Below are 144179 nucleotides of genomic sequence, written 5' to 3' on the forward strand. Positions count from 1 at the left end.
TGGCATTTCAACAGTAGAAACCAGGGATTCATCGGCGCCCCGACATACCCACATCTGCATATGGAATAATTGACGTCTCGAGTTACCCATATCAACATAGAGAGTCATCAGCGTCTCGATGAGTCACATATGTCCATCTGTAAATAATCAGGTTGACTATATAAATCACCTAAAGTATGGAACTAGAGAAAGAAATGCCAACAAAGGAAGAATCCAAATTTTCTTATCCAAACACAAGATAAACTTGTTTAAATTCTAAAGAAAGATATTTCAACAAGTGAAAATGTCGACGAGATTACCCTCATCAAAACATGCAAGCTATAGATAAAAGAAGTTTATCTAGAGCATGCCCACACTATAACTTCTAGTGAATTTAGAAAATGAGATTGTCTTTGAATGTTGAGGTCAACATGCTAAGTGATGTAAGCAAAGCAACAATCTTGAGCCCAAATTATCCCATAAGATAATATATGTGAGGGATCACTAGCGTCCCATACCACCATGATACCACCCATACATACCTTAATAATTTGAAACTTCCTAGTATGCTGTCTAGGAAATATGAATAAAATCCTGTATAAAAGGAATAAGATGGCCTTATCTAGACTTTCATATACTAAACTTGTCTCTATATACTTGAGACTACATCAAGGAATAACTCCTTTTGATTACATCATTAGAAAAGAAATTGAATTATTGGTGGCTTTCTAATGATAACTACCCAAAACACAATAAAATTAGGGCAGAAAAATAACTCACCTAGATATATAAGCAACTATGTATCCGAGTTGGAATATGTACAAGATTACAAGAAATATACTCCAAAATTTTATGCAAAAAACGAAGGCAAATGCTACCTTCAAAGCACATGTAATTATTTAAAAGATCAAAAGATCCTTATAAAACCATGGATAAAAGCATAGAAGCTCCTTGAATCCATAAAGACCATAGTTGATCATAAAAATCAATGCATACCATCTAATGGACATTAATCATGCCAAAAGAAGCATTAAAATTGGTGGCCAACTCATCAATCGGGAGTATATGAACATTGTGTCGTTCAAGCAAAACTCCAAAGTAAGCAAGTGAAACACATGTATGTAGCACTCAATAAAAAACCCCTAGACACAAGTGATCTAGGCAGAACCTAATGAGTCCAAATAAAACTTGGAAAACATCCAATAAAAATCCACCAAAACAAACCGATCAACTAATCCATGATAGAATTTGTTTTAGGCTTAAGAAATTAAGCACAAACCACACTTAAACAAGTGCAAAATAAGTTATCATGGAAAAGTGTCAAAGGTGAAACACACTTTGAACGCAAATTATAGCCATCAAAAGAAATTAAGGAACATGTCCAAAAAGAATGGCTAAACAATGGTAAAAAATCATGAATACATCGTTTACAATTAATCCAAACATAAATATCCATTAATACGAGATATAATCGTATTAATAATATACGAATAACCCACATCTATCTAATGTTAGCACGAGAAAACGTACTTCAACATTAAATAACCCTCGCGAAAATATTAAATTCTCGGGAAAAAAAATTATCATGATTTTTTCTTAATTTTCCCTAATTTTTTAAGGCCTCAAAATATGATAATTTTGAATTCCACCAAACCTATCTTATGGCATTCCAAACCTATATTTTTCAAGAAAATTTTTAGCAATTAATTTTGCCAGAATACCATTGATATTTTAAAAATATCAATTTTTAGGATTTCTAAAAATAATATCTAGAATATTCCTAATTTTTCTTGAGAATCCCATCGTTCACGAAATTTCCAATTCCGCCCAAGAATTCTCAAATCCAATGAAATTTTTTAATTTTAATGGATTTTTTTTTATTTTTTGGGTCAAATAATATATTTTAAAGGAATTTGAATAGTACGGGTGCCAAATGGACACACCACATGCCAAACACCAACCCCACATTTTCCCGAAATTTAAAATAACCTTTGTCTAATTTTCCACTAATTTTCATGATTTTTTTAAAATTTTTAAATTACCCCGAACACATTTAAAATACGAACGGTCAAAAAAATTCAGAATTCGAACGGTTTTCCAGGAATACAGAAAGCCAAAAGTTTTGGCAAAATGAAAAGACAAAAAAAATCAGAATGTGAAAGGTCAAACGTTTCCGGAATACGGAAGGTCAAAAGTTTTTCCGGAATTCGGAAAGCCAAAAGGTTTCAGGAAAACGGAAAGCCAAAGGTTTTCAGGAAAATGAAAAGCCAAAAATTTTCAAGAAGAAATTTCCAAAAATTTTCAGAGATTTTTTTTCTCAAATCCCGTGATTTCTCACTATTTTTCAGCCTTTTTTCAGGCTTTTTTGAAATATTATCAAAAGCTTTTTTTTAATAATAAAAAACTTATTTTTTAAAAAATAATTAAAAAAATAAAAATAAGCATTTTAAGCTTATTGAGGGAATTTGATTTTTTAAGGGGGGGGACGTTTTTTTTCCGTCGGCTGCTGCTGCGTACCCCCTGCGTACCCCCTGCCTATGCGCAGAAAGCTGAGAGAGGAAGTAAGAAAACTCCCTCCTCTCCTTCTTCTCCCCTCTTTCCTCTCCCTCTTCTTCCTTCCATTCTCTTTCCTCCTCTCTCTGTTAATCAGAGATTAACTTTAATCTTTGATTAAAGTTTTAATTAAACATTTCTAATCATAATTAACATTAATTATGATTAATGTTTTTTTTAAAAAAATCCTTTTTAAGATAATTTCTCACGGAAAAAAGAAGAAAAAATCAGATTTGAGAGACGAAGAGGACTCCATGCACACGAGAGAGCAATTCATGCACCATCACGCTGTCCCTTACTGAATTTTAGTATAAAATCGACAGAAATTTGATCGCATTCCCATGGAAAAAATCACAAAAATGTATAAAAATACATTTTTAATCATAAAAATGCTCTAAAAATTCTTAAAAAATTAGGAAAAATTTCTAAAAATTTTAGAAATTCAGGGAATCCAATCTACCAAAAATAACCACCATAAAATATGTGGTATTTTTGTAAAAAATTCCATTAATGCTTGATTTAAACCATAAAAATAGAAAAAAATAGCATTAAGCTCACGGAATTCCCCCGCAACGTTGATTCATCCATTGAATTGTAGTAACACACGTTCCAATCACCATATCAATGATCCACGTGCAATTCATCAACACAAATCAACAAAATAACATTTTATTAGTAAATATAAAATTTACTAAAAAAAAGCAACAACAATTAAATAGAGATTGCTCTGATACCACTGTTAAAACCCTAAGATCTCTCTAGATAAATGTTATGCATAAACATGCATAAATCAGGCATAAACTCAACCACCCAACCACCCCCGATCCCAAGGGATGCACACATGAATTATAAATGAAACCTTGATGTCCCATACTATCAAGAGGTATAACTGCAATCCAATAGCATGTAGCTATAGTGTGAAATGGTAGATGAGTAGAAATGGACCTCTACACAAGAGACCATAGCATAAGCCTCCAAGCCCCCAAGCCCCCTTGAGTGTGCCCCATGCCCCTATTATATAGGAGGGCCCTCAAGTGACTCTTGACTTTCCATTCCCCATGTGTGACCCTTGGATGCCTGACCCTAACCTTAATCCTTAAGATTAGTCCTAACCCATGCTCCACTAGAGCTTGTTCCCATGCTCCCATGCTCACAAGCCTAATGTGGGTAAGCCTCCTAGTATATGCACACATAATGTGCATATAACATAGCACACATAATGTACATATAATACCTACCCAAACCCACTATTTTTTGCATAGGGGACCCCTTGGGCACTATACTAAAAATAGCGAGTGGCAGCACACCGTCCTGCCCATCCAACGTCCGATGGTGGTGAAACATTGGGAGTGGTGGGGTAGTAGCCCCATGGACCCACTTGCAAAGTTTCACTAGCATCGGACACCATATGATAATGATGCCCTACCCAAACCCGCTATTTTTTACATAGGGGACCCTTGGGCACTATGCGAAAAATCGGGTGGCAGCACACTGTCCTCCCCATCTAGCATCCAATGGTAGTGGAACTTTGTGAGTGGAGGGGGAGGAGACCCATGGAACCACTCAAAAAGTTTCACCCGAATCGTACGCCATATAATAATGATGCCCTACCCAAACCCGCTATTTTTTGCAGAGGGGACCCCTTGGGCACTATGCGAAAAATATCAGGTGGCAGCACATCGTCCTTCCCATCTAGTGTTTGATGGTGGTGAAAATTTACAAGTGGAGGGGTAGAAACCCCATGAACCCACTCTCAAAGTTTAACCCACATCGGGAACCATATGATAATGATGCCCTACCTAAACCCAGTATTTTTTGCATAGGGGACCCCTTGGGCACTATGCAAAAAATAGCAGGTGTGGCAACAAACCGTCCCACACCCAAACATCTGATGGAGTGAAACTTTGCGCGTGGAGGAATAGAAGCCCCATGGACCTTCTCGCAAAGTTTCACCCACATAGGATGCCGTATGATAGTGATGCCCAGCCCAAACCTGCTATTTTTTGCATAGGGGACCCCTTGGAAACTATGCAAAAAATAATGGGTGGAAGCACACTAGCTCGCTCATCTGGTGTCCGATGGTGGTGAAAACTTACGAGTGGAGGGGTAGCAGCCTAATGGACCCACTCGCAAAGTTTTACCTACATCATACACCATATGATAATGATGCCCTACCCAAATCGCTATTTTTGCATAGGGGACCCCTCGAGCATTATGCAAAAAATAGCGAATGGCCGCACATCGTCCCACCCATTTGGTATTCGATGGTGGTGAAACTTTGCGAGTGGAGGGGTAGCAGCCCCATGGACCCTCTCAAAGTTTCACTTGCATGGGACATCGTATGATAATGATGCGCCACCCAAACCCCCAAACCATTAACAAACTTTGCGAGTGGGTAGCAGCCCCATGGACCCTCTCAAAGTTTCACTTGCATGGGACATCGTATGATAATGATGCCCCACCCAAACCCCCAAACCATTAACAAAAAGATACAAAATATATGGGAAAAACTGAAAATCCATGTCATAATATAACGCGTAGAAGATACAAACTGAGAGAAAGATACAAAATGAAGGGAAATAGATACAACAATTAAGAGGGAGGAGGCTACAATATCAATCCACACTCTCTAGCTCTGAGGGTCTCCAAGACGCTCACATGCTTGTGCTAGGCTAAGGTCCATCATGGGGGTCCTCCCTTCTTACTGTTAACTTGCTGAAGCATGAGTTTCACAGCAAGAACTATATGCGAGTATATGATCACCTCTTTTCTCCACTCGCACTGCACAAACTCAATGGCGCCGTTGCACATCTCACCTTGGCAATGCCCATAGTAGTGACATGAAACTATCATGTTTTGGGCATCAAATGAGAATCCATAACCATCAGTCACATCACACCTTGGCAATGCCCATAGTAGTGACATGAAACTATCATGTTTTGGGCATCAAATGAGAATCCATAACCATCAGTCACATCACACTCTAGGGTGAAATTGGGCCTACTTCGCCTCAAAATGTAGTAGTCCACCTCCTCCTCATTGCCCTCCTAGGAAATAAATGCAAAAACCTCACCCACTATCAAAATATCTATTAAAGAATCATGATTTATCCCATCAGGTAGTGTGAGAGGATCAAAAGTGGTGGGGGATAATGCTCCTTGCTCTGACCTCAACACCTACTACAACCAAGGATCAACCCACTCTCTCATCTCACACAGTGAGTAGTCACCATCAATTCATGGCCCACAAAATCATGAACGGTGCCATCCACATGTAGCAACAATAAGTCTGAGAAGGCTCTTGATAAAGGCAAGAAAAAGACCAGGTGCAACTATTATAAGGCAACTGATCATGTCATTAAGAATTGCCCTAAGCTAAAGGCTAAAGAGGCAAAGAAGAAAGAGTCAAATGCAACCACAATAGCGGATGCTTCTACAAATGCAGATTCTGCAAATGTTGTGTAGGATACAGAATGGGCGTTTAGCGTGTATTGCCAGTTTGACCCATCTGTACTTGTCTATACATGATGCATGTTTGGCAGTTTCTGTTGACTCTCATGTATGGTATTTTGACAGTGGTGCTACAAAGCACATTACCTCGCATCGTGATATGTTCACTTCTCTTGAAGAATCTATTGTTTGTCTCTGCGCTTGTTAGACTTGGATTTGTAGTCAAATTTGTGGATGATAGATGTACTGTTCATGATTTGACTTCTGGTGATACGATTATTGCATCTAGAACCTTGTTTCGTGGGCTGTATAGGCTCAATTCTTATGACAAGTGTGTGGAAGATTCAACAAATGCAATTTCTGACGAAAAGGCAGTTTCAGATGCAAAACTATGGCATGCTCGTTTTGGTCATCTGAACTTTGCTAGTTTACTGCGTTTGCAGAAATTTGATATGGTTGCTTCATTGCCCCCTCTTGAGGCACCGTTGAAACATGTTTGTGAAGACTGTATTTTGGGTAAAATCCAGCGTTCTGCATTTCCAAAAGATGGTTCTGTGCGGGCCACTCGCAAATTGCAACTTGTACATAGTGATGTATGTGGGCCTATGCAAACTCCGTCATTTGGTAAACACTTGTACTTCGTGACTTTCATTGATGATTACTCAAGGCATGCATGGGTATATCCACTGAAGGCAAAGTCCGAAGTGTTTTTGTGCTTCAAACAGTTTTTGCTTATGGTTGAAAATGTATCCAATTGTAATGTGGGCACCCTTCGTTCTGATCGAGGGGGGGAGTACATGTCTAAAGAGTTTGATGCATTTCTGGCTGGTCGTGGGATAAAACACCAATGTACAGTGCCGTATACCCCTCAGCAAAATGGTGTTGCTGAGAGAAAAAATAGGTTACTTATGGAGATGGCACGATGTATGGTCAAGAGCCAAGCTTTGCCACATGCGTTTTGGCTTGAAGCTGTCATGTGTGCTGCATATGTACTCAACAGGTGTCCCACTAAGGCCTTGTAGTCTATTACTCCATACGAAGCTTGGCATATGGCAGGAGACCTATTAGTCACTTGCGTGTCTTTGGTTGCTTGGCCTATGCTTTAGTGCCTGTGCAACAACGCACAAAATTGGATGATAAGGCTATCAAATGCATTTTTGTTGGTTACAGTAGTGCTGAGAGTAAGGGTTACAGATTGTATCATCCACAGTCAAAGGGTATCTTGATTAGTCGAGATGTTGTTTTTGTGGAAGATGCTATGCAGCCTTTGTTATCATGTACCAAAGAGACAGGTGTGAGCTCACAGGATGTATTTGATACGTTGTTGCCTCTATTTACAGGTGGGAATTCAAATGTAAGTCCTAATGAGGCAAATACTCAGCCTATGTAGATTTCAAACGACATCATAGATCAGCCTATTTCTGATGCAGATTTGGATGTAATTCATGAGGATAGGGTTGAAAATGAGCAGGCTAGAGGTATGCCTAAATGGCTAGTGCAAACCTTGCGTGATAGTAAAATTGATGCACCTATATCTAGTCGTACTCGTTCAGGTACTTTTCAGCATGCCTCTCATGCATCAGATTGTTATGCTTTGGCTGTGTCTAGTATGTGTGAAGAGGAAGAACCTCTTTCATTTGATGAGGCACAAAAATCAAAAAATTGGTTGGCTGAATGCAAAGTGAATATGATGCTATAATGAAGAATGGTACATGGTCTTTGTGTGATTTGCCTATTGGTAAAAAGGCCATTAGATGTAAGTGGGTTTTTAAGTTGAAACGAAAGCCAGATGGTAGTGTTGATCGCTATAAGGCTAGACTTGTTACAAAGGGTTATGCTCAAGAAAAGGGCATTGATTTTGATGAGACCTTTGCTCCCACTTGTCGTATGACTACCATTCGTAGCATTTGTGCATTGGCAGCTCATAATGGTTGGAATGTACATCAACTGGACATAAAGACTACGTTCTTGAATGGAGATTTGCATGAGGAGGTGTATGTATTGCAGCCTCATGGTTTTGTTTTTAGGTCAGTTTAGATCACTTTTTGGATCTAGTTGATACAGGAGAGAGGAGAGATAAAAATATCTCATTATTTGGGAGTTTAAAACTCTCCCACACATGTGAAATAGGCGCCTCCTTCATGAGGGAAATTCCCCCATACTGAGGTGTCAAAAATGCATCATTTCTTCTAAATATCTCTTTTTTTAAACTATTAACCTTGTCCTTAGTCAACTCTTCATCTTATGTGAGTATTTACTCATTTTTGAGGGATTTTCCTTTTATTCTTCCATTTATCTCCTCCCTACATTTGGATGAATCTTATTGGTTCCATTGAAACTTTAATTTAAAATTTTAAAAAAATCTGGACCCCTAAGATAAGGCCTCTTGAACAGATTATACTTGATTTCTAATGCACGTTTTGAAAATCTTTTTGAACTTCTGTTTCAGGAAAAATTATTTTAATAAGATGAGATATTTTTTCATCCAAAAATATTTAATAACTAAATCACCTCTCTCTAGAAGATTTTCTCTCTTTAGGCCAAAATAGGTATAAACAAGATCATTTATATTTCTGAAGAGGGATTTGATTACAGGGGGAGAATTTGGACATCATGAAGGGCTGGAGGAGGAATCTTACACACAGTGTGTAGCCTGATCTATGAAGATAAGCCATGCTCAAGCATGAAAGTCAAATCGAGAGGGAAGACAAACATGGTTCAATCAAATCGAGAGGGTGGAAACAAACCTGGAGTCCTCGAGCACGATGGGCTTCTTCTCTATACCCCACGGTGAGTTTGCGTCACTGCTCTACTCGTTGCCCCCCTCCGCTCTTTGTTGCCTTCGCTGATGCACTGCACAGCAGCAGCAAACAAGCCTCATCCTCCAAACCACTCGCCACCTCCACCCAGAGCTGCTCTCTGAAATCGTTGTGTTCTCCCTCTTTCCCACTAACCCACACATTTGGGTGGTCGAAGTCGCTTGCAACCATGCACCTTGCAGGTTAGCGCTTTCAGTTTTGCATGCACCAAAAAAATCGTACATATCTACTACTAGTTGGATGTCATGTCTCCGAGGCCATGACATGCACATGCCCATGACCCATACCTTTTACCCTGCTCGTGATTTACCCGTCGAAGGAAGGCCCGCAAGTCAAACGATGCCACGTCATTGGACCCAAAGGACAAATGGGGGAGCTTGGTATATATCCCGACGCGGAGTGGTCGATTTTACCAGAGTGTCTTCCTCGGCGTCGAGGAAGTTGTAGTTCTCGGAGAGCAGGTAGCAGCCCTTATATTGCACTCACAGGCCTATTGCCGAGCCGCATACAGGATCGCCAACTAGAGCATTCGAGACACAGGAAGAGCAGCCGGACAGGGAGACGCCCCCTCGGCACTGGTACATGCCATGCACATAGGAATCGTTGGAAGAACCAGAGGTTACTGTGGCATTTGAGTACAAGGTTTTGGAGGCCTAGTGTTGGGTGAGATCGCCGCCACTGCGTTGATGCTGTTTCCGGTGACAGTGGCCGTGTTGCAGAGGCCATACACATAATCAGTCACGGCCTGCTCGTCCAAAGCTGTGCATGGGTGAAATAGAAATAGAACGCCTATAATTATGCAAAGAGTAGCTCGCAAGAGCCAGGCTCAGGCTCGAATGTGCGAGGTTACGTCCTATTTTCCATAAAACCAATCTGAACTTTTGAAATGTCTCGTATTTTGACGTGTACAGCCAGCCCTACCCTTCTTAGGGCTTTTTACCCTTCATATAAGAACATCAAAAATTTTATCCTTTAAAAAAGAAAATTTCTATGGATAGAGAAACGGTAAGTTAAATTTTCTATAAAAGAAAGAACAAGGATGGCCTACCACGTCGGGCCTCCTTCATCAACCAATTACGATGGTTTTAATGCTAATTCTATTAAATACTGATGAATTTGGATTAAGGTAAAAAGAACTTACGTTATGATCTATGTTCATCAAAAACATTCTTTACAACGATAACACAAACATTCCACATGAAAGATTTCTTTAAATTTTGTAAAAGATAAAATTTCAAAATAACCTTCAATTTTCAAACTATGCTTCAAAAACCTTTTAACGTGCAAATCTAAGTATTTAAGAGAAATTTAAGGATGTAAATATTGTGGATGAATTATGTACTTTAAGATAAAAATATTGATGGGTGGCAACGAAAGCAATAGCTTGAAGTAGAAGGAGGGAAAGAAAAGAAACTTGCAATACTCCTTTCACACCACCAAACTTCCTCACTTTTTGCCTAGCCACCAATATATTATTCGTTTTTAAACTTGGCCATGTGAGCTCAAGGTGATTGGCTAGTGATGACCACGTCCAAGCCCCACTTTTCAGCCCCTATACTTAAGTCTTACACCTCATTGTTAATATTGAGAGCAAGTGAAGAGAGTGGGCATACGGAGAGTTATTCTAATGTGCATGACACCGTACAGTAGGCAAGTGCCCGATAACGCGTGCATGCATGCTGGTGAGCCAGATGGAAAATGCATGGGCACATGAGATAGTAAAGGGCCTTGGCGGATGGGGGGACTAGGAGTTGCAGGACCCTAACGATATGAAATATATGTGCGAAGCAGAAGATGGGGAGAGAGAAGGAAAGAGGATACTTCTCGATTGGATTACAGCATGGCTCAATGTGCAAACTCAGACTCATTGCAATCAATCTCGCATAAGGTATGCATAAGAGTCTCTCTAAAATTGACTAGAAAACAGGTAGGTCTCTTCTCAATGTGTAGTGTCATAGTGTTCTGTTATGGCAAGTGGCCATCCAAAGTTGATCTTTGCAAGAAGATATATTCCACGATCGACAAGGTGGTATCTCAAGTTTTCTATCTTGGTAAAGGATTGTTCAATGTGTTGTTCACAAAAGGATAAGCGGTATTTGAGCTATTCGCAAGTGACGTTCATTGGGCTAACACTTGTACATGCCATTCCTTTTGATCCTCCTTTTAATGTGAAAAAAATCCTACTAGAGGCTTGTCTAGCCTGGGTGGAGGTAGTAGGCCTGCCACCCTGGCTAAGGCTGGCGTTCGGTGAACTTGTATGTGCACTTGGCTCGGTGCTGTATCTTCCAAAAGATGAAGTTGGCGGCCACGAGGTGAATAGCTTTTACATAACATGCAATACTCTAAAAGAAACACCCAAAACTCTGGAGGCAGATTTGGATGAATTAGGAAAGCTGAATCTCAGCTTAAAATTTTGCCCGTTCCCAAGAGCTTGCTTTAGATGCAGCGGCTTTGGGCATATAGCCAAAAACTTCAATGGGGGGGTGCATATAAAACCTCAAAATGAGGAGAGGAAAGCAGGAGAACCTAGTGGGGGGATAGCATTTCTGAGAACAAATTCTAACAAACACAGACTTATTAAAGGAAGGAAAAGGAAAAGAAGTACTAGAAAAAGAGGGGGTGGTCAGGTTGAAGAAGCCTAGATCAAAACTAGGGAGAAAGCTAACCTCGGACAGCAGACCAAGGAAGAGGCAAGAAAGGCCCAAAACAGACCTACTGCCAAAGAAGCTAGAGGGAGAAAATCCCAAATTAACTTAACCCCTTTGAAATACTCAAATCCCTTCAGCACTTTGGGGGATGTTTGTTGAGATGTCAAGCTCAACATGAGCTGTCACTTACGAGGCGCCTGTATGACCGTTGGACATTTACATCACTGGCGGGTTTGGTAGCTGGCACACCGACATATCTTTGCCAGAGATTGTACAGCTGGACTACACCAACTAGTCCACACTTACCCACCCCACTTAGCATGTTCACATTACGGACTGCTTGTATATACTCTATTATGTGTGTTAGTCACTTTATCTTCTTGGTAGACCTCTTTTTTTGGGTGAAGAAGAAGAAGAATTTTCAGCCTCTCAACTTGTGTGTTCTTTTCTAGGGTTTATGTGTGTGTGTGTGCTTGCAAGAGCTCAAGCTCTCTTCTCCCCTGCATCTTTTCATGGTATTAGAGCCTGGTTCATGCTAAGGGCTAAGTGACAAGAACAGGAAGCGGTATAAGGGTAAGAGCTTCATCTACTCTTCCCCCTTTGTGTTGGCTACTACACCCTTGTCAGGAGCTCTTCGGGAGGCACTGGAAAATGAACTTTGATTGAGGAGCTTTCTTCACGGAGAAAAGCTACAGGGAAACTATATAATTTGTTGGACATCATTTTTCAGGCCGAAAATGCGTTTTGAGCATGTCTGGACCTCCGTTTTTCAGTTCAGAGGCATTCACGAGCACTTCGGGTAAGTTTGGATTCTATGCATAACTCCTTTTTTGGAACTGTAGGAAGGGCGATTGGCTGTGCAGACATTATGTGTACTACAAAGAGGTATCAAGGTTGCCATTGGGTGTATGTATGTAAATTGAGGTCATTGGTTGTGATAGTTTGGGTGCAGTATAGTACCGCTGCAGAGAATACAACAGTTTGTGCAAGTTAAACAAGAGTGCTATTTTTGGTAAATTTGTGTTGCAGACAAGATGTCAAATGATGGAATAAACCAGATTGTTTGCAGAGAATCTTGACAAGAACAACTTCCATGCTTGGAGGTTTAGATTGACAAATTTCCTGATGGGAAAAGCTTATTTGGGACTACATTGAAGGTGAACATGAGGAGGCACCAGAGATACCGGAGATTAATCCAACTGCTGTAGATGTAAAAGAATTCAAGGATTAGAATCAAGAAGCAAGGAAAGTCATGTATTGGCTTTCTATCAGCATACATGACACTATGATTTGGCATATACAAGATGCCAAGTCACCTAAGGAGGCATGGGATACCTTAGTGAAACTGTATGAAACTAACACCAACGCACGAAAGATTTAGTTGAAGAATGAGCTTCATACTGTGTAGAAGAAAAATATGTTTGTGAATGATTATGCCTTAAAGATCAAGGGCATTGTGGAATCCTTTGCATCAATTGGTGTTTCTGTTGTGATGATGATGATAAGGTGGAAGTGTGTCTAGGTGGTCTCAGGCCACAATACAAGGCATTCAAGACGTCTATTCAAACTCGTGAGAACATTTCCAACTTCATAGATTTGGGGTCAATGCTGATCATTGAAGAGAAGCATCTAGGTGAAGATCAACAGTCTTCAAATAACAAAAACAGTTTAGAGCACCATGCCTTCTACACAAGCTCAGGTAGAGGAAGAGATAGAGGTCGTGGATGTGGCTAAGGTGGTGGCCGAATAGGTAATCAGAATTATGCTCAACAGTAGAAACAATCCCAGGATTCACAACAATAACACACAGGTGGAAGAGGCCAGTTTAGAGGCGTGGGGAGTCAAAGTATGTTGAAGGAGAGCTCCAAGGAAGGTTTAAGAGAGAGATAAGCCCCAATATCTCCAAATTGTAGAGGATTTTTAGGGGATAATAGAAAATATGCTTATATTAATGTAATATTGGCATGGTCTAGTTCACAGATGAGAATACAAAAGAATGAGAGTCTATTTATAGGTGAGGGAGGCCACTAACTGAGTCCAACTAAGTTCTAGAATATTCAAGGTTCAATTTGGCTGAATTCACATAAGCTTATGTATAGATCATTATGCATAGGCTTTATGCATAAGGCTCTATGCGTTCAGCTTTAGGTGTAGGCTTCTATGCATAGAGCTTAATGTGTAGGCTCTATTTGCAGAATCTATGCATAGAGATTTATGCATAAGGCCTTTATAAATAGCTATTTATGAATAGAGCTATCCCCTCTCTTCATCCTTCTTCTAATTACCTTCTTAATTTTGTATGGAGAGAAGATTTGTATGTGTGTTATGAGAGATGTAGAGAGTGAGAGAGCTTATGTATGTGAATCTATTACTAATGTATGCAATGTGTGTGTAGGTTTGTTTCTTCCACGTGTGTCCTACCTTGCAGATCTGCTTCGAACACGCACTATCCAATCCACATTTGAGAGGTAAGCATATTACCAATTATGTTGTTTTATTAATATTACTTCTCTTTTTGTTCTGAGTATGTGCTTATTTGTCTTTATACATACATACACACTTTGAAAGAGAGAGAGAGAGAGGGAGAGAGAGAGAGAGAGATTTTCTTCCTGGCACTTACCCAAGGCGTTTCGGTCTCTTTTTCGACTTAAAATCTAATGTCTAAGACATGCATGTGAACGCTATGTCTATATATATATATATACTCTAATGTATCCATAAGCTAATGTATAAGTTATTTTTAAAATCTCCCTCAACGACTGGGGAAAGAAGCCCGTTTGACGCTCTTTTAATATTTTTAAAATCTCCCTCAACGGCGGCTGGGGAAAAGAAGTCCGTTTGACGCTTTAAATGTTATTTTTAAAATCCCCCTCACGGCTAGGGAAAAGAAGCCATGTTTTATGGTTTACATAATGCTTTGTGTAATGCATAATGATTTGCATTTAATGAGCTACATATACATGTTATCCTGCTAGATGGAGCCTCTCAATCTTGAAGAGAGAATAGCGTGTCCATGCATGCGATGTAAGTACCAAATCTTTTGAAAACGAAGGATTTGCAACCAGCATATTCATGACGCTAGTATATTTCCAATGGAGCGCTTGCAAAATTTATGGTTTTAATCGTACAACCAAGCAAGTGTGCAGCCGCATCTTGATAACATTGCGCCTATGAATTCTTGTCCCCAACAAAGGATGAGAATATCGAAGGAGGGAGTGACAGATGGAGCTCAATTAACAGCACCCGAGGGAATGGAAGAAGGTCAGGAAATGGAAGAAGGTCCAATGGAGGAAATGTTGGATGCCTTCATCGAGCAACAAGAAGCTCTCTTCGAGGAGCATGAACATGAAGATCATCAACCACGACATTCTCAACGGTCAAATTATGAACCAGAGGAAGAGGCCATGCGTAAACTTGCACGCCTTCCACTATACAATGGTGCCAAGATATCTGTATTGCGTGTATCTCTTACGATGCTGAATTTACAGTCAATTTTTGGATGGTCTAATACAAGTGTCACTGAACTCTTCAAGTAAGGATTTTTTGGACATTACACCTAATGTTGAAATGATAAATTTTCAACTTGTATTTGACTAAATCTTAATAGTAACGATCAGATATTGCCATATTTGCAGGCTTTTGAAAGACCAGATATCGCCCCGCGACAACGAGATGCCTCCATCTCGTGCAAATGCCAAGAAGTTATTGAAATACATAGGCATGGATTACAATAATATTCATGCTTGTCGCAATGATTGTTGCCTCTTCCGCCATGAATATGAGTATTTGTAAGAATGTCCCCATTATGGCTCTAACAGATATAGAGAAGATGTTCAGGGGGAAGCTGTCCCGGTAAAGGTTCTTAGGCACTTTCCAATCATCCCAAGAATAAAAAGCATGTTCAGGTGCAAATCTATAGTAAGCTTGATGACATGGCATGCCACAACTCGATCCACAGATGAAGTGATGCGTGTGCCTACTGATTCACCCGCATGGAGACACATTGAAGAGAAATGGCCGGCTTTTAGGGAAGATCCTCGTAACCTCCGTCTTGGCCTAGCAATGGATGGTGTAAACCCTTTTGGTTTAAGGCGCTCTTCATGGAGCACATGGCCTGTTTGCCTTGGAATTATAATCTTCCGCCATGGTTAGCAATAAAGAAAGGTCATTTGTTGCTCTCATTAATAGTTCCAGGAAAGTACAAGGTGAAGAACATGGATGTATATTTGACACCACTTATTGATGAGTTACGCACCTTGTGGAACGGAATTGAAGGACATATCAAAGCAGCAGAGTGGCCAAAGACTTGCAACTGTGCAAGATATTCTCATGTGGACAATGCATGATTAGCCTGGCTATGGAGAATGCTCAGGTTTGTCTATATCGGGTTACAATGCATGTCCTGTATGTGGTCCTCGACTTGATTCAAGATACTCAAAAGCATTAGGAAAGAATGTCTACCAAGGACATGTTAGGTATCTTCCAGAAAATCATGAATTGCGGGATGGTAATCTAGAAAGACCTCCTCCAAGTGCACTGAAGGCAAGCGATTCGAAGATCAAATGGGAGGAATGTGGCAACTTGGCATGTCCTGGGATGAAGAGGCTCTCTATCTTTCACCAACTCCCCTATTGGGGTGATCTCCTTATAAACCATTTGCTTGACCCGATGCATATTTTCAAGAATGTAGCTGACATTCTGTGGAAGACCATGACAGGCCAAAGGGACGACTTGGAAGAGATAGGTTGCATGCAAGAGTTGTGGGCTCGCACTAGACCCAATGGAAAGGTGCTACTTCCAAGAGCCCCATGGGTTTTTAGTAAGATGGAGGAACAATAAGTGAAGAGGACAATTTCAGAGTTTCGGACTCCTACAGGTTGTATGCATTGCTTGAAAAGTGCATTTACAAAGGATGATGATCTTAGTGGCCTCAAGAGTCATGATTGGCACAAGTTTCTACAATTTGTGCTACCCATAGCAATAAAAGATTGCCTCACTGAAGACATTAGAGCTACTATCTATAAGATTAGCACATTGGTGCACTGGATTTCTTCAAAAGAGATAAAGAGAGACACTTTGGAGACAGCGTGTTTAAACTCCATAGAGGCAGCCTGCATGGTAGAGAAGTTTTTCCCTACAAGTTTATTAAACAATCCAAATGCATCTGCTAGTTCATGTTGTAGATGAGGTTGCAGTTGCTGGAACAGTCCATTCAAGATGGATGTTCTTTTTGGAGAGGTTAATGAAGACATTAAAGGGATTTGTTCGCCAAATGGCTCGCCCGGAGGGTAGTATGTCATAAGGGTGGCTGATACAAGAGTCCCTTGTTTACATCACTGAATATTTAAGTTCTTCAGATCCAGAGATACTTCGACTATGGTCTCAAGAGTCTAACAGGCGAGTCATTGGTGAGGAACCTCAAGGCCAAGGCATTAAGAGAAAGATGGATAACAATTTGAGGAAAAAAATCAACAAATTTTGCATCTTAAACTCTCATGTAATGGAGAAGTGGATTGAGACATATGAAGCTCTCAAGCGACAGCGAGTACAAGATCGTTTAAGTTTCAGAAGGAATCGCACTACGAGAAATCTCCCATATCCAGAAGGTATGCAAGCTCTTTCGGACTTTCCCACAGGTAGATGGCTAGAAGCTACAATTTTAGAAGCCAAACGTGCTGGTTTAACTATAACAGAGGAGGAGGAGGAGCTTACAAAAGGATGCGATTGGCATGTAAGTGTTTAAGTTCTACATGTCTCTCTTTTTTTTCTCTACATGTCTCAGTTTTTGTTTGTCTCTCTTTTTTGTAGAGAAAAAAAAGAGAGACATGTAGAACTTAAACACTTACATGCCAATCGCATCCTTTTATAAGCTCCTCCTCCTCCTCTGTTATAGTTAAACCAGCACGTTTGGCTTCTAAAATTGTAGCTTCTAGCCATCTACCTGTGGGAAAGTCCGGAAGAGCTTGCATACCTTCTGGATATGGGAGATTTCTTGTAGTGCGATTCCTTCTAAAACTTAAACGATCTTGTACTCGCTGTTGTCGCTTGAGAGCTTCATATGTCTGAATCCACTTCTCCATTACATGAGAGTTCAAGATGCAAAATTTGTTGATTTTTTTCCTCAAATTGTTATCCATCTTTCTCTTAATGCCTTGGCCTTGAGGTTCCTCACCAATGACTCGCCTGTTAGACTCTTGAGACCATAGTTGAGGTATCTCTAGATCTGAAGAACTTAAATATTCAGTGATGTAAACAAGGGACTCTTGTATCAGTCACCCTTCTGACATACTGCCCTCCGGGCGGGCCATTTGGCGAACAAATCCCTTTAATGTCTTCATAAACCTCTCCAAAAAGAACATCCATCTTGAATGGACTGTTCCAGCAACTGCAACCTCATCTACAACATGAACTAGCAGATGCATCTGGATTGTTAATAAACTTGTAGGGAAAAACTTCTCTACCATGCAGACTGCCTCTATGGAGTTTAAACGCGCTGTCTCCAAAGTGTCCCTCTTTATCTCTTTTGAAGAAATCCAGCGCACCAATGTGCTAATCTTATAGATAGTAGCTCTAATGTCTTCAGTGAGGCAATCTTTTATTGCTATGGGTAGCACAAATTGTAGAAACTTGTGCCAATCATGACTCTTGAGGCCACATCCTTTGTAAATGCACTTTTCAAGCAATGCATACAATCTGTAGGAGTCCGAAACTCTGAAATTGGCCTCTTCACTTGTTGTTCCTCCATCTTACTAAAAACCCATGGGGCTCATGGAAGTAGCACCTTTCCATTGGGTCTAGTGCGAGCCCACAACTCTTGCATGCAACCTATCTCTTCCAAGTCGTCTCTTTGGCCTTTAGTCTCCTTTTTTCCTGTCATGGTCTTCCACAGAATGTCAGCTACATTCTTGAAAATATGCATCGGGTCAAGCAAATGGTTTATAAGGAGATCACCCCAATAGGAGAGTTGGTGAAAGATAGAGAGCCTCTTCATCCCAGGACATGCCAAGTTGCCACATTCCTCCCATTTGATCTTCCAATCTCTTGCCTTCAGTGCACTTGGAGAAGGTCTTCCTAGATTACCATCCCGCAATTCATGATTTTCTGGAAGATACCTAACATGTCCTTGGTAGACATTCTTTCGTAATGCTTTTGAGTATCTTGAATCAAGTTGAGGACCACATACAGGACATGCATTGTAACCCGATATAGACAAACCTGAGCATTCTCCATAGCCAGGCCAATCATGCATTGTCCACATGAGAATACCTTGCACAGTTGCAAGTCTTTGGCCACTCTGCTGCTTTGACATGTCTTTCACTTCAATTCCGTTCCACAAGGTGCATAACTCATCAATAAGTGGTGCCAAATATACATCCATGTTCTTCACCTTGTACTTTCCTGGAACTATTAATGAGAGCAACAAATGACCTTTCTTTATTGCTAACCATGGCGGAAGATTATAATTCACAAGGCAAACAGGCCATGTGCTCCATGAAGAGCTCCTTAAACCAAAAGGGTTTACACCATCCATTGCTAGGCCAAGACGGAGGTTACGAGGATCTTCCCTAAAAGCCGGCCATTTCTCTTCAATGTGTCTCCATGCGGGTGAATCAGCCGGCACACGCATCACTTCATCTGTGGATCGAGTTGTGGCATGCCATGTCATCAAGCTTGCTATAGATTTGCACCTGAACATGCTTTTTAATCTTGGGATGATTGGAAAGTGCCTAAGAACCTTTACCGGGACAGCTTCCCCCTAAACATCTTCTCTGTATATGTTAGAGCCACAATGGAGACATCTGTAAATGCTCATATTCATGGCAGAAGAGACAACAATCATTGCGATAAGCATGAATATTATTGTAATCCATGCCTATGGATTTCAATAACTTCTTGGCATCTGCACGAGATGGAGGCATCTCGTTGTCAGGGGGTAATATCTGGTCTTTCAAAAGCCTGCAAGTATGGCAATATCTGATCGTTACTATTAAGATTTAGTCAAATACAAGTTGAAAATTTATCATTTCAACATTAGGTGTAATCTCCAAAAAATCCTTACTTGAAGAGTTCAGTGACACTTGTATTAGACCATCCAAAAATTGATTGTAAATTTAGCATCGTAAGAGATGCACGCAATACAGATATCTTGGCACCATTGTATAGTGGAAGGCGTGCAAGTTTACGCATGGCCTCTTCCTCTGGTTCATAATTTGACCGTTGAGAGTGTCGTGGTTGATGATCTTCGCGTTCATGCTCCTCAAAGAGAGCTTCTTGTTGCTCGATGAAGGCATCCAACATTTCCTCCATTGGACCTTCTTCCATTTCCTGACCTTCTTCCATTCCCTCGGGTGCTGTTAATTGAGCTCCATTTGTCACTCCCTCCTTCGATATTCTCATCCTTTGTTGGGGATGAGAATTCATAGGCGCAATGTTATTAAGATGCGGCTGCACACTTGCTTGGTTGTACGATTGAAACCGTAAATTTTGTAAGTGCTCCATTGGAAATATGCCAGCGTCATGAATATGCTGGTTGCAAATCCTTCGTTTTTGAAAGATTTGGTACTTACATCGCATGCATGGACACGCTATTCTCTATTCAAGATTGAGAGGCTCCATCTAGCAGGATAACATGTATATGTAGCTTATTAAAATCATTATGCATTATACAAAGCATTATGTAAATCATAAAACAGGGCTTCTTTTCCCCAGCCATGAGGGAGATTTTAAAAATAACATTTAAAGCGTCAAATGGGCTTCTTTTCCCCAGCCGTTGAGGGAGATTTTAAAAATATTAAAAAAAGCGTCAAACAGGCTTCTTTTCCCCAGCCGTTGAGGGAGATTTTAAAAATAACTTATACATTAGCTTATGGATATGTGCTTTAGGCAAATACATTAGAGTATATACATATAGACATAGCGTTCACATGCATGTCTTAGACGTTAGATTTCAAGTCGAAAAAGAGAGCGAAACGCCTTGGGTAAGCGCCAGGAAGAAAATCTCTCTCTCTCTCTCTCTCCCTCTCTCTCTCTCTTTCAAAGTGTGTATGTGTGTATAAAGACAAATAAGCACATACTGAGAACAAAAAGAGAAGTAATATTAATAAAACAACATAATTGGTAATATGCTTACCTCTCAAATGTGAATTGGATAGTGCATGTTCGAAGCAGATCTGCAAGGTAGGACACACGTGGAAGAAACAAACCTACACACACATTGCATACATTAGTAATAGATTCACATACACAAGCTCTCTCACTCTCTACATCTCTCACAACACACATACAAATCTTCTCTCCATACAAAATTAAGAAGGTAATTAGAAGAAGGATGGAGAGAGAGGATAGCTCTATTCATAAATAGCTATTTATAAAGGCCTTATGCATAAATCTCTATGCATAGATTCTGCAAATAGAGCCTACACATTAAGCTCTATGCATAGAAACCTACACCTAAAGCTGAACGCATAGAGCCTTATGCATAAAGCCTATGCATAATGATCTATACATAAGCTTATGTGTAATGCTCTATATGTAAGTCTTATGCAAGCTTTGTGAATAAGGTTTATGCAATCGTATGCATAGTAAGGCTTGCAAGCCTCAAGTATAAGCTTGCATAATAAGGCTGCAAGACTTATGCATAAGCCTTATGCATAAGTCTTATGCATAAGCTCTATGCTATAAGCCTTATGCACTATGCTAACCCTTAAACCCATCACCCAAGGGTGTAATAAACATGATCTTGTCTTACATGGATAAAAGATCTTACCTTGATAATGTCAAGCTGAAGGAGGGGATAACAATCTAAGACCTACAAAACGTAACATGAAAAAAAGTGATTAGTAACACACTATGTCTATACATATATAAACTCTATGAATAAAGAGAATACCTTATGCATAGAAAAACAGAGCATAAGAAATATGAGAGTATAAACATTCAAAAAGATAGTATAAACATTCAAAAAGCTTATGCTCTCCATCCATGCAAGGCACTCTACATCAAAAAAAGCTTTATGCATAAAAACATAACACATGAAGCCTTATGCATAAAGCTCATCCATAAGATTTATACATAAAACATTATGTATTAAGCTTTATGCATAGATCTTAATTCATGCATTCAGCTAGATTCATATAGCTCTATGCATAAACTCTATGTATAGATCTTGCATAAGCTTACAACCATATGTATAGAGCTTTCATAATCTTACAACCTCTATGTATAAAGCCTATACATAGAGCTTATACATTAAGCTTACAAGAAGGCTATGCATAGAGCTTTCAACAAGAAGGCTATGCAAAGATCTTGAAAGAAGGCTATGCAAGCTCTATGTATAATGTCCATGCAAGCTTTCAAGAAACCTATGCATAGAGATTTTATAAGCTTACAAACTCTATGCATAAAGCCTATGCATAGAGCTTATGCATAGAGATTTTATAAGCTCGCAAGCTCTATGCATACAAGCCTATGCATAGAGCTTATGCATAAAGCTTGCAAGAAGGCTATGCATAGAGATTGCAAGCTTATAGATAGGTTTTATGCATAGATCTTGCAATAATCCTATGTATAAGCTTGCAAGGACCCTAAACTAACCCTAAACCTGGCACCCAAGGGTGCAATAATACGTAGAAAAAAGCATAAACAAGAAAAATCGAAAGAGAGACTACCTCTTTTTTGCGAAGCTGAAGGAGAGGATTGGTGAAAGATTGGTGAAAGACCTGCAAAATAAAATATTAAACAAAGTAATTAGTAAATTAAACATAAGAATAAGAACTAATACACAAGTAATACAAAACCCTAAAATCTCTATGCATGCATTAAACACTATATTAGTGAGTTTGGGAATTTCCCAACTCCCATTTTTTGAATACCAAAAAGGTGGGACCTGGATAACATGCCTATAAGTTTCTCAAAACCATATCATGTGACCTATTGTTGGAAAGCGCTTGGAAAATGGAATCTAGTGAGCTATAGAGCGCTCAATTTGGAGTAACGGTGTTCAAGTTATGATTAATCCAAAGATTTGACCATGTGCCCCAAACTAGTGGGAAATTCCCATATTCCCCAATATGGTGTTATTAGGAGATCTATGCATACATAGAGAGCTCTCAACATGCATAGAGAGCCAAAAAGATCACAAAACCCTAAATACCCTATATCCTAAAAAGCAAAAGCAAGAGCATATTAGTAAAAGCAAGAGGATAAGTTAAAGTGGAGAAGGAGAAGAGGAGAAAAACACACAACAACAACAAGAGTGGGTTGAATGTAAAAAGACAAAAGCTTGAAGGAGATGGACGGACGCATACCTTCTCTGGATGCAGTTCGACGCTGTGCAAAACAGAGAACAATAGGTTCTCGGCTGTAAAAAACTTACGAGCGTCGGTATCTAAAATTTTAAAAATTGCTCGCCTGACTTTTCGCCTCCAAGTTTACGACGGGCATACCGACGTTCGTCGACATTTACGTCGGTATTCTAATGTCGGTATGCCCTAAACCTCTAGTAGTGTAAGAGGAGTCAAATTGTTAGACATCTAGTAGTCCCCTTTGCTGTGGAGGTTACAAATAAGTAACTAACTGATTGGGCTTTAGAGAGGTTTAGCCAGAAGTTGAAGAAGTGGGAGGGCATTAGAGTCCCCTTTCATGATAGGGTAGCAATCTGCAATATTGTTCTAAATGCTTACATCATGTTCTCATGTCCTGTATTAGATTTTGAAAAATGTCACTCGAAGAAGCTTGTGGGACCTATAAGGGATTTCTTATAGAGGAATGGGAAAACTAACAAAAACCTATCAGGTTAGCTTGCATGGGACACATTATGCCTACCCAAGAGTGAAGGAGGTATTGGTATTTTGCACTTACCTACTTAGGCTACAACCACGATTGCTCTATTCCTTCCCACATGTCTTCAGAAAGAGGAGATATGGACTAAGCTCATAAGGGATCTGGTGGGAAGACTCTCATGTCTAGTTAAAAGGTAGATGGCTTGGGACTAAGATGGAGGGATAAGCTGCTATCTTATGCCCCCTAAAATGCTTAATGTGTCAGAGAGTCAAGGTAGAGAGAGTCAAGATGCCAGGGAAACTGCAGCCTCTAGACATTGCTCAAATGAAGTGGGAATGTATCTCGGGGGGGTCACTATATATAAATCCTCTATATCACGTGCGTTCAAGGCCTATTTAAAAAGTCCCTTATCTGTGAATTTTTTAGTGAATATAATGTATCCTTTCCTATTCAAATCTGTAAATTTTTTTTTAAATACAATAAATAAATCCCCTCTGTAAATATATTTCTGTAAGTTTTAAATATTTAAAATGTCCTTCTGTTGAACCCACGTGATACTTACATATTTATACGAGTGACCCCCCCGAGGAATGTATCAGTATGGACTTTGTCACTCAATTACCTTCAGTGCAATCAGGTTACAACTCCATTTTTGTGTTAGTTGACAGACTAACCAAAGTTGCCCATTTGATTACAGTGAAAGAAACATATACTACAGTGTTGCCATAAAGAAATCTTCAGATTGCATGGCTTACCCACCAGGAGGATAGTAAGTGACAGAGATCCCAAATTCACCTCAAAATTCTGGAGTGCATTCTTCGAAGCAGTAGAAACTTTCTTGGATCACAGCACAGCCTATCACCCCAAAACAGATGGCCAGACTGAAAGAGTGAATCAGGTAATAGAAGATATCCTTCGGTCATGTGGCAAGGATCCCAAGAAGTGGTTAAGTCCTATGTAAGTTTTTAAGCAACAAAAACATGCCACCTATACGTGCTTTCACTCTTCTTGAAAAAACAAAAAATATGATGATTTTAACCATTCACGAGCTTTCAAAATGCATTGTTGCTATGCAGTGGGGCTATTCCCGGTAGCGGCGCCACTTATGGGAGGTCGTGGTGCTATGGAAAGAATGTAGGGAACAACCGAATGTCATGGGGATTTTCCCAACCACACTTGAAAGCACAAACGGCTCAACCAAGAAACCAATTTATTGTGGCATAGCCCATAATATAAAATCACGGTGTGTCACTCACCTCGTAAATGTCGGTTGCTTAGGATTCCCGTAGGTAGCATTGTTGTCATGCATCCGCACCTGAAACTCAGGGGGTGCACTATATGGAAGCCCCTCCTACGACGTGCGTTCAAGGGGTATTTAAAAAACCCCTTATCTGTGAATTTTGAGCTGATAAAACTACCCCTTTTTCTTTATAGACTTACGGGTTTTTTTTCAAAGTACAATTAAAATACCCCTCTTGTAATTGTATTTCTGTAAATTTACCCAATATTTTGGATTAAAAAAACCCCACCTAATGATCGCACGTGGTAGACTTACATTTTTTGAGGTGCACCCCCCGAGACTTGAAAGCTCCACTCCACTGCCACTGCACTCTAATGGAAGCTCGACCCTCCTCACTACTTAATCTCACACACTCACTCTCTTACATATAAGAAAGCAATCACACATAAGAGCTCAAACAAGTAAGCCAGCAACATGCACTCCATTGAATTAGCATAAAAGAATGAGAGTTACATTTTGTCTCTTATGTGTGGCTTCTAGGGTTTACACTCTTGGGAAACCAAAGTTCCTAGGGCTCATTTGGTCACTCTAGCTTTTGCAAACACCTAATCCATAAATAGTGCTCTCCACCTAAGATCCTGTGGTGTGCCTTTAATAGACAAGTGGCATGATCACACACGCAAAATAATACGTGTACTATAAGCACATTCTAATGAGATCTAGATTTCTAGCTACTTGGGCTGATTTACTAGGCCATGGGCTGCTATCAGCTTATTCTTGGCACAATCAGCTAGCTACATGGCCTTCCTATATAAAGGGTCTCCCTCGCACTTGCTAATCAACCCAATCCTAGCGCATATTGTTTGAAGCGACTATTTCAACCCTTGTAATCTTATGCTATGATAATAGAAGTTGATAATTACCTATTCTCTCTCCCTCTCTCTAACTCTCTCTACTTTGTAAATATCATGATCGCTTCCGCTTGTGCATAATTTCACATATACGCGTCGAGAATTGGGAAAAATATAAAAATTCTTGTGGCAGATGATCAAGGTAGAGCATAGGGACACACCTGATAGACACACTTAGCAGAAGGAGGTCACACGATCTTGGATGGAGAGTGTAGGCTCACATTTTGGTAGTGGAGGGCTATGAGTCCTTCCACGAGTGCTTTATAAGTTTTTTTTGCATATTACTATAGTTTTGCATCTATGATATGCATTTAACCTTATGGAATTTGTTGATGTGGAAGAGCATAGGTGAGCCATCCCCCATTTCTGCAAGAGATAAATATAGCTACAATTTTGGCATGCAGGTGCTCCTCGAGCAATTGGAGTGTCTGAGGGGCATGCCCACATCAATTGTTATTGGGGAAGCGGTAACAAATGCGGTAAGTATCCTACTACTATTTGCATCCATTTACTTATTAGCATTCCCATGTTTGCATTGCATAATAATTTCTTCTTTCACATGCATTGATGTAGGATGATATGCCCCAACCTAGCAATGACGATGTGAGACTTAGCAAAGAACATGAAATGCCTCCATAGTGTACCAAGCTCCACCATTATATCACCAGATTTACACCAAGACCTAGCAAAACAGCCACCGCACCAGCAGAATAACCAATTGGAATGAAAACTTCACTCAGTGAACACCTTTTGTATTAGGACGGAACCTTCTATTGCTTATGATTGGATTGAGTAAAAAAGAGGAGCTCTTCCTTTCACATCATCTTGACACATCTCTCTTATGTTGTATCTTATAAGTGGTATAGACATAGGGAAGAATCCAACATAAGATAAACGGATATGAGAGAATAAGATGTACAATGTGAATACAACTTGTTGGTACAATATCACAGTGGGTACCTTTTTTGTGGTTCTCAAAGTGCATACAAAACAAAATTTGGGAACAAATAGATGGAACTGGTATCTTCAATCAAGGTCCTCTTCTTCACAGACTTCAATGTGATAGATCTCTTCAAGCGGGCACTTCCCTCCACTAGCAACTTCAGCAACACAAACCTCTCCCAACTCGTCTGCAACGAGGTAACCACCTCACAAGAAAATCCTTGGCAAATGATTCTACATATCCTTGGATCTAAAACCAAGGAAAAGATCATATTGTGACTGCTTCTTGTAACACACCCACACATCACAAGCTTTTCAAGAGATTGAATTATACAACCACCAACATCAACTCACATTATTGAGATCACACACCCACACATTGCATCTCATCGCAATCCTGTCAACTTGAAGTGGCGCGCAACCACATTCAATGCCTTACTCCAAGGGGTTCACACAACTCACAACACAACACCCTCGTGTGAGTTTTACAAAAGGGGAATTATACAATGATAATGGAATATGATGATACCCAACTCTAAATTTCACAACTCAACTGACAACATACAACACACACATATAATCTTGTGCCAGTATAGGGATCAGACAAATGAGTAAGTCCAGCAAGACAAAGGATGGCAATCACTTCTCTCGAAGCCTTTCCTCTGGCAACGGAAGATGAAGAAGCCTCAAACTTGTCGATAGCCAGGATGCCTTTGCTCTCTCTCTCTCTCTCTCTCTCTGTTCTACAGCTTATTCTTCTCAGACGTGATTTTAGCAGCGTTTCCCCTCAATCCCCAAGCTACAACACTGCAACAGCTCCCAATGCATGATCTTGTAGTCGTTGGCTCTTCCGACCTCCATACCTACGCCAACAAGATTCTATTAATAGCCCACAATGCATGATGGCGTCGTGGACCTTGCTACCATGGCCAATTTCCCTTCCAAACACCTCCAAAATCTCCACTCCAGGTCGGTGCCATCATTACGCCCATGTGGTTTCCAAAATCGGTGCCATCGGCCATGCAGTCATGCCATTTCTTTTAAGGTTCAAAGCCTTAAGCTTTGCAATTTGATTTTGTGCGATAGAAAAGTGTTCTCATGCTTTTGGCTCTTTCGCACCACTTAGGCCTAATAAACCATGGTTCACATATCTTGAATTCCTCTTATGCCACTTATGCTTGCATAGCCAAGGTTCCCACACTCTAACAAAGCCACAAGTACCATCTGGAACTGTCAAGGCATCTTCCTTCTCATCTTGGTATTGGGGACCTCCACCACCTCATCCCAAAGGCTTTAAGAAACATCCAAGACCACCATCATTTCTCCATCGCCATTTCCATTACTTAAGGAGTGCTCTTCAACCATGAGAAGAAGAGGGACTGTATCATTGTCATCACCTCCCTTGGTAGAAGATTGAAAAAAGGCTTAAAGAAACAGGCAAGCATGCTACATATGTACAAATGAGAATGACAATGCAAGCATCTAACTCAGGCACAATTCTCTACCATGCATCTACTTAAACTGAACTACACAAAGATTTAAAAAAACACACTCGAGGTAGCAAAAGCCTTATGTGTCCACCTCAGCTCTTCTTGTACATGCCTTTGGGGTTTTCGGAAAACTCTTCACAATGACTAGTAGTGTGTTGCTATCTCTGCACACCTCTTTTGGCATGTTATTTTGACTTGTATATATGATGTTTTGGCATATACATAGTGTTGCTATCCATACCTTGGATCAACACCTCAATATAATCTTGCAAATATGTAATTTTCTTCTTACACAATATAAAACACAGATTTTCTCTTAACCATGAGTACAATTGTGGAAAAGTACTCTTCAACTAGAATGGTTTATCCAGCTATAATCTATAGTTGGATACACCATTCTACCAAGAAAGATTATGTATAGAGCGTCCGTATAGGCACTAGTATGGGCGCCGATATATGCGCTGATATGAGCATCGGTATGTGTGCTGATATGCCCATTGGTATGAGTGTCGATATAATGCAATTACATGTGCCTATATTGACTTCTATATCGATGCCTATATTAGTGAATATGAACCCGCACGTATATCGTTGCATGACACTTGTGACATTTAGAATGCCATGTTCTTGTGTCGGTATATGCACCGGTAAACCCATCATTCCCTTCTAGTGCTTATGCATGGGCTTTATGTGTAGGCCCTATGAATGTTATCTATCCATAAGCCTCTAAATAGGCCTCATGATAAGGTTCTCATGCACTAATATGGCTACTAATTATCATACGCCTACTTGAGCATATGCAAACCTAGTCTCATAAGCACACTATGCATATACGTACAAGAGCTTACCGGTGTCATATAGGGTGAAGCTTCTTATGTGGCTCGTCTACGACCAGTTCTATGCCTTTGCAAGTCGGTGGAGTTGGATCATCCACTCTTTCTGACTCTTGAATGCACAAGGGAGCTTCCCTTGTGATTGGCTTCTCCCACATCATATCAATCGATGCTTGTATTTTTTTGATGCTAGTCTCATACATTGGACCCAATGTATCTCTTAAATTCTCTCCATCAAGACCTAAATCCTATAGGATTTGGGAGCTCAACTTTTCCTCAAGGATACTCCCAGGTTTGTCATCACGGGCTTCAATAAATGGAGTAACCTACCCCTCTCAACCATAGTCATCTCCAAGTTCCCCATCTCCCCCAAAGGCAGTCAACTAGTGTCCTCAATATGGAAAGCTTGGAATAACATCAAAATGTTCCTAAACCCAGCCCCAAACCTTCGCATTTCAAAAGGCGCTCTGGCCGAGGACTCCTGCTGGTGGTCCAGTCTCCCTTTCCCCCCCCTTCAACCAGAGGAAGCCCAATTAGCGCTAAACCTTCACAAGAGAGGCATTGTAACATGGGCAGATCTCAGAGATCAACAGCTCGGAACCTGGCTTTCAAGAGCTGAACTGGTGGCTAAACTCGACTGCAGGACCCCAGAGCTGGACCTCGTGCAAAGCAGAACCTCGAAATGGGATCAGCATGAGACCTGGAAGCTAAACAACCCCTCTGCCTTCAACATCTGTGCTTACCAATGGACATGCAACAAACCTCTTCTCCCCATCCCTAAGATGACTAAATCTCCACCCATCCACCTACCCCTCAACCGTAGATGGAACACTCAGTGGGACCGGAAAAATGGTGCAACATCCTCAAGAACCTCTGGAACCCCCTCACTGACCCCAAGAAGTCATGCCTAGCATGGCTCATTGCTTATAGAGCCCTATGGACCCAAGTCAAGGCAGCTAAATTCAATGTGTCATCTAATCAATGTGCTAGATGTGGACTCCCAGAAGATGATATACACATTTTCCTACAGTGCCAGCACATCTCTCAATCTTTCAAAGAACTTCAAAACATAGTATCTAAATGGGGCAAAGCTTTAACCTGGAAACAGATTTTACTGGGAGAAGCCTTAGGATGTTCAGATACGCTATGGAACGTCATTAGAAGCGAATATCTATGGCATGCATGGATGCTTAGAATAGCAGCAACGTTCAACAATCCAAAAATCAAAGGTCCTCCGCTTTCAGTTAGCCTAAGCACATCATGCAGCAAATACTGGTCTAAAAGATTGCCTTCTCTAATCAGCTCTGAGAAAAAGCTAGAAATCAAATACAACAAGAAAGCCTCAGACTTTACCAAGTACAAACTGGACTCAATCAGAGAAAAAATCAGTCTAGTCATGACCAAAGACAGATCACTAATTGATGTAATCTGCAGTCTGTAAAGACGCTCTACATGCAGTTATCATGTCTCTAATCAGTATTTTCATTGCGAACCCCCACAACAGGTTACAATAGACGCCTGAATCAGGACACTTTCAAAGTACAATATAAATGCCAACCAGATCCCTGCAAGAAGACAGAGACAATGAGGGATAAGCCTCGGAAAGTGACCTGCAGGACACAGACATGCCAGTGCCAGACCATGCCCCAATAGGAAAACCCCGTCTTCCATCTGCTGTGAGCCTCCTCCGAGGCAGAATCGCATCACGAGAGGTACCGGCCCTCAAAATCACCTTCGACTTCAAGCCTCTCCATAATCGAGATCGAAACACCATAACATGAAGGTGCAGCTGCCCGCGAAGTCTTCTCTACCTTCTGCAAGAACGGTGGGATAGCATCAGAACAGAGAAGCTGTGTTCAAGGCCAATCAATACCTTAGCGGGGAGGAGACTGCACCGTCACCATCTGAGTGGAAGTGCATACAAAAGAAGGCTCATCAAATCTAGATGGCGATGACGAGTAGGACAGGGGCACCTCTGCTGGTAAGGGGATTCATCAGCACTTCTTCCAGCAAAAGAGTTAATAACAACCAAAGAGATACAAGCTGCTGCATGACATCAAGACAGATTTACCTGAATGTAAAAGCAGCCCTGACTCGAGCCCGCAAGGAGGAAACACAAAAGAGAATACCAAACAAGGAAGATGAAGGACTCCAGCCACGGGAAGAGGCCTCCATCACCCTCTCCGGGTCGCCACCAAAATGGTAGACCGTTCAATAGCAAGGATGAGCACCGCACCAAGCCTCCCGCCGTTCCTCTGCGCATCGAAAAGGGCAGAGCGTTCTGCAAGATCGACTGCTCGGAAGAGAAGGAAGCATGCAGAATGAGTAGGAGGCGAACGAGTTTTTACCCCCCGCCGTTCCTCTGCGCCAAGCCTCCCGCCGTTCCTCTGCGCATCGAAAAGGCCAGAGCTTTCTGCAAGATCGACTGCTCGGAAGAGAAGGATGCATGCAGAATGAGTAGGAGTCGAAAAGATTGGTAGCCAATAGGAGACTGCACCGCATGTGCCGACACGTGTAATCACATGCATAGACACGTGTTGGCCATTGCCTCTGGCCACGTGTCCACTCCATGTTGGACACGTGGCCCTTGTAGCTCGGATTCCTTTTCTAATCAATTCTGCCTTTTTTTTTGAAAGAAAGAAAAAAAGAAAAAAAAATAATCCAAGAGCACACGCTACTGGTCTGCTCTTGGATTATTAAATGCTCCCTTCACTATAAGAAATAATCCAAGAGCACACTAGTAGCCTCCCACACTAACTATAGGCTTAACGTCCATTGTTAAGGAAGCAAAAGAGTAACGTAGAGAAGAGATCAAATGTCAAGCCTACATCAAATAATTGGAGAGATCTTCTGTGATAATCTTTGGAAAATGGCGTATACATATGAACTTATTTCACACTTATCCAACCAAGACTTAGAAGCAGGCCGTGGTCCAATAGAGCAGCTCCTCCTAATGTTACAACTCAAGTTAATGACTTTCCCATACACGTTAAGGTTGAATGACTGCAGAAGTAAGAGGCAGGTGCCTTAAAAAGATAACGGAGATATTCAGCAAAGTAGTTGACGCTATTACAACAATCCGGTCTACATGAGCATTATTCATTTCACAATACTTTATTTCCATATCTATATCTAAAGTACTTGTAAGTACTTATCTATCTATCTTGTGTGGGGGTGAGAGCTGGTGATTGGAGAGATGCTCAGCTGTGGTGATGCTGGTGGTGGTGTTGTGGTGCTCGTGAAGAGGAAGGATGTATGATCGAAGAGGTAGTAGCAGGTGACAAAGTAGACCTCGCCGGACTCAGAATTATTGCACACAATATTGTAGTCGGAGACCTGAGAGAGGCAGCTCGCGCACTGTGAGGAGGAGAGATAGCCCACACACTGTGCTAGTGCATAGGCTCTGCTACCGCCTTTGCCCACGCTGGACGCATTGTAGCCAAAGACAGCGTGTGCAGGAGCAGTCTCGGCTGTGTCGTTGAGCACGGTCGCTAGATTGGCTTGGAAAAGAGAGTTGGTTTGCTGCGTGGTGGAGCAATTCGAATGCACCAGAGAGTCTTCCGCAACATTTAGGAAGTTGTAGCTCTCGTAGCGCAGGTAGCAGCCCTTATACTGCACTCGCAGGCCTATTGCCGAGCCACATACAGGATTCGTCAGTAGAGCATACGAAACACAGGAAGAGCATTCGGACAAGGAGACGTCCCCCCGGCACTGGTACATGCCATAAACATAGGAATCCTTGGAAGAACCAGAGGTTACTGTGGCCTTTGAGTACAAGGTTCTGGAGGCCTGCTGGGTGAGAGCGCCCACCACTGCGTTGAGGTTGTGGGCGAAGGTGCTGTTGCTGGTGAAAGTGGCCGTGTTGCAGAAGCCATACACATAATCAGTTACGGCTTGTTCGCCCAAAGCTGGGCAAGGGTGGATTAGAAATAGAACGCCTATGGTTATGCAAAGAGCTGAAGTTGATCGCAAGAGCCATGCGAGGGTCAGGTGTGCGCAATCCTCCATGGCAACTAGGAAAACAGAGAGCAGCAATCCTTTAGCCAAGATCTGGTCGAACGCGTGTTGCCGTCGCGTTTTCCACCGATTCAACAGCGCGCAATCGTGTCAACATTGATCACCAGCCCAGTCTTCTGCCGATTCAACAGCGCGTTTTCTACCGATTCAACAGCGCCAACATTGATCACTAGCCCAGTCTTCTGCTAAGGTTTGACTTTTGTCCACCTTATATTAAAATTTACTTCTTGGTAGATTAGGTTCAAAGTAACAAACTGTCCACCAACGGTTCAAACCGTTTGTAACCTTATATAAATCACCCAACTTGGGTCCCTAATCAACTCTCTTGTTTTTCCTTGCATTAATGTTGCTCAAGCTTTCATAGTTTTCACATGGTATCACTCTTCTGAGAACATTGTGCCTTGCATTAGTGTTGCCCAAGGTTTCATGGTATCACTCTTCTAAGAACCTTCACTACTGCCAACACTTTTTTACCTTGGCTAACATAACATCCTTGAAAAAACATGAAAGGAAAAAAAATCACGTAACATGTAAATATAATTAAATTATAAAAATAAATTTTTAAAAATAGTTCCAAAAGATCAATCGATCATTTAAATCAAATTAAATTTTCAAAATAACTTCTCAAACATGAAAGGAAAAAAAATCACGTGACATGTAAATAAAATTATATTATGAAAATAAATTTTTAAAAATAGTTCAAAAAGATCAATCGATCATGTGAATCAAATTAAATTATCAAATTTTTAAAAATAGTTCCGAAAGATCAATCGATCATGTGAATAAAAAAATAAATTTTAAAAAATAGTTCAAAAAAATCAATCGATCATGTGAATCAAACTAAATTATCAAAATAGCGTCCTAAAAATAGCTCAAAAAGTTCACATATAGAGGAAGAGAGAGGTTCCATGTGTAACGTTTATGTGTGCCGTAGCCGCGGTGCCCCCTTGGAGCATCCTACCGTCTCTGGAGTACTACGTGAAGGTAGAGCTGAGCGGCCAGGATCTAGGCGTTCTCATCCTGGACATCGACGTCAACATGACAGAGGGCATTGACGTATCGTTTGGGCTTCATCCGGGCCTACACCGTCTAGGTCAGCTACACCTCCGCTGCCCACGGCGTGGAGGTGGATGTTCTCTCTTAGGGCAGCGGAGGTGGATGTTCTCTCTTATGACGATGGCTCCCTCAACGACACTATCAGCCTGCAGGGCCTCAACAACGCCAGCACCAACGAGATTGCCGTCGTGGGTGGCACCGGTGACTTTCGAGGCATGCGAGGCTACGGCATCGTCAAACAGCTCAACTCCTCGGCTACCCTTGTCCTCTTCCATCAAACCAGCGTAGCGGTGGTGTCGTTGAAGGAACGACAACGATGAAGATTACGGATTCAAGCTGCTAGGGCACGATCAGCGGTATGACGACGGGGATGGCAAAGAAGAGCATCGCAAACGCAATGCAGGGGTGGTGTCGTTGAAGGAACGACGACGATGAAGATTACGGATTCATGCTGCTAGGGCACGATCAGCGACAGTATGACGACGAGGATGGCAAAGAAAATCATGGCCTGCAGTTACGATCAGTTGAACTGCTCGGTCCACAATCCGGGTTGCCCCCAGGACGCCTTGCCAGAGACGGCTGTGCATAGATCTCAAGCTCCCACTCTCGTCTTATTGAGGCCCCCTCCCTTTTCAACCCCTGCCAGAGACGGCTGTGCATAGATCTCAAGCTCCCACTCTTGTCTTATTGAGGCCCCCTCCCTTTTCAACCCTCATTTAAACCCTTTTTCGACGTGGGATTTTGTTCTCTCTCACACACACACTATTTCACACTCTCTCTTAACACACACACACACTATAACACGTGAACACAAGACCCTTTCAATCACACACATATACACACTTCAAAGCAACGAAAATTTATAGATACTTAGTCAAATTTGAAACCAGTACTTCCTCCATTAAACTCATAGACATTTCCATTACACAAAATATAATATATTTGGATTGCCGCTTCACGCTGCTTCATCTTCCCCAGTTTCCCGCCTCTCTTTAAACCTGCATCGAAGACTTTCCTTCTCCTCGGGCGGTTGCCCTCCCAAGTGCATGGGCACTGAGTGGAGGAGCCCGTCCCTTATAAGAACATCAACAGCTTCACCTGCAAGATCAAACCAAATGCTCAGCAGTCACATTCCCTTAGCTTTACCTTCAGCCTCCCATCAAGTCCTAATCCCTCACTCAAACCCTTGGAAACCCAATTCAGAAGAACAATGGAGAGGAGAAGCCATCATTGATGCAGTAATGGATGAAAACTCCAGGCTGGCTCAGGAACTAAAAGAAGCCAAAGACCAACTTCATCACATGAAAAGCCAGGAACAAATCAAACAGCCCTCCCTCATGCCAGCAATAGAACCTACCCAACCTTCAGCAGCAGCAGCAGCCCAACACCAAGCAACAACCAATAACACCTCACCGGGTATTTCCTCTACCAGCACAGTGCATGTAAGCTTACCAATAGATCAGGTCAGAAGCAAGGTTGAAGACTACTCAGAAAGATTCTTGGTTGGACTACTTTTTGGACCAAGACCCTCTAAGGAATCAATGAGAGCATGGATAAGGGAAAGCTAGACACCTCTGGGAATAGAGGTCACCCTAACTCAAGCTCTTGCCAAAGGCTACTACTTATTCTTATTCAAAGAACCAAGTATGGCAATGAAGGTTATTAGCTCAGGGCAATGGATGTATAGGCATATCCCTTTCTATTTCATGAGATGGACAAGGGACTTCAATCCTGAGGGCCCCAAATCCTCAGCTTATCCAATGTGGGGTAGAACTCCCTAACCTTTCCATTCACCTGACCCCCTGGATCAAAACCATATTATCACCCCTAGGTCAAGTCCTTGGCACCAAAGCTATCTCTGATTACAACCCTGCTTGGCACCCTCAAGTTCTAGTAGAGCTTGACCTTTCCCTCCCTCTCCCAGATGAGATTGCAATAGGGTGTGGTGAGTTCTCCCTTATTCAGCCAGTTCTTTACAAACACCTTCCCAACTCCTGCTTCCACTCTGGAAAACAAGGACACCTTATCAAAAACTGCCCCATCAAATACCCTCAGATCATCCTACCCCAAGTTCCTGAAAGAAAATCCCCCCCAACCCTAGCCAAGCCCCTGGCCCTCAACCTTCTAATGAAAACCCAAAAGAAACAGAGTTCATCCAAGTCAACAGAAGGAGACCTCCTAACAGACCCAAACCCCCTCAGACCTTTCTCAAGCCCAATAGGTACTCAGTTTTAGCCTCTGTACCAGACCCTGATGATACAGAAGAAGAAAATGAATGTGTAGAAAGCACCCCTATAAACAAACAGAGGTTAGAGAAGGAAGTTGACAACCTGGATTCAGCGGACATGGACACCACAGTCATCCCAGCTCCTGAAAAAAGCTCCAAACCACAAGCAGGTAACTCCAATAACATGGAGATAAGCAAAGAACTCAAGAGGGACAGAGCCCACCTTGGAACCTCCACCCCCCATTCTGCTACTAAAGGAGGTCACAACAAACCCCCCAACAAAAGATAATGAAATTCGCAAGCTTCAACGTCAAAGGACTTTCAACCCAAAGAAAGCCCAATTAGTCAGACAATGGTGTAAATCCAAAGGTCATCTGGATATCATCACTCTAGTGGAGATAAAGACTACAGGTGAGGAGTTGAACAGAAGGCTATACTCCATCTCCCCTGAACACTTTTGGTTATACTCATTACACACTCATGGAAGTGGAGGCCTAGCAATGGGCATCCATATCATGACTACATCCAAGACCTAGAAGACTTTCACATTGACAACAACAATCAATGGATAGTAGTGCGCATGAACAACTTCACCTATGTAGGAGTATATGCTCATGGCCCACAAAAACAGAGGATTAGAACATGGAACTCTCTACTAAGGATACAAGCACCTGTTTTGATTATGGGGGACTTCAACATGGTTGAAACCCTCAAGGACAGATTCAACTCCAAAGGACAAACCTTGTTTGGAACAGAGAAACAAACTTGGGAAAAAGTTAAACACAAATTCAATCTGCAAGACTTGGGGCAAGAAGAAAGCTTCACATGGCAAAACTACTCTTCTAGAGAGCTCTCCAGAAAAGCCAGATTAGATAGATCTTATGCAAGTGGTGAAATATACACTAAATACAATAGGTGTGAATGCTCAGTCGACATTACTACCTGCATATCAAATCACTACCCCATCATCACTACCATGGATGATCAAGACAACAGACACAAATCTAGCTGGTTCCACACAGACCCTGAACTTTTTAAGCTGCCCCTAGTACAAGAAGAAACCAAACACATCTGGAACTTCTTCTTCAGCAACAATCTTTCCCCAGCTAAAGCTTGGAGTCTATCAGTTAAGTCAACCTAGAACTTGCTCAAGCAGGTCAGAAACGAAGTTACAGCTCACAGAATTAGCAGATTAAAAAAATCCAAGAGCAGCTTCAAGAAAAGAATCCTCCACTGACCCTACTAATGTCAATCAGCTCAGAGCCAAAATTAAAAGAGAAGAAGAAATTACCCTCCAACATACCAAGCTCTTTACCAGGGAATGGTGGGCAGGAAAAATAGACAGGCCTTGCCCTGAAATGTTTAAAATGCTGAAGGTCAAGCAAAGGCAAGAACATATCCCCTTGCTTAAAAACAAGGATGGAATCCAGGCTACCAACAAAGAGGAGAACAAAAAACTCCTCACTGACTACTTTCACAGCATCTTTCAGGAAGATGGTCCTCCTTCCCCAACCAAAACAGCTGCAATGGAGGCTATCAAAGTAGCCAGATCCAAAACGGTCCCAGCCAATTTAGCTGCCGTACTGGAACAAGACATCACTCATGATGAAATCAAAGACGTCATCTTCTCTCTCAAAATCAAAAAGATCCCAGGTGAGGATGGACTTCCTTCTGAATTTTTCCAAACTTTTTGTGATTTGCTAACAGGACCAATAATCCAAGTGTGGCAAGAATCTGTGAAATATGGAGCCTTGCCATCAAAAATCAATGAAGGCCTTATCAAGCTCATCGACAAAAAAGGCCCCAGAGAAAACATGGGTAACTGGAGACGCCTTACAATGCTCAACAGTGTGTATAAAATCATTGCCAAAGCCTTAGCCCTCAGATTATCTAAACACATGAAACTCTGGATAACCAAGGAACAAAAAGGGTTTATCAAAGGTAGGTATATCCTGGATTCCATCATTGCCTTATGGGAAGGGATTGAATATGCAGAAAAAACCAATCAGGACTTCATGTTTATTAAGATTGACTTTGATAAAGCTTATGACAGAATACAGTGGGACTACATCCTCCAATCACTTAGAGATATGGGATTGGGCCCCCATTTCACCCACATGGTGAAAACCTTATTTGGAAATTCCAAAGCCAAAATTATCATTAATGGAGAACTGTCTGACCCCTTCCCCTTAGAAAAGAGTATCAGACAAGGATGCCCCTTAGCACCCCTACTGTATGCTATAGCTGCAGATGGACTAAATTGGCTAATCAAGGACAAGATCAGCAAAGGAGAATTGATTGGCATCACTTTACCCAATGGAGAACAAATGTGCACTCAGATGTTTGCTGATGACACTAACAGCCTAATAGCAAATGATGAAGAGAATATCAAGGCACTTTGGAGATGCCTCCAAACCTACTATGAAGCCTCATGCTCCAAAATAAATCACAGCAAGACAGGAATCAAAACCCTCATTGATCCCCCCCCTTCTTGGTTCCTTGAGACAGGCTGTAACATCATTCAGGATGGTGAGATCTTCAGGCTCCTTGGTATCCCCATGGGTTTCAAGGTGACATTGAGACAGAAATGGCATTGGGTATTGGAGAAAATAGAAAGCAAGATACTAAGATAGAAAAAAAAGCAACTGTCAATAGCAGGGAGAATCATGGTGCTGAATCACTTCATCATCCCATCTACTATCTACTTCCTCAGCTGTTGGACCTTAAAGACTTCACCAAGCTATGCAGAAATTATCTATGGGGAGGGGACCCATGGAACAAGAGCAGACCTAAAGTAAAATGGGACACCTGTACCGTCCCCAAAACCAAGGGAGGGCTGGGGATTAAAGATATCAGGCATTATGCTGGTGACAGAATGGCCTCAAAATGGATCATCAGAGCCATAGAGAACCTCACAGAAGATTGGGCACAGCTACTGCTCAAAGACACCTCTAGGTTCACTATTCACAGGCCACAATAAATGGTGCAATCTCCCCATCAGCACCGTCGTGGCATCCAAGCACCCTATAACCCCCAAAGGGACTAGTAACATCCATATGGAAAGCCTGGTTCAGAATCAAGAGGTATCTATCCATTATACCCAAGGACAACAAAGCAGAAGGAATTTTAGCCAACGATTCTTGCTGGTGGTCTATTCTCCCCCTGACCCCCCTTGAACCAGAGGAAGAGAAGATAGCTCTAAATCTGCACAAAAAAGGACTAGCTACCTGGGCAGATATATTCAACCACCACAAACGAACCTGGCTAACAAGAGCTGAACTTGTAGCCAAATTTGACAGTAGATCACCAGAGTTGAATCTAATCCAAAGCATGTTACCATATTATAGTAGTGATGTGTGTGAACACACTTAGGACCGCCGGGGCACTTTTTCCCTCACTAGGAGGTTTTTTCCCCCGTGCATTGTATATACGCCCATTATCTTCTAGGGCTTGTTATCTTTCATTTTTGGCACTCATAATACACTACTGTGTTGTGCTCAAGCTTCCTCATCTTCTTGAAGTTGTGTGTGCATTCCTGCAACCCTAATTCCAACAATTGGTATCAGAGCAGGCTTCCTCCTCCCGGGCAGCATCACCGGCACCTGCCGCTTCATCTCCTCCGATTGCAACGAGGTTTCACGAGCGTCTGCAGGTTAGTATATGCCGTGGGAGAGCCAGTAGGGCTTGGTCGTTTCAGAATTTTGATCTGAAGTCATTTCGCCCTCCGTTTTTGCATTCCAAGTACTGCGCAGGCAAAATCGTCCTACTGTGCAGATTTTCTGTCAAGATTAAAATCTGCAGGACAGGTGCCCATTCGTCTGTTTTGGGCTGTGCTACATAGCACGGGTCGATTTTATACAGGTTTCCCTCTTACAGACAGCATTTACATCTAGTAGTACAGTCATTGGCCATGGCTGACAACAATGATGTATTCCGCATGTTGGCTGCTGAGGATAAGTTAGATGGCACCAACTATCCATTGTGGGCATATATGATGCGACATGTATTGGTAGCAAAGGGGTTATGGAACATTGTGCAGGGTATTGATGCACGTCCTATTGTGGCTGGGAATGCTGCAAATACATCAGAAACAGGTACTGTTGATGATGGTGCAGGCACAAGTGCTGTAGCAGCTGTTCGAGAACCACCACTTTCAGCAGAGCAGATTCGTTGGGATGGTAGAGATGCGCAGGCTCATGCCTTGATTGCGCTGTCTGTCAAACGTACCATTATCCCACATATTCGCTCCTGCAGGACTTCTAAGGATGCTTGGGATGTACTTGCCACATTGTATCAGGCAAGAAATGAGGCTCGTGTTGCTTATCTCCGAAAACAGTTGGAGAGTGAGCATATGAACGAAGGTGATTCTATGGATAGCTTTTTGACAAAGATCAAGGATTTCAAAGAGCAGCTCATTTCTGCAGATGAAATCCTGTCAGACAGCTCACTTGTGCAGACTGTTTTGAATGGTCTACCAGATTCTTATCAGGGTTTTGCTTCCACTCTTCGCTTGATGATGAAAGGCAATCCCAATGCCTTATCATTTGAGGAGTTAGTTTCTGTTTTGCTGCAAGAAGACCAGTCAAGGCAAAACAGGAATATTATGCGTGTCGCAGATCAAGCTTTCGTTGCTAGTCAGAGAAGCGGGAAAGGTAAAGCTGGCTTTTCTTCTAGTAAGCAGAAATCTGCAAATGCTGCGCAACCAAAGAAGGAAGACAAAGATGAGAAGAAGGGTGACAAACAGAAGACATTTTGCAAGTACTGTAAGGGAAATGATCATGTCATCAAAGCGTGTCCTAAGCTGGCTGCGAAAGAGGCTAAGAAGAAAGAGGCTGGTATGGCTGTTGCAGATGCCTCTCCTTCTAACAATGAATCTGCTAATGTTGTGCTAGATACAGAATGGGCATTCAATGCGCAGTGCAGTTATGACCCATCTTTGCATGACACATGTATGTCTGCAGTAGATTCAGATGTATGGTACTTTGACAGTGGTGCCACTAAGCATATCACCTCGCAGCGCAGTTTATTCACTTTCCTTGAGTCTGCTCCCACAGGGAATACTGTCACTTGTGCCAATAACTCCTCTTATCCCGTTAAAGGAGTTGGACAGATTGTGCTGAATGTTGCAAATTGCAACACCTTTACACTTTTTGATGCATTGTATGTGCCAGGGATCAAAAAGAATCTGCTGTCAGTCTCCGCATTTGCCAAAACAGGTTTGGTTGTAAAATTTGTGGATGACAGATGTACTGTTCATGATCTCTCTTGTGGTGACATCATTGTAGCATCTGGTTCACTATGTCGAGGGCTGTATAAGCTCAATATGGATGGCAAATGTGTAGAGGATTCAGCATGTGCTATTATGGATACGCAGGCTATTTCAGATGCAAAACTGTGGCATGCACGTTTTGGTCATCTGAATTTTGCAAGTTTGCTGCGCCTGCAGAAATCTGAAATGGTGTCTTCTTTGCCTAAGCTTGAGGCACCTGTCAAGCATGTTTGTGAGGGCTGCATATTGGGTAAAATGCAGCGTGCTTCCTTTCCCAAAGATGGATCAGTGAGAGCTGAACGCAGATTGCAGCTTGTTCACAGTGATGTTTGTGGTCCCATGCAAACTCCATCATTTGGAAACTACCTTTACTTCGTGACTTTCATTGATGATTTTAGCAGGCATGCATGGGTATATCCTTTGAAGGCAAAGTCCGAAGTGTTTTTGTGCTTCAAACAGTTTTTGGTTATGGCTGAAAATGTGTCAGAAAGTAAGATGGGCACCCTCCGTTCAGATCGAGGGGGGGAGTATATGTCTTCAGAATTTAATGCATTTCTGGCTGAGCGTGGGATAAAACACCAATGTACAGTGCCGTATACACCACAGCAAAATGGTGTGGCTGAGAGAAAAAACAGGTCTCTCATGGAAATGGCAAGATGTATGGTTAAGAGTCAAAGTCTACCACATGGTTTTTGGCTTGAGGCTGTCATGTGTGCCACTTATGTACTAAACAGGTGTCCCACCAAAGCATTACAGGTTGTCACTCCATATGAGGCTTGGCATAGCCGCAAGCCATCTGTTGGCCATTTACGTGTTTTTGGTTGCCTGGCATATGCATTAGTGCCTGTGCAACATCGCAGAAAATTGGATGACAAAGCTGTCAAATGTATTTTTGTTGGATATAGTGCTGAGAGCAAAGGCTATCGTTTGTATCATCCACAGACAAAGCGCATTTTGGTTAGCCGTGATGTTGTATTTGTGGAAGATGCAGTTCAGCCCTTGGTTTCATGTACTAAGGAGACAGATATCAGCTCACGTGATGTCTATGATACATTGTTGCCTCTTTTCAGTGGTGCACAGTCAAGTGCAATACCTCATGAGGCAGTTTTTCAGCCTATGCAGGTTTTAAATGATGGCACAGATCAGCCTATATCTGATGCAGATGTGCATGATGCACTTGAGGATGAGAGACAAGAGATTGAGGGCTCTAGGAACATGCCTAGATGGCTGGTGCAGACTTTGCGTGACAGCAAGTTGGATGCCCCTTTGTCTAGTCGCACTCGTTCTGGCTCTCATGGTGCCTCTTATGCGTCAGATTGTTATGCATTGGCTATTTCTAGTATGTGCGATGAAAGTGAGCCTGTTTCATTTGATGAGGCACAAAGTTCAAAAAATTGGATGGCTGCTATGCAAGCAGAATACGATGCTATTATGAAGAATGGTACATGGTCTTTATGTGACTTGCCCCCTGGCAAGAAGGCCATTGGCACTAAGTGGGTATACAAATTGAAGCGTAAGCCTGATGGCACAGTGGATCGCCATAAGGCTAGGCTTGTTGCAAAAGGTTATGCTCAAGAGAAGGGCATTGATTTTGATGAGACTTTTGCTCCCACATGTCGTATGACCACTGTTCGTAGCATCTGTGCATTAGCAGCTCATAATGGTTGGAATGTACATCAGCTGGACATAAAGACTGCGTTCTTAAATGGAGATTTGCATGAGGAGGTGTATGTATCGCAGCCTCGTGGTTTTGTTCAAAGAGGGCAGGAAAACAAAGTGTGCAGGTTAAAAAAGGCTTTATATGGTTTAAAGCAAGCTCCACGAGCTTGGTATGAAAAAATACATGCATATTTGACTGCACATGGGTTTCAGAATAGTCCAACAGAAAGCACTTTGTATGTTAAACGTGTGGATGGTGTACTTCTAATCATTGCTCTCTATGTCGATGACATGCTGCTCACAGGACCAAATGAGAGTCATATTGCTGATTTTAAGGCTGATTTGAATGCCTCTTTTGAGATGTCAGATTTGGGGCATTTGCATCATTATTTGGGGATACAATTTAAGCAGTGTGATGGAGGTATTGCTTTGTGTCAGACAAAGTATATTGAAACATTGTTGCGGAGATTTGGCCTTGAAGACTGCAAGCCTATTGCTACTCCAATGGAGACAGGTTTGAAGTTGAGTCTTCATGATGCTGGAGATCACTTTGATGTCACACTCTATCAGACAGCTGTTGGTTGCCTCATTTATGTATGCATTACGAGGCCAGACATTCAGTTTGCAGTCTCACAGGTGAGCAGATTTATGCATAGCCCAGGCATTAAGCATTGGCAGGCAGTGAAGCGTATCTTTCGCTATTTGAGTGGTACTCGGCATCTTGGGTTGTTTTATCCCAAGGGGGGATCATTGCCGCCAGATTTACATGTTTTTTCAGATTCTGACTGGGCTGGTTGTTATGACACACGCGTGTCCACGAGTGGTTTTTGCTTCATGCTTGGAAGCTCATGCATATCATGGTTGAGCAAGAAGCAGCCTACTGTGGCCACTTCTAGTTGTGAAGCTGAGTACAGGGCAGCTTTCACAGCTACGGTTGAGTGTGTGTGGCTCAGACGCCTTATGGCTGATTTGGGTGTTGGGCAGCCATCTGCCACCACCATCTTCACTGACAGTCAGAGCGCATTGGCAGTTGCGCGGAACCCAGTGTTCCATGCTCGTACGAAGCACATTGAGGTGCACTACCATTATGTCAGGGAGAGACTCTCTGCAGGAGAGATCAGTTTGGCTTATGTGCCAACACAGGATAACCTTGCAGACCTTTTCACAAAGGCTCTGCCTCGTGAGAAGTTCGAAGCTTTTCGCAAAGCTTTGGGCTTACTCCCTTTTGTGGATTCGTCCACATAGCTAGACACTTCCCTATACATGAGTGCTAGCTCTTGTTCACCGCATCACTCCAGGGGGGATTTGTTACCATATTATAGTAGTGATGTGTGTGAACACACTTAGGACCGCCGGGGCACTTTTTCCCTCACTAGGAGGTTTTTTCCCCCGTGCATTGTATATACGCCCATTATCTTCTAGGGCTTGTTATCTTTCATTTTTGGCACTCATAATACACTACTGTGTTGTGCTCAAGCTTCCTCATCTTCTTGAAGTTGTGTGTGCATTCCTGCAACCCTAATTCCAACAAAGCATAGCAGTTCAATGGAACCAACAAGAAATTTGGAAAATTAGCAAACCTCCAACCTTCAGTATCTCAGCTTTTCAATGGGTAGAGAGCAAACCTCTACTCCCAATCCCTAATTTCGAAAGAGCACCTGCAATCCACGTCACTCTCAACCGCCGATGGAACACCAACTGGGATATGAAAAAATGGTATAACACTACAACACAATGCTGCCATACACGCGTTTCATACACGCGATAAATTACGAACGCGTGTATGGTCGCGCCTGTATTTGAATAGAATCGGGCGCGTATATTTTAGCATTTAAGTTCGCGTGTATATTTGCATTTATCAACGCGTGTATAAACGCGTTTATATACACGCAGTAATACACGCATCTATACACGGGAATATTCACGGATTAATACTCGCTATTATACACGGATAAATACACGCTACTATACACGGATTAATACACGCATGGCAGAGAAAAACTGAATTCCTTTACAAAATTAAAAACTATTTTCCTTAAACCATCTCATAGTACATTACAGTATACATCATTACACAATCCCACTACATGCATTTACAACAATGAAATATATTCAAAAATAAATCATGCATATGAGATGATAGAAATGTCATCAATTTAGAACATACAGTGACGGATTGGTTAGGGTTCGATCTCATCTTCAATAAGATCCATCCTTGCCAAACGATCAACATCAATATCCATTTGATCAATTGGTAAGGTTACGATTAAATTTATTCCACTATCGATATTCTGTACTCCATTGATAATGGTATCGATGTCCTGATCATCCTCATCAACATCACCATCATCCTCAATGGTAGGGTCATTCTCATGATCATGAGAAATGGCATGCTTATCCTCATTATCATGATCATCTCTTATTTCTTGATCATCGATCACAACATCTTCAATGGCATGTTCGACATCATCTTCATTGCGGCTTGTTACATCCTCCATATGCTCCATATCAGTGAATGTATTATACATCACTTTGGAACGTGGTGCAATAGGAATGACGTACCACCATTTGATGTCATGCACCATTGGTAGATAGATAACCTACTCAAATACACACAGTACAGTAATTAATTAGCATATCAAAAGTCAAGGGGTACGCGAGCTTAGATATATATGTACATGAAACACATTAGTAAAAAAATGCATACCTGCTCACATTGTTGTGGCAATACGAGCCTATCTTTCTTTGTTTGCCAGAACTTTGTAGAGTCAATAGTTACATATCCACTTGCATGGCGTTTTATCGTTGCATCAGGCCCTTTTTCCACCACGTTCATTTGCCATTTGACATCCAAAACATACACAAAGAAGCGACGAAAGTCAAGCCTAAATATGTCTTGGATTATGCCACAATAATCATCCATTTTTCCATTAGCTCCCTCAAAGCTACTAATGACACCGCAATCTTGTGTATTTCTCTTTTTATCAATTCTTTGTGTTCGAAAATGCTTGCCTTCACACCATATACCATTGAACATAGTGCACTGGACCAAAATAGAAGCAATATTTGTGTAAGCAATGTGAATAAATATTAAAAGCAAATCACTTACAACTAATGCAAAACATTAGTTCTATGTACCTTTGACATGCATCCTCGTGCATACTCCCATTCTTCCGCCGTGATATGCAGCCCCTCGTCGCTCTCTGCTCTCTCCATTTCCTCATGCAACCAATCAACATGGATATCATTCGGAAGTGTTGCTAGATGCTTAGGGTACGCCTTCCGAGAGCCATGTTGCCTCCGAAAGAGAGCTCTTTCTGCTTGCCTTTTTGTCTTTGCATCCTCATATCTTGTAACCCATCTGCTCATCACATCACTATTAAGGATACAAGTGAAATTGAGATCATCAATCAATGTTCTGTCAATTACTTTACTCTGTCCTTTTCCTTGAGGCACAATAGAGGTCATCCTCAAGTCCTCTTCATTGCTCCATAGTCGTGGCAAAGAGCTGTCCACCTGACCAAGAAATTCTGAAATATATACAAGAGACTCTTGTATCAACCAACCCTCGGCCATGCTTCCTTCAGGCCTTGCACTTTGCCTCACAAAGTCTTTTAAGGTCTTCATGAAGCGCTCTAGGAAGAACATCCAGCGTGCATGCACAGTACCACATAAAGCAATTTCGTCCACTAAATGCACAATGAGATGTAGTTGACTTGTGAGAATGGTTCGCGGAAAAGTCTCCTCTACCAAACAAACCACCTCCACTGCCATAACACGCGCATCATCCAACGTGGCTGGATCAATTGCTTTGGAACTAACATATCTGAAAAATAAATAAATAGTACGTTATACCTCATGCACGTTCATTTTGCAAGGTATAATGAAGGGTAATCTGAGCATGGGTTTTACATACCTCACAAGCTCGCCCATCTTATAAATATATTTTTTCAAACTCTTATTTGCACAATGGTCGATGCTAGTAGGTAGTATGAATTGCGCACATAAGAGCACATTTATGGTTTATGGCATTACAAAATTTAATTTCAACATACGTACAAGACTTGGAAAACACTTACTTGAAGCATCTTGTGCCAATCGTGGGACTTCAACCCATATAGTTGCTCAGCGCCTCTTTTCTTAGTGGTTGTAAAGGCTCCCTTCAATGATCTCATGCATCCAGTGGGAGTACGCAAAGTGGTGATGGCCTGCTTTACCTGCTTCTCCTCTTTCTTTGATATAATCCATGGTGCAGGCGGAAGACGAACGTGCCCACCCACCTCTCGTGGCCAAGCTTGATGCATACGTCCTGCGACCCGCAAGTCCTCACGTACGCTAACATTGTCTCATTTACCAATAATATGTTCCCAAATACCAGATCCCACATTCTTGAAGATGTGCATGGGATCAAGAAGATGGTTGATCTTAAGATGGGTCCAATATGGCAGCCGAAAAAAAATGGAGTACCTACACAAGGGATTGCTCTATGTGACCTTTAATCCAATTAGAGACTACACAAAACAAGATTGAAAAAACATCACTATACCTGTTCATGCCATCTGGAGGAAGAATAGTTATAGACTCCCAAATACGCTTCCAATCTTTTGCACGAAGTGTTTGTGGAGGAATGTTACTCTTACTAGCAACATATTTAGGATGATCTGAGGGGAGAAATCGATGATGATTATCGAATATAGTCTTACACAAACCATCAGCATACTCATGTACTAACGAAGGGCCATAAACAGGACATGCATGTTTACCCGATGTTTTCAAACCTGTTAAAATATAAATAAAAGTTAGAATAATAAAGTCAAACTGTCTAATTAATATATATAGCCAATAGTAATAGAGTAGGGAGGTAATTAGAATTCTTACCAGAACAATCGATGTATCCTGGAAAGTCATGCATTGTCCACATCAACACTGCTTTTAAGTCGAAGTGTCGAGAGGAGGGAGGCCTACTAATCTCCACCACCGCAACACCTCTCCATAGTTCCTCCAACTCATCAATCAGTGGTTCAAGATAAACATCCATATGCTTGACTTTATGTTTCCCTGGAATTAGAAGGGATAACATAAGATGTCCCTTCTTGATCGCCATTGATGGTGGAAGGTTGTAATTCACCAACACAACTGGCCACACGCTGTATGCGGTGCTTTTGAAACCAAATGGATTCACTCCATCCATACCCAGGCCAAGTCTCAAGTTTCTGGGCTCTGTTTTAACGCTAGGCCACTCATCTTCAATATGCTTCCAAGCAGGAGTGTCTGCGGGAATTCTCCACATGCCATCATCCGATCGATGTGAGGAATGCCATGACATGAGCTCTGCTATGGATTTGCACTTGAACATGTGTTTGATGCGAGGAATTATAGGAAAGTGTCGCAAGACTTTACGAGGTACATCAAAACTCTTCATATCTGTTCTGTACCTTGCTTCACCACAAGTGGGACAATGTAGAGCCTCCTTATGCGTCCCACGAAAGAGAATGCAATCATTGACGCATGCATGTATTTTATCATAATCCAGTCCTCCAAGAGATGTCACATAGCGCCTCGCTATGTCTCTTGAGGTGGGTAGCCTATTTTCCTTTGGAAGCATGTTTGATAATAGCCTGCATCCAATATCATCAATTATAATTAGTCTTAAATCCTAAACCTTAAACCACTAATTCAAATTTGTAAGTTAGAATGCTTACTTCAACAATGCGTCAAGACTTGCATTGCTCCATCCATAAACTGTTTGTATATTAAGTAGTTCAAGTGAAGCACGTAAAACTGAGAATGTGCACCCTTCAAACACCGGTGTCGATGAAGCCTTATAAAGATGCTCTTGTTCCATATCATCATCGTCCATACCTTTGGGATCATCCTTAAAAAGATTCCGCACCATATCATCAAGCACCTCCTCTTCCACAACTTCGTGGGGTGCAGGGCTATTGTCATCCCTTTCCCACTCATCTCTGACAATAGATCCCGAAGCTCCAGCATCATCTTGTCGACGCTTTACGTGCTCTCGTCGCGCGTAGGGTACCATGTTAGGGTGTGGTACTGCATCCTGCTTCAATTAGAGTTTATATATTACAACTCTATTAATTTAATTTGGATACCAGGAGTCATTTGAATACCATCAAATTACATCTACTCACCTCTAAACCTGTTTGATTCCATTCTCCATACATGGAGATGTGATTCAAGGTAATTCGACGTGCTCGTACAATGCATCCTTGACATCGATTACACATACATTTGATCCGTTGTCCCAACCACACATCGCGATTACGATGACGCATTGTCTCATCTTCCCCAAAACTGCTTGAAGAGGTTGATGACATCCTGTGTACAAATCAGAAAACACAAAATCATAATATGTTTCTAATGAAAGCACAAAAATCGCGTGTATTGACGCGGTTATTTCCTAAAAATTGTGTGTATTAATGCGGCTACTTCCTAAAAATCGCGTGTATTAACGCGGGTAATTTTTGCAAAACGCGTGTATAAACGCAGCTAAAATCCATACACGCGAATATACACGCGTTTATAAACGCGAATATAAACGCGGCAGTATGTTTAAACTAAAAATAGCCCGCCTTTCCCAAATATAGATTTTGAACAAACAAATCAACACTGCTTGCGTTTTCGCCTGTTTTCGCCTCTTCCAACAGCAAGGAGGGAGCAGAGAAAGGAGCACACACACGGGAGAAGGAGGGAGCAGAGAAGGAGCAGAGAAGACTCACTTTTTCAGAGGTGAGTCACTTTGTCCTGTGCCTTGTCTCTTTCCTCAGATTTGTTTATGCTATTTGCTCTTTGCTCTTTGGGTTTGTCTCCGTCCTTTTGTTTATGCTATTTGCACACGATTGGGTGAATGATCCTGACAGGGGCGACAATAGTCCTTTTATAAGGACACTCTGTCTTTGTCGGGGGTCGATCTTTTTGAAAAAAAAATTTCGCAGATCGCGTGTAGAAACGCGTGTAAAAGCGCGTGTAATCTGTCTGCAGAGTCTGTTCACGCGGATATACACGCGTTTTTGGACGGGTGTATACACGCGTTTTTTGACGGGTGTATACACGCGTTTCTGCAGAGACTGCGTTTCAAAATTCATGATTTGCAGGAACACAACTGACTTGAATGATGATATTTGTGTGAGTCAAGAGACAGCCCATGATGTACATGAAGATATTTGTTGCAGGTTCTTTATGGATATTCCAGGTTCTTCATCCGATCCATTTGCGTACAGCAATTGGCTGATGGAGATGCTGAATCATTTTGGGCGCCATCCTGGTCCGGTTAAGCTTACAGAGTATATGTATGCCCATCCCCCTCCTTCCCTGCCTGGTGTCTATACCCCTATCGCGAGTATCCAGGGCACTCCAGTGCCGTCTATTCCTCCGAGTCCGACGAGATGGCATGCAGCTTCTCCTCTTCCACGTCCACCCCGAGGAGACATACCTCGTCCCAGACACACTCACGTACACCCTCACAGCCACCATCACGTGCTCCCTCAGAGCCACCGTCACGTCAGGGCTCACAGCCACCGTCACGTAGACAATCCCCCAGTCGTGACTCCACCCGCAGCAGTAGGAAGAGTGGGAGTGGAGGATGCGGGGGGTGCTTTGGTGGGGGAGGTGGGGGAGGTAGTAGGGCACGCGGTGAGAGAGGAGATAGAGGGAGAAGAGTTAGAGGAGACAGTTCGGAAGAGGAGGAGATGAGAGAGATGGAGAGAGTGGTCTGCTATGATGTGACGGATAGGGGCGGGATAGTGATGGATGCGAGGGGGAGGGAGAAGAGTTAGAGGAGACAGTTCGGAAGAGGAGGAGATGAGAGAGATGGAGAGAGTGGTCTGCTATGATGTGACGGATAGGGGCGGGATAGTGATGGATGCGAGGGGGAGGGAGGTAATGGAGTACATGCGTGGGGTAGTATCAAACTCATATAGAAATTGTTTTATTAAATTTAAAGATCAAAATAGCCGATTAGTTGGGGAGGTGATAGAGGCTGTACATAGTCGGTACCCCAATCCCCCACATGCTACATTCTCGGATGTATGGGGAAGGACGCGAATAAGGGAGATCTTAAGTAATAAAAGATCTAAAAAACTCGCGTACGATGACCGGCTAAATGTAGCTGCGGGTGGCTATCCTGCCGAGAAACCTGCCACTGCGCACAAACGCGAGTGGAAGGAGGCAAAGAAACGAGCAGAGGGTGGCGTGAAGAGCAGGCAGCATGTGGAGGCACGACGGATCCAGATGGAGACCATTGGATCTTCGCATTTCGGATCTGGCGGCGTCGAGTCATGGGAGGCAGAGTTCGTAAGTATCTTGCCACTTTATTTGATTGTTTACTTAATTCATTGATTCTATGATTGTTTTAATCTTACAAATTGTGTTGATTATGATACAGCGACGGGCTACGGGGAGGAAGCCCACAACCCACGATACTGCGTATGCTCGCCGGCATAGCAGACGTGACACGTGGGCCATCTTCAGAGCCGAGGGACGTATTACGGACGCGCAGTTTGAGATGGCCATGAGACCATACGGTCGACAGGTACTTGAAAATTCTAAACGAATGGTTTTGGTTTATTGAATTACATATATATATACTTATATACTATATATTACTTGAACAGGCACAAGCTGCTGATGATCCACCGGCCGCCGCTGCAGAGGGTGGACGTGAGCACTACTCATCGGACATTCCGACCGATGTGAGCTCATCTGAGCATGGAGGGAGCACCGAGTCATCATCTGGGTCTGAGTAGTACTCACACTTATAGTATCACATTCCATATTGAGGATGTGATTGTATATATTTTTTTGTAAACTCAAGCCATGGGCTACTTCGAGATATGGACTCCCTTGTATACATGTATGAAATTTTGATCGTAATATTGAATTGATTGATCGATAGTATTACATTCATGTCTGTCTTGAATCGTGTATTGACAATGTATGCATTCATGTCGTTCTTGTCTTAATCTCCCTCGTGCATATGTTCTTCGTGGATGGTCTAATGGGATGGTCTAATGCACAAAAAAAAAATCCAGAGAGTGCTATTGGGTGCTGGAATGCTGGAACAGTATTCAGGCACCAAATAGCACTCTGTGGATTTTTTTTTTTGCTCTCTGTTCGCGTGTATAAACGCGTCAAAACTGCTAAAACTCGCGTGTATCTACGCGAATACCCTGTAAAATACGCGTGTATTAATGCGTCAAAACTGGTAATTACGCGTGTATAAGCGCATCTAAATTAAAGAAACGCGTGTATAGACGCAGGTATAAACGTGTCTGAGACATCTGAACTGAACAGAACGCGGCTATACACCCGTGTATAAGCGCGTCTAAAATAAGAAAAAGCGTGTATAGCCGCATGTATCAACGCGTCTGTAAAAAGAACGCGGCTACACACCCGTGTATAAGCGCGTCTGAGAGGTGCTATACACGCGCTTTTACACGCATGTCTGTGGCCGCGATGATACACGCGCTGATACACGGGCCCGCTACTTTTTTTCACAAGTCATTTTTAGCGGCTAGGAGCGCGGGTATGAGCCCGATCCCTTGTAGTGTAACATCATCCTTAGTGAGCTGTGGAGCACACATATCGACCCCAAGAAGTCATGCCTAGCATGGCTGACAGTTTACAAAGCCATATGGACCCAGGGCAAGGCTGCAAAATTGCACATCTCCTCTGATCAATGTGCAAGATGCGGCCTACTAGAGGACGACCTTCACATCTTCATTCAATGTATACACATATCCAGCACATTCAAAGAGCTGCACTCCACTATTCAGAAGTGGGGAAAGGATGTCAACTGGAAGAATCTAATGTTAGGGGAAAACATAGGATGTTCAATAGCACTCTGGAATGTTATCAGATGTGAGTATCTATGGCATGCATGGCTGCAAAGGTTATCAGCTACATTTAACAACGCTGAAATCAAGGGTTCCTCTCTCACAGTTTGTTTAATCACTACATGCAACATGTACTGGATTAAACAAACCCAAGACCTCTTCAGTTTAGAGAGAAGGCTATTGCATAAATTCCAAAATAGAGCTTCAGACTTCACCCTGGGAAAATTAGAAAAAACCAGAGACAAGATTCTACTTATTCTAACCAAGGATAGAGCTCTTATAGAAGCAATCAACAAGCAACAGTAATCATACCTCTCTCCCATAGCCCAAGAGTTTCAGAAGAGGAACTACATACAGACAGGTATTAGAGACCAAACTAGGCAATTTGAAGAGAAAGATAAGGCAATGAGACCTGCTGATAAAGGACCACGAGAACCGGCCTGCTTCCGCCCTTCATCTTCTGGGATCACGCTTTTCTACACTCTGATGATTCTCCTGTTGTGTGGGTGGCAAGCAAGAAGACTTTGACATGGTGCATGTGTCTGGGAGAGGCCGTAAGCCATCAAGCTAAGGAAGAGCAGAGAAGTTAGAAGGAGGCGTAAGAAGATAGAATGCAGTTGCATGTCCAGCTGCCACGTGGATTTTCAAAAGAGCTGCTATTCAACACGTTGTAACCAGTTTCCTCCCTTCTTCTTAATATAAACTGCCTGTTTTTTGAAAAAAAATTATATAATATTTAAAAAACCTAATTGCATTAAAAAAAAGAGCGCTCGAACTTACCGAGCCCAAAAAGTGATTGGGCCGGCGGCCCTGACGCCCTTTCCACCGACAACGGGGGAGCTAGCGATTTATCCCAGTCAGCCAAAGACAATCATTATACACCGGCTTCTTGGGCTGCCATAGATGAGCTTCCGATGCCTAAAGAGTATAGCTACAGCAAGCCGCAGTGCCTCCAGCAACAACAACAAGGCTATCACAGAGTAGTAATCATGCTCAGACAATGAGGTAAGTAGCCAACCCAAGATCATCGTCGACGCCAATGTGAGAGCACAGAACCCCAAGAACCAGTTCAAGTTGTTTCTTCAACCTTACATCATATGCCTCAAATACGGCATCTTTCTTCCTACGAGCAGCTTGTGGCTTGTTTCCTGGTACGGTGTTGCCCCCATCTTTGGTGCTACTCTCGGGTGCAGTGGGAAGAGGATCACCATGTCTCTCCTGCAGAACGACGGAGGAGTTGTCGAGATCTAGTGTAGATTTCTCCTGACCAGTAGTCAAAATGGGTATCCAGATTGGGCTTCCTACCATCTCTCTATCTGTTTGTCTCTCACTCACCGAATCTCAAGAAACCAGGCACTAGATTGGGATCTCTATCATGCACGGCACAAAGGGTGGAATGATGAGAATGTTCAAGGCCGATTCCAAGACTCGAGTGAAATGCCAATTAGCACAGAGAAGAGCCTTTCGTGATTTGGTAAAGCTGTTAAACATCAACTTCAAGGATGTGGACACGTCACATCCAAAGACTAGACTCCCAGTGTAGTATGTACAATTAAGTCATGAGAGCGCTGACCTTTTCGGAGTGGTGGGCCAGTAGGACTCTCTCATAAAGAATATTAGGCCTAAAATTCCAGGGTTTTGGTTTCACCCAATGGATGAAGAGCTGGTGGCCTTCTATCTGCGGAGGAGAGTGATGATGTTCAATGATGATGAGCTGATGGGCGTACGCGAGTGGGCGTGCATAGCGTGATCATGGACATTGAGCTGTACAAGCACAAGCATTGGGAATTGCTGGGTCTGGCACACCTACCCAGTACAGGAAGGGTCGATAGAGCGAGTGGTATTTCCTCAATCAGCCCGACAAGAAGTATTCGCGACAGCCACCACATCAACCGTGCTACCCACTCGGGCTACTGGAAGGCCACATGTGTGGACCGCAAGGTGCTCCACAATATGACTCAGATTGGCACCAAGTAGACCCTCGTTTTCTACCAGGGCCGGGCACCGAGTGGCGAACGGATAGATTGGGTCATGCACGAGTATCAGCTTAGTACTAACAATGCAGACCATGCCCCTAAGCAATTCAACAATGCTGTCGTGCTTTGCCGTGTGATGAAGAAACGTGGACCCAGGCTGCTCAGATCTACCCGCTCGAATTATCTCGGCGATACTCATGAAAGTCTGGGAATACATCAAGGCACAAAAGCTCAAGGTACTTCTCTCTCTTTCTCTCTCACTCTTGCTCGAGCCCTTTGGATTTGTTAACTTTACGAAATGATTTTGCCTAAAGCTACCATTGCTAATTCTATGCTGATGAACAACCGTGTTTATGTTTCCATGTAGTGGCCATCATTAGTGGAACACATGTTGTGAAGGGTACGACCATACCATTGTGAAGCCACGGTCGTACCCTTCTCAGTAAAATACGGCAATGCTTTAAAATGATCGAATGAACATGAATTTGAAAGCATGCTTGGAAGCAATGCTAGACTGACATCTGCCAATCGATGAGCTTGAAGCTTGTTCTTATGTTCGATGGGGATTCAAAACTACCTCGCATGAGAAAATTACAAATTCATTACCACATTGAAAATGAGTTCTGTATCATGAATCAATACGTAGGGACTAATGGCCACCTTCAACACTGAAGGTATTTTGGTCCACTTTTGACATCGAAAGTGCTATTTGGGAAACGGGGGAAGGGCACGTTCTCCTATGTTTATTTTGAACTTCACTCACACAAATGAGCACGAAAATCCTATGACTTCATGAATGAAATGTAATTTAGATTCAAATGAGGTAATGAATTTGAAATTATCTACCTTGCGATATACTTTGAGATCTCTGTCGATGTCCAATGATTCTTCACGTCAAATATGATCATAGGCTTGATGTTCATGCTTATTTGAGCTCGATAAATTGTTCGTATAAACTTGCGAAAGACACGTATACGAACAAGACATGCTACAGAAATTGTTGAGATGTCAAGCTCAACATGAGTTGACACCACTCACGAGGCACCTGCATGATTGTTTGACCTTTACATCACTAGCGAGTTTGGTAGTTGGCACCGACATATCTTCGTCAGAGATTCTACAACTCGACTACACTAACTAGTCCACACTTACCCACTCCTCTAAAACAAGAAGAAGAATTTTCAGCCTCTTACCTTGTGTGTTCTCCTCTTACCTTGTGTGTTCTCCTCTAGGGTTTGTGTCACGTAGGCTGTAATGCCTGTGACCAACGGTAGACCGGATGGCCAGACGGGGCTTTAGCGTCAACGTCCCGGCCAGAGCGTCGAGGACGTGGTCATCCGGGGTTAGGTGGGAGAGGACGCCCATGCGGAGTCATGGGCGGCCAGGCTAGTGTGGACGGTAGGCCACACACTATATAGCCTGGGGGGGATGAGGGGCAATCCTCATTCTTCCTCTATGGCTGGGTGGTGAGCCAGAGGCCGTCCCCTCCTGTGGTAACGCCCGTCATAGTGGTGTTACGATAATCTAACATTGGTATCAGAGCAACGGGTCAGCGTCCATGCGTGACCGGGGACCGGAGCCCACTCAATGGTTTTCAACCATTGAATAAAATCTTATCCTTATCTCCACCATCGACTGTGTGGAGGGAGGCGGCCATAGCTGGAAGGAAGAATTTTCTTTCTCTCTCTCTCTCTCTCTCTCCATTGCACACACCCAAGCACTCCATTGCAAGAATTTTCTCTCTCTCTCTCTCTCTCTCTCTCTCTCTCTCTCTCTCTCTCCATTGCACACACCCAAGCACTCCATTGCAGGTAAGCATTTTCATTTTTTTTTTTTGCTTTGGAGCTTGTCTGCGAAAGAAAAAATTTTCATCTGGTGTAGAGAGAGAGGTCGGCTATGAGAAGAGAGAGAGGCGGTTGGAGCTTTTCATCTGGTGTAGAGAGAGAGAGAAGTCGACTATGAAGAGAGAGAGGCGGCTGGAGCTTTTTGTCTGGAGCTGTGGGGAGCTGAAGGTCGACTATGTGTTTGGAGCTGAGGGTCGTGGAGCTGTCTGAAGCTGTGGAAGGCTGAGGCCACAACCGGCGGCGGCCAGCCCACAGGGGGCCAGCCCACAAGCGGCCAGCCAGGCTAGCGCAACCGGCGCGACGGCCAGCCCACAGCCAGCCAGCCAGCCCTCAGGCGGCAGCCAGTTATTTTTTTAAATTTTATTTTTTATTTTTTATTTTTTTGGAAAAAAAAACGAACACCTCTCTCCCGGCAGTGGAGGGATAATCCCGGAGGTAAAGGGATAATCCAAGGTGGTTCAGGCAGCACAGGTTCCCACGGGGATTAAATTTTTTTAGTAAGTTGAAGACACTTTTCTCTCAGATCGGAGCATCCCGGAGTAGCGACGCTTGTAGAGGCTCGTAGCGCAACACAAATTGGCAGTCGACGACAGTTGTAGGCGACCGTAAGGGGGGTGACTATTCTCTCTCCACCACTGCTTATTTTTTTAGCGTTTTTTTTTTGTAATTTTTGAGTTCTTGCATTATTATTTGTGCAAGAATTAAAGATGTCTGCTAGGCATAGTGTGTCCCCACCGCCTTCTACTTCTCTAGGGTTTTCAGGTCTCTTGTCCTCGGTCACGGGTTTGACCCCGACCAAATTCTCAGGTCGTATACGCCCGACCGCCGGTCCGGAGTGCGCTCGTGGATCACGCGTGATCCGCCAGAGCCCTCCTCGTCTGTTGACCCCGCCTTAGGACCCAGCGAGCCCGCAGTGGCCATAATAGTAGATGACCCCTTTCTGGCCGACGAGCTAGATGACATGAACACCGACGTCATCGAGGGAACTGAGGAGGACCTCTTGGAATATGACGACGATGATTATGACCTATTGGACCCTGTCGCGGACGTCCTGACAGAGACGGAGCTCTCTAGTGGACTTTTTAAATATCTTAATGCAAAACTGAACAATATGGGTAAAGTCCAGGCTGACTTAGTCACGATGCTACAGAGCATCTCCACACGGTTAGATGCACTGACAGCCGCCTCGACTAGTACTCCGACTCCTCATGGTAGCCGAGCTCCTGCGGCACGGGTGAGCGTAGCCTTGACATTTGGCATAAGAGAATTGGGTATGTAAATGTGCAAAGAATGAAGTCTATTTAGACTAAATAAATTGTGACAGGATTACCGAAGTTTAAAGTTGAAGGTATGCAGAAAGTATGTGATGTCAATTTGGAAAGCAAACAAAGCATGTATTTCTACATCATAGAAATGTGAGCAGGAATGTACTAGATGTTGTGCATTCAGATATATGGGGTCCTGCGATGAAGACTATGTCTATGGGTGGCTACAAGTACTACGTAACATTCATTGATGACCACATGAGGAAAGTGTGGTTGTATTTCATGAAGGAGAAAAGTGAAGTGTTCACTCATTTTTAGAATTTTAAAGTGATGGTGGCTGAAAAATAGACAAGAAATCATGTGAAGTGTCTAAGGTTAGATGGAGGGGGAGAATACTTCTCCAATGAGTTCTTTGAAATCTTGCGAAAGAATGGTATTCAGAGATAATTTACATGTAGATACACTCCAACAAAATGAAGTTGTTGAGTAGAAAAACAGACACATTGCAGAGATAGCACAAGCATTGATGGCAGAGAAGAATATGCCACATAGCTATTGAGCTGAGGCTCTGTCCTATAACAGCTTATATCATGAACATGACTCCTACTGCAACCATACATGATGTAACGCCAGAGGAAAAGTTTACTGGCAAGAAACCTGATTTGTCTCACTTGAAAGTTTTTTGATGTACTGCATATGTGCATGTGCTAGATGAGTTACGTACTAAGCTGGATCCAAAGAAAGAAAATTGTGTGTTTATTGGGTATTCCCTTGAGCAAAAGAGATATAGATGTTATAATCCTGCTACACGTGAATTGAGGGTAAGCAGGGATGTTGTATTTGATGAGAAGAGTAGCTTGTATGCTGCTGAAAAAGATGTTAGGACTGATGTAAGTTAAAACATGGTTGCACAGAATGCAAGTCAACAATTACAATCATTGAGTGGACCAGAAGAGTCCTCATCCAGTGGTTCTATTAATAGACCATGGAGTGGTAGGCTGCATCATAATACTAGTCGTGGAAATGTTGTTGGTACATCACATAAAGGCAAAGAGAAAGTGGTTGAGGCCCTTGGTATGCCTGATATTTCTGCAGGGCATTCTCTTGTTGATGGAGAGTCTAGTGGCTCGAAGATGAGCCTTCATGAGGAGCTTGGGATTCCAGCAATGAGGTCATCTGGTGTGAAGAAGGCTATGGAAGCCATGAATGCAAAGTTATGAGGATCTGGAAGAGTCAAAAACCTTGTGCAGAGGTTGACTTATGATGGTTATGTGGCATATCACTATGCTTATGTGGCAAAAGTTATGGAGGTTGTAGAATCCATATGTTTAGATGAGGCTATTGGAAATGTGTGTTGGGAGAAAGCAATGGATGAGGAGATGGATGCATTGTATAGAAATGATGAGACTTGGGATTCGGTGCCATTACCTGAAGGCAAGAAAGCTATTGGCTGTAAGTGGGTGTATAAGGTGAAACGTAACAATGAAGCTTTCTTGCCTGAAGGCAAGAAAGCTATTGGCTGTAAGTGGGTGTATAAGGTGAAACGTAACAATGATGGTAGCATAAGCGTATACGAGGCTAGATTGGTAGCCAAACGATATGCGCAGACACATTGGATTGATAATGAGGAGACATTTGTCCTAGTTGCAAAGATGGCAACTGTGAGAGTTGTGATTGCAGTGGTTACAACTAAAGGCTGGTTTTTACATCAGGTGGATGTAAAAAATGTATTTTCGCATGGCGACTTGCAAGAAGAAGTGTATATGCATATCCTTGCTACCTTGGACATACTTCCAAGATGCATGAGAACTAGGTTTGCGAGAGCTGACGGGCAGGTGATCACATCTCCCTATATGCTTAGCACTGCATACCTGCCTGATGTCGCCACTCATGAACTTGAATGAACAGGCCGATAAAGTGGAACCATCACGGAACGTCCCACTCACATAGAACTCACAAACTTGATGGATTCCTTGGGCAAGAACGCTATGTTCTCCCTACCGAATTCAGACACCCACAGTCTAAAATACATAGGGGCAGTTGAAGCACCTGAACACTTCAACCAAATATGACAAAAGCAGTTCACAAATAAATCCCTCCTGGTCAACAGGACCACCCCCCCAAGTTAATGGAACCCATTGACCCTAATGTAATAATCCAAGAGCACACTAGGAATCCAAGAAAACTATAGGCTTAAATAGTGCAGAGAGCATGTAATAATCCAAGAGCACACCAGTAGCCTCCCATACTCACCTACATGCACACTAGTTCAAGCTCATGCATGCATACACTCAAGCAAGCAAATTAGTAACGTAGGGAAGAGATCAAATGTCAAGCTTACATCAAATAATTGGAGAGATTGGCGTATACACATGAACTTATTTCACACTTATCCAACCAAGACTTAGAAGCAGGCCCGGGTCCAATAGAGCAGCTCCTCCTAATGTTACAACTCAAGTTAATTGATTTTCCCATACACGTTAAGGTTGAAATTTAACTGCAGAGAGCACTCGAAGAGGTAGTAGCAGGTGACAAAGTAGACATCACCGGACTCAGAATTATTGCACACAATATTGTAGTCGAAGACCTGAGAGAGGCAGCTCGCGCACTGTGAGGAGGAGAGATAGCCAACACACTGTGCTAGTGCATAGGCTCTGCTACCACCTTTGCCCACGCTGGACGCATTGTAGCCAAAGACAGCGTGTGAAGGAGCAGCCTCGGCTGTGTCGTTGAGCACGGTCGCTAGATTGGCTTGGAAAAGAGAGTTGGTTTGGTGCGTGGTGAAGCAATTCGAATGCACCAGAGAGTCCTCCGCAACATTTAGGAAGTTGTAGCTCTCGTAGCGCAGGTAGCAGCCCTTATACTGCACTCGCAGACCTTTGCCGTACCACATACAGGATTCGTCACTGGAGCATACGAAACACAGGAAGAGCATTCGGACAGGGAGACGTCCCCCCGGCACACTGGTACATGCCATGCACATAGGAATCCTTGGAAGAACCAGAGGTTACTGTGGCCTTTGAGTACAAGGTTTTGGAGGCCTGTTGGATGAGAGCGCCCACCACTGCGTTGAGGTTGTGGGCGAAGGTGCTGTTGCTGGTGAACGTGACCGTGTTGCAGAAGCCATACACATAATCAGTTACGGCTTGTTCACCCAAAGCTGGGCAAGGGTGGATTAGAAATAGAACGCCTATGGTTATGCAAAGAGCTGAAGTTGATCGCAAGAACCATGCGAGGCTCAGGTGTACGCAATCCTGCATGGCCTACAACACACACTATTAGCAACTAGGAAACCAGAGAGCAAAGGGAAAACTTGTATAACATAACACCACTTTGGATCAATTTGATCGGCGTGAAACACAACCTAAAATTATGTCAAAGCAAAGGGGTTACACTTTTGTTAAACTACATCAATAGCTACTAGTAATTGGTTGGGATACTAACTTGTTGACAGTGTTAAGGTAGTATGAAAGTATCTTTCTCATCATTCCAAAACTTGGTGGAATCAATTTGAAAGAACCAATTTGGATGTTTCTTCACGGTTGCTTGAGCACCTCTATATATCACCTTGAACCAATGACATCAAAGATGAATAGACTAAATTCTATAAACCCAACCTTAAGAATATCTTGAATAGTTCTACAATACTCAAGATCGTCCTCTATGACATTGATATCATGTCTACTAGCTTGACTTTCTTGCTCAAAAGTTACCATCACACCACAATCAAATGTGTTTCTTTTAGAATCCACATGCTCTGTGCGAAAGTGCCTTCCCATGACCATATTGCATTATATAGTTTGTACTAACATTAAACAAAAGCATGATATTTAGTATAGTGTATTAAACAAGGTATATAATGATCGAAGCATGCGACAGAGATGAAGAATATACTTACTTGAGGGCCACATCCTCATGCTCTTCTCTTGTGATGATCATCTCTCCATTTTTCGATACCATCGATATTGCCATACAAAGCCATTCTATATTGATTGCATTTGGTAGAGGTTCTAAATCGGGTGAGAATGATAAGCGTCTATTTGCTCTTTTGAAAGCTCTTCTCTCATCCTTTCATCTATTGATTGCATATCCTTGTATCTCCCAATCCACTTCTCCATTATCCTTTTGCGTTATTTCTTCATCTAGTCTTCGTTGCCTTCCTTTTCCTTGTGGCAAATTAGTGATTAGTCGGTCATTCTCCTCATTGCTCCACAATTGTGGCATGGAAGGATCTATACGAGAGAGATGTTTTGAGATATACACAAGAGACTCTTGCATCAACCATCCCTTTGCCATGCTTGCTTCTGCGCTTGCTTTTTGTCTCATAAAGTCCTTTAAGATTTTCATAAACCTTTTAAGAAAAAACATCCATCGAATATGAACAACATCCATCAAATATGAACAACACCACAAAGCACCACTTCATCAACCAAATGCACCACAAGATGCAATTTGTAATGAAGTAGATTAGGGTCATTTACATGTGTATTTTTGAGGACCTTGGGATATATTAGACATAGGGCTCATGGGCATGGTACCTTTTTGATCATTTGACTTTACCTTTCTTATATCCATATTATCTACTCCATGTCATGAGTGGGTATTTTTCTTTCTTGCATTGGTATCAGAGCTTTGATTTTGATCCACTTTCTTGGAAATTTTCTAAAAACTTCTAGGTTTTCTTGATCAAGAAGATAGATATGGTGATTTTGATTGGGTAGAGTTCCATTTCTTGATTTATTTCCTAAGCTTTTGGGGACTATGGGTTATTGTGAACCAAATTTTTTTGGGGTAGCTCCATCAAATTTGAATCTAGGAACCAAAATTGGAGAAAAATTGCTAATCTTGATTAGTTTGCTAATCCAAAAATATTTTACTCTTCCTCTTCTTCATGCTTAATCTTGGAATGATTAGGGCTGCAATCTGTGGCTAAGTTTTAGCATTAACCGGCATTGTTTGAGCAAGACAATGCCAACAATCCAATCTTGATAATATCAATTTTCATGAAGATTTCCTTCCCGCCAGGCCATGCGATTTCAAACTTTTTTGGAGCCAAATCGATTGCACTTTGTTAGTGTTAAGGCTCACCCTAACCCTCCTTGAAACACGTCCAAAAAGATATTACCTGGTGAACCGAAAGTCATGAGAATAATCTTTGTTTCTCTGAAAGAAATAAGAAAATCTAGTTAGTGAATGAAGAGATTAGTGGTTTATTGGGAATTCCTAACCGGGTGGGGGGTGGGTTTTTTTGCGAATGGTTGCATTTTTATATTTGTGTGAGTCTCTTTTTTTTTGGCTGAGATTGTTTTTTGCAATCATCAGCAAGGTTACATGTGATTTTTGTTAGTGGGGACACTAAGAGATGCTAATAATGGGAGAGAAGAGAGGGAAGGATCTGGAGGAACATAGACTTAATCATCAGAACGAGATGGTGATTCTCAATTCCTCATTTGATTCATTGCAGCGACATTCATCATTTGTAGAAATTGGCCTTCGATGATGTCCCTTTGTGTGGCAGGATTCTTGTCGATTGTTGTTGAGGAGGACCTGTTCCTGTCTTCTTTTGCCCATGTGCTTTTTATGTTTTTATGTATATTTAAGTGCTCTTATGAAGCAGAGATATATACAGTATAAGACTTGAGTCATAAAGACTCTTATTGAATTGCTTTATGTTGAAGTAGCCACTTATTGGTGAGGATTGAAAGATTTACGTCGACTTGCGAGACTAATATGGATATCTTCAGGAAGGATTGAAGATCATTGATTTGTGAGATGGTAGTGTTGTTTGGAGAGGTTTGTAATTTGAAGAAAAATTCTAGGTGATGGGTTGTACCATTGACCAGGCTTCCGCCCACCATGGTCCCCCTATCTAGAAATGTAGCTCAAAGTTGGCAATGGTGAGACTTTGGTGCAAATGTTCTCCTATGCATGAGTATGGATATGTACTCATGGAGCAGCTGCTACATTAATTCAGCCAAAAGAATAGATTGCAATAAGCTTAACAAATGTAAGGAGTCAAGATGCCAGGAAAGTTGCATCCCCTAGACATTCCACAGATGAAGTGGGAATGTATGGAAGGTAGAGTGGAGAATGGAATGTACAAAATTGCAGCACTCTCTCTTATAGGTTCTTAATTAGGTGATTTGTGGAAGTTTTGTCATGAATACTTGAATGTGAATATGTTGCGGTGGCAAGCTTTTCGGGACTAGATGGTGGATGGCTTGCTAGATGTTGGTAGTAGGTGGTAGGAACATTCCAGTTCTTGTGTTTGTCAGCCAGAGGAGTCTTTACAGGTGGTCTATGCTTTGATGTCTACTATCATTTGGGACAAAGAGCGTACTACACTTGAGGAAGCTCTTTACCAAGGGACTTGTAGGAAAGCCATGCATGTGGCAGATAGTGACTTGCAAGAGGAGGTGTATGTTAAGCAGCCTCCAGGATTTGAGATTTTAGGATTAGAGGGGGTGGTTTACAGGTTTCGGAAGGCCTTGTATGGTCTTCAATAGGTTCCTAGGACTTGGCATACCAAAGTTACAATTGATGATCCTTGAGATTGAACAAGTTGATGCCTCTTTGTTTCGGAAGCTTGTTGGTTCATTGATTTGGTTGTTGATCACCAGATTAGACTTGAGATTTCCAGTGGGGCTGTTGAGCTCATTCATGCATCTAGATGCCTTGAAGAATCATTAGGACACAGGATTGCAGATCTTGCAGTATCTATAGGAGGGTACGAAGGATCTTGGACTCTTCTATGACACTAGAGGAGGAACGACAGATGGAGTTCGACTCCAAGGTCAGAGTGACTCAGATTGGGGAGGAGATCCACACACAAGGATATCTACATCATCAAGGTAGGATTTATCCTTGGCTCAAGAGTTATTTCATGGATCAACAAGAGGCAGCCAACTATTGCCTTGTTGTCTACAGAGGTAAAGTATCAGGCTGCTTGTGGTACTGCTTGTGAGATTGTGTGGTTGTGGAGGTTTCTTGGCGAGATGGGTTTCCACACAAGAAACCCATGGGGTCATCAACAACTGCGATAACCAAATTTGTATAGCTATTGCTCGAAACCCAGTCTTCCATGCCTAGACCAAGCACATAGAGATACAATATCGCTTTGTTTGTGAGAAGATTTTGGTTGGTGACATCTTGCTTGTTTATTTTCTGACATAGGACAATGTGGGAAACCTCTTCATGGAGCCTCTACCTCAAGCTATGCTCCAGTAGCACTCCAGCTCACTGGGGTTGGTTGCACATCTAGGAGCTGAGAGGGGGTGTAAACAATCATCTCATGTCTGTATAGTGAGGGCCTTTGTTGTGGGTGTGCAAGCCCAGAAGCCTTTCTCATTTTTTTCCATTTGTTCATATTTTTCCTATTTTTTTCTGGTTGTAGGACAATTTTCTACTTGCCGACTGGTGTTTGTATCTTGGCCGACTTGATGTCCTCTGTTGGCTGACTATACCTTTGCTGGCCAGCTACTTCTCTTCAGTCGTGCACATCATTAGCACCTTGTCGGTTGTTTTGACCTGGCCAACCTGCACTGGAGGGTGGTATAAATACCACCCTTGCCCCCACACCTATTTTTGTATCGATTTCATGTGTATATAGTAGCGTTTATAGAGCTTCTCTCTCTCTACACTTCTGTATTTTGTTCTCTACAGCACTTGTCCTATTTTTTCGTTATGCATTTTGACAAATACCTCTACATCTTCAAGTAGTTGAACAGGACTTTATATTCATATAGGATCCATTGAAATGATTGAATAGAGATAGACCAATTTGCATTCATGAATTTATTGCAAGATGGATTTGATGATGGTACTAATTAAATATATATCATCTTAACATATGTATACATTGATCGGTTTATGACGATTTGGTGATTTTATTGTTTTATTTCAAAAATATTTGGATGTTTGTCAAGCTTTTTGGATATTTTTTTTAAATTTTATTTTCACTCCATTCCACCATTGTGTTTTTTTCCCAGTGTCACTAAGAGCGGCATTTATACTGGTGTTTTTACGGCAGGTCTTATAGCCGCATTTATTAAGCATCGTTGAGAGTGACGCTAATAACAGCGTTTATCCAGTGCCACTCAACAATGCTAATAACGGCGTAACATAAAATGCTATTAATGATGTCCTCTTGTAGCATGCTTTCAAACTTCCTTGGTTATGGACGTCCCAATTAATCCCCATGCATGATATTCTATCCAGCTTGCATGCTTGATGCAAACATGCTGACTTGCATGTTTCGAGACTTCACGACTTGCAAAATTTACACTTAATCGGCTCTTGTGCGCCTTCCCAACTTGGAAGATGATGGGATTCCTGGCTTGCAAGATCATAGGCTTCCTGGCTTGCAAGATCATGGGCTTGTGTACGTATGGGCTAAGGACTTCATAGCTTGTATACTTGCGGACTTCCCACTTATCTAGTTTGCAAGATTTTTGACTTGCAAGCTTAAGAGCTTTTGCAGGCTTATAGGCTTCCGGATTCTCAACTTACAAGCTTGCCAACTCTACAACTAATTGGCTTTCAGGCTTTGTGGATTCCCAGATTGTGGACTTCTGAACACCGGCTTGCATACATGGACTTCTTGGCCTGTACTGCTTGGCTTGTAGACTGTGTGATTAACTAGCTTCTGAGGCATACCTTCTTCCTTGTCTATATGATGCATCCTTTTATTAATGCCACCACAACATGGTGGATTAGATGCATCTGCCTCTACATCCTCATCAATCATGTTGCCTACATTATTGGCATGACTTTCAACTAAGTCAATGAACCACTTTTTGTCCTTAACATTTAGACATGGATTTTCTTCTTTTGTTACTTTACGACCAGCCCCTCTTTTTCCCTTGCATGCATGTGAATCTCCTTGCCCTTCATCTAGTACACCAAGCTAAAACTCCTTGCTTACATGTGAATCTCCTTGCCCTTCATCTAATACAAGCTAAAATTGATGGGCAGTAATTAGAAAAAGCACAGCATAAGCTGTCCACTATGACATGCATAAATGGACAAGGGCAAAGCTGAGATGCTAGGTTATATGCATGTGTCAAAGAATAAAGTGCAATATGGATGCATTGGACAAGGAAAAAGCTAAAATGTTAGGTTATGTGCATGTGCCAAAGAATAAAGGGTAACATGGATGCATTCGACAAAGGCAGATGTAGGTAGATGACTGCCATGTGATTTTGAGCAATCAAATCTATATGGATGAACTTTTATAGGTGTAAGAAAGTAATAAGGCTAAATCATTAATTTGCCGAATGGGATCATAGAAAAAAGACTTCTATAGTGAAAGAGGCCAATAAAGGGGCCATGGACATGGTCCATGGCCCCTTTATTGGTGTAAGAAAGTAATAAGGCTAAATCATTAATTTGTCGAATGGGATCATAGAAAAAAGACTTCTATAGCGAAAGAGGCCAATAAAGGGGCCATGGACATGGTCCAATATGGAGGCCAAGGCATAAGTGAGTGTGAACATGGGGCATAGGTATATAAGATAATTATAAGCCCTAATTATAAATAGCTTATAATTGCTTTTGATCAATACTAATCATGTCTTGCTTAGAAAGCTTACATGGAAACCGTCTCCCATGTCTTAGACTCCATGTCTCTAGACTCCATGTAAATGAGTCTCCTTTTCCTCCCTTTCTTTCATTGATATAGCTTCTTTCCCTCTTCTCGTTTGAATTTTTCCATAGCCATGGACTCCCTTACACAAACTTTTAGGGCTACTAGATATTAGGGCAAGCAATGCCATGCTTCCAAGTTTTTGATAAATCTCTTACTTGCTACATTCGGCTGCCAAATTGTGCTGTCAGCAGGCTGCAATTTTTGCCTTCCTCTTTTGAGCTTGTGGAGTAAAGAAGATGAGCCATAATGAAGGTAAATCTTGCGCAAACTCTTGCATATCATATTAAGCTTCTTCTTGATCAATGTCTTGCTTCATTTTCTCAAGTCTTGGACATTATAGGTTTCTCAAGAAATTAGGGTTTCAAGCATGCTTTTCTTCATGAAAATTAAATTTTTTCTTCTCCATAACTTCCTCTTCACATACATGTGATTGCATTTAAAAAACATGCATAACGGATTAGGGTTTCTCCACTTTCTTTCCAAAATTAGGATTTCCAAGGGATATTTCACAAAAATTTGAAGCATTCACAAACTTCATAGTCTTCTTCTTCACATGCATAATGAAGATTCCAAGTTTCAACAACTTGAGTGACTTGCATCAACATTTACTGTTAATCTTGTCAATAGTGCTTCATAAGTGCCACTGAGGAGTTACTATTGTGTAATCTTGACATTCTTATTAATTCTTGAGCTTTCTTGACACCAAGAACCTGGCTCTCGATTTCATAGTGTGTTGCCAAGCTTTTACATATATTGCATGAGCCATTGCTGAGCCTTGGCAAGAATTGGTGCATGCATAAGGGCTTAATTAATAACATGAATATATTTGACATGGAGCTAACATTGCCAAGACACTTTGGGATTGATTGATGCAACATCCATCATGCTTTGGAAGCTATAGGAAGCAATAAAGTTCGTTGTATATATGAGTGAATAATGAGATAAGCATGAGCCCATACTACCTTTCTAAGTGAACTCTCTCACATACTTGGATTTCAAGCTCTTAATTACATTCAAATAGAATTCTAGTATGATGAGAGGGTACTCTTGGCATTGGTGGAGACGCCTCGGGGGGGGTGCACTATTTAGAAACCCTACGTATCACGTGTGTTCAAGGGATATTTAAAAATACCCTTACCTGTAAATTTTTCATGAATAGAATGACCCTTTTTTATTTATGGACTTACGAGTTTTTTTTTTTAAAAATCGAATTGAAAAAACATGTTCTGTAAATGTATTTTTATAAATTTATCTTAAAGTTTTGAATTAAAAAAACCCCTTCATTTGAACGCATGTGGTATACTTACATATTTTTAAGTGAACCCCCCCCAAGGGAGAGGCCAAGGGGGAACATGGCTTAAACCTTTTGTGCCGTGAGTGCTTTGGTAAAGTAGTATGAAAGGGGATTAGGTGTACCGGAGTGAAGAATTGTTCCCAACTCTTGCCTTGGATATAAGCTCGGTAAGAGGTTAGGAAGGCTTGGCCGGGAGATCGGCAAGCAAAAAGCTCTTCTCCATCGACACCACTCTTCTTCAAAATACACAACCAACTGGACAAGACAAAGGTCATGCAAATGGCAATGTGGTGACAATATTTGTTGCATTTTGGTTGCCTATTGATTGTGGTATGGTGAATGATACAATCAATTGTTGCGGTATGCTGAGTGATACAATGGATTACAAAAAAGGGATACACTTTGAGATTGTGTTGCAAATGGTAATTGTTTTATAAACTGATATCAAATTCAAGTTTTATTGGATAAGAAGTGGTCTATTTGGGATGAGATTTGGTGGTTCGAGTACGAAAGTCATGGTAAATTTTGACCAAATTTCTCTTTGATTATTTTTGAGTAAACCCTAATTCAAATGTAAGAACAATTTTTAGAACTATCAAAGGAGTATGATGCAAAATGCCGACGCCCATAGAATATTTATGGAGTTCAATGTGGGTGGTGATTGGGTGATATTTTTATGCATACCAAAATTCAAATATGCATCTCTTAAGGGCAACACAAACACCAAGTTGGTACATAGATACTATGGTCCATATAAGATTCAAAGAAGGGTTGGGGAAGTATCCTAAAAGCTAATGCTATAGGTAACTACACGTATACATGGGACAATTAGTAGAAGTACTAGATGAGTTACCTCCAAAGAATGAGGAAGGTATGATACAATATTTGTTGGAGAAGGTATTGCTATAGGTAACTACACGTATACATGGGACAATTAGTAGAAGTACCTCGGGGGGTCCACCACTAAGAAATCATATGTATCACGTGCGTTCAAGGGATAATAAAAAACCCCCTCTACCTACATGCTATCAACTAATAAAATTACCCCTCTTTCTTAAGGAACCTACGGGTTTTTTTCAAAAGTGTAATAAAAAACCCCCTCTTGTAGATGTAATCCTGTAGGTTTTGTCAATTAAAAAAACCCTCCTGATGAACTCACGTGCTACACTTACATTTTTTTAGGTGCACCCCCCGGGAGAAGTACTAGATGAGTTACCTCCAAAGAATGAGGAAGGTATGATACAATATTTGTTGGAGAAGGTATTGGGAACTAGGGAAAAGATGTTACATAATCATTCTTTTGTGGAATACCTCATCAAGTGGAGAGGTTTACCCAATAAATAGGTTGCATATGGCAACCCACCTCGATTTTGAAAGGATATGAGGACATTTTGGGTGCATTTGGTGGACCAAATGAGGAGATTTAACAGTCATTTTGCTTGTTGGAATTTCTTGTAAATCATTGTTAGAGAGCTTCATACCAATTGGGGATTATGATACTTGCAATTGGGAGTATTGATAATTGAGGTACTAGCATGGGGAGCAAGTTTTGGGGCTGATTCGAAGGCATAAGATCCAATTTTTAGCCATTGGAGGAAATTTACAGTCATGTGAGGATACTCACATATTGATTTGGTGTGTCACTCATTCATATGCTTTGTGGATATGGTGCCCGAGCACTTATATGTGGAAATATAATCCATATGGAAGGCCTAAATGTTATAAGGTTTCAATGAGAAACCTACGAGTGGGGATGATTTGTAAGAAAGTGCTAAGACTAAATCATTAATTGGCCAAATAGGATCATGGACAAATGACTTGTAAAAGGAAGTGGGGCAATAAAGAGGCCACGGCCATGGTCCAATGTGGAGGCCAAGGCATAAGTGTGAGTTTGAACATGGGGTATATGTATATAAGACAATTACAAGCCCTAATTATAAATAACTCATATTATGTATATAAGATAATTATAAGACCTAATGGTCCAATGTGGAGGCCAAGGTATAAGTGAGTTTGAACATAGGGCATAGATATATAAGAGAGTAACTTTTCATCAATACTAATCATGTCTTTACTAGCAAGCTTTCATGGAGATGTTCTTCCATGTCTTAAGACTCCATGTAAATGATGTCTACATACAAGGATGTCATCACTCGCTTTGGGTGTCTCCTTGAGCTTGTTAGTGAAAATGGCACCCATGTCATCAATAAGGTCATACAATTCTTACTACAAGAAATCATGGTCATGCACCGTAAATATTCGCCCTATTAGCCCCAAGCCAATGGCCAAGTAAAAAGCACGAACAAGACTCCTCATCCTCACACTGCAACTTCTTAGAGGTGGGTACTTAAAAACATTTGTCAAATCTGGCTACCCCGACCACGGATACACCATTTCTTGGCCCCAATGCTCAATGTTCCACCCCCCAAGTTCACCGCATTGCAACACTTCCAATGGAGGCCAAAGCTAGCCCCAGTTGTTGCCACCACTAGCACTCTATAGGATAATGGAAAAACAAAGATCCTGAAGGAAGCCAAGGCCATGCCCCTACCCATTTTCTCCACCAGTAACATCCCCTCAACCTCGGCTACCCCACCTACCCTTGTCATACACCTCCCCCGATCCTTTGCCTCTCCGACCCCTCACTATCAAATAGTTCCCTCCCATGAGGCAATAAGGCTTCAAGATGACCTGCCACCTTGCCCAAATCTAATTGGATCCACCATCGCCATCGCCATTGCCAATTAGGCAAGGAGTCAGTACAAAACCCACAATGGGGTATTCACCATCTAGTCCCAAGGTACAAAACCTATTCGCAATGTGTCAAAAAAAATAATCAAAGCAAATGGACATTCACTCATGAATCCACGTGCATTCACTCATGCATCTCTCACCGTTCACTTTTGGGAATCCACGATCGTTCATCTGTAAAACGACATAGCTGTTCACTCTCTTTCAGTAGGCCCATGTAGAGGCATTATTTATGTATGTTTAGACATGGAGGCAATGGGCACACTAATGGACATCTTTGATGGCATTTTTCGCCAAGTGTTTCATGAATACTTAGTGGGGTGTATATGAAGCATAGAGTTTGTAGCTTATGGGAGACTTCATTGCAAGTCATTTTTCATTTTTTTGCTCAAGAAAACACACCAACTACTGTGTGCTGGTTCGGTTTTGCAAAGTGTTACAATATGCCTTCAAAAGTTTTGCATTCTATGCATAGATCATGCAATGTGAGAATCATCAAACTCTCTAATGCAAGCAAAACAAATGCTAATACCAACCCTAATCACATATGCAAGTATCAAACACTTAAATCAAAATCTTGAGGATAGAGTGAGGAGTATGAAGAGGATGGGAACTCATGTGGAAGAAGCTTGCTTATCCATGAAGATGGAGAGAGGCCGAACCACCGTGGAGCATGTGGAGAGAAAATGTAGCACTTTCTAGAACCTACACTAAGGATAGGTGTGCTAATCCAAAGACATGGAGAGAAGCTAAACAACCTCTAATCCCAAAACTAATCAAATATGCAAGTATCACACTAATCATTTTCTCTAATCTTGTCAAATGTAAGCTGAACAAACGCTACTGCCAATCGTAGTCACATATGCAAGCATCAAACACTTAAATCAAAATCGTTAGTATAGAGTGAAGGAGTATGAGGCGGAGAAGAGGATGGGAGCTCACGTGGAGAGAAGATTGTTGATCCACGGAGATGGAGAGAAGCTTGATCCCAGCGTGGAGCATGGGGAGAGAAAATACAACTTGCTAGAACCTGTACCAAGGAGAAGCATGCTGATCCAAAGAAATAGAGAGAAGGCCAACCACTACGGGAGCATCCGGAGAGAAAAGAAAACGTTCGCTAGACCCTACACCCAGGAGAATTAGTGCATGAAAAATTGCCTCTAAAAAAAAAAAGGTTTTTTTTCGTGATATCACCCGTCAAAGTTTTTTTTTTAAATAAGTTTTTTTGAGTGTACAACGGACTTGTGACGTTTATTGTATGACATTTAGGGGGGGCTCCTTTTGTAGTATGAAGGCCCCTACACAAATTATCTTTCCCATAGAAACCCACATTCTAATCTGAAGTATGGTGAAGAAGTGCTCCATTAGCCTCACTACTCAAATAGTTCTCTCCATTATTCTTACCAATCAAATGAGTTCTTTCATTAGCTTCTCAAGTCAAATGAGTTATTTCATTACTCTCACAAGTCAAATGAGTTCTCTCAATTAGTTTCGACAAGTCAAATGAGTTATTTCATTAGCCTTCTGAGTCAAGTGAGTTCTCTCCATTAGCCTCACAAGTCGAACGAGTTCTTTCCATTAGCATTGTGAGTCAAATGAGTTCTGTCATTATAGCTTCAACAATAACTACATCAAGAGTCTAAATTACTCACCTTCATGCACTTCATTGTATTTATGCTTGAAAGATCTCTTGAATGCATTTTTTTAATAGCACACAAAACAAAGAATGTAGAGACAAGTCTTCCTGAAGTTTATTTGATGACACTCCTGCAATACGGAAAGCATCAAACCAAAGAAGCTATTACCTTGTATTGCTTCACTGTATCACATGAGGAACTAAGAACCACACTCTCATTCGAATGATTGTGTACATGTTCCTCCAAAGTCCCGAAGGCTTACTACCTCGCTAATGTCAATAACAAAACATTGTAAGTTCCTTGCTTGTGTGATTCCAAAAAAAAACATGAGAAAAAATAAACCAAAACACACAAAAAAACAGGAAGAGAAAAAAAAACATAGAGTCCCCCACCCTATATAGGTACTCTTGCTAATCACTAACTTCTTCATTTCCTCATCAACCTTCCTCATTCTTTTCGCACGAAAAATGACCATTGAGCAGTCACTCATTATTAAGAACAAAAATTAAGCTCCTCGGACCTCAATTCTCCCCACAAGAGAGTCTCGTACTTAATAATAAGGATGTGATTTACATTAGGAAGGGAGAATATTATTAACCCATTTTGAGATTAATAGCTGCTGCCACTATTAACCCATTTTGAGATTAATAGTTGTTGCTGCCACTAATATTTTATATTTAAATCCAAATGTTAATAGTGTTTCCTCGGTTCATTGTGAAATGCTTGCAAATGCAATCACATAGCTTGCACAAGCATCCATCCATTTCAGAGATCAAGAACGAGGGACTCTCATTGGTGTTTTCAATAAGAAAGCTTTGGTCTTACTTGTCTTCTCTATTTTTTAATAAGTCAACCTTCCTTAAAATGTTTGGTTCACAAGTCTAACCTTGCCAAAAAAGTTGTTAAGTACCTTTAAGTACTTCAAAAAAATTCCTAAAAATGCCATCTATAACTTTTACCATTTATTTTGATGGAGCATTTAGACCTTCACATGATCAATGAGAGAATAAGGAGATTGTTTTATAGAATCCCAAGGTCAAGAAGTATGGATTTTTAGTGAAGAATTCATTAATGCTCAAACCAATAATGGTATTGAATATTATGTGTTGATTTGTGGTCTTGAAAAATACTTAGAAAATGATGTTAAGGAAGTGCAGGTGAGAGAAGACTCTCAAGGAATTGGAGGTGAGGGAAGACTATCCGCTAATTATCATGGGAAATGCAAGGAAAGTGCAACACAAGAACTCCTCACTTAAAAGATCTCTATCAAAAGGATATGAATACCCATGCAAAATTTATTTTTTTCGTAAATTTGTGTCACTTCCTTTACTCCTTGGGGATTCCACCAAATGGTTATTGAGTAGTAATATAGTATTAGAAAGAATCCCACCACTAACAGGGGCCACCTAGATGATGATCAAAGTTACTTTACGAATGACACTGTAATATTAAGCTTGAGAATGTGTTGTATCAAGCTATGAATTTAGCTTTACGAAATCCATAATGAAAAATGTTCACCCCTCAAAATAGTTCCCATGCCTCGAGCCTTGGCAACAAGGACTAGAAATTTCTCCTTGTAGAGAGAACACTTTCACACGAAAGTTCTTTAGAAGTCGGAGACTCACTCTCCACAATAGCAAGTATTAGTCAAACAATGACTAAGATCGTAGGGTTTTCTCATAAGATGGAGACAAAGTTTTGACACCAATATTGTAGCATAGTTTACCTATACTTCACTTAAGTAAGAATAAGACACCAAGTCACCATATAGCAACAAAATACAGAGAGATCTTTCTACATTCCTCCCATTTCACACTGTAGTAGCCTGCAAATCAGATCTCACCTCTCAGCTTCCCATACAAATGAAGATTGCTCCCATGAAATATGATACCCCAGTTGCATACATGCAAAAATCATAGCCTCAGAAGTACAGCCCTTAGGGGATTACTTTTCGTTAATATATTTACTTTATGTTCCAAAAGAAAGAATAAGACAATGCAAATATAGTATAGTACACAGTCCAAATGTATGGGTGCTTTACGAGCAAATATATTACCTTTGGCGGGCATTGACGTTCTCTATCCTAAGATTTGGTGTTAATACAATCAACGAGTACCGATTTATGCTAAATTTGTTATTGATATAAAGGATTTTTATTTCCAGTTCTTTTTTGTAATCTCAATGTACTCTAATTGTTTCCACAATCTCCCAATCACATTTGCAAGCTCCTTGACACTAAAGGAGAAGAGGCTGGTCACATCTCACTTAGCTTACAATGAGCTTTGATATTAATGTTCATTGTACGAAAAATATAAACAGAGGCAGTAGAGGATTAATTTCAATGGCTGCTGCTGGGATTTGAGCAAGAAGATGGCGGCGCCACCCTCTATCGAGGTTCTACTTCCGAGATGGGGTCAGCTGCATTGGAGGGGGCGTTTTGAGAAGCGTCGGAGTAGGAGTTCAAGGTGGATCTTGACGTGAAGGTGGTTTGTTGATGGTCAGCTGCTGCAGAGACGTCGACCTGCATGCCGACGATGGTTGGCTTTGTGGGTAGCTCCAAGATGTCTGATTGACTGCACAACATTGTGTACACTTTGGACATGGCTGGCCTTGCTTTTGCCCGTGTTTGGGTGCACAAAAGAGCCACATGCACCACACGGTTTACCTCCCCTTCATTCACGGCCATGCCTGTGTTGCTGCTGCTGCTCAGCTTTGCATCCAAAATTCGCGTTTGCTGCTGCCTCTCGTATAACGCCCAAGTCTGCGCCAGAAAAAATCTAGGTTAAACATGTAACAGACAGAATAGCAAAGATAACGAACTACTCTCATTAAGAAGAACCTACACACAAGCCATACCCATTCTAACAGATGCTGCTTCTCCGATTCCAACATGCGCTCGATGACCTTTCTCCCACTCACTATCTCAAGCGCTACCAAACCAAAGCTATAGACATCGGCCTTCTCTGTTAGCTGCCCATTGATGGCATACTCTGGTGCAAGGTAGCCCCTTTTCAAATGCAAACAAGCACGAAATCTCAGTTTAACATATGGTTCAAAGTCTCAACATTAGCGACTTTGTAGATTGAGACCGTACAAGCAAATTGAAGAATATATCCTAGCGCTAAACTTGGCATTGTTTCAGAGAGTCTTCAAACCCTAGATCTACATATCTGGGAAGTGACTTTGTAGATTCTGACCATACAAGTACATTGAAGAATAAAGCCTAAACTCTGCATTTTTATTTCAAGAATAGAGCCTAAACTTTGCATGTTTTTTAAAGAGATTAATTAGTACTACCTGCGCATTGCTTTACGGCACTGCCCTCACTTGTGCACAGTCTACCCTTTTGTACACTATTGCCACGTGGCTAGAGAGGGAAGAGAAGAGATGGTTTTAGAGGACATTAGAGTAGATGCTAGAAAGCATGGCACATTGCAGAGGGAAAAACTTGTGCTCAATAGAATAGATAGATACATTGATTCTAAGGTTCAAACCCTAGACCTACACATCGTTGGACCAAGATGTTACCACTTGGGCGGCAAGAGCACACCAGACCAAGGTGTTACCACTTTGTAGATTGTGACAACTAAATTGAAGAATAAATCCTAAACTTTGCATTTTTGAGAGAGATTAATTAGTATATGTAGATGCCAGGCTTCAAACCCTAGACCCACACGTTGTTGGCTCTAGGTGTTACCACTTGGACAAGAGCACACCAGAAGCCTCAATATCTTCTTCTATCAATATATATATGTGTGTGTATATGCTATAAATTCTTGTACATTTGTAGGCACACAATTTTAAGAAAGAACGATTAATACTATCTTTTAACAATATATAACTATATATATATATATAAATATATAAATATATATGTATATATATATACATATGTGTGTGTGTGTGTGTGTGTGTGTGTAAATTCTAGTGCATTTGTAGGCACATTATTTTAAGAAAGAATGACCAAAATTATCTTCAAATTTGAATAAGAAAATCAAGAGACTTACAAGGTTCCTGCCACGCCTGTTGTGAGGTGTGTAATATTATCTGCAAAAAACCTTGCTAGACCAAAATCAGAAATCTTTGGATTCAAGTTGTTGTCTAAGAGGATATTACTTGTCTTGATATCTCTGTGAACAATTCGAACATGGGAGTCTTCATGAAGGTAGCTCAATCCCCTTACTATGCCAACTATTATGTCAAATCGAGTTTTCCAATCTAAGGCATTTTGCCATTCATTTTGTCCAAAATCTGCATTAGATCACAGTAAAAAATTAAGCGACTTCTAATTTGATGGATAAAATAAGCAAGTTCTAAAATGGCATCATCATTTGATATTGAAATAATTACCAAATAGGAGTAAGTCTAAGCTTCGATTTGGAAGATACTCATAAATTAGTAGCCATTTCGATTCTTCCACACAACATCCTAACAGTTGAATCAAGTTTCGATGTTGCACGCTAGTAATGAGGTTCACCTCATTCATAAATTCTATCTCTCCTTGATGACTCTTAGAAGAGAGCATTTTGATAGCCACTTCTCTCCCAGTCTTTAGTATTCCCTAAAAAGAAGTAGAATTATCAGGGTTTTTGGCATAATGAAGTAATGAATAAGTAGATTCAAAGCATGATATTAGTCTACAACTAAATAATTTGATGTTTATGTAGAAATCCCATAAATCATATATTATATTTTAACCTTGCTAAACAACATAATAGCTTTTCTCTTATTGATTATTTATATCTGTGAGGAGAAATTTTATTTGCCATTATTAGTAGTAGCCAACAACATATTGATCATGAATCATGTCCTGTCATATTTGTAATCTCTATAAGGGTGGAAGAATGTTAACATGCTACACTTTTTTGTGTCCGAGATAGGTGCTAGTTAGCATGACTTTTTACAATGATTTTTGGATTCAAAGATGACCCACAATGCAAAATTTCTTATCATGCTATACATCATTGGAAATCTTTTGAAGAAGAGAATCTTCTTGTATAATCTCCGAAAAAATATAATTTTATTTGCAAAAAATTTACCATGTGCCTATTTTTTATGTTAGCAATACTACAAAAGCACTGCTAAAAACCTTAAAAAGCGTAGCATGTTAACATGCTTCCATCCATAACATTATTATCATCTTGAAATAAACTAATTAACAACAAAGTTATTAAAAAATTTAAGTCTTAGTAAACAAATGGTTGTAGTCTTAGTAATAAAGCAAATATGGGTGGTGTTCTAAATGAATTTGAAGTCTACTTTCCCCAACATATTTTTTTAGAATATTTATGAACTAAGTACACCATGGTTCAAGCATTGAGCTTAGGTAAGAAGGGATAAACTCACAAATAGCTTCTTTGCTTCTCTTTATAGGTTATAGAGAGGACATAGTCTATAACTATTTGTTTCTGTGAATAACGACTTCATGATATGATCCACAAGAAGAAAGTTTACAATTAGATAAAGTAGGAGTTTAGAGGATGATACACCGTAGATTGATTATCTAAGAATATAAATTTTGTAGAATCCATATCATATCTTTATATTTTCACAAGAGATATATTGTGAAACACTAAATGGAGGTGCTACTTGTAGATGGGACATTGCACATCCAAGTCATTAAACGTCTCATGTATCTCTCGAATACTCGGCCAAATATGTTTTTAGAGTGGGTGTGCTTAGTAGGTTCCCCAACAAGACTAAGAAAACCATTAGAGTCATGGTTGCGAGCAATCAATTCAAAAAAAATAATGGAATACGATATCATATATGCTTTCGGTTGGAATCTTGGAATCTTTATATCTCCAAGGCCATTATTGATTCAAAAGAAATATGGTATTATGTTTTGGGTTCTAAGGACTCTTAATGTCACAATCTAGACTAAGCAATTGACTCATTCAAAATGTGTTATAGCTTCAAATTGGTTGAATACTAATCAAAATAATCCTCACTAAGAGACCTAGTGAAGACACTATCATAGCTTTTTGATAAACAAGATGAGAGAAGCTTTCCTTTTACCATCCATTAGGATCTCCCACATAGATTAATGTTGACTATATAAATGTACTAATAATATGGTACACTCGGGTCTTTACTTTAGCGTAAAGCTTTGGTTTTTATAATTCCACATGGTTAGCTATAGCTAATAAGTCTCGCATATTCTAAAGAGTCCATAGAAGTTCATAGAAGCCACAATCTCTCATAAGATGCAAAACATGCTTAGCTCTTTTTCATGGAGTGCTGTTGTTGGCATGTTTAATCAAGCAGACAGGTATCTTTGTTACATCATCACCTCCTCAAATATGCAATGATTCCTTCTTTTTATCTTGAAAAGGGAGGTGTAAATTACATCATCATACAATCTATATATTGGAGTGGAGACAAAGGTAGCAACACACACAGATGCAACAAGCAAGGAGAGTGAGACAGAGAAGCACAACACTCAAAGTAGATTGATGATGATAAGTGAAGTACTTTCAGTGGTGTGCTTCTCTCTCTCTCTCTCTCTCTCTCTCTCTCTCTCTCTCTCTCTCTCTCTCCTTGCTTGCTACATATGTTTGTATTACTACCTTTATCTCCACTCCAAGAAAAACGTCCTAAGGAGGGAAAAGGTACCCCAACCCATTATTATCCTACCTCCACAACTGTGTCCACAAATCACTACCATATTGGCTGCAAATCCCCCCCTATAGTGCCAATGTGAACATATATAGTGATCATGTGGCTAATCAATTCCCAAAAGTATATAAGCCTAAGCTTTGTGAAAAGCTTCAGATTCCTCTCGTGAGAGAGCCTTTGTGAATATATCTGCCACATTGGCATGTATGGAGTTATAAGCTAGGCTAATCTCTCATGCAATGAGCCCCTCCTAATATAATGATAATGCACCTCAATGTGCATTGTGTGAGCATGAAACATTGGATTCCTCGCAATGGTTAATTCTCATCTTCATCATCACAACTCGAAGTGGACCCCGTATTGGGCTGCTTCTTGTTTTGTTGAGCTAGGATAGATATGAATCACTAAGATAAAAGCAAAGCCAATAGTGGAAACTCATATGTTATAACATCTAACCAAATTGGAATCACTAAAATCATGCAACTTAGTATAACCACCTTACTATATAATAGCCCAAGGGAGTGAGTGCCCTATAAGTATTAGAATACTCACTTGGCAACCTATCAATGGTTACTTTTGAGATTGTGCATAAACTTTCTCAACTAGGAGACCCAAAACTTTATGACTCACCTTGTATTGCATAGATAGATGAGACACCCAACACTCTCCTAATAAAGTGATGCATCAAATAATTCACATGCATCCTTGAGAATAGGCTTACTAGTATCTGTACATACTTTAACTCTGTACATACTTTAACTACAATATCATAATACCATCATTATGTTGGATAAAGTATATGTTCAAATAATAATGCAATGACCCCAAATCATGTAATTTAATTTTTTCTCATCTTGACCTGTAAGAAGCATGTCATCAACATATAAAACAATGACCAATTTACTCTTCTTTACATAGAGGGTTTACATAGAGAGTACTCTTATTTAGACTACTACAAAAACCTTTTGTAACCAAGTATATATTTATCTTCTTGTACCATGTTTAGGAGCCTTCTTAAGGCCATATAAATCTTTTCTTGGCGTGCATACTTTAGACTCGTGACCCTTCTCAACAAAACTACAAGCCTTAGGTAAACCTCCTCATGTGAATGATCATTCAAGAAGGTCACCTTGATATCTAATTCATATGAATTCCAACCATAATGCATTGACAATGTAATAATACAATTGATTATAGTCATACAAGATATCTAAATCATATGAATTTGAACCATAATGCATTGCCAATGTAATAATAAAAGAGATTATAGTCATACAAGATGTGGGTGGAAAGGTCTCATCATAATTTATGCCTTTCTCCTAAGAAAAACCCAACAAGCCTTGCCTTGTAAATGGTTAACGCTAACATTAGCTTTATACTTAAGATTATAAACTCACTTTGTACATGTTCACTTATTCGAGAACACTTCAACCTTACAAGATAGAGAAAAGAGGAAGAAGAATGCAAGGTTGTTACTTGCTTGCACCTTTATCCACTCTTAGTAGAGCTCTTAGCTTAGAGAATAACCCACCATAACATTATTATTCCTTACCTTAGTTTAGGGTAATGTAGAAATAAAATCCCAATTTAGGCATAGTGGATCAGATATGACTCTTTGTTTCTTAATTCAGATGATTATTTATGCACTAAGCGTTGATGTATAGAGAGACAAGAAACAAATAAGATATATGTAGAAGGAATATAGAGTCAGTTATGCATCTTTGTTTTGCAATTATGTATGCATACTATGTGTAATGTTCTATAATCAGTGTGTTCATATGTTCAATAATGTTGCAATCATGTTTAATGTTGAATTCATAAACTTTGTGTTGGATTATCCGCCAACACTTTTGGCGATCTTAATGCGATCGATTCCTCGCACATCCTCTAGTTTATGATTGGGACGTAATACAAGCTTTGTATGGAGATGGCATGGGTGGATGTTTTTCCTTTTCTTATTAAGTTGCAAATTGTTTACTATCTTTTAGAACTTCCTTCAGTCCATATTTGTTGTCACTCAAACCTCGATGGCATTCGTCAATCCATATGACATGTTGATGTGTTCTCCTTATGTAAAGAGGTTTTGCCTATTCCGTATATCTATGTTTTGTTAATTTGTTTATGGTGTCTAGTTAATGGAGTCAAAGTGATCACATTTCATGGGTTTCCACTCTAGATCTATTAGAACATCTTCCATTTTTTGTATTCAAGTCAATTTTATCACTTCTATGTCGCTATCGAATAGTCTTCCCCATCTCTATGCTTAATTGGATGTGCAAGAGTAACTTCTTCTACAAGAAGAGTGTGGAAATGACTCTTTTTAGTCTAATATTTGTTGTTGGATTATTCATTTACAATGGAATAGACCTAGTGTTATGATGCTTTGCCAGGCGCGTCACACCTTGTAGCACTAGATAGTCTATGGGAGAATGCCCCCAAGGATGAGGACTATGAGAGTTTGCTAAAGAAGACAAAGTACCTACTGATGAGGATGATGAGATTTCATGAAGATGTTGGTGTTGTAGAAGGTACAATCAATGAGCATTCAGCGGATAGCGAGCACACACACGATCACAACCGAGTTCACTCATCGGTACCTATCAGCTAGTGTGACTTTAAACCTATTTGTTTTTGGACTGCTACTTGTCAGGTTAGGTGTATATTTATTCTTCACATGTCATCCAAAGTTTCTGACTCCAATTGATCCCACCATTAATAGAATTGATGGGCTAGTGAAAGCCACTCAAAGATTGGAGCATAGTTTAGGGGGATAGCTCAAGATCAAAGAAAGAGAAGAAAAAGAGAGACAAAGATTCCTTAGAGGATGACACCTTGGATGATAAATTGGATGTGGAATCAGATTTATAATCCAAGAACAAGAGAAAATCCCAAAGTTAGAGACAATTAAAGAACAACTAGTGGTGTTAGTATGGGCTAAGATTTAGGGTACAAGTGTAGGAGCTGGATTTAGACTATGATAGCCTGATTCCGGAACAATAGAGAAATCACGGAACAAAATCATCAGTAAATGGGAAATGAATCCACAATAGCACGAAATACTAATTCCGAAACCACTGAGGAGGCTGGAAGCTCAGGGAGGGGAAGAATTGGGGGTGGGGGTAGGATCTCTCAAATACCCAAAATTCAAAGGCAAGAGTGAGGAGGAACCAAATGCTCACATCTTTGCTTTTGAAACCACTTCCAAGAAAATAGAGCTCACCACAAAGGACGTATTAGATTACTTGGGCGAATGGAGATATTTTGGAAATTTGAAATTGGTGAATTTCAAAAAATTTGGGAAAATTTTACAACTTTGGGAGATTGAATGATCAAACATCGGATGGTTTTCTTCACACCATTTAGGGGGACGATGGATTTTAATACAAGTTGATAATCACACAAATGGGTGGTGTTTATAAACACCTTTTAATATATATTCTATCAAGGTTTTATAATGCTTTTCTACACCATCAATAAAATCAATGAACGACCTTTTTTTCAAAATATGTACAAGAAATTACATAGAATTTAAGAAATGTAAATTTAAGAACACATTACCAGATAAGTCAAGAGATTTGCAAGTCTCCACTGCTAAGCAAGCCTTCTTGTGCTTTTGTACGCACATTCTATGGAATCTTGATCCTCTTAGTATTTGTGACTTTTGACATCCAGGACCATACAACTGCATCAATACGTTCCCAAACTTGTGGATCCTTCTTATTCTCTACCAAAAACTTTCTCTAATAATCCTCATAGACTTTTGCATCACTTAGTACTTTTTTTGTTAGCACAAGGTGCCCAACACTGCATTAGTACCTTATTGAAATTAGGTGATGTTGCATCTATCTCAATTTCTGATTAGGCAACACCAAGCCATATAGGATTAATTGGATGAGATGGCCTCACCAAGAAAAATTTTCCTTTCTTAACATCTATCATCAAGCTCGGGGGGGTCACTCGTATAAATATGTAAGTATCACGTGGGTTCAACAGAAGGACATTTTAAATATTTAAAACTTACAGAAATATATTTACAGAGGGGATTTATTTATTGTATTTTAAAAAAAAATTACAGATTTGAATAGGAAAGGATACATTATATTCACTAAAAAATTCACAGATAAGGGACTTTTTAAATAGGCCTTGAACGCACGTGATATAGAGGATTTACATATAGTGACCCCCCCGAGTCATCAGGCTAGACTCTTTCCTTGGCTTACCACTTAAAGGACCACAATAGTGATTGTTCCATTCCTCATAGCCTATGAACTCATTATTGTGCCTATCAAAGTCTCAGGGGGTTCATTATTTATATTGTAAACTCTCTCTATCACGTGCGTTCAAGGCCTAATTTAAAAACACCTTATTTGTAAATTTTTCATGAATAAAACACAACCTTTTTTAATTCAGTATGTAAATACCCTTCTATATATAAAAAATGTCTAAAAAAGGGATTTTAAAAACCCCTTCTGTTGAACCCATGTGCTATGCTTACATATTTATGAGTGACCCCCCCTCCCCCCCCTGACATCTAAGTTATCCACATGATCTGCCAATTGTGTCTTTGGCCGGAACTCTGAGTAAACTCTTGTCTCTGATAAAATTAGATGATCAAGTTACTCTAGCATATTTTTCTAGTAATCTATGATTGGTCTAATATAGGGTTCATATGATGTTGTAACACCCCTTTTATCTACACGCTTCTCCCAAAACCTAATGTAGTCCTTTATGCCTGCCATTACTTTGCAAGTGATCCCTTACAAATTCAACCATTGGTAGCATGTTTGGAAACCCTGTTGGAAGAAGTGGCTGTCCATCAAAACCTTACTTCCACAACTCTTGAAATGCCTCCTTTCCTAGTAGGTATCCAATCAAGTGAATTGGGATGTACTTTGTATTGCATCATTGGTTTTTCTTCAAGCATGAAGAAACAAAATTGCAATGGTTTAGAATGACCCACAAGCATGTCTTGTCCATCATTAAGATAACCATCAACAAAACTCTTGAAGTTGGGGATCCTTTTAAGAAGAAATGGTGCTGGCTTGGATTTGGAAGAGCATCTAAATGTATCCATTAGATGTGGAAAAGTCAATGTTTTATCCACTCTCAATTTCTCAGAAAACATGCTAAATATTACATTAATGTCCTCATGAGTGTGCCCTACCATCAAGAAGCGTAATTAACATGTCTTGAAGAAACCTCTTGCAACAAGTAGAGAAAGGTATGCAAATAAGTACCGAATTTTATTCTCTAATGCATAGCTATCTAGTTGTAGTAGCAAGTTCTTTGGCAATTTACGAAACGAGGAGGCAGTGCTTGCTGTAGTCTCTGTAGTAGAAGTTGTGGCATTTATATCCCCTCACTTTGTATTAGTGACACTTTCTTGTAATAAACTATAGACCCATCCCTCTGGAGAGGTTCCTTACCTTCTGAAGCATAATGACAATCCAAGGAACTGCTTGAGTTTAGAGCATTTAGAAATGGAACATTGTTTCTTTCTTAGACCCTATTAGTAGCTATGTCCCCAATTGCATGCATGTCCATCCTCTCGAAGTTGCGCAAACACAATTCAAGGGAGCCAACTATGAGATTCAGAACATTGTTTCTTTCTTAGACCCTATTAGTAGCTATGTCCCCAATTGCATGCATGTCCATCCTCTCGAAGTTGCGCAAACACAATTCAAGGGAGCCAACTATGAGATTCAGAACATTGTTTCTTTCTTAGACCCTATTAGTAGCTATGTCCCCAATTGCATGCATGTCCATCCTCTCGAAGTTGCACAAACACAATTCAAGGGAGCCAACTATGAGATTCAGATCTGAGGGCCACAAGCCATTTATAGTGAAGTGTTCATAATGACCATGCCCATGTCCATGAGTAATCATACCAATTAAAGACACTTGTAATTGCTAAGAAGAATAAGTGTCCTTTGACTTCACCCGAAGTCTTGGGATTGTTGTTTTCTTTTGGTCCATGTTGCCATGAATTATGCATAAGTATTTACTAGAATCCATCTCAGAGGACCTGCACCATGTATAATAAAGGTTCGTACAACTCTATTGCTGTATAATATGCTTATTTCTTTCCTCCATAAGTATATTGCGCTCCTCTCGACACTTTATGGCTACCAGTTGTGCGTGCCTTTATCCCACTACACAAACTGCATTTGGAGAACTCGCTACTCTTGACCAAGGAAACAATCTTAAAGTCCTCATTCCATATTCTACTAAAAGAAGAACTAGAAATATTTTCTAAACCCAAATGGAATAGGCCTTTGTTTATCTCACGTTGGATACCTACCTTTTTATATACTTCAAGTATTACCAATTGAGTCTCTCTAGAACCATCCATGGTTCTACTTTTGTGACGCATACGCTCTGAGTTATTTTCCACAAACTCTTGCATAAGAGCCCTTACCATACATGTGTGCTCCCTATTCCTCCTCATGATTCCTGTATTTCCATGCACATATTGTTGTGCACCATTCTCAAACTTCCCCTATATCTGTAAAATGATGTTTTTTGTACTCCATGTATCTCCTACCATGCTCTGCAACATACCTCCACACCATTCACCCTAAATTTATAGCTTGCCTTTCCATCCGTGTCACACGATGCAAAGCCATAGAAAACATGTCATACACATAGTTTGTGCTAGATTCTAGAGGGTTGCCCCAAAAATTATTTGGAATTCTTATTAACATATCTCGATCAGCATGCTGACAACACTTGCACTCACAATAATCAATCGAGGAAACTCGTAGCACTTATTCCATTGACATTGTGAATATTGATGTTGGTGGCTCTTTTTTCTTGGGGTGAAAGTGTACCTTTGTTTCCTTGAAGATGAAACATCTTTTGTGTCGATACACCATTCAAAACATTATGTATACTGTCATCATGTTCCATGGGCACATATCTGTGCGCAATGGGCTTCCATCTAACATGGTAATTTGCTTGATTGGCCACTTAACGAAGCTTACACTACCAATCTCTTGTGTAGTTCTTGTTGAGGTAGTAGTCCTTATGTTCTGGTTGTTCTTCTCTATTTTCCCACACCTAAACAATCCTCTCCCAAGGTAGCAAAGTTTATGGAATCATAGGGATAAACATATAATATCACACCCTTCCCAATGGTCTCTGTCATGCTATCATTCCACAAAGCCACCTTTTTCTCTCTCCAAGAATCACAAATTTATCATTTTGCACTGAGGAAATAAGCATTGCCTTAACATAAGGGGACATGGAATCACTTTCTATAGTCTCTTCACCCGTGGCCTCCTCCAAATATGCACCAACACATTGGAGAGAGGTCTTAGGCCATTTGACAACACTCCAAATTGCTTCACCAATTGTCATTGCATCCAGTGGAGAAAGGTAATAGCACATCATTATTAATACCCTTTTCGATTGTCACCAATACATTGTTTATCCATATTTTCACACCATTGCAAAAGCCCTCTAAGTCAATTACACATATACTGCCAAAACTTCATTACCCACCACTAGCATCTTTATTTTGTCCCCACCTCTAAAAGCCATGGTCCTTGTTTATTTTTTAAACAAAACTAAAATCAGATAAAGCACTCATACATCCCAAATAAATTCAATAAACATTTTCAAGACAAGAATTCACTAAATTAAAAGGGATAATGGTAGTGGTGCCATCATCCTCATAATCAAATTGATGTAAGGGGGGAGAGAGGCATCACTGCCATTTCCCTTGCATACATTTCTTGGACGGGAGAATGGCACCACTACCTTGAGGAGAATGGGAGTAGTGCCACACTCCCTTGATTGTAAGGGAGAATGGCAGTGGTGTCATTCCTATCCTAGGTTCCTCTTTGTACGGAGTGAACTGATCTCTCTAACTCAGGGGGGTCACTCGTATAAATATGTAAGTATCACGTGGGTTCAACAGAAGGACATTTTAAATATTTAAAACTTACAGAAATATATTTACAGAGGGGATTTATTTATTGTATTTTAAAAAAAATTTACAGATTTGAATAGGAAAGGATACATTATATTCACTAAAAAATTCACAGATAAGGGACTTTTTAAATAGGCCTTGAACGCACGTGATATAGAGGATTTACATATAGTGAACCCCCCGAGCTCTCTAAGCCCCAAGTCTACATCCGCTACAACTCTAAAGGCAAGAGTGTCCTAGATCTCTACGATCTGTGTACCAAATCTTAGTATCTTGGACAAATCTCTTTGGGGTACACGTAGAAAGTCAATATTAGGTAATTTGGGAAAAATCTCACATTTTGGGAATCAATTACTCCATATAGTTTTGGACATATCTTAAACATACTAACTCCAAATTTGTCGGAGATCATAGATTTAGATTCTACTCTTTAAGATCTTTCCGATGATATGTCACATGAGGGGGTTTTGACAAACTTTTGGACAAGTTCACCATGCTCCCATTTTTCAAATGGGAATGGGATTTTTCCCAAATTATCTAATATGGTGTTTAGACACTATTGTGTCTCTCAGGCCACCACTTCAGTCCTCTAAATAAAGGAGGATGGGGGTGGTTTGATAACGTGGTACCTATAATGATACCAAACATGGCCCCAAACCAAGATTCTATGGAGGAGGCCCACCAAACTAAGATTCTATGGATGGATCTTGTATTCCACATAAGTGACTAAGCCAGTTGCAAAAGTTTTTTGAGGTTGGTAAATGAGTTTGAAATGGTGGCGAACACTCACTCTTGACTCATTAACTCCTCATTGATAGACTTTAAATATCCTTGACCATATAATATTGGTTGCCCTTGATTGTATAGAAAGAAAGCAACACATGTGCTAGTGAATAGGACTTGGAAAGGAATTTTTAGGTCGATCTGTCAAGGTGGTATGCCATCTTGAAATGTCTCACTATTAAAGTATATTGAGATCACAAGAGTTTGAAATTTGGTGATAGATTTTATATTATTGTTTGAAACACACTACATTCCAGCGTGGCATAGTAATAAATATGTGACACTCGCAAACAAGGTAAAGGCAAGCGATTAAATATGTGAGCCTAGAAATAAATATGTGATGCTAGAAAACAAGGTAAATGTAGACGATTAAATATGTGATCCTAGAATAAATATGTGATGCCAACAAACAAGGAAAATGTAGGAGATTAATAGGGCACCAAAATCAAAATTGAGGGTGTGATCAATTAATTTCTTTGGCTTGATATTTATGTGAGGGTTTTTTTTGTAAGGTTCAAAAACAAGAAATGATATTTATTAAAAACTTTCTAATTTGTGTTTGAGGGCATGTCCAACATGCACCTACTCAATAGATTGCACTCTCTAGAACAAGAAAAGGAGGAAGGATCTTGTCTCTCTACAACGCTCGAGATATGTATCATTTGCTGTAGTGGCTTAACAGTCACATCTCTCTTGCTCTCTCACATGTAGAGTTTTTTTTGTTTCTCATGCTTCTCACGAGGCTTTGCATGGCGGATCTCTCTCTCTCTCTCTCTCTCTCTCTCTCTCTCGCGCGCGCGCGCGCGTGTCAACCACCAACATGAGAGAGTTCTATCTCTTGCACGAACAGGAGGTGGCAGTGGTGAGGAGGGGGGGAGGAAGAAGACGACAAAGATGTGAGGTGTCGACATAAATGTAGTGAGGCCTCAGGTGTGCAATATGCATATGGCTTACCTATTTTGGGCTTTAAGGTTTATTAAAGAAAAGTTAATTAATCAAGCCCTAACACCTTAGTCTATGATAATGTATCGAAAGTTAAACCTTAACATTAGACCTTAGTTTTTTTTTAAATTAAACACTAACTTAAAATTGAGTGTATTTTTTTCTCTCAAATCTCATCGCACAATGTGATTTCTCTCTCTCTCTCGCAGTACTCGTGCAATATGTGAGGCTAGCAATAATTTAATGTAGATGTCTAGCTGATGTGGCTGGCTAAGATTAGCTTGCGCTAGGGCGAAGCTTGGCCACCTCCCTCACAACGCGAGCTTCTGTAGATTTTTTAAGCACAGCACAACCACCATCATTTGGCGGGATTAGGAGTGGGTCATCCGAGAAGATGGCAGCCGTGTTGTAACGACGCACTGCGCTGGTGTCTGTTCGGAACATACATCTTCTCACCCTCAGGAGCATCTGATGGTCGTTAGCAACAATGAGCTCCTCTTGCACCGTCGTCTTTGACAGCTCCTCCTGCATCTCTGTCTTACTGCAGTGCTCACAAATTGTAAGATGGCTCTCTGTGCCTGAACGAAAGAGAGGACGACATGTTTTGGTAGAAGAAATACAGAAAAGCCACACATGGAAGAGAGAGAAGGAGAGAGAGAGAGAGAGAGAGAGAGAGAGAAGGGGGAGGGGGGCTTCTACGTGCTGGACAGCACCTTCACCGCTAGGTTTCCATCATCTACTATCAGGTTGGCATCATGATTCAGCGAATGAGCAAGTTGAGGCATGGTGCTCATTTACACATAGGGGAAATGTGTATACCTCTAGCGATTGCATTCAAATAGCGACCATCATCAAGCTATACATAGAATTTGTTGTTGGGGCAAGGGCACCATCATCAATCTCCACAGAGAGCTCTCTAGTTGAATCTGGCCCAACCAAGAATCCCTCAAGCCAGGCAGGCTCTCTCTCTCTCTCTCTCTCTCTCTCTCTCTCTCTCTCTTTCTCTCTTGCCTCCTCACACCCAAGATTTTTCTCTCTCTATCACACACACACACACTTCTCTCTCTCTCTCTCTCTCTCTCTCTCTCTCTCTCTCTCTCTCTCTCTAATTACTTCAATTAGTTTAAAATATAATTAGTGTTTAGATTTTAGTTTGTGTCTCATTATTATTTATAATCTAATTAGTGTTTGATTAGTTTAGTTTAATTTGTGCTTAATTAGATTAGTTTGGAGTTACCTAGTTTAAAATTAGTACATGGATACAATTTAATCCTGATTTTATGAACTAGGCAAAGCGATGCACCCATACATACATTTAAAAAACAAATGACAAAGAAGCGCACCTGCAAATGTAGCTTCACTATTATCGATTGCGCATGCACACTTGTCTTTACAGGTCCAAAATGATGAAAATACCAAGAGAGAATTTTTTGGGATATTAGATACGCAATGCTCGAATTTCGAGGAAATTTTGAAACATGGGTTTTGGAATCCGAGGGAAATTCAAAATTCAATGGATAGAAATTGGCACCATACTTATATTCAAAAAAAGGAGGGAGAGTGAGGATAATGGGGGTTAAAATTCAAATTCAAATTCACATTCAAAATTGAGAACCGAAAATGGGGGGGAATGGCACTACTCCCATTCTCCATAATGCCATGGGAGAGAATGGCAGTGGTGCCATTCTCCCCATGAAGGTGATAGGAGGCCTTGAGATTGGCACCACTGCCATTCTTCCTTGAATGTAAGGGAGAATGGGGGTGGTGCCGTTCTCCCCTTCAAGGTGATGGGAGGCCTTGAGAATGGCACCACTGCCATTCTTCATTAAGAATGGTAGTGGTGCCATTCTCCCCTTCAAGGCGATGGGAGTTGTTAAGAATGGCACCACTGCCATTCTTCCTTGAATGTAAGGGAGAACGGTAGTGGTGCCAGTCTTCCCTTCAAGGTGGCTACACATACCCCTCTCTCTCTCTCTCTCTCTCTCACACACACACACACACACAAATAATTCTCTCTCACAATTTCTAATTACTTTAATTAGTTTAAAATCCAACAAGTGTTTAGATTCTACTTTGTATTTAATTAGTATTTACAAACTAATCAGTATTTGATTAGTTTAGTTTAATTATTACATAATTCATATTTGATTAGTTTAGTTGACTTATAGTATTTACAATCTAATCAGTATTTGATTAGTTTAGTTTAATTACTGCATAATTCATATTTAATTAGTATTTATAATCTAATTAGAATTTGATTAGTTTAGTTTAATTAGTGCTTAATTAGTTTAGATTAGAGTTATCTAGTTAGTATATGGATACGAATTAATCCTAATCTTATGGAACTTTATTTATGTTTGTATGTGTATGTACATACGTACATACGTACATACATTAAAAAAATAATCCACAAGAAAGTGCACCTGTGAGTGGGGATTGCATATGCACACTCAACTTTACAAGCCCAAAATGATAAAAATACCAAAGAGGGAATTGTTTGGGATATTGGATAGGCAATGTTTGAATTTGGGAGGGAAATTTTAAAACTAGGGTTTTTGAATCCAAGGAGAGAAATTCAAAATTCAATGGATAAACATTGGTGCCATACTCATAACAAGGAGGGACAATGAGGATAATGGGGATTAAAATTCAAATTCAAAGTCACATTCAAAAATTGTGAATCTAAAATGTAGGAGAATGGCACTATTACCATTCTCAATAATGCCATGGGGGAGAATGGCAGTGGTGTCATTCTCCCCTTCAAAATGATGGGAGGCCTTGAGAAATTCAATGGATAAACACTGGTGCCATACTCATATTCAAAACAACCAGGGAGAGTGAGGATAATGGGGATTAAAATTCAAATTCAAAGTCACATTCAAAAATTGTGGATGTAAAATGGAGGAGAATTGGAGGAGAATGACACTATTGCCATTCTCGATAATGCCATGGGGAAGAATGGTAGTGGTGCCATTCTCCCCTTCAAGGTGATGGGAGGCCTTGAGAATGGTACCATTGCCATTATTTCTTAAGAATAGTAGTGATGCCATTCTCCCCTTCAAGGTGATAGGAGTTTTAAAGAATGGCACCATTGCCATTCTTTCTTAAATATAAGGGAGAATGGCAATGGTGCCATTCTCCCCTTCAAGGTGGTAGGAGGCCTTGAGAATAGCACCATTGCTATTCTTTCTTAAATATAAGGGAGAATGGCAGTGGTGCCATTCTCCCCTTCAAGGTGGTAGGAGGCCTTGAGAATAGCACTACTGCCATTCTTCCTTGAATGTAAGGGAGAATGGCACTGGTCCCGTTCTCCTCATGGAGGTGATGGGAGGCCTTGAGAATGGCACCACTGCCATTCTTTCTTAAACGAAAGGGGAAAATTGTAGTGGTGCCATTCTCCCCATCAATCAAGGTGATGGGAGGCCTTGAGAATTGCAGCCACTACCTTTGTTCCGTGAATGGAACCACTAGACTAGCAATGGTGCCATTCTACTCCTCAAGATTATGGGATGGGAGGCCTTGAGAATGGTAGTGGTGTCATTCTCCCCTTTTAGGTGATGAAAGGCCCCGAGAATGGCACTGGTGCCATTCTCCCCTTCAATCAAGTTGATGGGAGGCTTTCCAAATGGCAATGGCACCATTTCCATCGAGCCTTGAATGTACGGGAGAGTGGCAGTGGTGCCATTCTCCCCTTCAAGGTGATGGGAGGCCTTGAGAATGACACCATTGCTATTCTTCCTTTAATGTAAGGTTGAATGACAGTGGTGCCATTCTCCTCTTCAAGGTGATGGGATGGGAGGCCTTGATATAATAGCACCACTGTCATGCTTCCTAGAATGTAAGGAAGAATTGCACCACTGCCATTCTTCCTTGAATGTAAGGGAAAATGGTAGTGGTGCCATTCCTCCCATTCAAGTTGATGGGAGGCCTAAAAAATGGCACCACAGCCATCCTTCCTTGAATAAAATTGGAGAATAGCAGTGGTGCCTTTCTCCCCTTCAATCAAGGTGATGGGATGTCAAATTCAAAATCAGATTCAAAAATTATGAATCTAAAATGGGGATAAACGGCACGACTATGATTCTCCATAACGCCATGGGGGAGAATAGTAATGGAGCCATTCTGCCCATGAAGTTGATGGGAGGCCTTGAGAATGGCACCACTACCATTCTTCCTTGAATGCAAGGGATAATGACACTAATTCCATTCTCCCCTTCAAGGTGATGGAAGGCCTTGAGAATGGCACCACTGGCATTATTCCTTGAGGGAATGGCAGTGGTGCCATTCTCCCCTTCAAGGTGATGGGAGTTCTTAAGAATGGCTCCAGTACCATTCTTCCTTGAATATAAGGGAGAATGGCACTAGTGCCATTATCACCTTCAAAAGGTGGTAGGAGGCCTTGAGAATAGCACCACTGCCATTCTTCCTTGAATGTATAGGACAATGGCAATGGTCCCATTCTCCCAATGAAGGTGATGGGAGGCCTTGAGAATGGCACTACTCCCATTATTCCTTGAATGTAGGAGAGAATGGCAGTGGTGTCATTCTCCCCTTTCAGGTGATGAGAGGCCTTGTGAGAATGGCACCATTGCCATTTTTCAAAGAACATAAGGGAGAATGGTAGTTGTATGATTCTCCCCTTCAAGGTGATTGGAAGAGAGGCCTTTAAAAAAGCCGTGGTGACATTCTTCCCTTTAATGTGATAGGTGGCCCTAAGAATGGATTCTACCCTTCAATGAAAATGATGGGATGCCTTAGAATGGAACCACTCCCATTCTTTATTGAATGTAAGACAAGTAGGCAGTGGTTCCATTCCCCCCCTTCAAGACATTCTTTATTGAATGTAAGACAGGTAGGGAGTGGTTCCATTCCCCCCCTTCAAGGTGATGGGATTCCTTGAGAATGGCACTAGTGTCATTCTTCCTTGAATGAAAGGGGATAATGGAAGTGGTGCCATTCTCCCCTTTAAGGTGATGGGAAGCCTTGAGAATGGCAGCCACCACTGCCATTTTCCATGAATGTAAGGGATAATGTTAATGGTTCCATTCTACCATTTTTAAGAAAATGGGATGGGAGGCCTAGAGAATGGCAGTGGTGCCATTCTCCCCTTTCGGGTGATGGAAGGCCCTGAGAATGGCAGTGGTGCCATTCTCCCCTTTACTCAAGGTGATGGGAGGCCTAGAGAATGGCAGTGGTGCCATTCTCCCCTTTACTCAAGGTGATGGGAGGCCTTGAGAATGGGAGCATGGCAGTGGTGCCATTCTCCCCTTTACTCAAGGTGATGGGAGGCCTTGAGAATGGCATCACTGTTATTCTTTCTTCAATGCAAAAGAGAATGACACTAGTGCCATTCCCCCCTTCAAAGTGATGGGAGGCCTTCGGACTGGTATAAGTACCAATCTTGCTTTAATGTAAGGGAGAATGGCAGTGGTGCCATTCACCCCTTCAAGGTGATTGGATGGGAGGCCTTGAAAATGGCACCACTACCATTCTCCCCTTTAGAGGCTGATGGGAGGCCCTAAAAATAGCAATGGTGCCATTCCCCCCTTCAATCAAGGTGGTGGGAGGCCTTGAGAATGGCACCACTACCATTCATCCTTGAATATAACGAAAAATGGCAGTAGTGCCCTTCTCCACTTCAAGGTGATTGGAGGCCTTTAGAATGGCACCACTGCCATTCTTCCTCGAATGTAAGGGAGAATAGCAATGGTTTAATTATCCCCATGTAGATGACGGGAGGCCTTGATAATGGCACCCCTGCCATTATTCCTTGAATGAAAGGGGAGAATGGTAGTGGTGCCATTCTCCCCTTTAAGGTGATGGTAATACTTCAGAATGGCACCACTGCCATTCTTCCTTGAAAGAAAAGGGAGAATGGTAGTCGTAGCATTCTACCCTTCAAGGTGATAGGAGGACTTGAGAATGGCAACCACTCCCATTTTTCCTTTAATGTAAGGGGGAATGGCAGTGGTGCCATTCTACCCCTCAAGATGATGGGATGAGAGGCCTTGGGATGAGAGGCCTTGGGAATGGCAGTGGTGCCATTCTCTCCTTTCAGGTCCTGGAAGGCCGAGAGATTGGCAGTGGTGCCATTCTTCCCTTCAATCAAGTTGATGGGAGGCTTTGAGAATGGCATCAATTCCATTCTTCCTTCAATGTAAGGGGGAATGGGCCATCTAGCCTTGAATGTAAGGGGAAACGGAAGTGGTACCATTCTTTCCTTCAAGGTGATGGGAGACCTTGAAAATGGCACCAATACCATTCTTCCTTTAATGTAAGGCTGAATAGAGATGGTGCGATTCTCCCCTACAAGGTGATGGGATGGGAGGCCTTGATAATGTCACCACTACCATTCCCTAACTCTAAGGGAGAATGGTAGTGATGCCATTTTCCCCATGAAGTGTGTAAGATTCCTCCCCAGCCTCTCAAAATGTCCAGCATCTTTCCCTGTACTCAATTTCCTCTTCAGAAATATAAGAGATCTCGTCTCCGCCTGTTTTGACATAAAGAGAGAAAATATTCTAGAGAGAGAATATTCAGATTTTGAATATTTTTGGATAGAAAAATATCTCATCTTATTAAAATAAGTTCTCCTAAAACAAAAATTCAAAAAGAACTTTCCAATGTGCAATTGGAATTAATTGGAGATGGGTATAAAGGACCTTAGCCTAAGGGTCTAGATTTTCAGAAATTTTTGGATTATGGTCCAACTAAGGTTCCTATGGACCAAAAAGATCAATCCATTTGTGGGGAGGAGATAAATCCAATTTTGTGAAAGATGATACCCAAAAATGAGTAAATGCTCACATAAGATGAAGAGTTGAATATGTACAAGGTTTATTAGTAAGAAACTATGAGTGAATACAGTGGTTGGGTGGTTGGCTAACCCATGGGACTGGATGGGGTTAGGCTGGACTGATGGATCCATAAATCGAGACGTAATTTTTGTTATTATGTTAGATGAAGTAAATCCTGGATAGTAATTGTTCTATGGATACGAATCAACGGATGTGCCTCTTGATGGGGAAAAAAGCGTTGATCCCAATGATCCAAGTGCAAGTTTCTTCCTTGATCTGGCCGAGTACCTTTATAGGTGCAGTCGGATTAGTTTGATCAGTAATGGTCTTGACTACGTTAGAGTAAAAAGTTATCCTGGTGAAATCGCCCATGTTTTCCGGGTAAGGGAAGTTTTTCCAGGTTCGGTTTTGGAAAAACCGACGGATTAGTCTCTTGTCCGGATATCCGTGGGGATGAGGCCCCGAGTGTGGGACCCTGCCCCATGCAAGAAGTGCTACTTCCGCTGCTAGCACCCCGAATCCGTTGCGCGGTGGGGATAAGGATCTCACAAAGTGATGGGAGGCCTTGAGAATGGCACCACTTCCATTCTTCATAGAATGTAAGGGAGAATGACACCAGGGTTATTCTCCCTTGAATGTAAGGGAGAATGGCAATGGTGCCATTACCCCCTTGAAGGTGATGGTGGAAGGCCTTGAGAATGGCACCATTGTCGATCTTCCTCAAACAAAAGGGGAGAATGGAGGTGGTGCCATTCTCCCCTTCAATCAAGGTGATGGGAGGCCTTGAGAATGGTAGCCACACTACATTCTTCCTTGAATGTAAGGGTGAATGGTAGTGGTGTCATTCTATCGCTTAAGATGAAAGAGTTGTAATATTTAAGAAACGGGTAAGTTTTTTATTTGCCTATTTGTCATCAGATTCTATTACACATTTATGCCACTCTGCCAAAAGTTTTCTAAAAATTGAAAATTTGTCCAAAATACAAAGGAGACTCTACCAAAGTTTTCTAAAAATTTCCAAAATATGCAAAATCTTGCATATTGTTACAACCTCCTTACTTCGAGATCACATGGGTATGGATATCAATACCCCTCGACTACCTGCACTACAATATTCATAATTCTTAACCCATCAAAAGCCTCACTATTCTTGTCCACCCACCATCTATGGATGTATTGATTGCATTGATTTGGGTATACACACTCGTAGAGGAGTATATTGGGTCTCAGCAAGGGGAGGGACATCTTGTAGGTTTTTAGCCTACAGGATTTTGACCACCACTTTCAAAATCAAGAAAGTGGGAAAAGGGCCATTGGAACTTTCCTCGAAAGGGGGATATTATCATGTTTTAATCAATAGTTCAAGTCCTATCCGAAGGGGTAAAGTGTAGTTCATAGGGAAACTTGAATACTGCATTACATGACAAAAGTTTAAAATTATCCTTCCAATATAGGTGGGGTGGTGGGCCACAGCTAAGACATGAGCTTCCAGATCCTTGCCTAACCCCCATGTTGCCAATGCATCCGTTTCTCGATTAAAACCCCTCTGAAAATGCTGAATCTACACCTCCTGGAATGTTTGCATGCATCTTTGGAAGCATGTACGACCTGAACTCCTCAAGGGCTTGATAATGGCACCACTGCAGTCGTGCCATTCTCCCCTTCAAGGTGATGGGAGGACTTGAGAATGGCACAACCACTCGCATTCTACCTTGAATGTAAGGAAGAATGGAAGTGGTGCTATTCCACCCTTCAAAATGATAGGATGGTAGGCCTTGAGAATGGCAGTGGTGCCATTCTCCCCTTTCACGTGCCCTGAGCATGGAATTGGTGCCATTATATCTTTCAATCAAGGTCATGGGAGGCCTTGAGAAAGGCACCATTGCCATTCTTCCTTGAGTATAAAGGAGAATGGAAATGGTGCCATTATCAAGTTCAAGGAGAATGGAAATGATTCCATTCTTCCTTGAGTGTAAAGGAGAATGGAAATGGTGCCATTATCAAGTTCAAGGAGAAAAAAGGCCTTGAGAATGTCACCACTATCATTCTTCCTCGAATATAAGGGAGAATGATAATGGTTTCATTCTACCCATGAGGATGATGGGAGGCCTTGAGAATGGCACCCAGTGCTAATTTTCCCTGAATGTAAGGGAAACGGTAGGCCTTGAGAATGAAACAGGGATTTCACTGACGTAAACGAAAACATGTGAACATGTTAATAACATATGTTAATAACACAAAAAATCTTGTGATCACATGTTATATTCACAAAGCTTTCACAAGGGCCTAAAAAAATTATGTTTGTTGGGCATAAAAAATCTTCTTAGGTGGCCACTGACCTGCTATTATGTGAAGATGGTAACATGAGAACATGTGAGTAGCTTATTCCCATATGTAGCCAAGCTTTTAAGGGGTTCCCAAATGGCAAGTGACCTGCTATTTTGTGAACGGTAACATGAGAACATGTGAATAACTTGTTCACATGTGTTATTATCACAAAAAATCTTGTGATCACGTGAATATTAAATCCCTGGAATGAAACCAATAACATTATTACTTTAATGTAATAATGATAATGGTTTCATTCTACCCATGAGGATGATGGGAGGCCTTGAGAATGGCACCCAGTGCCAATTTTCCCTGAATGTAAGGGAAATGGTAGTCCTTGAGAATGGAAATGGTGCCATTATCAAGTTCAAGGTGATGGAAGGCCTTGAGAATGTCACCACTATCATTCTTCCTCAAATCTAAGGGAGAATGATAATGGTTTCATTTGGGATGAGAGGCCTTGGGAATGGCACCACTACCATACCTTGAATGTAAGGGAGAATGGAAGTGGTGCCATTCTACCCATGAAGTGATGGGAGATCTTGAGAATGGCACCTGTGCCATTCTTCGTGGAGAATGGCACCACTGCCATTGTTCCTTAAATGCAAGAGAGAATGGCAATGGTGCCATTCCTCCCCTTGAAGGTGATGAGTAGTCTTGAGAATGGCACCACTACCATTCTTCCTTGAACAAAAGGGGAGAATGGTGGTGGTGCCATTCTCCTCTTCAATCATGGTGATGGGAGGGCTTGAGAATGGCAGGTACTGCCATTCTTCCTTCGATGTAAGAAAGAATGGCAGTGGTCCCATTCTACCTCTCAAGATGATGGGATGGGAGGCCTTGAGAATGGCAATGGTGGCATTCTCCCCTTTCAAGTTATGGAAGGCCCTGAGAATGGCAGTGGTGCTATTCTCCCCTTCAATCAAGTTGATGGCAGGCTTTGAAAATGGCATCACTCCCATTCTTCCTTGAATATAAGGGGGAATGGCACCACTATCATCTTGCCTTGAATGTAAGGGGGAATGGTAGTGGTTCCATTCTCCCTTTCAAGGTGATGGGAGACCTTGAGAATGGTAGCCACTGCCATTATTCCTTGAATATAAGGGGGAATGGCAATGGTGTCATTATACCCCTCAAGACGATGGGATGGGAGTCCTTGAGAATGGTAGTGGTGGCATTCTCCCCTTTCAGGTGATGGAAAGCCCTAATAATGGCAACAGTGCCACTCTCCCCTTCAATCTAGTTGATGGGAGGCTTTGCAAATGGCATCACTCCCATTATTCCTTGAATGTAAGGGGGAACAACACTGCCATCTTGCCTTGAATGAAAGGGGGGAGTTGCAGTTGTGCCATTCTCCCCTTTAAGGTGATGGGAGGACTTGAGAATGGTAGCCACTGCCATTCTACCTTGTATGTAAGGGAGTTTGTGATTAGTTCCATTCCACCCTTCAAAATGATAGAATGGGAGGCTTTGAGAATGGCACTGATGCCATTCTCCCCTTTCACGTACCTTGAGCATGGCATTGGTGCCATTCTATCTTTCAAAATCAAGTTGGTGGGAGGCCTTGAGAATGGAACCACGACCATTCTTCCATGAATGTAAGGGAGAATGGAAATGGTGCCCTTCTCCATGACCATTCTTCCATGAATGTAACCATGACCATTCTTCCGTGAATGTAAGGGAGAATGGAAATGGTGCCCTTCTCCACTTTAAGGTGATGGAAGGCCTGGATAATGTCACCACTGCCATTCTTCATTCAATGTAAGGGAGATGGTAGGCCTTGACAATGGAACCACTGACATTATTCCTTTAACTTAAGGGAGAATGGCAATGGTGCTAATCTCTCCTTTGAGGTGATGGTATGGGAGGCCTTGAGAATGGCACCATTGCCATTCTTCCTATAATGTAAGGGATAATGGCACCACTTTCATTGTTCCTTGAATATAAGGGAGAATGGCAGTGGTGCCATCCCCCCCTTGACAGTGATTGGAGGCCTTGAGAATGGCACCACTCCCATTCTTCCTTGAAAGAAAGGGGAAACTAGTGGTGTTGCCATTCTCCCCATCAATTAAGGTGATGGGAGTCCTTGAGAATTGCAGCCACTCCCACTATTTCTTGAATATAAGGGGAAATGGCAGTGGTACCATTCTACCCCTCAAGATGATGGTATGTGCGGCCTTTAGAACATCGTGCAGCAACCCAACTATGACCTGGTGTTCCATGTGTTTGTCGACGCCTTGGATGCAGCCATTGGTACCGAGTGCCCTAATCCAAGAAGCACATCAAAGACTATACAGACCAATGTACTATGCAAGTAGGAAACTTTCCAGACCGGAGAAGAACTACTCCACCACAGAGAAAGAGTTGCTGGGAATAATCTACTCCATCAAGAAGTTTAGGCACTACTTGTTGGGTAATATGTTTGAGTTTCATGTAGATCATTAAGCTCTCCTATTCTTAATAAATAAACTAGACCTGGCAAGAAAGTTGGCCAGATGGATGCTCTTATTGCAAGAATTTGAGTTTAACATAAGGCACACCCCCAGTTACAAGTGTTGGAGTGGCAGACTTCCTGTCACAACTCGAAACAAGAGAAGAATCGAACGGGGTGGAAGAGGATTTCCCAAATGCACAGCTTTTCCTCATAGAAGGAGAAAGGCCCATAGCTGGTATGACGAAATGCTATAATTCTTGTCTGATCTGTCCTTTTCAGAGTACATGTCCACAAATGAGAGGAAGAAGGCGACTCTTTAGAATAAGGCATTCATATTAGTGGTTGGGTAGCTATACAAAATGAGCATCGACCATATTCTCAGGAGATGTATCCTTGAGCACGAGCAATAGGCTGTATTAGCAAAAGCAAATCAAGGTATAAGCAGTGGGCATTTTTTCAGAGAAGTCACAGGACAGAAGGTCTTACAGGTAGGTCTGTGGTGGCCAACTTCATTAAAAGATGCTCATAAGTTCTCAAAAGAGTGACATGTGCCAGAGGATGGGGCAACCAAGCGATGTAGACATAATACCCCATAGTCGAGTCATGCTGCTCGAGCCATTCCAAGATTGGGGTCTAGACCTCGTCGGCCCATTCAAACCAATTGCTCACAAGACAGGAAATAAATACATTTTGGTGGCCATTGCACAAAATGGTTAGAGGCCAAGGCCCTTAAAGACTCAAGAAACTAACGAAGCAGCACATGATGATACACAAGAAGTCAACAGTGTACTACCGACAATCTAATGGTCAAGCAGAGTCCGCCAACAAGATCCTCAAGCGAATCTTGATCAAGACAGTAAATGAGAATAGGAACGATTGGGATATGAAATTGCACTCGGCATTATGGGCATTCCGGATAGCTTATAATAATGCAATAGAGCTTACACCATTAAGTATGGTGTATGAATTAGAAGTAGTAGTGCCCATGGAGTTTCTAACATAGAGTCTTGTCTTAGGATAGGAGTGGCTGAAAGGCTCACTCCGGAAGAATTAGATATGCCCAAGATTGAAGAACTCCTGAAGCTAGATGAAAAAAAACTCCATAGCGGAAATTGTGCAAAAGAGGAGAAATCCACAAGTGGACATGAACACAAAGTTCAAGATCTTTGAGGTAGGAGATGCAGTATTATTGTTTACATCAAGAATGGGACCCCACCTAGGAAAATTGAAAATGAGAAGGACAGACCCATATAGGATCGTCAAGAAGCTAGGGATAGGAACTTTTGAGCTAGTGAGTCTCGATGGTGAAAAACTTGATAAATGGATACAGGCTGGAAAGATGCGAGAAGAAGGGAGAAAGTGTCCAGAGAAGAGAATCAGAATCTGGGTCCAAAATTGATTGAGGAACCAGAATTCGTGTCCGGCCAAGATCAGAAAGTAGGATAGGATTCCAGAGATTTTAAATAGCTAAAGATAATAGCCCAAATTTAAATTCACCATGTGTAAATATGATAATAGTGTGTACAGATAATACTGAGAAGCCAGGTGGCAGCAACATGGTGCAAACAGGTAAGTCAAGGTTGCCGCCACACACAAAAGGGAGCACGGACATGTAAAGGCCATAAATAACCTCCAAAAGAGTGCATAAGGGATTGATGTTTGAAAAACAAGGGAGATCTGGGGCAATCATGGAAAGATGACGCAATTATGGCCGCCCTTGGAAAGGGTGCACCTCACGACGGCAGAATGCCTCTCCATTGAACGCATAGTTTCCAATTTTGAAAAGCTACCTCGTACACTCAACTCTCTTCTTGCTGCTAAACCCTGCTCACTACTTTGCCTTCTTTCAATCCATCCCAGTGTTCATGAAGAAGGAGACATGGTGCTCGAGTTTGAGCCCCTATCGTCCACAGTGTACAAGGATGTGGACAAACGTACACAATGGCTCGAAAGGATGGGTCTCAAAGAGTTCGCAGAGTTTCCATGGGAGGAGTTCCACCAGAGCTACAAAGTAGTGGAGCAGCTAGATCTGGAAAAGATAGACACATTTACACTTTTGTCTAGGGATAAGAGGGCCTTCGATCCCCTCTATGTGGCCGAGGTGTTCAAGCTGCCAGTAGAAGGTGAGGGTGAAATCAAGGCAGCATATGATGATGATCCCATGAAGGAATTTGGTCCTCTAGAAGGAAAAACAAAAGAATTCAAGATCATAGGGACGCCAGATGAAGACAGACAAAAGCATATGCACTTTGTGGTAGAGATGATCAAACTCACCCACAAGCCATATTGCATGTCAAGAAAAGCCTATGGATTGGTAAAGGTAGCAAAAGCAGGAACAAAAGTGGTGTGGCATAGTTTCTATATAACAACATCAAGGATCATATTAGCAAGGTCACCCGTTCAAACACAAAGACAAAGATTGGCCCTTACATAATTGCATTGTTCAAAACACGGGTGGGAGTTAGGCAAGAGGAGAAGATGAAGAAGGAATAAGTAGGCTACAAAAAGAGCTTGTAGCACAGTAGGAGGCATCGGCTACAAAGCTCCAAGAAGAGTGGAGCTCAGGACTGATGCCTTTTGGAAGAAAGAGGGCATTCAAATTTGGTGAAAAGAAGAAGGGGAAGAAAGTAAAGACGGGAGAAGAGGAAAACAGTAGCAGAGAGCTCAAGGAGTGTTGAAATATACAAGTGAATAGGGTGTGTGCGGGAACAAGCCCTTGGTTAGAGGCTGTAAAAGAGAATGAGTAAATGTGAAAGAAGCTGTGAAAAGGTGAGAAGAATCTACTGGGAGAGAATAAAGGGTAGCATGAGAAGATTTAGGAAGTGTGGAGATATTCTGGGAAGTGTGGAGATATTCTGGGAGATATTCTAGGAAAAGTGAAGAGGTGGAGAGAATCAGGGAAAAGAGGTGGAGTGAATCATGGAGAAATCAGTGGGATTTGATGCTTGATGTAAACTTTATAAATTGAGGCATTGCCCTAATGAGAATTTGCTGGTTTTTGAGTATCCATGCCTACATTAATCTTTTTGTTAATTACCCACTAATTATATCTTAATTATTTGCTAATCACTTTGTTAATGATATTGATTCTAGTGTTTGATCCACCATAGCTCATCACAATGCCCTAATTTCAACATGGTATCAGAGCCATGCCTAGAATCCATCAAGTTTATGAGCCATGCCTAGAATCCATCAGGTTTATGAGCCCATTATCAGAGCCATGCCTAGAATCCATCAGGTTTATGAGCCCATTATCTAATTAATTAGGATTAGTAGATAATTAGAAAATAATCAAAATTTTAGTTAGTTTTCAACTCACCTCTGTACCCCCCGCCAGTGGAGGAGTCCATTCACCTTGCACACTCACAATTAGGTCAAACCCTTCTAACACATGGTAGCCAGCTCAATACTCTTCAAGCCCATCAACTCTACGCAAGCAAACCGCCGACGGATGCAGCAGAAATTACGAATTTAGCAGGCGCCATTTTTCTGAAGGAGATTTGAGCTTTCTACTTGCTCAGTTCAAATGTCTCTAATTCCTCTTAGCCCAAGGTGTTTTCAAGCATGCTCTACAAGCTGGTGAAGACAAAATTCAGTTTCAACAAGTCTACAGTGAGATCCAAGCTCTTCATCAAATCTACAGGTGGCTTTGGTAAAACAGAGATTAAGCTTTCAATATTTGGTCAAATCTTGTGTTTCTTGGCTTAATGCTCTACTAGACTCATTTCTATTGATGGATTTGAAAGCATTTGAGCTCCTTTGAAGTCTAAGGCACCAGATCTAGACTCCCCGTATACTCTGTTTTTTGCACACAAAATAGTGGATTAATTTGCTAATCAGTACTAATCACTATATTTTGGTACAATTGAGGGTTTAAATTAACCATTAGGTATCTGATACAGATCCCTATAACTTCAAATTGCAATTCGGAGTTGGTTTGATACTCCAACCATTCCGTACAAATTGGTTACCCTTGATTTAATGTAATTTCTAGAAAAATTATGCTGATAAAATTGTGATAATCATCATTTTGCATTTAACCCTTGGTTAATGCCTGTAAATCTCACTCAAAATCAAGAATATTCACAGCCAAAGTTGCATTTGGGAATATGCATAAGAATGAATGCTATACGCATTATGTATTGGGCACATTGCATCAGTGTAAAAATGGGATCAGACACTGCCCTTGTCCAGAATAAGGCAAGAGGTAAGACCTCCCGCATAAATTTGGATTTGCATTGCATAATGACACAAGATGAACATCAAAAGCCCAAAGAAACTGTCAGCAAAACATTAAAACTCTGGGAAGAGAGGAAGCAAGGAAGCACGGATTTTTGCAAAGGAACAACCCTCAAACACATGAGGAGTTTGATTCGGGCTACAAAACAAGCAGGAGCAATGCAACTATCCAACTAGAATGAGATTTCACAATTTATGAACCAGTTGGACGAAAGGGTGGATAATCAAGGACATAGCAGCTCATAGTTAGGCAGGAGTCAGCACATAGGAGGAGCCCCTCATCCGGATCCTAAGCTATATGGGGAAGTGGGGGAATCTTGTGCCTCGTGGACCTAGGTGAGGAGGCAACAACTCAAGCACAGAGCAAAACTGCAAGTGCCCAACAGAGCTTCGTGGCAGAAAGAGAAAGAAAAAAACTTGCATAAAAGAAATTCTTTTATATTAAAAGAATGATTTTCATCATAAATGAATTGTATGCATAAATATATGCATAAAGGATATAATTTTTATATTAAAAGTGTGATTTTCATCATAAATGGATTTTATGCATAAATAAGATGCATAAGAGAAATTCTTTTATTCTAAAAGTGTAATTCCTACTAAATTGGATTTATGCATGGATAGATGCATAAAGAATTTAAATTAATCCAAAAAGTGTTATTTTTATTAATTCTTATTTTATGCATGGATAGATGCATAAAGAATTTAAATTAATCCAAAAAGTGTTATTTTTATTAATTCTTATTTTATGCATAAAAAGATGCATAAAGAATTTTATTCTTAATTCAAAAGGAGTGATTTTCATCATAAATAATTTTATGCTTAAATTAGATGCATAAGAGAAATTCTTTTATTCTAAAAGTGCAATTCCTACTAAATTGGATTTATGAATGAAAAGATACATAAAGAATTTGTTTTAATCCAAAAGTGTCATTCTCATCAATTTTAATTTTATGCATAGAAAGATGCATAAAGAAATCTATTTTTAGTTCAAAAGAGTTATTTTTGCCAATTTTGATTTTATGCTTAGGAAGATGCATAAAAGATTGAATTTTTAATTCAAAAATGCTATTCTCATTTAAAATGAATTTATGCATAGGAAGATGCATAAAAGATTGATTTTTATTTTGAAAATGTTAGTCTCCTTAAAATGGAATTTATGCATAAATAGATGCGTAAAGAAATCTTATATAAAAAATAAGTATTCCCTTGTATTCTATAAATAGATATGAGGATGTGAAACGAATCAAATAGATGAAAATGAATGAGGAATAGATGGAGATGAGATGTCAAGTGAATCAGAATGTGAATGAATAATATAAGATCTGAACGAATGAGATGTAATGAGAAATGGAAGTGATGAGACGTAATGTAAGTTAAGAAAGATAGGAATGGATGTTATGCAAAGTGAATGAATCTGATGTGATGGGATGGAAAATGATGTATCTGGTCAAGAATGGATACACATATGATTTGGATGTGGATGTATGGATGTGGATGTATGGATGTAGATACGGATGTAGATGTATGTATGTGGATGTGGATGTATGGATGTATGGATGTGGATATGGATGTGGATATGGATATGGATGTGTATGTATGTATGTGGATGTGGATGTGGATGTATGGATGTGGATATGGATGTGTATGTATGAATGTGAATGTGGATATGGATGTGGATGTATGGATGTAGATACAAATGTAGATGTATGTATGTGGATGTGGATGTATGGATGTGGATATGGATGTGTATGTATGTATGTGGATGTGGATGTATGGATGTGGATATGGATGTGTATGTAGTATGAATGTGAATGTTGATATGGATGTGGATGTATGGATGTAGATACGGATGTAGATGTATGTATGTGGATGTGGATGTATGAATGAGGATGTGAAAATGGATGTATGCATGTAGATGTGGATGTATGGATGTGAATGTGGATGTGGATGTGGATGTATGGATGTGGATATGGATGTGTATGTATGAATGCGGATATGGGATTGGATGTATGATGTGGATGTACGAACATGGATGTGTATGTAGAATAATGAATGTGAATGTGTATGTGAAATTAATGTGTCGTCGATATGAGTGAATGGATAAGAACGAGTACACATATGAATGGAATGTGGAATAAGTAATGTGGACTGAGGAGGGACAATGTGAAAAGACGAGAGTTCGATATAGAAACTGTATTTTGTGACCTGTTTGTAAATGACTGTTTTATGTCAAGAATGCTGGGGAAGCATTTCGACCATTTTGTGGATTAAGGTCATGTAGACCTAACTGATAAAGTTGTAACTGCTGCTGACGGAGAGTCAATGGAGGACGTCTCGCGTAGCAAGGTCGACCGAGGTCTTGACCAGCCTCGGTTCGATTTAAATGGTGAGCTTCCGGTACGATGGATGAGGGACCAAGGAAGCGGCCTATGAGTGAAGCGCTAGGTCACCTGCGAAGGATCCTAGAGGGTGCTGACCATACGGTGCTCGGGCTTTGGGTCGTCGAAGATACCCACACATGCGTCGCACGTGGAAGATATTAGAACAAGGAGTAAGAGTTGTTTTCTGAAACCGGGCATGGATCTAGTTCATTGACCTTGCTGGTCCTCAACGGATGAGTCCATGGCTCTCTTATATGGATCTGTTGATTGATCTTGCTGATCTTCAACAAGGATTCCATCATGATTTTTATATGTGAAAATATTACCGGGTACTATGAGCTAGGAACTATTGAAAAGGCCCCTGATGAGTGAACAGGTGGTGAGCGTTCTGGTTGCCAACCGATGAATGAATGAATGGAAATATGGATTCAACCAGAGATTTTGAGGATTGTCATCAGAGACATGTAATGGTTTCATTAAAGGATTATTTTAAAGTTAGCTAATGCTAAGAAAAAGGCAATTTCATATTGGGTGTGTAAGTGGTGTGACTAGTTTTATGTTTTCATAAACTTCTGGCTAGGGGGCCTGGGAACTCTTTTCCCTGGTACCCGGGACAAAACCTAACCAAATTCCTAATTGGATCCCATCATTACAGTGGTTGGGTGGTTGGCTAACCCATGGGACTGGATGGGGTTAGGCTGGACTGATGGATCTGTAAATCGAGACTCAATTTCTGTTATTACGATAGATGAAATAAATCCCGGATAGTAATTGTTCTATGGATAGGAATCAACGGCTGTGCCTCCTCTTGATGGGGAAAAAAGCGTTGATTCCAATGATCCAAGTGCAAGTTTCTTCCTTGATCTGACTGAGTATCTTTATAGGTGCAGTCGGATCAGCTTGATCAGTAATGGTCTTGACTACGTTAGAATAAAAAGTTATCCTGGTGGAATCGCCCGTGCTTTCCGGGTAAAGGAAGTTTTTCCGGGTTTGGTTTAGGAAAAACCGACGGATTAGTCTCTTGTCCGGATATCCGTGGACGAGGCCCCGAGTGTGAGACCCTGCCCCATGCAAGAAGTGCTCCTTCCACTACTAGTACCCCGAATCCATTGCATGGTAGGGACAGGGATCTCACACCAACAACCTCTTGGCCCAGGTGACATCCGCCGACAAGAAACTTCAAACCAGGATTTGTATCAAACCTATGGGCATAAGATCTCTAATGTATCAAGATATATATCACTTGATAGAACATCTGTGTATCTACATCTGTGTATCTAGTATTGTATCAATCCCTAGGCATTAGAACATCTGTTGTAGGGAGGATGTTGGAGACAACAAATGCTCTCCTGCTATTTATCATTCTACGAGTTCCAATGTCAAAGGGTAGCGTGTAGCCATATTATGTATGAATGCTCCTTTTGAGTGTAGTAGCATATTTATGTGTATTTGTATCAGCTCATACTCATATATGATGTCTCAGTCATCTCGCCTCTACATATTGCACCGTTAACATAGTGATATTGGTGATGATAACAATTAATGTGATCATGCCAATTGTGATGGTCTTCTTGGTGTTATATGTAGTAGCATAAACTCTACCTCTCTCGAGGATATACATGTGAAACATTGAAAAATTAAGTTTTTCTTCTTCTTCAATTTGAATCACGCCTGTTTTTCCAATAATAACTGCTGTCATTTACAATGGCCAAAGACCAAGACTTTATAGGCTTCCAAAAAAAAAAGTAGTCTTCCAAAAAAAACAAAGTAGGCTCATGCCTTTCCTTAAAAAATCTCCATGCTTTTTCAGTAAAGCTCTTTTTAAAAACAAAAGCTAAGACCTCCAAAATCTAAGGCTCTTAAACCTTGTTCCTACATGTTTCTAAAGCTTATAAAAATAAGATTGAACTCCCACTAAGATAATGCCAAAGAAAACAAGGATGATGAATAAGACACCAAACACTAGAGCCTTTAACACAAAATAAGATCTAAAAAACCTAAACAAATGAAACAAATCTAATGCGATGAACACGAACACGAACACGAACAAAAAAGAACAAAGATGATGTAAATAATCATGGACGTGCACACATGTTTCTAGCCGAACATACCACCTTGAGAAAAGGCTTTACCCTTACCTTTTTGATTGGTGGCATATGCCTAATCTCCCATATGTATACTAGTTTGGTTTTACCAAGATTACTCTTCTTACAATAGCACTATAATTAACTCATCAAATGTAAGGACATTGGAGTAATGCTTCATCATGAACTGAAGTATGAATACAAAACCTTGGTACGAATAAGATAACTTTGCGAGCAATAGACCCACTGAACTATCCAAATAGACCTTATTAATACGTGTAAGCTTCTCTTTGACAGCTTTAATCCTTATAAGAAACTCATCCATTAAGTCTCTCTCATTAATATGCTCGAACTCTAACTATTTACGCACTTAGTAAAGTACAACAAGCACATCCCAAGTCGTATCCCACACTTGCTTGACAATTTTAGATAAACAAATATGTAAAATTATCCTCTTTTTATGAAGTATCATTAATGCATATGCATTCTTGCTATACCACCTAATTTATTCCGCTATGGGAGTTATAGAGACAGATGTCACTTTTATATCTAATCTAATATTGCCATTAAAAGTATCTATACTATCCTATGCTAGTGAGATAGATGTCACAATGCCAATAGCATCTCAAAGCCCTTTGGCAATCAATACATAATGCATCATAATATTGGACCACAATAGATAGTTAGTCTCGTCAAGCTTATCATGAACGAAAAACATCCCAAACACATCATTGCCTACCATTTTAGCCTACAAATAATGAATCTCTAACACAAATACAAATGTCTCAACTATGTACAGGTACGATTAATGCCCACTAAATACAACCAAGATGATTGCCAATAGATCACTAACAATGAACAAACCTCCAAAGTGTACAAAAAATGATAAGCGTCTAGAGTGTAGAAATGTTACTAGCAAAAATGTAAAAATTGATAATAATGATGACAATGCTATCATAGTTTTGGTAATGATCTGAAAGATTGGATGTCGATAATGACCCTATCTACAACAAATTATATTACAATGCAAAAAATCTAAAATCGAACAAAGACCGACACTCTCTCACGATGTCTCTCAACACCTTACAACATACAAACAAGATCCAAAATGAGCCTGAAATGCCCCAAAAGAAGTAAAAAATATTGTTATCATAGTTAACAATACACTATAGGAAATATCTTCTTAACCTAAGAGGATAGCTCAATTTCACACAATCATAAGAGTAGCTCAAGCAGAAGATAAGAAGACATTGTTGAGGACCAAGAAAGCCTCCTTTGGTAAGGCGTTAAAACATTGTTATCATAGTTCACAGCTTACCATAAGATATACTTCTTTACTTATGAGGATATCTCAATTTGAGATAGTCATAAGAGAAACTCGAGGAGAAGATAACAAGGGATTAAGGACCAAGAGAATCTTCTCTTATACCTTACAACATACAAACGAGACTTAAAATGCATCCGAAACGCCCTGAAATATGTTGTTATCAAAGTTAACAGCACACTTTAGAATATATCTTCTCCAGCCACCACAAGAGGATAACTCAATTTGAGACAATCAAAAGAGTAGCTCAAGGAGAAGATGACAAGATTCAGAACCAAGAGAACCTCCTTTGATATCAGATATTAGAGTGGAGACCAAAGTAGCAACACACACAAATGCATCAATTAAGGAGAGATAGAGAGAAGCATAGTTCACTCACAGTAGATTGACAAGAATGAGTGAAGTATAAGTGAAGTATTATGATAAGGTCACCTACACACTCATAAGTGTGTGTATGCGAACTCGAGGAAATAAACTTTCTAAGAAGGAAAAAAGTACTCCAATCTATTATTAGCCTACGTCCACACATCACTATCATATAAATGACTACAAAATAAAAAGATGCAATGATGAGGACTAGGCTTTCTCCATCTTACACAAAGAAGGATAACAATTCTAACTCTTCAAATCAAAAGATTACTATAACAAAGACATATAGGAAAAGAATATATGAAAAAGAAGATAGATATCAAGAATGGTATTCTTAAGGCCAAGAAAGAATCCAATCATTTTGCAACTATGTATTACTATATTGAAAAAGTCTATGGTGAGATAGCTACTATTATAGCATATGATGATTCTTAAGTTGTGGACAATGAGGCTTCTAGAGACATGATGACCAATCGCAAGAATTTGTTTTCCTCTCCCTAAAGCCTATGGATAATAGCAACATAGTGACAATGGACAGTGATACAAAGTACCCAATCAAAGATTCAACTACTATTTCACTTATGTCTTTCAAATGTTCTTTGGGTTCCAAATATGAAAAGGAACCTCCTTTCTTTCTTGGCTATCACATCTTGTGACTTACGAGCATAGTTGTCAGGTACGAAAAGTTTGATTCTATATGGTACATTCAAATACAATCTTGAAACACGTCGCTAAATTTAAAAATAAAATATGGTGGAGGTACGGTCCATTGAAAAAATACTTAAAAATATAAATATATATTATTATACACACATACACATAGATTCAAAACTTACAGAGGAAGGGAGAGGGTGGGAGAGGCTTGAAGGGAGAGGGAGAGAGTGAGAGGAAGGGGAAGGGAGAGGGTTGAGGAGGAGGCTTGAGGAAGAGGGAGAGGCTTAAGGGGGAGGCTTGAGGAAGAGGGAGATGCTTGAGAGAGTGTAGAGTGGAGAGAGGCTTGAAGGAGAGCTCGAGGGAGAGGATTGACTCTTGAGAAATGAGAACTTGTGAGGGGAGGGTTGAGCACTTGAAGGTAAGAGGATGGGGTTGGGGGAGAGGCTATTATATATGGGATGCAAGCAAAGGCTAAAGCCTATAACAGTCCCCAAAACACCCAAAAACAGTCAAAAAATGAGTTTAAAAAATGATCAAAAAATGATTTTAAAAAAAGCAATCGAAGTGTCAACGGTTGGATAGACTGGACCTCCACCGTACCACCATTCGTATCAAACCGTCCCGCCTGGGCAATGCAAGAACCGAGTGCCACTATGCTTACGAGTTCCCTGGTGCAATTATTATTCATGGAGACCTTGTTGAAGATGACAAGATCATTACAAAGGACACTCAAGGAAATAACTTACATGAGCTTTTGGTGTTTGCAATCCAAGTTAATTTGGTCAATAACAAACTTTGGTACGAGAGACATGGGCTTATATGAGTTTATGGTAATTGTAATCCAAGTTGATTTAGTTAATAACAAGATTTGATTTGAATAATAACAAACTTTAAGTAGCTGAGCATTCTTCATGACAATCTAGATATATGTAAAGCTTGCATGTGATGAACAACCCTTTTTATAGAGGTCAGTTTTAGGACCAAGGCTCCTCTTCAACTTGTGCACGTTGATCTCTATGAAAAGATGTGTACTATTTCACTTAAGTTCTTCCTATTTTTCACATTGATAGATGATTATAATAGAAAGATTTGCCTCAAGCAAAAGTCTCAAGATTTTAAAAAGTTTAATTGAAAGACTTACGCTGGTTGACTCTGAGATAGGAAATAAATTGAGAGAATTCAAAACAGACTGGGCAAGAGAGTTTATGTCTAATGATTTCTTAGGTTTGTATAAGAAAAGACACATAAAGCAATTGTTTACTACAACTCTTACACTGCACAACACAATGGTGCACAAGAATCATGCTATCGTATGCTTAATGACATGAATCTTTCTAACTTCATTTTGGGTGTGGCAATTAACATAGATGTGTACTTTCTTAACATGCGTGCACCAAAGGTCGTCAAAGAGATCAGGCTTGATTAGTGACCCTCTATCTTGTAGACGTGAAAGATTGTTACATTAATTTGTAGTTTCTTAGTTGGATTGCCTTGTTCAGTTCAAAAGCTTTACTTTTTTTAATATTCAAGAATTTCTTACTGTAGCCCTTGTCAGAAGACTAGTAGTTAAAGACAAGATATTGAATAGAAGAAACCAAATAAGCATATAAAAAGCGAGGAACGTAAGGAAACCTTGTAGACGGGACCGAAGCCACCTTCTCCGAGTTTGTTTCTAGGATGGAAATCATCGGTTGCACCTTGTTGAAGCTTATATGGCTCCAGAGGATGTGGCAAGAAGTATAAAATAAACAATCACAAAGAAGCTCAAGATAGATTACGTTTCAAGTTCCTTATTAAAATGGTTATCCTTACCTATAATCTCATCTACATGTCAAAGAAAACATTAGATCTATATTTATATGCATCTACAACCTATAGCATGGGCCCATATCTTCTTCAATCAGCTGCTGCTGCAAGCAAAGCCTCACTCAAAGACAAAAATTGGGTAGTATTTACAATTTATGCATCAAGGCATCTCCACCATAGTACAAATTCCTTCCAATTGCCTCAGGAGCACATGGAGCACCCCACTTTCAGAAGAAGTTTCAAGACAAGGATATAGAGAAGGAGTCCCATATAACAAGATAGCTAAAGAAAAGATACCAGAGAAGGAACTAGAGGTGGAAATGCAAGCACAAGTAGAGGCATTTAGGGAATCCGGAGAGTTCAAAGGGCCAGAGCTACTGAGGCCAACTCCAAAGGTTCTAAATGTGCCAAGAAGTAGTTCTATTTCTTTAATCTTTCCAGATGAAGTGGAAGCAGTAGACATAATTTTATTACAAGCTGCTTGTAAGTATATATCTAGCTGTGCCACAAAGAAATTGGTGCATTTGCATCATTGACAGCTCAAAACGAGGATCTAGAGGTGAGGTCACAAAGTCCAAAATCGAATTGGTGAAACTATCCTCAATTCAAAACAAGGTGGCAACCTTGGAACCAAAACAAGCAACCTTGAATATCTGGAGGTCTATAAGCTCACGGCAAGCGATGTTGACACATATGTAGCTTGCTACAGTGCACAAGAATCATACTATCGTACATATGGCAAGGAGTATGCTTAATGACTTATATCTTCCTAACTTCATTTTGGGTGCGACAATTAATAAAGATGTGTAGATTCTTAAAATGAGGACACCAAAGGTCGTCAAAGAGATCAGACTTGATTCGTGACCGTCTGTCTTGTAGGCGTGAAAGATTGTTACATTAGTTTGTAGTTGCTTACTGTTCAGTTCAAAGCTTTACGTTTTTTTATATTCAAGAATTTCTCACTATAGCCCTTGTCATTAAACCAGTAGTTAATGAGAAACAACACAAGCATATAAAAAAGCATGGAACGTAAGGAAACCTTGTAGACGGGACCGAAGCCACCTTCTCCGAGTTTATTTCTAGGATGGAAATCATCGGTTGCTTCTCGTAGCTCTTCAAGGGAGAACTTTGTTGCACCTTGTTGAAGCTTATATGGCACGTCTGTATAAGGAGGAAAGTTATAAAAAGCACATACTGAACATTTAACAACTCCGTAATCCAAGAATAAGAATGAAATCAAACCTGTTCTTTTGTAGTTTTGCGCTAATTTGGCCCATTGCCTTCGACGTCTGGCAATGCATAGCGCTAGCGCAGCCGTAGCCGCCAGAAGGATCAAAACGCCCACAGAGGTCCCCACGATGATTGAGGTACTGCTTCGTTTTTTGCGTTTTTCTGCGAGAAGGAGGAGATAAATTCAAAGGGGATCTGTTGATTTCCGAAAATTAAAGGAGAGAAGGGTATCATGGCCATCGAGAGGCGCTACCGTGTCCGGAGGTGCTCGTAATGGAGGTTTGTGGAGAGCTGGCCGTTGGAGAGATGCTCAGCTGTGGTGATGCTGCAGCTGAAGCTGTGCTGGTGTTGGTGAAGAGGAAGGATGAATGATCGAAGAGGTAGTAGCAGGTGACAAAGTAGACCTCGCCGGACACTGTATTATTGCACACAGTGTTGTAGTCGGAGACCTGAGAGAGGCAGCTCGCGCACTGGGAAGAGGAGAGATAGCCCACACACTGTGCTAGTGCGTAGGCTGTCATGTTACCGCGCCCTTCGCCGACGCTGGATGCATTGTAGCCAAAGAGAGCGTGTGCAGGAGCAGCCGTGGCGGTTTCATTGAGCACGCTGGCTAAATTCGCTTGGTAGAGCGAGTTGGAGTCCTGCGTGGTGGAGCAACTCGAGGTCACCAGAGCGTCTTCCTCAGTGTCGAGGAAGTTGTAGTTCTCGTAGCGCAGGTAGCAGCCCTTATATTGCACTCGCAGGCCTATTTTCGAGCTGCACACGGGATCGCTCACTAGAGCATTCGAAACACAGGAAGAGCAGCCGGAAAGGGAGACGTCGCCCCGGCACTGGTACATGCCATACACATAGGAATCGTTGGAAGAACCAGAGGTTACTGTGGCCTTTGAGTACAAGGTTTCGGAAGCGTCTTGGGTGAGAGCGCCCACCACTGCGTTGAGGTTGTGAGCGAAGGTGCTGTTGCCGGTGAAAGTGGCCGTGTTGCAATAGCCATACACATAATCAGTCACGGCCTGCTCGTCCAAAGCTGTGCAAGGGTGCAATAGAAATAGAACGCCTATGATTATGCAAAGGGTAGCTCGCAAGAGCCATGCCAGGCTCAGGCTCAAATGTGCGCGATCTGCCATGGCGTGCAACACACAGCTAGGCTGCCAGCAGCAGAGAGCCCAGAAATCATGTATCCTTCTTCAGCTCAACCTTTGAAAACTAAGAAATCAGAGCCAAGCATGACTTCTGACTCGTGTCAGCATTGATCACTAGCTCTTCAACTCTGCAGTGTACGAAAAAAAAAAAAAAGAATCGCCCTTTAAAGTTTACTGTAGTAAGTTAGTAAAACACTACAATTTGAAGGGCACCCCCTTTTTTTTTTCTCTTGTAAGAAGGGCTTTTCTTTAACTAGCTTTACTAAATTTTCTAAAACCTTTCTTTTTCTTTGAAAGATAATTTTGTTTTCATTCTTTTTGTGAAAGTTTTGACCCTCTTGGAAGGGTTCCCCAACTTTCATTGGAGACTAAGACAGAATAAGACTTAACTACCGACTAAGACTCTGTCTCTCTTATTCTTCCATGGTTCTTTTTCGAGAAGGTGGTTTTTTTCCACCATTTCCTTTTTTTCAAACAGACGTGACATTGTTTTCAAGGTTATGTCCAAGTTTCGCATGCCTATTTTCCATAAAACGAATGCGATGTTTTGAAATGTCTCGTCTTCTGACATGTACAACTAGCCCTCAATTTTTTGTTGGAACATAATTATAATTATATTTAAACCGAAACCCCTCAATTTTGAAGACACTTCTTAGGGCTTTTCACCCTTTCAATCAGGACATCAAAAATTTTATCCTTCAAAATAAATGCTTGAATTTGAATAATTACTAAGGGTACCCTTTCAAATTATAAGCAAAAAATGCTAGTCCAATTTTTACCCTTCAAATGTAATAGTGGGGCTGCCCTTCAAAACCAAGGGCTATAGTCCACCCAATCTCATTCAACATAACCTTATGGCTTCTACTTTTTTGAACGCATTATTAGAGACATGTTGACAAAAACTACAGAGAAATTTGATAAAGAAACTTAAGGTTGCTTACCCAGACCTAATGAAATCATGTCTTTGAAAATTTCTATAGAAAATTTCTATGGATAGAGAAAAGGTAAGTTAAATTTTCTATAAAAGAAAGACCAAGGATGGCATACCGCCTCCTTCATTAACGAATTATGATGGTTTTAATGCTAATTGTATTAAATAATGAATAAACTTGGATTAAGGTAAAAAGAACTTACGTTATAATCTATCATCAACATTCTTTACAACAATAACACAAACATTCCACATGGAAGATTTTTTTGATGTTTTAATGGATAAAAATTTAAAAAAAACCTTCAATTTTACTGGATTAGGTTGAGGTGTGGTAATATTGGAGGTGGCAATCATACGATGTATACATAACCCTTTTGTAAAAAGTTTTGTGGACCATGCACATTGGTCAATGCCTATTGCTATGCATTGAGAGGTGCTAACAAGTCTACGGATTATCTTGGTGTACTAAGCATACAATACACATAGAATACTAGCCCTAATTGTACCCTTCTTGGTATCTTCGACTCTAGCATTGGGAAGTGCCATGGTCCCTAAACACCATTGGCAATGAGCTTAGTAAGGTGGGCCTCTTGGTCTCAGCTAGGGATACTTAGTGCTTGTATTATGTTGGTAGTGCACTTTGCACAAAATAATATCTTTTGATGGGAAGAGGTGGGGATGTCTGTGCAAATAAACTCTTTGGGGTTTGACCCTGCTAATGTTGACCTTGTAGTTTGAGCATCGATTAACTCATCAATGTTCATACCTTTTGATGGGAAGAGGTGGGGATGTCTGTGCAAATAAACTCTTTGGGGTTTGACCCTGCTAATGTTGACCTTGTAGTTTGAGCATCGATTAACTCATCAATGTTCATACCTTTGACTAGATTACTATCTCTACACCCCTTCTGATGTGGATTCTTTGGAGAATGTATCCCCTTGCAATCTCATTGGGATGAAAACTTGTCGTGTAGGTTTTCAACCAAGTCAATTGCTACTTGATGGAAACATTTGTCAAATATATAGTCTTTGAACCTGTAGAGATGATAATATAGTTGGTTACTCTTCAATCCGACAAAGAATAATCTAAAAACACTATTACAAAAGATTGAAAGGGTAATATTAGCTGCTAACAAGAAATACAATTATTGGCTGGATGGGTAATATTACCAACTAACAAGAAATACTATTACGAAAAGGATGGGTAATATTACCTGCTAATAAGAAATACTATTATGGACAAGATGGGTAATATTACTTGCTAACAAGAAACATTTGGCATGTCTAAATGTTTCTTCAATAAAAAGAGATGATTTTAAAGAAAATATCTTTACTCATGAGTATTCAGAAAAGACACAAAACTTTGATATTTGTTTCCCTCAAAAATTTGAGAACACCTGTTGGTAATCACAGGTTCAACCATGGAGATATGGAGGATTAAATTTCTCCATGGTTGAGGAGAAAGAAGAAGAGAGAAAAGAAAGATCAGGAGAAATCAAGTTGGGCACAACACAAGGTGATTGTATTATGAATGATATGAGAATGAGATGAATGAACCACAAAGTACAATATCCTTTTATTGGAATTAAACCCTATCTTTTGAATCTAACTAAGACGTTGTTCACACCTATAGTGTTCAAACCAAGTTGACTATAAACCTAATGACCAGATGCATGTATCTCCAAATGTAACATGGTATTTTGGTGTATTTCTAACACCCTCCTTTTACAAAATATCCATGTCTATTATGATGCCAATACTAGATCTAGGTACTTCTTACAAAGCTTTTTATGATGACTATCCAGTGCCTGTAGGTCTTACTCATGGTGGTTTACAATGCTAGTCAATGACGACAGATGCTAGACATCTAGTAATGATTACATTTCACTTAGGGTAGAGGGGTGACCATGGTTTAGGAAGCCACCTATGCCTTTTATAACATCAAGGCTATATAACAAACCCAAAAAAGTCCAAAAGATTCAGATTTTGGGGGATGAACCAGGTAGAGAACCTGACTCAACATAAAATAGGAATTAGAAATAAAGGGAGAGTCTCCCCTTGATGACCAATATGTTGATGAAGATCTTCTTGATGTAGCTCGTAATGTCAATGTTGTTCTTGATCTTATTCATGTCGATGTAGATCTTGATGTTGATGTAGGCCTTGGTCTTCTTCATCCTTGATTTTATTGTGTAATGAAATCTATGTAGGCAAAGATGGATAATATTGTCAATGTATTCATAAAGCCTGACATGATGATGATGCATGTCCGTTCCAAATGATAATGCATTGAATCTTCTTAAGGAGGTCTTAGCCTTATCAATGGCTAGTGGCTTGCCTTTGTACAAATGATTTATGAGCATGATAGATGTGGTACACGAAGCGGGTTGTTGTAAGATCAGGGTGTCCAGTTTTATCCAGTTTATGTTGGACTGGGACAATGCTTGGAGAGAAAATTTTTGGGGGCAAGGTACTTAAAATGAGATCAAGCAAATAATAGAAAATTTTGGGGGGCAAGGTACTTAAAATGAGATCAAGCAAATAATAGAAAATACACTTGCCCTTAAATTAACCCAATATAACTTAAATTAATATAAATTAGTCTAATTAATCAAAATTAATTAAAAAATATGATGAAATGATAAACAAATGATCTTTCCATACTTAGAATGATCCAATTTATTTTTCCATAGATGCACCATTACAAGTACACTAGTCCCTATACGTTTTAGATGATTCACATCAAAAATGTAATTTTACTAATTATATTATTAATATTTGCAAGCCTTCTGATAGTTTGGAAGAATTTTGAAAAAGAGATCATGTCACGTAGGCTGTAACGCCTCTGACCGACGGCAGACCGGATGGCCAAAGACGTGGCCATCCAGTGGGAGAGAGGACGCCCGTGCGTAGTCATGGGCGGCGAGACTAGTGTAGACAACAGGCCACACACTATATAGCCTGGGGGATGAGGGGCAATCCTCATTCTTCCTCTATGGCTGGGTGGTGAACCAGACGCCTAAAATGTCACGTAGGCTGTAACGCCTGACCGTCGACAGACCGGATGGCCAAAGACATGGCCATCCGGGGTTCAGTGGGAGAGGATGCCCATGCGTAGTCATGGGCGACCAGGCTAGTGTAGACGGTAGGCCACACACTATGAGGGGCAATCCTCATTCTTCCTCTATGGGTGGTGAACCAAAGGCCGTCCCCTCCTATGGTAGCACCCGTAGTAGCGGTGTTACAGCGATCTAACACTGGTATCAGAGCGTCAATTCGATTGGGTCGTCAGGGTCTGTGCGTGATCGGGGGACCGGAGCCCACTCAATGGTTTTCAACCATTCAAAATCTCATCCTTATCTCCATAATGGATTGTGTGGAGGGAGGTAGCCAAAATTGAAAGGAAGAATTCTCTCTCTCTCTCTCTCTCTCTCTCTCTCTCTCTCCGTCGCACACACCAAAGCGTAATCTGCACAGGTAAGCATTTTTTATTTTTATTTTTGCATTGAAGCTTGTCTGCAAAAAAATGTTCTCGTTTTGGTGTAGAGAGAGAGGTCATCTGCTGTAGAGCAAGTGGCTATGAAGAGAGAGATGCCAGTGGAGCTATGCATCGAGTGAGTGCGGCTATGAAAGAAAAACAAGCGTCTCTGGTGCCGCCGGTGGTGGCCAGCCGACAGGCGGCCAGCCTAAACACGACCCGGCAGCCACGAAAACAGCTGAAGTTATTTGGTGTAAACCGCTGTTGTGCAGAGGCGGGGGGGCGAAGACCACCCAGGCAGCCGGCCAGCTGGAAACGAACGAACCACTGTGCAAAGGGGGCGAAGACCACCCAGGCAGCCAGCCAGCTAGACGAAAGCTCTTAATGGGGAGAAACCTGGTGGCCAGCCACACAGGTGCAGCCATAGCCGGCGACGGCCAGCCCACGAACGACGAGCGACCAGCCACGACGGGCACAGCCATAGCCGACGGCGGCCAGCCACCACGACGACGGGCGGCCAGCCACAACCGGCGGCCAACCCTGAACGGCAGGCAGTCGACTTTAGGTGGTCGGTCATTTTTTTTAATTTTATCCAAAGAACGCTGAGAAATAAAATAAAACGACCGATTTTAAGTGGAGGGATAATCCCAGAGGTAAAGGGATAATCCTAGGTGGCTCAAGCACAGGATCCCGAGGAGATTTTTTTTATTATTATTATGAGTTGCAGGCACTTTTCTCTCAGATCGGAGCATCCCAGAGTAGCGACGCTTGTAGAGGCTCGTAGTGCAACACAAATTGGCAGTCGACGATTCGATCGTAGCAGGTGACCGTAAGGGGGGTGACTATTCTCTCTCCACCACTGCTCATTTTATTAGTGTTTTTGTAATTTTCAAGTTCTCGCATTTTTCTTTGTGCAAGAATTAAAGATGTCTGCTTGGCGTAGTGTGTCCCCATCGCCTTCTACTTCTCTAGGGTTTTCAGGTCTCTTGTCCTCGGTCATGAGTTTGACCCTGACCGAATTGTCAGGCCGTATACGCCCGACCGTTATCCGATCCGGAGTGCCCTCGTCGATCATGCGTGATCCGTCAGCGCCCTCCTCGTCTGTTGACCCCGCCTTAGGACCCAGCGAGCCCGCAGAAGCGGTCGCAATAGCAGATGACCCCTTTCTGGCGGCCGATGAGCCAGATGACATGAACACCGAAATCGCCGAGGGGACCGAGGAGGACCTCTTGGAATATGACGACGACGATTATGACCTATTGGACCCTACCGATGTCCTGACAGAGACGGAGCTCTCTAGTGGACTTTTTAAATATCTTAATGCCAAACTGAACAATATGGGTAAAGTCCAGGCTGACTTAGTCACGATGCTACAGAGCATCTCCACATGGTTAGATGCAGTGTGACAGCCACCTCGGCTCCTCGTGATAGATGGTTAGATGCAGTGACAGCCACCTCGGCTAGTACTCCGACTCCTCGTGATAGATGAACTCCTACCGCACGGGTGAGCGTAGCCTCACCAGTGGTTGTAGGAGTGCAGGCTGATGCACCTGCGGGGCCGTCCGTAGAGACAGCTTTGTCGTTATTGAAAGACTTAAAGCCGCCTAGTTTTGGTGGCGAGGAGAAGGAGAGAAACAAGGACTCGGTCAACATGTTTCTAGTGAAGTGGTGAGATTTGCATGCGCTCCGACAGCAGCCTAGCCGGATATTAACCGGCAAAGCGTACAAGTGGTGGATGAGTTTGACAACTCGTCCTTCCACTTGGACGGAGTTTGAAATGATGTTTCGAAAAGAGTTTTTGCCTATTAATGAGGCGGAGAGAAGCTGGGAGTTATGGGACAAGTGCTCGATGGAGAACAAATCCCTCACTCAATACATCTCAGACTATAGGGAGATAGTACTCAAGCTAAAGGGGATTGATGCATTCCAGACATTGCAAGGCTTTAAAAAAGGCCTCAAAGATGATTACCTTGAGTACGTAGAGCCCTTACAGCCTAAAGACTTACCAGAGGCAATTAAGTATGCGCAGATATTCGATGACATCAAGCGTCATAGTGCGCGTGATGGTTCGAGCAGGGCCGAGGGTAGTGAAAAGAGGAGGTCAGGCTTTAAAAGAAAATGGTTCTGCAGTGATAAACAAGGGGATAGGACGGACCAAGAAGGAAAAGGTGGTCATTGGTCTAAAAAACCGTGACCATCCAAGAAGAAAAGAGACATCGAAATCCAAAAGAAAGGGCAGTATATTAAAGCGCGAAAGGAAAATTGCTGCTTTAATTGCAATGATGTAGGACACATGAAGGCTAAGTGTCCAAAGCCAGCACGAGTGGCAACGAGCCCAAAAAAGATGGTAAATCCTCTAGGCAGTTGCATACAGTGTAGAGACTCCCTCTCAGTTCCGCAGAGTCCAGAGAGGTGACAGTGTGTCATTATAATGAGCATCATGCTTGTTCAGTGACACCAGCGGTGTGGCAGCAGCCTACTATAGGTCCGCATGACATGGTGCGCATGTATGGCACCATAGGTGGCCGTAGAGTCACAGTTTTTATTGATGATGGAGCTAGCCACAACTTCTTGAACTACTCGTTAGTCAAGAAGTTGGGGTTGACTGAGACCCGTAGTGATCATGAGTATACTGTTGGCCTAGCCCACAGATATGACAAAATGGTATGGAATATCGTAGTATTGGGGGTCCCATTATCTTTGCAGGACTACGAGGCTCCGCTTGACTTTCAGGTCATGCACTTAGCCAGATCGAACGTATATCTAGGCAGGGAGTGGCTGTATGGCTTGGGCCCTAGTCTACTAGCTAAGAATTACCTACATAATACGCTATGTTTTGAGCATGGAGGTAGAGTCATTACCCTACAGGGCGACCGTACTATCCCCGCCGCCACACCACTTATTTCCTCCATGGAGATGTGCACAGCGGTCCCGCAAAGACCAGATAGCAGAGGTATATGCTTGTTACCCTCTTTTAAATTCTGTTTCTGTAGATGAAACTGTAAATGATATTTACGTAGACAAACAAGGAAAACAAAATAGCCTTGGACGAGACCCACTATTTGAAAACCCTGTTTGGCATGCATGTGATTCAAACAAGAAAAAATCCAAGGTGAAAGAGACATTAAAGAAAAGTACGTAGATACTTTAATGAATTTATTAGAGAAATTTTAGGATGTTTTTCCTGATGATTTGCCAGATGGCTTACCACACCATCTAGAGAAGTAGACCATGGCATCGAAGTTATGCCAGGATCAAAACCTATAAGCAAACTTGCTTATAGATTAAGCCACTCTGAGGCACAGGAGGTGGAAAAACAATTGACGGAATATTTGAACAAAGGCTTCATTCGGCCTAGTTCAAGTCCGTGGGCATCGCCTATTCTTCTGGTAAAGAAGAAAGACGAATCTATGCGGATGTGCATAGACTATAGGGCTCTTAATCAGATAACGATTAAGAACAAGTATCCGATGCCACGCATGGATGAGTTGTTTGATCAACTCTATGGATCGAGATACTTCACAAAAATAGACCTTAGATCAGGATATTATCAAGTTAGAATTAAACAAGAAGATGTTGCGAAGACAGCATTTAGAACCCGTTTCGGGCATTTTGAGTTTTTGGTTATGTCATTTGGGCTAACCAATGCTCCAGCGACATTTATGATGCTGATGGACAGCATTTTACGTCCATATCTGGGAAAATTCATAGTAGTTTTCCTAGATGATATTCTTGTGTACAGTAAGACACAGAAAGAACACATAGAGCATTTGCGTCTAGTGTTTGAGTTGTTGCGAGAGCACAAACTATTTGCAAAGAAGAGCAAATGTGAATTTTTTGAAACAAAAATTCACTACCTTGGCCATATTATATCCGCCGATGGTACGCGGATGGAGCCAGAAAAAGTAGAGGCTATTCTTAAATGGCCAGTGCCGAAGAATCTTAAGGAACTACAGATTTTTCTTGGCATGTCGGGGTTCTACCGACATTATGTGAAAGACTACGCAAAGATCGCAGTCCTATTGACTGACCAGTTACGGTCAAAAACTAAAAACATTAGTTGGGGAGAAGCCCAACAGAAGAGCTTTGATAAGCTCAAGGTGACCGTAGCAGCTGCACCTATTTTGACTATTGTCGATCCAAATGAGTCAATTGTTTTAGAAACAGACGCTAGTAATGAGGCCATTAGAGCTGTACTTATGCAAAGGGGACGCCCAATTACATTTGAGAGTAAAAAGTTAGATCGTGCACAGCGTAACTACTCCGCTTACGAGCGAGAGTTACTAGCGATAGTTCATGCACTGAAAAAGTGGAGACACTATTTATATGGTGCTACTTTTGAGGTCCGGACGGACCATGAAAGTCTGAAATGGCTTTCAAATCAAAATGAACTGAAGGGTAGAAAAGCTCGGTGGGCGGAGATTCTATAGGAGTTTGACCTTCAGATACGTTACCAGAAAGGTAAGTATAATGTGGTGGTAGATGCACTTAGTCGCATGCCACAAATTAATGAACTTAGTTTCATAGTCTTCAAGAATGATTTCTTGAAGTCACTACGTGGTTTATGTGAGCACGATCCATCTTTTACAGAGGTCTGGCGCGCTGTACGCGTACGCACTTCTTCATAGACGCAACCACCTCCCTCGTTGTTGGCATGGATTGCTAGTCCGGAGAGACTGGCCAAAGGTGCAACGAAAAGGGAAGCAAGAGTTAGTCCAGAGAGACTAGCCGTGTCTTCTGGGTATAGTTTGGAGCCGGAGAGCTCTGACGTAGGCCCTTCATCACCTTTGACTACCACGACTTCAAAGGGGAGTGATAAACTTCGTCGGGGGGAGAAATATGCTAATTACTCCATTGACGACGGGTACTTACTCTACAAGGGTAGAGTATGTGTACCAACTATTGGTGAAAGAAAGTCATGATAGTCTAAGTGCGAGTCATTCCGAGATTCAGGAGACCTATGCACTAGTAAAAAGATAGTTTTATTGGCCTAGTTTGTTTAAGGACGTCCCGACTTATGTGCTGAAATGCAATAAGTGCCAAGTCAATACACATGAACGTCTTAAGGTTGGAGGACTACTCCATCCGCTGGAGATTCCTCAAGGGAAATGGGAAAGCATTTCCATGGATTTCATTACCGGTTTACCCAGTGTGTGGTAGTGGATAGGTTAACTAAAATGGCAAAGTTTATCACCACGAAGAAAATTGTTAAAATACCAGAGTTGGCAAAACTCTTTATTGAACATCTCTATAAGCTATATGGCCTGCCCGCAGATATAGTGTCAGATAGAGATAGAAAGTTCAATAGTCATATTTGGAGGGAAGTCTTTAAAAAGTTGGATACTACTCTGAGTATGAGTACGGCGGATCATCCGGAGTCTGATGGACAAACTGAAAGAGTTAACCAAATTGTAGAGGATGTGTTGCGTTCTTATGTCAGTGAGAAGAAATCTAATTGGGAAGAGTACTTGCCCTTATTGGAGTTTGCCTATAACAGCTCCAAACACTCAGCGAGACTGGATGTTAATGTTAATGTATGGATTCCAGCCGAGATCTCCGATGGGTGTAGGCCTAGAAAAGGAGAAGATTCAATCTGTCAGGATTTCCTTGAAGATATGAATGATATGCTCAGAGCCGCACGTGAGAGCATTCGTAGCGCTCAGGATCACGCTAAAACTTATGCGGATAAAGAACGTAGAAAGGTGACCTTTGCAGAAGGTGACTTTGTATTCCTCAAGGTTCCTGTGCAGTCAGAAACCATGAAAACGGGAAAGTGTGATAAACTTTCTGCGAGATATTGTGGTCCTTTTAAAATCCTCTCAATGCGCAAAATCAATGGACTGAATTGCTAATCACCAAGGGAAAATGGGTCCTTATGCAGTCAAGGAAGAGAAGAAAGACCAGCAACAAGAATACATTTAGGGTGTCATGGAAAGGAAGAGTAAAAGACTTCAAGATAGAGACTCGAAGGACAACCATCAAGGAAGTCCTAGTGCCGCATATATATATGCATAATGAGCTTGTGCTTGAGAATCCAGATGACATAAAATTGCCCTTGCATAGACCAAACTGTAAGTTAATCTATCGCTTGTCAATCTTTCATTTTCTCAGAATGGTCTAATGAACTGTGTAAATTGTCCACGTCTATGGTTGTAGATGTGTACCCCTCATCATATGAGGAGTGGGAGCTAGTTTAGTGCATCATTGGAATTATGAATGTGGTTCACGCACATGTTGGTCGGCTACAGTTTGAGGGAAGGAGCAACAAAAGCCTTGTAGATGCAGGAATCTTTTTCTATGATCATTTCTACCATCTGCTCAACAAGAAACACAATCGTGGCCGCTTGGAAGAAGAGCTACTTTTGCAAGCTGAGTGGAACTACATGGATTGGCCTATCCTAGACTCCTCAGTAATGGAGTCAGTAATTAGCAAGCTCTTTAAGGATGTGCAATGCTCTCTACGAGAAAGCATTCCAACTCATGTAGTAAAAATTATTGTTTACCTACCAATTATTGTGTTCATGGAACTTTTTAGCTTATTTCAGGTGAATTTAGTGAGAACCATGCTTGTCTGCAAAGATTTGGACACATTCCTCTTAGCAAGACTTCTTGATGAGGGATGGGCGAGTAAAGTTTTAGACGATATCCATTGTAACATTGCACTGGAGACAGTAGTTTGCGAAGTACATGATTGCAACTCAAACTTTTATCTTGTCCTTTTGGTATAGCAGGTCTCGTTACATCAATGGAGAGTTGGTACCAATGGATCAGGAAGCCGCAAGTGCAATGGATGACAAAGTCATAGACATTAAAGTGATTGATGAAGCTTCAACACTGGTGACAATTATTTTTATACGAGGAAAATGTAATTTACAACAGCTAAGGAAGGATATTGTCAAAGAATCCTTGCAAGACACGCCGACACACTTTAATTTCATTCACAAATGGAAGATAGTTCCTCCTTAGAAGGGAGCAACTAATACAATGTAAAGAATTGGGTAACATAGTCAAAATCATTCCTACTTGACAATACCCACTCTAATGTACTCTATTAATGACACTTCTACTTGACATTACAAATTTGACTATAATGTCGAGAGCCTTTTATTCCATGCAGTACTTTCAAAAAACAATATAATGTATACTATTCTCCAAGACACATTACTTGAGAGAAAATAGAACAATTGAAGACATTACATTACAAAAAAGGATTTCTCATTACATCTTTTGATTTGTACAATCCATCTAAATATGGAATCAATTGTTCTTCCAAATAAACATCATCTGCATTACCTTCGAAAGGAAGGGGTGATATCCATGTTCCAATAGGATTGTACATAGCCTTCTCATGGGTATCATCAAATAATGTATTTGTGGGATTATACGGGTGTTGGATATCCACATAGCACTTCATAAGTAAGGGTACCCTAGGTTTGTTTGGATGAAAAACACCTGGGTCAATGTAACAATGCCTTTGGTCATATACGAAATACAATTCTGTTTCCTCAATCTTAGATTCTCTCAAAACTAGCGTGACAAGAGGCCTCAAATTATGCATCATCATTGAGGACCATATGGCCAATCTAAAGTGCTTAGTTAAAAAGTTGATAAATTAATACAGTTTGGGCCTTAGCATGACATGCATTTCTCTAACTTTGTAATTCCCTGTAGCACTTGGTCCAAAGCTCTTGGGTTGTCTTTTTGTTAAGAATGCTAAACTTGGGGTTAATCATGGTGGTGTACATAAATTAACATAATTAGGGTGGATTAAACCACACTAAGAACTCCATAAGAGAGAGAGAGAGAGAGATTGCACACTCAACACTTGATCTCTATTGCATATCACAAATGAACCATACAATGATACCCATATCAATGCAGCATTGCACAAACGCAATCGCTACTACCTCTCAACGCTCCCCCTCAATGATACATTGGAGTGTCCATCAACCAATCATGTGTGCGCGTGTCTACCATCTTAGACGCCAAGTCTATTTTGAGCCGACTCGCTCATAGTGGAACCATTGCATCCAATTTGAACGTAGATGTTCAGGTGGGAACCAACCCATGCGTATGCACCTCACACATGCATCGCTCATGCACACATCACGCAACAACCATTTTGAGCTTCTAGGTGAGCTCGGGCAGGGCGACTCTCATACCATGGGTGATTACAAAATTTTTGTTTTGAGCACGTAGGCTCGTGAATGAGTGCCCTTCATCAATTTTGGGTGAAAAATAAAAATTATACAATCCATTTTGGTTGCAACCGGGCAGGGGACCCTTAATGTGTGTGTGAACATGTTTTCTTAAAAGCTTTGAAAATCAGTGTGTGGGCTGTTACAAGATTAGGGTGTCCAGTTTTGTCTGGACTGGGAAAATTCTTGGACAACAAATTTGGGGGGGAAAGGTACTTCAAACGAGATCAAGAAACTAATAGAAAATACACATACACTTAAATTTACCCCCAGTATAACTTAAATTAATATAAATTAGTTCAATTTATCAAAATTAACCAAAAATATGATAAAACAATAAAAAAATGATCTTTCCATACTTAGAGTGATCTAATTTTTTTTCCATAGATGCACAAATACAAGTACACTAGTCCCTATAGGTTTTAGATGATTTACATCAAAAATATAATTTTACTAATTAGATTATTAGTATTCGCAGGCCTTCTGATAGCTTGGAAGAATTTTAGAAAAGAGATCATTAAAAATCAAACCATTGGATTTGCAATTTTGACTAACCACCACATTCTACCAATGTCTCACTATCTACCACTCTTTTGATCTACAAGATTATGCATTTTTTAGTGGTAGTTATTGTGGGTGCAAAAAGTGGCATATATTATAACACTTTAAAGACCTTGAAATATTTAAAGAAAATAGATAAATAGCTTAAAAATTTCTCAAAAAATCAAGTTAAGCTCTATATTATGTGAAGATCTAAGATGCAAAGTGGAAATCTCATATGAGTTTATATGTGAAAGATATTAGCATTTTATGGAACCAACCCAAATTTGGGACATGGTCTATACATTGAGCTTGTACCTAAGGAAATGAGGACTTTTAACTATCTAATGCTTAATTAGATTATGCAACTATATTCCCAACTTTGCATGTGACGTTCAACAAAAGAACTTGAAAGGAAATTCCTTCGTTAGCTTGGAGAGATTGGCCACTAAAAGTAAATAAATGCCTATTTTTTTACTATTTACAGGGTGCCTGAGTGGACAAAATTGGGCACCCTGATCCTGCAACCACCCGTGTGTGAATCAACCCTTAATTATAAGGGTTAAAGGACCTTAGATTTTTATTTTAAAAAAATAAAGTTTTTTTTTATAAAATGCTCTGCACGCTACACGCTGCACGTTGAATGCGCTACTGTGCGCCGAGCATGCTCAGACTGCAGTCCTCAGATGCAACGTCTTTTTCTCCTTCCTCTCAATTGTTCTTCTGGTCGACTCTATGCTGCAGATATCCGCCATAGCCACATCTTGAAGCTTTTGTCTGCCTACATCGCATGACTTCCTGTACTGTGCTGTCTTCTTCTTTACAATGGCTAATGCCTCTGCCGGAGTGTCCACACACTCAGCACCACCTGTCGTGCCACATTTGGCCCCTGGGGGTGCAATAGCTCTCTTGATAGGCCTACTGCAGTTCCCAACCAGGCCGCAGCGAGTTGTTGAGCTCTTGGTTACACTAACCACCATGAGTATGTTCACTTCTGTTGTTTGTTTAATGTTCATTTGCTTGCCTACTAGATAATCGTGGTGTTGCTAACTTGAGCTTCTATTTGTTGATGTTGGCCACCCACCTGTTTTGCGGCTTTCTTCTCCTCAAGTTTTTTTGCTACCTCTCCTCCAAGCACAAGTCACAAAGACTACTATGAGCACCTTCTTACTCTCTTTATCTATCCATTGGAGCTTTCTTCTTCACTTCAATGTAGTGACTTTCGCCTCTTGCAAGCTATTTAGTGTTAGCTTCTTGAAGATTCTTCATCTACAATCCTTCCTTACCTCAAATAATGTTGTCTCTTCTTTGTTTTCTTGCATGAATTTTTCTTCAGGGGTTTACTTAGCCATCAATATAGCTACATGAGCCCCTAAGAAAGCTTCACAATGCATGGTATCTTGCACGCCCCTTCAAGGGTAATTTCTTTGAGTTTCTCCCTATGAGAAACCATAGGTGCATTCACATGTGAAAGTTTCCACTACTTCCACCACTCTCACTCAATTTCTATGAGTGAACACATGTGCATCCTCCTCTTGATGCACATACATGTGAACTCCATTGAGTCCACCATCTCACTTGCCATTATCTTGACAAGCATGCACCCATGTGGCAACTCCTTTTCCACTCTTTTGGTCAACACTCACACACCATTCAATATTACATGTGGCATTCTTATCTTGCCAGAATATCTTGCACCTCTAGGGTGCTTTGCCACATACACACAACACCGCGATTACATCTCTCAACACCCCCTCTTAATCGAGGTGTTCCACAAGTCACCCATCATCCCACCCATATCAATGTAGCATTGCACAAATGCAATCGCTACCTCTCAACACTTTTGAGCAACAATCCATTAACATCCAAGATGATAAGCCTCCTCAACGTCTGGAACCATTATTGACATGATTCTAATCAATCTGAATATGATTGAAACTTATAATCATTGTTAAGGGACAAAAATAGATCATAGAAACAATTCTTAAAATTGCGTTGGTTACATTACATCAGAGGTAAATTAGGCTTGGGATCTTCATCAAGCTTGGGATCCTCTCTAGCCTTGGCATCCTCATCAGACTTAGGTTCTTCATTGTTTGCCTCCCTACTAGGTCTCGGCTCGGCCTGCTTCTCGTCTGTCTTCTCTTCAGGCTTCTGCTCTGCCTCTTCAGCTTGCTCTACCTCATCAGCCTTGTGGGATGTTCAATGTTAACCTCCACATTGGACCTTGGCTCTACCTCTATGTGCTCAGAGGGCTTTGGCTCGTCCCCTACAGCCTCCTAAAGGAGTACCTCGACGTCTACAGGATCGAGGAATTCTGGCTGGTTCTCCTCAGACATCTCTATGCTATTCTTTAGTATTAATCGTATCATGGTCACTTTGTACCGGTCCAGATAGTTCCTCTATAATGTGGTCTGAAAAAAAATTCACAATGTCAAACCGCAAATCTAGCTAAATCAATGTACACGCGATGATTCTTCCAATTACCTTCGACATGAAGGGATTCATGGGGAGAAGAGACTCTGGAGAATATAATCTGCATGTATCATCGATCTCCATCCACAGGAGTGTGAGTCTCCTTGCTTGGACACTTGAACAGGCTTGACCTCTGATTTGTACAGTTCATTGTCTCCACATAAGGAACCAAGAATATGAAGAAGCCTTTTTATACACCTGCATAATAAATAAGCTTTCACAATAAGATACATTGCCAACTTCAAGGAGCCATAGATACTAGAGAAAGGTGCTTTGAATGTTTAATTACAGGCCTAACTCAAGATGTGATCTTGGTATTGAATTAAGAGTCTACACGATTCTCTTATCCAATTCTATAACAGCAAGGCTCCAATGGTTCCTGTAAAAGTAGAAATATCTAAAACTAAGGCATCCCCTATCTATTAGATGTATATAACTAACAAGATAGAGGAGTATCATACCCTGATTCGTATGGAAAAATTAATACGATAACCTCCAGGATGTTCCAATAGGTCAACCACTTTTGAATCTCTTACTAGGAAGTACACCTTCTTCGTAGTAGCAGTGGTGCCAGCTGTGAGAGTTGAGAATAAACACCTCAGAGTGGCTCTCACGTGGAAGCTGACACTTTATTAAACTACAAAAACAAGGGTAACTCATTGAGGAAAACGGGAAGAACTAAAGACGGAAGGACCATATCATCAGAAAATGCAATTCGGATACCTACTTTAAACAGACGTATAGGATACTAGTATCTATGATCTGTGATGTCCTATCCATCAACGTTCTGACATCCAAGATGTCAAGAGAGAGCTGTCGCTCACCATCTTCCATATTCACGAAGACAAAAATGCCCCTTTGAAAGCTCCTTAGTATCTCTAGGTTGTCTGACTCCAACTCTTTTGTTTCTTTGATGTACTGTTCTTGGAGATTCTTTGGGTTCAATTTTACTTGTTGATCCTTGTCTTTTCTTGCCTTCTGCTCTTCCTCCTGTCTGGCCTCCTGTTCTGCCATGGCTCTTGTGTTAATGTCATGTGTAATGTCTATAATTTTTGTTTTATCCTGAGGAGCTCTTGCTGGTGGAACCATGAGGATGTCTTATCCTCTGAGGAGCTCTTGCTGGTGGAACCATGAGGATGTTTTTCATCTTTGTGTCTATAAGCTCTGTAGGGTGTAGAAGCTTCTCATACCTCCACCTAAGCCTCTTCAGTGTCTCACTATCCTTAGGCATTATACTCATCCTATGTGCGTGGGCACACACAATACACAGGTCATTGAAGTACTCTATGAGAAAGTCTTCAGTAGCCTCTTGTAGATAGAGCAACGATGTCCTCTTCCACCTTATGGATAGCTCCAGTTCTCACATACTACAATCGGACCTTTAATTTTCTTGAAGAGAATAATCAAAAGACTCATAAAAATTATATCAAATATCAAAACAACTACTTGAATTAAATTGAAAATTAAAGCACATATCAAAACATAGAGCAAGAGAAAGAAATACATCACCATCAACACAAGGCAACACAAGACTGGGTGCAATCTTCCCCCCCCAACGTGAGTGACTTCTTCTCGCGTGGGTATTTGTGATATATTCCCAAAAGTAGGCTTTCAGCCAAAAATAAAGTATACATCCATATTTGGACTTTGCCATTTAATTAGCCTTTGTCCTCAATTAACCTTCCTTAAACCTTCTAAGGTTTACACTATTTTTCTAATACAATAATCTAACTTGTGCACATATGCACATTACAAAATAAATCAACTAATGCTCGTACGCACACTGTACAATAAATTGACGCGTGCACACACACACATCACACTGATGTCAAAATAATATCAAACGCCATAATACAGCCACAAAATATTACGAAAATAATGAGATCTGTCCACACGCCACGACTCAATCCACCATCCATGCGACACCTGAATCGTTACCCTCGCACTGTGCAACACCTAAATCGGTACCCTTGCACACCTCATCACCTAAACTCATAAACATAAACCACGTCAGTAGTAGTAACAATCAATTGACATCACATCAAACAATTCTAACGTGTTCATGAGAAATAGGCATCATAAAAAATATATAAATTTAAATGACCATGATTATCATTCATCAAATAACATGGGTCATACAGTCCTCCCTGTTGGGAATCAACTGTCCTCAGTTGCGCAATCAATGAGTGGATGGCTTCATGGCACAAGTGGAAGACAAGATCATCACATCAAACAATTTCTGAAAATAAAATCAAACAGATGAATGCATGTAAAAGGGATCTAAGTGTCCCATACCACAGAGGTACCTTCCACATACAAACACTCGCTGGTGAAAGATAGAAGACATAGATATGTTTGGGGTAGGCATGTAAAACCAATCTAATGTCCCATACCATATATTAATTCCACACGACACTACCTTAAGAACAGAAGTTTGAGACGGAGTAGCTAATTCCCTCTGAAACTTTCATTCTGACATAACTTTTCTCTATCCTCAAAATTAGATTACAAGTCTTATTCTAAAAAATGAATTATGTCAAAATGGAAATTCTTATTAACTTAAGATTGAAAAATAATCAGTTACATTACTGTCAATAACTTGATGAATTCTGGGGATTTGTTCTTGATCTTAATCTTGTAATTGTCTAACTAAAATTAAAAAATTATAATCTTTCAATAGGTATATAATTCTTGAATTTGTAAATCTTACTTGTGAAATCTAAAGGGGATCTTGATCTTAAGCTTAATCTTATACTTGAAATCAAAATTTGAAGAAAATTAGACATCTTCCACCCTAGTTGATAGCAAGAACTTGATATACTAATAATGAATCTTGGCTTAGATTAAAAATACTTGAATGGATGAAAATTGAGAGATTAGTCTTTAATTAATCATAATTACAATTCTTGAATATATCTTGTTCTTAAGAGGTTTAAATCTTGTGATTGAATATATCTTTGACTAAGAGAAATTCTTGGTCTAGAAAGAATCTTGTTCTTGGATAGATCTTAAACTAGAACACTTGAAAATTTAGACAAAACTTTACTTGAATTGGTATAAACTTCGTAATTGTGATTGTTGGTATACAACTTAAACTTGGTTTCTAGGCACTTGAGAGCTATTTCTTTAGTTTTCTCATCATCACTAAATTCGATGGTGAAGCAATTGATAACTTGAATCAAAGACTGGAGAAACTTGATTGGTTCTTGAATCTTCAAATTGGTCTTAATCTTCTATGAAATGTCTAGCAATCATTTTGACTTGAATTTGGGCAACTAGATCTTGAAGATAACTTTTGCTAATCTTGTCTCGATCTTTCTAGTTAGGTCACGGTATCTAAAATTCTTTTCAAGAGCTAAAGTTTTCTAGCTAGGTCTAGAAGGAAAGAATATTCAGAAAACAGATACAAAAGTAAATAAGAAATTGTATACAATGAATAATTTTTTTATTAACACATACCTCCACCTTTGGTTAATGTGTTGAGTGCGTTAACCTCTTCGGTGTCAAGCATGTCCTTTTGTGCAATTTGGTTAATGTGTTGAGTGCGTTAACCTCTTCGGTGTCAAGCATGTCCTTTTGTGCAATTTGGTTCTTCTTTCTAGTTGGGCAAGATTTAGCATAATGTCCCAACATCTTACACCTGAAACACTTGACAATAGGCAGCTTGGATACGATGTCATTGGTCAGGCTGTGCATGTTTGATGCTTCCACAGTTTTAATTTTCTTCTTAATATATTTGTTTATTCGTTCAATCTAGACAGATGTCGTTCAATCTTTCTTTGAAAGTTGTCCCGATGCTCTCGCTCTTGATTCAAAAGAATATAGAGAGAATCAAGCTGTTCCTGAATAGTATGACGGTGCGGATATTCACCCATTTTGTGACAATTAAAAGGAATAGGAAAAATTAAAAACAAGAGAAAAGATAGGATTTCTTATCTCATATGGAATGTCGAGCTAGATGTGAATCCTACCAAGTTAGCTCAATACACAAATGTATAATTTTTCAAGAAATAATCCATATACTCTTTAAAATTAAAAGACTAACCGTAGGTTAAAGCAACATTTTAATGATATCTTCACTAACAAGCTGTTTATATTATTCGTACTTCATGAGGATTTAGAAAACAACATTATTCACAAGAATTTGACAACTCTCAAAATTTCTCTTGAGGTAAGCTCTAAAAATTTGTAGAAGAAATTCAAAAAAGTAACTATATGTACATGAGATTCTTTTCCATAAAATATGATGGGAATAGTCAAAAAAAAATATTTTCTTTCAAAAACATTTTATTGATCTCATTTGTAAAGCTTTAAGCTTATTTGAAAGCTTATTTGAAAAACTTAACAAAGCTTTATAATAAAAGCTTTTTCAAGCATTTCTCAGCCTGAAATTGTCAACTTAGCTAACCTAAATTTAGAGAAGAGGTGGTATATTTATAGATATGGTCTCTTCTTTTTTTTTAAACTAAGCTTATATCAAAGCTTTATACTAAGCTTTATCTCATAAAGCTTTTAATATTAAATTTATTAAGCTTATTAAAGAGCTTATGAAAGCTTTACTATTAAAGCTTGTAATCTGGTCGATGCCCAATGCCAACGCTGGAGAAAAAGTCACCCACCACCCATCAAAATATAAAAATAAAAATAAAAGTAAACTTTTTAAGCTCATAAAGCTTTTAGCTAATTTAAGCTTTGTAATAATCAAAGCTTTAAGCATCAATTAGCAATTAGCACAAATGTGAAAACTTCAATAAACAATTAGAGCAAATCTGAAATTTTACTCCCCTCCCTGAATTCGCAGTAATAAGCCTTTAATTAAGCTTATTAAAGCTTTTATAAAATTTACATTTTCAACCTCTCCCACAACGCCAGCACCTAGCGCGCAGGATTAAAAAAAAAGAGACTAATAATAATAATCCTGAATTTCGTAGCCATCGGCATCGCCGGCAGGATGAAGTGCGCAACCTGAAAATTTCTCCCCTCCTTGAATTCGGAGCGATCCCCGCCGGGTACGAAGGAGGGAGAGAGAGAGAAAAGAAATCAATTTGAAAATTATATATATATATATATTTATCTTTAAGCTTGCACCCAACGCATCAACTGAGGAGGAGAGGGAAAATAAAAATTAAAAGTAATTTTTTTTGAAAGCAACTCTTGAAGAATTCTCATCCCTCTATTATAGAAATTGAGCAAAGGAAAGGTTTAGCAATTCTGCTTATGGCTCTCCATGCTCCTCTACTTGCTCTTTCAATCCGTACAGACAGATTAAGAAGAGGATTAGTGAAGAAGAAGGTGGTTTTATGGTTTTGGGAAACCCACTAATGGTTTTCCACCTAGTTTTACCGTTTGGACAATAGATTGATGGAGATTGATTACCCAATGGTCAAAAACAAGCTTTATTTCATCCATACATAAAAAAAACCCCTAAACATGTTCTTCTTCAATTTAAATTCAAGAAAATTACCAAAATCACCTCTGTTTTTGTCTCTTTCACTTCTTTTGACATCCTTCAAGAAAATTAAATCACACCAAAGCTCTGATACCACTGCAACCGGACCTTTAATTTTCTTGAAGAGAATAATCAAAAGACTCATAAAAATTATATCAAATATCAAAACAACTACTTGAATTAAATTGAAAATTAAAGCACATATCAAAACATAGAGCAAGAGAAAGAAATACATCACCATCAACACAAGGCAACACAAGACTTGGTGCAATCTTCCCCCCCCAACGTGAGTGACTTCTTCTCGCGTGGGTATTTGTGATATATTCCCAAAAGTAGGCTTTCAGCCAAAAATAAAGTATACATCCATATTTGGACTTTGCCATTTAATTAGCCTTTGTCCTCAATTAACCTTTGTCCTCAAACCTTCTAAGGTTTGCACTATTTTTCTAATACAATAATCTAACTTGTGCACATATGCACATCACAAAATAAATCAACTAATGCTCATATGCACACTGTACAATAAATTGACGCGTGCACACACATCACACTGATGTCAAAATAATATCAAATGCCATAATACAACCACAAAATATTACGAAAATAATGAGATCTGTCCACATGCCATGACTCAATCCACCATCCGTGCGACACCTAAATCGGTACCCTCGCACTGTGCAACACCTAAATCGGTACCCTTGCACACCTCATCACCTAAACTCATAAACATAAACCACGTCAATAGTAACAATCAATTGACATCACATCAATCAGTCTTAACGTGTTCATGAGAAATAGGCATCACAAAAAATATATAAATTTAAATGACCATGATTATCATTCGTCAAATAACATGGGTCATAACACATATAGACCTGCACACCCTCTACAAAGGGAGCTTGGGAACACATAACTCCACACAATTCTGTGCCTTCTTGATCTCCCTCTCAGAATGTAGAAGTTCTGTGAAAATTTTCTTGTTCTGGCCTACTTCAAAATATGGATAGATTTTCCTTTCCTTAGCTTCTTCTAAGAGGCAGCCTTTGCAGCTAATCCAGGCCCCTTACCCTGTCTCCTTGCAGTGGCCTTTGTTCTACCAATTAGCCTGGTAGAAAGAGACATAACACAATCTCTCTCTCTCTCTCTCTCTCTCTCTCTCTCTCCCACTCCCACTCCCTCTATGTGTGTGTGTGTGTGTGTGTGTGTGTGTGTGTGTGTGTGTATGTGTGTGCAGTTTGGCACGATAGAGCTCTTCAATTTGGCTTTAAAGCGCCTTATCGTGCCAAATCGCAAAAACCTCGCTCTCTCTCTCTCTCTCTCTCTCTCTCTCTCTCTCTCTCTATAGCATTACTGGATGTGTATGTTTGTGTTGTGTGTGTTCCTCCTTGTGTGTGTGTGTGTGTGTCCCATTGTATGCATACATGAGTGTGTGTGTGTGTGTGTGTGTGTCCCATTGTGTGCGTGCATGAGTGTGTGCGTGCATGAGTGTGTGTGTGTGTGTGTGTGTGTGTGTGTGTGTGTGTGTGTGTAAGAGAAACACATACCACAGCTGTTGGTGGCTTGATGGATCGCTGTTGTGGTGGTCGATAGATCACTGTCGTGCTCGATGGAACTCTCTCTCTCTCTCTCTCTCTCTCTCTCTCTCTCTCTCTCTCAGGCGCACCATTACAAATAGAATAAAAAAAGAGTCATTTTTAATATTCACAAACCCCACGTGTCAATTGTCAACATCACACCTGTCTGTTATTACTACACACGTGGGCTCGTTTAAAGTTATTTAATCCTCACGCCACTATTAATGGTTCTCGTATTTGAGAGAGAGAGAGAGAGAGAGAGAGAGAGAGAGCATCCAGTGTTTTCAAGAACCCACAAATAGAGAGAGATTTTGATGAACAGAAAGAGAATCTAGCATCCACGCCCACGTAACCAGAAAGCAATGGCAACAAGTAAGTTTGTTTGCTCCTCTCTCTCTCTCTCTCTCACACACACACACAGAGATACGCAGACACACAGACATGCATGCACAGACAGACACAATCTTTCAAACACACACACACACACACACTTAGATATGCAAACACACAGACATGCATACACAGACAGACACAATCTTTCACACACACACACACACACACACGGACACACAGACATGCAGGAACAGATAGACACAAATTATTTCTCTCTCTCTCTCTCTCTCTCTCTCTCTCTCTCTCTCACACACACACACACACACACACACACAAATCACCCACCCACACACACACACACACACACATAGAGAGAACCGTATACAACACAAACACACACATACAGTACACTCACAAAGAGAGAGAGAGAGAGAGAGAGAAGTTGGGCGTGATATGGCTCTTGTAAGGGTAATCGAGGTGCTTTATCGCACCAAATTGCACACACATACATATATACTTATATCACACACACACACACACACACACAGAACCATATACAATTCAGACACATACATATAGTACACCCACAACGAGAGAGAGAGAGAGAGAGAGAGAGAGAGAGAGAGAGAGAGAGATTGAGAAGTTTGTGCATTTTGGCGTGATGTGGCGGCCGCCTGGGAGAAAATTTACCTTGCTAGCTCAGAGACCACTTTTATGACTTTCACATTCTCTTTATTTTAATATTTCAAGATTTTTTCTAGAGAGAGAAAATAAGAATCGACCATTTTCTTACAAGGCCCTACGAATGACCTCCAAAATGTCCTAATAGGCTATAAATTATGGCTTGATCTATCTATGATAGCATTATTTTGATCTAACTAAAGGTGTTAATTTGGATTGTTTTGAGTTTTCCACTTGGTTTCACATACTAATTGCATGAACAAAAAGTTGCCTTTCATTCACTCCAAGAATCTTCTCCTTTAAAATTTCATAAAATTGGTCGACTTTCTTATACACCTAACTTTTATTATAGTTAAATTATTATTTCTTTTGTACTAATAGATCATGATTTTATTTGTTAACCATTGTTCCAAAACAAAAGAAATGTCCACAGACATCATCAAGTTAGGTTGCCACCACAAATATTGATGGCATTAAGGGCATCACTTATCTATGTAAGCCCCTAAGTTGGGGGGAACCCTATCAAGGTCACCACAAGAATGTTGATAAAAAGGTCACCAAGATCTCTCTATGTAAACTCCTAGGTTAAAGTTAAAACATATACACAAGAATGGTTAACAACAACTTCTGCATAGGAAAACAAGGTCACTATCTCTCTATATGAGACAACAAGGTCCCCAACTCTCTATCACTACAACACATCGAGAGCATAGCAGTGTTTTTGGAAGAAAAATATCGAGGGTTTTTATGATGCTCAGTAGTGATAAATCGCTGCCCCGCAACGCTTTTCATTGGTCAGCAACACAATATCGCTGTCTAGGAGCCTTTTTTCACTACTGAGTAACGAAAAGAGCTGCTGGACAACGATATTGTGCAACAAAAAAACGCTACTATATTGTAAAAATATCTCGCTTTTTTGTCGCTTCTTTTACCACCATGTAGTTTTATCTTTTTTGAATACAATAAACTTGTACTTTGAGTTTTTTTGCAGGTTTTTGCCTTGTCTGTAACTTCTACTTCTCCTACCCTATCCTCCTCAAGCTCAAGCAAGGTATGTCTACTGTTTTCCTTCATTTCCTATGCAAACAAGCTTTCCATTAAAGCTTTCTCATGAGTATTTCCCTTCTCTTTCTTATCTTTAAAGTTTTTCTTTTCTTCTTTTTTCCATCTCATTGAAGCTTGACCCTAACCCTAGCTTCTACATAGAAACCCTAATAAAGAGATTTGATGGAGAGCTCTCTATCAAAGCTCTCTATTATGTTTTCTATTCAAAAGCTAGGGTTAGGGTTAAGCTATAATGAGAAGGAAAAAAGAAAGATTCAATTAGTTAGGACAAAATCTTTCATTAAGATTTCTATTAGGGTTAAGCTATAATGAGAAGGGAAAAAGAAAGATTCAATTAGTTAGGACAAAATCTTTCATTAAGATTTCTATTAAGATTAGGGTTGTGTATATGCTTTCTATTAGGGTTAAGATTAGGGTTACTGATACTTTTTTTCTTTATTTAGTTTGATTTGTAGGTTATCCTCCACACATACAAGCCCCATAAGGTAAGAGATCTCTCCCTTTTATGTTTCCTTTCTTATGCTTTGACATGTTATAGGGTTTGTAAGTTTTAGGATTTGTTATTTTTCTCCCCTACATGGATAGCATAGCTCCTCTCTAGAGGTGGCCATATGCCTTAACCTCATGTATGAGGCTAGTGCATAAAGCTTATGCATTAGCCTTATGCATAAGCCTCATACATAAGGGTAGTGCATAAACCTCATGCATAAGACTTATACATAAGGGTAGTGCATAAACCTCATGCATAAGACTTATGCATTACCAAATGTATAAGCCTCATGCATGAGGCTTATACATAAGGTTTATGCATGAGACTTTTGCATAAAGCCTCATGTATAAAGCTTATGCATTAGCGATTAGCCTCTATGTATAGCCATATACATAAGCTTATGCATGAGGATTATGTATTAGCCATATGGATAAGCATCATGTATAAGGCCATATACATAAGCCATGTATAAAGCCATATGCACAATTCTTATGTATAAAGCTTATGCATATGGCTAATGCATAAGCCAAATACATAAGCTTTATGCATGAAGTTTTAAGCCTCATGCATAACCGGCATAAATGAAGCTTATGTATAAGCTATGAATGCGTAGCCTCACGCAAGCTATGAATGCTATGCATGAGCCTTATGCATAAGGCTTATGCATTAGGCGAGTGCTACCTAGGCATGCACGTAGCTACCAGAATGCACTGGAAATTTCCATTACATGCCAAGTGCTACCGATGCATGCCGGTAGCTACCGAAGCATGTCGGGTAGCTTCCTATACATGCCAGTGACAACCTACACATGCCGGGTAGCTTCCTATGCATGTCAGTAGCAACCAATGCATGCCATTAGCTTCCAATGCATGCCGGTATAGCTACCAACGCATGCTGGTATAGCTACCAACGCATGTCGGTAGCTTCTGATGCATGCGTAGGAAGCTACCGATGCATGTCAGTGCAACTTACGCCGCATGTCGGTAGCAACCTATACATGCTGGTAGCTTCCTATGCATGTCGATAGCAACCAATGCATGCTGGTAGCTTCCTATGTGTTAGTTGCTATCGGCATGCATAGGAAGTTACCGGCATGCATTGGTTGCCACCGGCATGCATAGGAAGCTACCGGCATGTGTAGGTTTCTACAGGCATGCGTAGGTTGCTACCGGCATGTGTAGGTTGTTGCATTTCGGTAGCAAAACCAATGCATGCCGGTAGCAACCTATGCATGCCAGTAGCAACCAACGCATGCTGATAGCTTCCTAATGCATGCCGGTAGCAACCAACGCATAGGAAGCTACCGACATGCGTTGGTTGCTATCGGCATGCGTTGGAAGCTACCGGCATGCATTGGAAGCTATCCGCATGCTTAGGTTGCTACCGGCATGCATCGGAAGCTACCGACATATGTAGGCTGCTATATCGACATGTATCGAAAGCTACTGACATGCATAGGAAGCTACCGACATGCGTTGGTTGCTACTGGCATGCATCGGTAGCACCCTACACATGCCGGTAGTAACCTATACATGCCTGTAGTTTCCTATGCATGCCGGTAGCAAACCAACGCATGACGGTAGCTTCCTATGCATAAGAGTTTTAAGTATTTATGTTTTTTCTTGGAAAGATGGCAAATAACTTGAGGTGTGATGTTAAACATGAAGGAGGAGTCGATATCCCAACAATATTTGTAAGTATATATTGGCCTCACATTGTATCTTATCTTTTAATTAAAGAAGGTTATCTTAAGTAAAAACTTTCTAAAATGCTCACTTGTTTGTACAACTGCAACTTGAAGTAGTGGACCGCCCCCCTACGCAGCAAGAGGAATATGATTTTACATTACAATAGGGTTTCCAAGCTCTATTTGATAGGGTGCAAGATGAGGGATGGATTGTTATTATTGGAGGAGATTCTTGGCAAGCATGGTAAGTAAGTACATTCCTAAACCCTAAACCTCTTTGTTTTTGCAAAACTAATTCTCACTTGTGTTAGTTTTATTATGTTTTAGGATCATATAACTCGAAACGGTGGTGCAAACATAGCTACCGATAGCAATGGAAATGTGAGAAGCAAAGGGGCTAGAACGGAAACAATACCAATCGCACAGCATCAGATCTAGATAGCCCCTAGCTCCATAGGTTTTATTACGCTTCATCTTGTATATAAGTTTTTTGGAAACATACACTTATGTAATCCACTAAGTATTGTAATTAAATTTTGACATTCCTAAAACCATGGTTTGCAAATGTCTTTTGTTTTTGGTATTCGTAAGTTTTACATTTGTTCATGATGATTTGAAGTTATGTTAGTTTTACTATGTCTACATTAGAAAAAAAAGAGCTGGGGCAGACTAGGGAGTTCTGTGCAGACTCCCCAGTCTATCCAAGCTTTTTTTATTCTGTAGTACATTCGTTGCTCACAGCAACAAAACTAGCCGCACTACTGCTCAGCAGTGAAATATCGTGGCTGAGCAGTGAAAAAGCGCTGCTAGTTTCGTTGCTGATGAGCAGCAAATCCATTGTAGCGAAAATAGTAGCGTGTTTAGTAGTGATATAGGCCCGACATCTCCGCACCCTTCTAGTTATAAAAGCGCTACTATTTTCGCTAATAAACCATCATTCTGTTTTAGTGTATGTAAACTTTTAGGCTAAAAGGAACATATATGTAATAATGGTTAAGAGCACCTTTTGCATGAATAAACATGTTATGTAACTTATAGCATAAGTTGATGTGTTTCAATGAGTATCATGGAC

General features: G+C 40.7%; 2 protein-coding genes and 2 pseudogenes across 2 annotated transcripts; 1 reads left to right on the plus strand and 3 right to left on the minus strand.

Annotated features, from left to right (window-relative positions):
• Positions 1–30179: 30179 nt before the first annotated feature.
• On the minus strand, positions 30180–32653 carry LOC147618241 (plasmodesmata-located protein 5-like). Its single transcript, XM_086775213.1, has 3 exons — positions 31937–32653; positions 30362–30459; positions 30180–30255 (listed from the first exon to the last, which is right to left on the minus strand). Exons 1-3 carry the CDS (start codon positions 32651–32653, stop codon positions 30180–30182), a joined length of 891 nt encoding a protein of 296 aa, XP_086631339.1.
• A 21449-nt stretch (positions 32654–54102) lies between these two features.
• LOC147618242 (NAC domain-containing protein 100-like) lies at positions 54103–55123 on the plus strand (annotated as a pseudogene).
• Positions 55124–60270: 5147 nt separating this feature from the next.
• Positions 60271–61072, minus strand: LOC147618243 (plasmodesmata-located protein 5-like; annotated as a pseudogene).
• Positions 61073–75526: 14454 nt separating this feature from the next.
• Positions 75527–116212, minus strand: LOC147618244 (cysteine-rich receptor-like protein kinase 42). The gene is made up of 7 exons (XM_086775215.1): positions 115319–116212; positions 115078–115227; positions 114875–114996; positions 77491–77701; positions 77148–77391; positions 75997–76147; positions 75527–75901 (listed from the first exon to the last, which is right to left on the minus strand). Exons 1-7 carry the CDS (start codon positions 116190–116192, stop codon positions 75527–75529), a joined length of 2127 nt encoding a protein of 708 aa, XP_086631341.1. The 5' UTR covers positions 116193–116212.
• Positions 116213–144179: the final 27967 nt, after the last annotated feature.

This window comes from Cibotium barometz, chromosome 35 (genome assembly GCF_041138505.1).
Source record: "Cibotium barometz isolate CiBa-2024 chromosome 35, ASM4113850v1, whole genome shotgun sequence".
Taxonomy (NCBI): Eukaryota; Viridiplantae; Streptophyta; class Polypodiopsida; order Cyatheales; family Cibotiaceae; genus Cibotium; species Cibotium barometz.

Bases quoted from the DNA above. Each gene is read 5' to 3' on its own strand.
- LOC147618241 (XM_086775213.1), bottom strand. From the start codon at position 32,653: ATGGAGGATTGCGCACACCTGACCCTCGCATGGCTCTTGCGATCAACT. The intron at 30,460-31,936 runs GTCTACTTTGTC...CCGTTCTTGCAG, and splicing joins ATAATTCTGAGTCCGGCGAG to AAGGTAGAGAAGACTTCGCG. The intron at 30,256-30,361 runs GTACCTCTCGTG...TGTGTCCTGCAG, and splicing joins GAAGGTGATTTTGAGGGCCG to GTCACTTTCCGAGGCTTATC.
- LOC147618244 (XM_086775215.1), bottom strand. From the start codon at position 116,192: ATGGCAGATCGCGCACATTTGAGCCTGAGCCTGGCATGGCTCTTGCGA. The intron at 115,228-115,318 runs GTAGCGCCTCTC...TCCTTCTCGCAG, and splicing joins TACGAGCACCTCCGGACACG to AAAAACGCAAAAAACGAAGC. The intron at 77,392-77,490 runs GTAATTATTTCA...GATCTAATGCAG, and splicing joins CTTAGACTTACTCCTATTTG to ATTTTGGACAAAATGAATGG.